The sequence below is a fragment of the Melanotaenia boesemani genome, chromosome 21 (genome assembly GCF_017639745.1).
Source record: "Melanotaenia boesemani isolate fMelBoe1 chromosome 21, fMelBoe1.pri, whole genome shotgun sequence".
NCBI lineage: Eukaryota > Metazoa > Chordata > Actinopteri > Atheriniformes > Melanotaeniidae > Melanotaenia > Melanotaenia boesemani.
This window is the reverse complement of record NC_055702.1, coordinates 11,380,941-11,508,221: the sequence shown is the minus strand read 5'-3', so window position 1 is coordinate 11,508,221 and position 127,281 is coordinate 11,380,941. Positions and strand designations below refer to the sequence as shown.

General features: G+C 37.6%; 1 protein-coding gene across 1 annotated transcript; it reads right to left on the bottom strand.

The window, feature by feature from the left end:
* Window positions 1-30,472: 30,472 nt before the first annotated feature.
* Window positions 30,473-101,209, bottom strand: LOC121632993 (paired box protein Pax-2a-like). Its single transcript, XM_041974838.1, has 10 exons — window positions 101,134-101,209; window positions 56,271-56,436; window positions 55,658-55,855; window positions 52,846-52,925; window positions 52,648-52,767; window positions 44,742-44,917; window positions 41,960-42,074; window positions 34,162-34,263; window positions 32,165-32,251; window positions 30,473-30,773 (listed from the first exon to the last, which is right to left on the bottom strand). Exons 1-10 carry the CDS (start codon window positions 101,207-101,209, stop codon window positions 30,652-30,654), a joined length of 1,242 nt encoding a protein of 413 aa, XP_041830772.1. The 3' UTR covers window positions 30,473-30,651.
* Between the last annotated feature and the right edge of the window lie 26,072 nt (window positions 101,210-127,281).

Here is a 127,281-nt window from a genome sequence, read left to right as displayed (position 1 = left end):
GGTTGTCTATGCCTCCCTTGTTACAGTTGTAGTATAGAATGATTTCCGGCTTCCAGTCCCAGCTCTCGCAAATAACCTCTGTGTGCAACACCCTAAGAAATGCTATGGTCTTTATCTTTTTTGTCATGTATGATACAAGCATGGTGGAGTGTCTGAAAGTGAATATGATTGAGAAGACCTACCTGCACTTGGACACAAGCAGCACAAGCCAGAGCTGGGGCTTGCTTTTCCTCTTTTTCTCTCCTGAAGAGCTGCTATAGGAGCTCGAAGGATGTAAAAAAGTTTGTAATGTTTGTGGCACTGTATGAAGGCTTAATCTGTACGAAGGTAAATTTAGTTCTTGTATGTTTTTGTAGTGTGACATGATTCTGTATTATTCTTATCATCACCATTATCATCATCAAAATCAACACTACCTCAGAATGGCACCAGTGTCTACGATCACCTCAGATCCTGAGTTGTAGAGGCATGGTAGTCGCAGCGCCAACAGACTGGCCTTGAAAAAAACTTCAATGTAAAGTTGCTTTGTGGTTGGTAATAGTGTTTCAGCAATGTATTTAGAACTTTGTAAAAGTATTTTGCAGTTGCACATGTGTGTTTGCATCTAGGATTGTAAAAGTGTTTCCTGTTTTGTGCAGATTTTTCAGAAATGTAAAGTTGTTTCAGCATTGTACTTTTGTAAATATAAACATGGTTTCTATGATGTAAATATGCATCCCGAAAATGTAAAAGTGTTTCTCTAGATGCAATATTGTTTTGCACTTCCCAGCCACCACAGGAAAGGAATCAGTGATGTCATCACAATTTGTAAAGGGATAATAAAAAATCTGTAAGACAGCCAAATTTCCCCTTTGGGGATTAATAAAGTATTTCTTATTCTATTCTATATTTTAAATGCATTTCCTGACCAACCTGGAAACTGTTAGCTGTGCTGCAACAGAATCCACATATATGTGAGGTAACAAACATTTTTTACTGTAAATGGCAATGGCAAGTTTTTAAAATATATGCATAAAAATGTTTAAAGATTTTTGTCATAAGGTTAGCTATATTGCTAGGCATAACACATACTATAATTTGTGTTTGATTATTTGTTTTTGTAATCCTGCATTTCTACAAATACCTTCACATCACTGCACTTAAGGGAGTTCAAAGGCCTGCCCTAACACAGGCGTACCACAACAACATTTACATGGTGCCTCTGAAATCAGATTATGTATGGGTTCAGCTGATTTAATGGATTTGAAGAGACTAGATCCTATTAATGAAAAGGCTGCCCTACGGCACTGGCCCAGCCAATAGCAAGCTAATCTGGCATGCAAATTAAATCCTGCCTCAATATGCCTGCCTGTTTAATGCGATCCATTACACAGTTTCACTTATTTATATATACTATTATAAAGAATAGGCTTATAAACAAAGTGAGGGAGGGGGTTGCTCTATAAATGGTGCTATGCTGTTTCCCTGCACAGAGCCCCTGGAGCTGGTGAAAGGAGCAATGGTGGTCTCTGACACTGTGGCTATCACTGTTGTAGAAAGTATGGAATTTAACTCACAGCTTCTGTGAATAATCAGTACACCTTTAACCATCATTTTATTTACAGGAAATACTTTTCCAACCAAAGTAATCTTTACACTTTGAATTAGATGTGATTTACAATGCAGAATGCAGGACGGGTGGTGGGGCTGTATAAGGCATTATGAGAATATGTTCAAGGAGATTTGATGGGCTTCAGATTGGATTATATTTGATACGCTTAACCTCCTGTGTCTCTTTCTTACTTTAAATTCCCTCTTTCAACCCACCAAATTGTCGGGATATAAATTATTTTTAGGCTGTGATGTGGATTTAAAATCATGATCTGGCACATGATCACATTGAGGGCCGTCTGCTGAGGAACTCCAGTGCTTTCAGTCACATTGGTTCAGCTAGGCTCTTCATGCCTGGTTACCTTAGAGCTTGCTTTGTTAGTGTCAGAGGGAATGGGGGTCAGGGAGAGGCCAGATTTCACCTGACCCTTACTGAAATATTTCAACCAGGTCTCCAGTCAGGAAAAAAAAATCTCCAGAGCTAGGAGGCCCTAAGAAAAAAGAGAAGGGGGTTGTGAAAATATTGTCAGATTCTAATTAGTTTTTTTCCACTGATGAAGTTAAATCATTGCCCTGCTAGTATGTTTTCAGTCAGTCTTCTGAAATGTATTCTCGGCATGTTCCCCTGCAGTCTCTACTTTAATGTAGCGCTGGCCTTATTGTGGATCAAAGTCTGATTCAATCTGGTTCAGCCACTTTCAAAGCATACTTCAGCACAACTGGCTTTTTGAGCAAAATTGAAAAAGACGTGAATTGAATATTTGCTGTTTATTTGACACATGTTCCCTCACAAATATAAATAAATAAAGGTTTCCCAATGCAGGTATGCTTGAGTGTGTGCACCTCATTTCAAGCACAATTAACTTGAAATGGAGTGCTGCAGGATCAATAGTCCCCATTTGATCCAAGGGGGTCTGTCACTCCATGGAAATGGCACACATATGGTAATACAGCCAGCTTAACAACAACTTGGAGGATTTACTGTTGCCGTTTTCAGGCCAACATGAATAACAAACAGTAGGTCACTCTTGGGACCCATTTTCTTTTTCCCAGCTTCAATTAATCTTAAAGAGCGATACAATTTTAAGCTAATGAACAGGGGTTATACTAATGCATATTGATACCAAAAGGTGAAAGTATCAGATTGTCTGTAATATTCAGAGCCATAGGAGGAGACTCATGCCACAGCTTCACTGCTATAGACAGTCTGGCTCTTGAAGCTTGCCTCACAATGCAACATAAAAAGATAAATGAACACTGAATGACCCTGATGTAACCCTGTTCCCTCATAATATAAATAACCAAAAGGAGAACGAATCAAGCAGACTGTGCTAGGGCCAATTCCCCATTGGGTGCTTATATGAAATGCAACTTTCTGGCGTTCTCTCTGCTCAGAATGTGGCATTTATTTGCAGGACTCTGTTTCAATTTAAAGAGAATGGCAGCTGAAGGAGGCACAGGGGACAGTGTCTCATCACAGCCACTTACCACTCTTATAGGCCTGCTGCCAGGGAGGAAAACCTCAGCAGGCTGCTCCACTTAAACTGTGAAGACCTCCACTAGTCAATGTAATGTGCAAAGCTTTGATGGTGTCATATTCTCAATCCTGCTCAAGTCAGTGGGTGAATGTTCATGTGGTCACATATGTTTGTTGCTAACTGCTCAGTGAAAGGTTTACAGTGTTTCTGAGGATGTTTAGCCATCTTGATAAAGTACACTAAAACTTTTAAAACTGGTATATGAATAAATATGTATCTGCTCAGGTTACAGTCTCCAGAAGCTTAGTGTAGTTGAACCCAAAAATTGTTTAAAAGAAAAAGACCCCCTTGCTCAATCTGGGTATTAACACATGTCAAAGCTCATTGATCTACATTTTTATGTCCAGACTTAGTGAGTTAGCTGACTCAGTAATGTTGATTTGTATATTTAGAGTACAGAAATGACACTAGTATCAATCTACCAATCAAAACTCAAGGCAAAATATAAATAGGTGCTTTTCCAAAGGTGTCATGCCTCAAGAAAATGGTCAATTTGTTTGGTTTCTGATAACACAAATGCAAGAAGTGAAAGAAACACAAGACAAACTTCAAGGGCTATGATTGTTTGTTAACCTGTGATGTTGTTAATCAGTACATGTACCAGTGCAAACATTCATTCATTCATTCATTAATTAATTAATTAATTAATTAATTAATTAATTAATTCATTCATTCATTCATTATCTGTACCGCTTAGTCCATTACGGGTCACAGGTAAGCTGGAGCCTATTCCAACATTTTAACAGGTTTATACTGGTGCAAATGTAATGAACCACAAAGATGCATGTCAAAGCATATGATGAGTAGCATCAGTGCAACCCCAGGGAACTGTGCTGTCCCTGTTCCCCTTCACCACTGACATGGCCAACTTAAAGTGTAGCATGAAGTCCTATCATCTGTAGAAGTTCTCGGATTACACGGCCATAGTCTAGAGAGCTGATAAAGGACTGGATGATGAATACAGAGAATGCTTCATGAAGTGGTGTAAGGAGAACCACTTGCTACTGAATATGTACAAAACAAAGGAGATGTTGGTGGACGTTGGCAGGACTAGACCATTATCCTCCCCTGTCTGCATTCAGGGTACAGCAATGAAAATATTTACATCTCTCAAATATCTGGAAGTTCAACTGGATCACAGGCTGGAGTGGTACACTAACACAGATGCTGTGTACAAAAACGGTCTGAGCCGGATGTACTTGCTGTGGATACTCATGTCCTTTAATGTTTGCAGCACAATGCTCTACACTTATTATCAGTGTGTTGTTACAAGTACCATTTTCTTTGCTGTAATGTGCTGCAGCGCCGGCATCAAAGCAATGGGCACTAACAGACTGAACAAACTCATCAAAAAGGCAAAGTCTGTCATTGGGATGAAGCTCCCCACTTTGGAGGAGGTGGTTAGTGACAGAATGCTGGCAAAACTACTGGCAATCATGGACAATATGTTTCACCCCGTCCATGACACACTGGACAGTTTGAAGAGCAGCTTTAGCAGCAGACTCCTAGCATAAACGTCTTCACAGTTGTCGCTCAGGTGGCAGAATGGCTCTAACCCCATTACAGGGTTAGATCTTTAAATGTTGAGCCTAACACCGTGGCCACCTTTGATTGGCTCATTGTTCTGAGTGAATAATGTTATCTAACATTTACTGTGCATCTTTTCTATTTGAGTCAGTAGAGTTAATAAAACAGTAGTAGAATTTTACAAACATGGTATATTTAGAAATTTCTTGCTTTACTGTTACTGTTTCACTACTTCAGCACTAGGATGAACATATGAAATGATACTCAGGCCATTTGAAAACAGTAAATATCCTTAAAGAAAATCCAAAACTTCTGACTTTTCAGATTATTGCTTCCATCAAGGTAATCTTTCAACACATTGCAGACATGATCTCATTAATTTACACCTGTGAGGGTAAGACAGGATGACCTCCACGGTCATTTATAGGAAGGAAATTTTTGCACAAAAATGTAAGAAAAGTGTCATCTTAAAGGTCACATGTTCTGATAGTGAAAACAAAATTAATTATCTTGTATTTTCACCCCAGGAGTCACTGAGAAACCAGACTAACTAAAACAGCATGGCTTCCTGCCCAAGGACGTTCCTGAGAGTGCTCTTGAAAAGACGGCATACGGACGTTACTCGCCCAAAGGGTTAATGTTGATGAAAAACAAACAAACATGTCCATAAATAGGTGCTTTCCCTGCAAGAAAGACTTTATATGGTGCAAGCTCATTTGAAATTCAGCTGAATGTCTCACACAATGGTCGAACATACAGGGCTGACGATGGGGGGTAAATTAGAGCTTGGAGATGAATTATCAAACAATTAAAAAAAAAAGTGAAGCTGAGCCAAGGGGAAACAGAGCACAGATGATACTGGCAGTAGTTTTGGAGAAGCTCTTGTCTTTCTGGGTTAAGTTACTTTATCTTTTATACTTTTTTTGTGTGAGTTTTGCTGCTGTTAAGCAGAATATCGCAGAATGGAAAAATAAAATGGTTCATTTAAAAGTCTGATTCTAAAAAATCAACCAGTCATAAATCACATGATCTGACTGCAAAACCAGTGAAATGGCAAAGGATGTGTCCGTTCCCCACTTTCACTCCATCCTGCTCTCTGTGTTCCAACGATATTCATTTTGATTTCAATTAAAGATCCTGAGTGTGACTCTCAGAGAGAAATTGCCTGCCTTTAATTAGGTAGTCTAAGTTCATGGAAGCAATTGTTGTTTCCCCAGCACTTTCAATTTCATTAGCTAAGGACTCCCATTTTATTACTATGAATGAATATAGTTTCATACCCCTCAGGTTCCTTGTCCTGCAAACTGTTTTGCAACCAAACGGATAATATTGTGTGTATCATTAGCTGCTGGAGATATGTTGTTGTTATGGGAGTGTTTACGTGCATCCTCTCGACTTGCTTTGGACTGTAGGTGGGCTGCTCCATCTGTGATGAAGAGGTCAGAAGCTGGGGCCACATGGTGCGGTGCAAGCCGCTACCCGTTGGTCAATAATCTATTACAGGACATCCCTCCTCCTCTATGTGACTAATGCATTTCACAGAGATGGCCATCCAGAGGTTAATGCTGCTCAGCTGACCTCGGTCCCCTCTGACAAACACTATCAATGGCTGATTCAGAAAAGCTCTTCCTCAGCTGAACATAGTGTCATTCTGATCTGAAGGGATTTTAAAGGATATTTAAGGATTCATTCTTGGTGTTAATAATATTTGAGCTTATTTTTTAATGTTTGGATCAGTTTTTTTAGTCACTCAGAGGTGACTCAGTAATTTCGTTTACATAAACACACATCCAAATTTGAGCTGTTACTGTTTCTACTTCAGCTGGTGTTCATGAGCATGAAAACGGTGGAGAGACAAAGATTAAGAGAAATCACAGAGCTCTAATATCGAGGAAATTCTCTAAATGTTGTAACGCTTGACTCTAAATGACACAATGACAATGAATTGCGAGGAACAGTAAATTGAGAGGATGGTACAAATTGGAAAAAAGAAACAAATGAAACATGTACAAAAAGCTGAAAGGTGCATTTCAATGATTATCAGTGGCAATGACTATGTTGCCATTTTGATATTTCCACTCATATACTGTACCACCTGACATAATATTAAGCTTCTTCTTCTTGAGGATCCCCCTCTGGTTTCTATATTTGCCTGAATAACCTGTTATTAGAGGAGCTAAACAAGGCACAGAGTAAACAGAGTTAGTAAGCAGGACAGACACTGTCATCTGCTTGCAGGAGAAGAGGGTGGTGGGGTCATATTAACATATTCATAGATCCCCATTCACAGAATTAGCATAAAAGTTATTAAGTCACACAAGAAATTGTTTTAAAGCTTTTGATATGGACAAATAAATGTAAAATTTTCAATATTGAGGAATTCAGATGAGTTTTTAGGTGATTAACAACTGCTGGAGTGGAACCTTAACCTTTAGGGTGCTGACATACAAGTGGAAGTATTTGCTCAATTTTAGAAAACGATGAGAAATGTTCCGGTGAATTTGAAAAAAAATATATTAATTTATAGCTCACTAGATGTCAAATTATTTTTCTTTCATATTTTTCCAAATCTACAGACATCACAAGAGATTTCCCCTCAAACACATCAAATACATGTCAGTTAAGGCTGGTTTGTTCTACTTCTCTGTTTGACAGCACAAGCTTATTGGATATGATTTCACCTCCTGCACCTCATATACATAAAGCAGAACGCTAACCTTCGTCAGCATGTCATTTCAATTCCAGCATGATCGGGTTCTGAGGCAACACAAGGAGAAAACACATCATCATCCTAACTTCACTGTGACTGTCACATATTACGTACCAGCACTCGCCTGTGACTGTGTTTGGTGCTGCAAGGTTGAAAGTGCCTCACTAGGAGTTGTGATAAACTGATTTCTTTATAACAACCTGATTGGTAGAACATGATGTTATTCTTACAACCTGCAGCTCCGATCAATTTATGCCACAAATTCTAACTCGCATTCACTCAAGCATCGCCTGTGGCCTTGTTCCTACATTTCCCTTTTCACTTGTCAGCTGATATCTGAGGCAATTCAATAAAAAGCAGTGAACAAGATCATATGGTTATCACTGTGGCTGCATCATGATGAAATATTCCACCCAAACCCTTCCTTAAAATAAATAAATAAAAAAAAGTGTAAAACTTTGTTTTTCCATCTTGCTTGCATAAAATTGTGACCACAAGTTGAATGAATTTAATCATTGTTGAGTGAACACTGCATGGTCACATTGCATTTATTGGGATATAATCCACAACATTAAGCCGATGCCTGTTTGTTTCACTGTTCTGTTTTAATAAATCACCTGCTGCCTCTGCAAGAAGCCATCATTTAAAATTCTAGCAGCAGGTCTTGTCTGAATGAAGCGAAGACCGTGGGCAGACGTCATGTCTATGTATGGAGCAGAAGGAAATTAGCCGCACCTGAATGACAAGGCAAAGGCTCCTACCCCCAGAGGGACTGTGATCTACACACAAACTCCCTTTTAATAGACTTACACCTCATTTGGCCTCTAAAGCTTGTTGAAGGGTCCCAGAGGACAGGGAGGGAGAGGCGGCCCCTCAGAGGTCAGCTCGCTGCTCGCTGTAAACCAGCTGCAGTGAAAGGGAGAGCTTGATTAGATAGCCATTCACACCCAGAAGGGGACTGCCATAGAGGAACAATGCCACATTTTCCCTTGCAAAACAACAGGGACATTTTGTCTGATCTGTCGCAAACAATATCTGTTATGCTGTGGAAAGCTGTTTGAAAGCAGAGGAGCCAAAGTGATACTGCTTTAAAGTACACGCTTTTGAAACTGCAGTCACTTCTGTTTAAGCAACACTCAGTTTTTCTTGTGAGTCTGACTCTATGGCTACAAATATACTTGAGCATGGGACAATAAAGGGGCTCAATATTTTGTTGTGTTAGGATGCGAGCAGAAAAAAAAACGACCACTATCACATTGTAAATGGTAATTAAAGCCAATGAATTAAGTATGTTTCATGTCCAGTCACATTTGGCCAAACAGTGCTCACTGTAAACACTTATAAAATATCATGTACTCTGTATGAGCTGGGTCTTGTAGCTTTGTGTGTAAATAACATTTCATTTTCAGCTTATTTTATCATATAAGGTTCCCAGCTGCTTGTAACTGGAGAAATAAATCTTGTGACATAGACAATAGCAGAGGAAAAAAAGCAAAGAGAATATCAGGATCAGATGCTGCTTAATGTACCATGATGATGTCTCACAACTGTAGAATATTTTCCTAAGGTTGTTACTTTCTATAGAATATAAACTTGTGGTAATTGGCATACTGGACAATAGACCCCAGTCCCTTTTGTTATTGACCAGTAAATACTTTTTATACATAACAATTCTTTACAAATTCATTGTTTTTGTGTGACTGGGTGGATACTGTCTGCTCTTTTTATTCATTCTTTCGTCATATAGTGACATCCAAAACATTGATGGTTAATTATTTCTGAGGAGGCTTTCTGCATAGCTCCTGTATCCCTGGGTTAATTCAGAAACATTCCCTTATCTTCCCAGGGGTATAGAGTTTGCATTTTAAGTGAGGCACAGCACAGACACTCAGCAGCATTTTAACTTCCTAAGTTGAAGTGTGGCTGGGGTTAAGTGGTCCCTGTGCTCACAGCACCTATCTCAGCCCAAACATGACAGCTGGGGACTTGACTGTTGCTATGGAAATCACTCCCCTCCTACTGCCCGCCCGTACACCCCTCAGCATGCATGAAAATGCCCCAGACTGCTCATTTGAGACCATACAAGTCCCCTTTCTTCCTTTTGTGTTAACAAGTCAACTTTTCTGTTGTTCTGTGCTGCTTCAAACAGGCTTTGTTGCAAATGGTGCACTCAGGTGCTTGATAGTACTAAGCTCTGAAGCTGGAAATATTTCCTAGAAGATGCTCCTGCAGACAGCTTGCTTTACAGCCCGTCTTGTCTTTAAACAACTGGAAAAAAAAAGAACGACACTAGCACAAGCTGTTTATGAACTGCATATCAGCTTCTGCTTCTAATTTGAGAAAGATTAAATTTTGTTTTATATATTTTTAAAAACAACTTACTTGCAGGGATTCAAAGCTTTACATACAAGTAATATAAAAGAAGACACTTTAACTTTGTGCTTCTGTGGCTGACATTGTTGATTATTGATCACAGAAAATAGTTGAGTTTTATAGTGATAGTTTTAAAGCTTTTCAGAATTTTGCCTTAAATGTTAACTGTTTACCGTACTGTAATTTTTACTGTTATACCAGCAATCCTTATTTAAATATTTTGCTTTCAATGATTTTACATGTTATATCCTTTATACTGAATTTACTTCAGTTTTTGTGAAAGGTAAGTTTGGACTAAGTGAAACATCCATGGGTATTTTTCTACAACACAGCTTTTTCTGTTTGTTTGGAATCTTAACCAAACACACAGAGACTGTTATGGACACCCCTCCTCTAGAAATGTGGAATAGTTATGTCACTAAAACCTTTGCATTTGTGTAGAGTCAATCATTAAAAGTAATGCATTTCACTAGGATACTGTCATGTTCTGCATGTTTAGCTGAGGGGCAAGACTCATCTCCCAGCAATAGAAGATGATATTTTGATGCAATGCAAGTTATTACAGGATCAGTTTTAGCCAGTACATTTTCCTAACCTTAACCTTCTTTTTGTAAAAAAAACCAAACCTTAACTGAATAGTTTATAAAACAGTGACAAACAGAATGAAAGAGCAAAGAAAAACCAGCTGAACACAAAAATAACATTTATAAGTAAATTTACTTCAAGACTGGTCAGCATGGGATCTGATCTTGTCTCTCTCACATGGCATTCAGGTGTGCAGCACCATCGTTCAACCTCTTCAACATCCAAAAGAGGACTTTTTCACCTTTTAGATACAAAGGAGAGGTCATTACTGCAGTATTTCTTGAAATACACTGTGACACCCTGTTACAGGATCAAGTCATATTTGTGCTCTAGCAGGAAGAAGAACAAAAACTGTGTCTGTAGACATGAATCAGTAGATAAAAACTGATTTATCTATTTCACATTTTAAGACTACTAAAAAATTTCTCAGGAAATTTGTACGTGTTTGCATAATTCATTAAAAAATTTGCCGTCATCACAATCATATCTGAACATGCCATAGTATTTATTACTTTACTGGTTGTTTGCTCATTAAGGGTCAAATTGTGCTTTACATTGCTGCTTTACTTGTTCTTAACATGCTGCTTAATTTTTAATTCTGCATTGTAGGTTTTACTGTTATTTATTACTGTTATTATTCTCATGCAGGACTAAATTATTTATTTGGATGTTGTACACTGCTGGTCCTGAGTATAAATTTAGTTTCATGTATACATGCAAAAGACAAGAAACTGGTCCTTGAATTACAAATATATTTGCACAAATCAACTTCACCCCTCCAGTATAAAAGAAAATAGATCCCAAGTTGAACACTCATTGAATTTACTGAAATATTCTACCTTTATTCTGTGATGCATTCTTATGATAGCTATGTAAAACTAGTAAGGACTAAAAAAACCAAGCTTTACCTTTTCTGCAATAATTAGAGACATTTTATTTGAACAGATTTAAGTTCTTTGAGACCTTCACACATTTTTTTGGTAAACATCAGCTGGTGACTGGGATAAAACATTCAACCTATGTTGGTAATTGTATGAAATATGTGTATAATTTTGATATCTAACAGCAGTCAAGAGCTTTTCCCTCCAAAAGTTATAAATATGCTGTTTAAAAAAAAGGGTTCAACAGGGCATTCTGAAAAATTTCTTAATTTTTTTTTATTTATATAAATGTTTCTCTTTCTCTTTAAGTTCTTCCACTTAAAGTTTTCCCTTAGAGGTTTGAATTTTGTAAATATTATGATGTAACAGGTTAATATTTCTCCTCTAAGAGGATGGAGTAAACCCCTGAACGACAATTTACAAAGAACTGTTTGGAAGTTGTCATTTTAAAGTTGTAAAACTTAAACTCACTTTATAAACAATGTTTTCTTCTAAAAAAAAAAAAAAAAAAAAAAAAAAAAAAGCCAAGAGGAGCTTTGTAGCACTGGTGCAATAAATAATTATCTGCTATACATTTCATCACTCCCACTCTTTCCTGTCTCGATCAATCCTGAGCCGAGGAGCCTTGCGTGCTGCTGTAAAATGACTGGAAGCTGATGGATACAGTCCCTAGCAGAGCACGTGACCTGTCTCCATCAGCGCCTATGGCACCACATTTAATCTAAATGTAGTCCTTGACAACAGGGAGATCTCACGGCTGTTTGGAGTCTTTGAAGCTGGAAATGTGTTATAAATGTTATAAATCTGAAAATAGACACTTTACATTTATATACATCTGCTCCATCTATTTATATAAATTTGCTTTTATGATCTCGGTATAATTTAAATATTTTAAAAGAAAAACACTAAAAAAGAAGGTTAATACAGTAGACTTTTAAATAGCAACAATAAGGGTTTTCAGAATAATGGTGATAGTAAAAGTTATGATCAAGTTGTACTAGTGTTGGCTGTGGATAATCTTGTGCCAGTCCTTCTCCACTTTCCTTTCCCCAGGGCAAAGTGCCGGCCTGCTGAGCGCACACATGAGCAGCCTACGCGAGGGCCGAGGCCGAGATCCTGACAGCTCCAACCCCCTGCTGACATCTCATCCATCTTGCAGTGTGTTGGCACTGTGAAGGGTAAACTGGGCTGATCTGTGGGACAGGCGGGGAGGGCACAGGAGAGCAGCCTTCCCACCGGAGACCAAGACCAGCACGTTCAGATTAGAGGAAATTTGTTCCACAATATTGTGGCCTCCTGCTTTCCCAGGCTGGGCCCGCACAGAAGGCAGAAGCAGAGATTTGGGCGGTGGCCAAGCCTTTTCAACGGGCTCCTCGTTTGCGCCACATGTGCCGAGCTCGACTCCCTGCTGATCCTTCTAGCTTTATAGCCTCCCTGCCTGATGGAACAAATGCTACATCGCAGAAAATAAACTTATCTCATTTGGATGACAACACATTCCCCCAGGTTATAATGTTGCACCATTTTGAAGAGGCAGACAGGGTCAATTGTACATTTCCAGCTCAACCAGGGAGTCTTTTGCTGTGAAAATGCCTGTCTCACCACATGCCTGACAGTGAATTTGGAACAATTTGCCTTATTGACTCCCTTGGTGTTTAGAGTAGTGTTTTTCCTCAGTACTGTGAAACATACATACTTATATTTATGTATATTTTAGTTTGTGCAGATATTTCCAAGTGACCCACACTTTCTTTTTCTGAAAAAGACTAAAGAACCTGTCTTATTTCAATATTTTACATCAGCTTGTGTGTGTGTGTGTGTGTGAGGATGCATGGCATGATTGATGACCTTTGTAGATTATCCCCAGTACAAAAGCCATCATTGAACAGCAGGGCTGCCACTGTGTGTGGGATGTCTCCCATTGATTTAAGTAGTATATTTTCATGATCTATAAAGAAGCCAGCTGGAGAGAAAATTGTTTGCTTTCAAACATTTTGTGTCTATAAACCAACACACTTGTGATTAGAAAATAATTATCACTTTTCAGACTCCTCTCAACAAAACTCCAGTTAAAACCTTGTGTATGTTAAATGTGTTCTAATAACATAGTGAGTTAAATTAAAAGGTCAGTTAATCCAAAATGTAACAAGTAAACATTTTCTTGTTTACCTCTGTGATAAGCATCCATGCAGATATGTTACTGCTTTTAAAGGCAACTCTTTAACAGTCATCAATACGATGAAAAAAAAAAATGGATTTGATAAATGACACTTTGACCATTTGATCAGGTTTGTTCACTTTGCATGTAAGATTTGAGAAAATTTAATTACTGCTTGATTAATGTTCTCTTTAGCATATTTGACTGTCCAGGCCTTCTGACATCCTAAAGGAGAATATTGATATGAGTAATTGGTAGAGAAGAGGATAGAGATTAGGATAGAGAAACAGTTATTAAAGATGAAAATAAGTAGGTTGAAGGTGAAAATTTTAAACTAAAAATCTTATTTTACTACCTGCTACCAACTACATACTGGTCACTAACATTAAGCTGGTTTTTGCCATGTGGGTGCTTTGTCACAGCTGTTAAAATAATTCACCAAAAACCACTTAATCCTCCTTATTTATGAAGATTCTTAAAGGTTTTGAGTCTTACATTTAGAGGGTGACTGCAGGATTACTTGTTAATACATTGCACACAATTAACCACTCATTCGTCGCGGGGGTCATGAACTCCTCTTGGGGTTGCAGTTCAAAAAGTTTGGGAACCATTGTTCTGAAGTAATATGACACTAATTAAAACTATTTGAGTGAATTAATCCTTTAAAATGTATTGTTTTCTATTGCACACCTTTACAAATTATCCTGTAGCTTTCCAGAGTAAATTATAGAACAATAATTTTATTTGAAATAAAAGTGAAGAAGTGTCCACTCCATTTTCGGAGTCTAAATCTTTTCTTCTGGTCTCCTCAGGCAGTCCTCTCATTCCTTCTCCTAATAGACCTTAGCTGTTCACAGTGGACCTATTAACCACAGATTTGTTTTCATCTCCCTGACATGTTAAGAGAGGAGGGTACTCTTCATACAAAAGAGCCCAGAGGAGCCATGAAGCAAAATGTGAATAAAAAGACTAAAGATTTCATTATATACAAATTAATTCTCTCCTGAGCCATTGCTGCTCCATCTTTTGGCTAAGAACTGGAGTGTCTTAATTGCTTTCACTTAGCCTCGTGCTTCCCAGCTATCAAGTTGCTTCCATTTAATTCAAGTGCCACAAGATGAAGAGAAAGTGGCCTGGCCCTGGAGCATAATAGACAGTGGAGAGGAGACCCTCCAAATTGGAAAACACTGGCCTATAGATTAACAGAAATGAACACCATTAGCCTGGCAATGAGGAAGCCGTTTTTGCCCTCAGGTGTTTTGAAAAGCAGAATCAGTTTCTGACTGGGTGGCAACTCTAGCTGATCAAGCTGTTTTTTAGCTGACCCTTGTGAATATTCAGGAACTGAGAGATCTGAGGCAATACCTAGTATCAATTTACAATTTTAATAAATGTCAGATAAGCTGATTTGTGAAGTCACCACTGAATAGAAATAGTAATTACATGATGCACTGATGTCTGTGTATTTGCCAGCCTTGTAGGAAATGCATGGACTGACAACCTATAACCTTACTTTTCAATTATCACCTACACTCAGATGATGTAAAACTTTATACAATTTTATAGAGTAAAAGTGAATTTTTAAAAAATAAAATCTGACAATTGGCATTTGCTTAAGAAGCAGAATTTTTGCACTTAATATTACATATTTTTTTCTTCTTTTTCAGTTGAAAACAATGTTGTTAAATGTGGATGAACTGATACGGGTGTGTCTTACTCTCAGGAACAAATGGAAAAACAAATTGCAGTTTGTGGGAGCTGAGAGCAAACAAGAAACAGCTAAATTGACAATTTGTTGATTTCTTGATACACAAATGGAACAAAAGGGACAAAAGGCTTATAAGAGGAAATTTAAAATTTTTTAAAAATATAACATTACTGCTTGCCCTGTGTTGAATTAGAGAAGTTATTTAGTTACCAAAAATAGCCCTGAAGTTTCAAGTAAAGTATTATATTAGTGAAAGCAACTTTTAAAACCAGAGTTGGACTGTGTGAAATAGACGTAGTTATTAGACTGTTGTTGAGTGTATGAGAGTTGTCCTTTTACAAGACTGATTGATACATTAGTTTGGAACAAATAAATAAAAAGTAGGTGAAATAAAAAAATAAATACAATAGAAAACACTTAAGTTTCTTTCAGACATACACATGATTTGAGTAGACTTTTAATGTCTGAAGAAGCTTGTTACTTGTCATGATCTAGCCCTTTATACGTTATTAGAAGGCAGAAAAAGTAAAGCAGAAACAAACATACTCATATACACGTGGCTTTATGCAGTAAAAATAACAGTAATAACAACATCAAAGTTACCAAAACATGCATTTAGTAGGACCCATCAGACTCGTTTTTGTTATTGGGATCATTCTTCTCATAATTTTCTACTTTTAAACATTTGTATGCACGCATGCTTTGTTGAACATTTTTTCAGTTAATCTGTGCAACAGTTCCACAAACTCTGTTTACTGTAATGCTGTGGTGTTTTGTAACGGTTCAAGCAGCCAGTCTGACAGCCAGCAGCCAAGTTAAGGCCGACTGTTATTCATCCCACAGGAAATTTCCTACTATATTCCAAATAAAACGTCACATTGAAGGTAAAAAAAAATAGAACTTTTTTAAAGTTTCACCAATACGCTGGCCTCCTCATAAAAAAGACTAAGAGGAATCACACTGGTAAAACCAAAAATGGAATATTAAATCACATCATATTAAAATGAGTGTTTATTAATTAACAGCAATAAAGGCAACTAATGTCTTATTATTACAATTCTACACTACAGAAATCAGTTCTAACTTTTTTGCAGGCTAGTTTGGCTCCTCATTTGGGATCAGAAGCATAGCTAGCTGGTATCCAGTTTTATACAACAAATCAGAACGCCATAAATACAAATTACTTTATTAAAAGTTGTGTCAGGAGGCTAAGTTCTGTATAAATGCTCAATCTCTGGCAGTGTGCCGCTTACAATTGACAGCAATCACACTTCAGTTTCAATCCAAAAAGCAGACTTTGGAAAAAAAAAATATGGTCTTTGTTTAATAGCAGCAATATCATTACAGTCATTGTTTGTTTCAAATTTTAATTTCTCTAAAGTAAACCTCTGTCTGATGCATGTCTCAAGGCAGCGGTCTGACATTTTCCATAAGAGACACAACAGACATCTGCAGACATGAGACTGTTCACTGGTCTTGATCAGCAAAGGCTGTTCTTACAGTCCTGCAGCTCATAAAGTGGAAGTGAATGACAGGTGCATGAAATAAAATCCATTATCAGTAAGAGCTTGTGTTTTATTTTGTGATTTGACAACTGATGTGTTAAACAGATTATACTTTCTTTCTTTCTTTCTTTCTTTCTTTCTTTCTTTCTTTCTTTCTTTCTTTCTTTCTTTCTTTCTTTCTTTCTTTCTTTCTTTCTTTCTTTCTTAAAAATCTTCTCTATGAACTGGAAAAACTGACAATATTTGTATCTGCCTGCCCAAGTCTACCAAACTCTTCTTTCTCCTCACTTCAGGTTAATCAGGTGTAATTTAAAATCCAAAATTCCTGACAGTACATTTTCTGATGCTATTGCCTGTATGTTCTGCATGGCTGTTTGGATCAAAGACTGGTTATCTCTTCTATTGAGCTGTTCTAACCTCTGTCCACTTCCATTACAGGAAGGCAGTGGCGAAATTCCTAAGCAATCAGGACTAACGTTGCCTGGCAGGTATAGACTACCATGCTTTAACGAGTAAAAATGCAAGGCCAAGTAGAATATTAAATCAGACTGAATAAGGCAACCAATACTCAGAGTCATCATTAACATTCCTTAACAGAGGAATGACACACAGTGAGCACATAAATGTGACAGGGAAGCAGACTTTACAAGAACATCTTTACACCAAACATTTTACAGTGCAAACTCTGTAGACTATGTACAGACACCAGGTTTAAAATTAGTGCACTGTTAAGTACAATTTAACACATGTTAAGAACGATATCTTATCTGAAATGTGCACACAAAATGTAAAGAACACTAATACCCAAACATACTGTATCTCTGAATATCCACATTGCTGTTTTGTCTGCCCATCCCATCACTACTTGCTCAGTTGGTTTCAAATCCTTGCATTAGGCATGTTGGCCTTCACTGTCATAGTTTATATTTGGATGAGATTTTGGGGCTACAGAGGAGTGAGGTATGGATTTGACCAAGAACCTAAAAACAATCCACTATGACAAGTCAATCCTGTTTTAATAACACCATAAAACTTAATCTGTTCTGTTGCACATTTTACTCTAAACTGGCACATAATTAATAAGTAAACAAGCAACAGAGAACTTAGACCTAATATTTTAATGAGATAATACAACAAATGAAAGGCTGGGCCATTTTCCAACTTTGTTTTAGAGCCAAATTCCTTTTCCCACTGCTTCTTAATGCTATCAGAGCCTATTTACATGACCATAAAAATCTGATAATTGTGAGTAATCAGACCATTTTAATAAGCAGATGCAGAAATGCAATAATTGAAAAACCATGATTTACATTTTTCAGTCTGTTATCAGACATCCTTCAGCATATGTTCATACTTAAAGACTGAAACTTGGTATTTTTTACAACATCCGGTCTTGTTTTGTTCCAAACGCAAGGCCAAGTAAAATATAAAATCAGAGCAGATATAGTCTTAGTATTAGCTGTCCTTATGTAGGAGCTAATAGGCCTGTGAAGGCTACACCCTGCAGCTGTCCTTCATTTATACTCTATGAGGAGAAAACAACAGTTATCTTTCACAACAAGAATTCGCTGTCTGTTTGCTTTGTGACTATGTCACTTCTGATTTTTATGCTTTTTCTTTTCTTTTCTTTTGTTTATCTTCAACAAAAATTTTTAGAATTAAAATCTCCAAAATCCAATCTCCAAAAAAAGAAATGTCTTTTCTTACTGGGCTGAGCAAGTTTCTAAAACTCCCTAACAGAAAAACTGGGAACTTTTAGTTAGTTTATAACCACCCTCATTCTGTCTGCAGCCTTGATAAAAGAATCAGCTAAATCTGGGTTATGCATGGTATTCTGGGGAAACTTTTTTTTTTTTTTTTTTTTTTTTTTTGGTGGGGTGAGGCGCGAGGTGAGGGTACATCTGAGGGTTTCAGCACTGAGACACACCAGCTGTGTTTATGGATTCCTGCTGCACCTGCTGGGGCTTCAGAGCAAGTGCACTGAGGGATTAAGCGCTGGGGCACTGGGAGAGCTAGAACAAGGAACAACAGATTCATGTTAAGGAAGCATGTCAACACTTCCCCACTGGGTGTCTGTGCTTAAGCTATTCACTGTTGCTGGTTGCTACGTAGGCTTCAAATGAATCTGGGCTTCTTTTTACTTGGGTTGTTAATCAAATATGCACAGCTGAAGAAAAAATGTGCCACTCTGATAGCAAAACAACCTGTGCAGAAACAAAGTAGCGAATAATAAGAAGGATATAATAAGAAGAAGGCTATTACACATTAAGATTTAGCATTTGTAGACATTTACTTTTTGCTGGAGTGTGCTACTTCTTGATTACAATGTTGACATTTTACTTGGAATTAACCTGATTAATGTCATTGAGCATAAAAGTCCGTAGCTAAGCAGTTCTCATGATCACAGGAGATGGATTAAGAAAGAAAGCTTTCAAATTGAATATACCTCTCCCTGCTCAACCTGCTAATTGTGCCATTTACCACTACTTGAGTCACTGACCGATGCTATTTAGTCAAAGTAATGATGATGCACAGTCCAAGCCATTCCTTGATAATTAAACAAAAGCTGCATGTCTTTTTCTGTACTAGCCTTTATTGTGTGTTTGAATTAAGAAGCCTGCAAAAAACTAAACAAAACATAAAGAAAACAAAAAAACAAAAATAACATAGAAAGAAACATATTGAGCTGCTCTTTTAAATCACTTGCGGTGTGCTGTGAAAGACAGTTTCTTTATCCATTCTTTGTCACTTATTGGCTTCTTTGAAAATGTTCACATTCTTAGATTCTTCATTACATCATAGTTTCACACATGTAATTTTGCACAACTATCAAGTACAATAAAATGCCTAAAAGGAGAAAGCATGGATGGGATGGTGTGAAATAAGAACACAAATTGACTGTAAGACTCTTTACTTTTTGGATTTTGAAGGTTAGATTGGGTACATTTGGTTTAGAAATTAATAAAAATATAGTTAGGGCTAAATATATAAACACATGGTTGGGCCTACAAAGTGAATAAATACATAGTTACAGGCTTAAATCAAGTAACATAAAAGTTGCTCTATAGAAAACAAGGGGCAGTGATAAGCTCACAACCTCAATTTCTTTGCCCCTTAATTGATACAGCTACATTTTGGACATGTGGGAAAACACACCTATTTTAGGTCTTCTTGAATGGATTGTTGTTAAAAACTTTTTCACAACCACCAACAATTTGTTGACATATTTAAGATATATTCCTACCTAAGGTTTTGCTTAAAATAACTTTTAAAACCTGGTGGTTTCCTGAAAAACCATTAAACATTTTATTTCTCTCTAAAGAATCTAGACATATGAAATAAAAGGCAGTCGACAGTGTAAAACTTTTTTTGTATTTGCCTCAACTTACCATGTTAAAAGTAAACAAATCTTAAGATCATGAAAAATCTAGATGATTTGCGTACTCCATTCATGCTCCATGTTGTCTGCAACATTTCTGCTGAGCAGTAGCTGCTGAGATGATTACACTTGTGTACAGTTTTCAGACTTAATGAATGTTTGGAAATGCAGGCCTTATCCATGTTGGACATACTGCTGTATAGTAATCCTTTCCCTTCTCTGGTCTGATTGACACTAACATCACCAATGCTTCTAAAACGATATGCTCATGTGTCCCAGTAAACACACAGCATTTGTTCTGAGGCAAAGTGGCACCACAGAGCTCCTCTCCAGCACCACTGAGCCTAACCGAGCCAGGGAATAAGTAAATGAATAAATAGACTGATGTTGAATTTTCCCCTCACTTTCCCCCACTGACACAAATAGGATCTACAGTAATTTATAATGCTGTTAGAGAGGCCGCTCTCTCTCTAACCAAGGTGTCTGTCACCTCTTGTGCAAAAGGTTTCTCAGTACCAGAGTGGAGGACCTGCAGCACCCTGACATCCTGCTTTGCTATTCCACACACACACACAGCCCAAAGGCTAAGTGACATCAAGCCTCATTATTGTCATCAAATGCCACATTTGTAACTGGTTAGCGAGCAAATTGTGATAAAATAGGCCGATGCCCCTTCTGAGCTTCTGTGGCTGAACAAGCTGGACTTTCCATAATGTTGGTGGAACAGAAAAAGAGGATAAAAAATGCTTTTTTTGTTGTAAAACATCATATTTTCTGTATTTCCTCCTTTATAACAAAAAGTTTCATATCATAAACTTTTATACATGTCCTGACATCACTCTGGAAGAGGATCTAGTGAGCTGGAATACTTTTATCATCTAGAAATTGCCCAAAATAACATTATGTTCTAGGTTCTGTGTTCCCGAAAACTTCATGATGTGAAGATGTGCAAATCATGAATTATCATTTTTATTCAGTGCTGCATCCAGTCCCTTTACTGGTATCTTAGTTGTACTTATCCTTCTCTCTTCTTTTAATCAACCTGCAGGAATAATGAGGAGGAAAATCTCTTGCTTGCATCAACCTTAAATTGGTGAAATGAAAATCTGTCTTAAACAAAGGAGGAGACCCCCATGGTGTCTGGGTCTACAATTTCTGTCACGTATATTCCTTGGAGGTTTCATGTGACAAAACAGAAAGTTGCTTTGTCCCTCCTCTTGTCACGTTACACCCCTTACCCATAGTTTTTTTTTTTTTTTTCCTCTTTCTGTTGTCTGGCTGTCTATGCTGTCAGCCCATAGCCTGGCACCTGCTCTCATGTTCCTAATTAGTCTCATTTAATTAATTATATTCTGCTGCACATCTCCTTAGTTCTGGCTTCCTCTGGATTTCATTGCCTTTGTTTCAAACTTGAGGGAACATCAATTCTCTGTTGGGTGCTGCTGTTCAGTGTTGGGACTTTCATGTCAGTGAGGAGAGTACAGATTAAAACGTGTCTCTAGGTTTGTGACTCCCACATTGTTTTCCTTCGTGAAGTTTCCATGCTTTTCGTCCTTAATTAAGGTGTTTCATAATACTGTTGATGTTATTTTGCTTTCAATTGTTGGATCTTGGTAAGGAATACCCCATAGTGTAAGCAGCTTCCCAGCTGCTCCTTGTTCCTCCTGTTACACTGGGATGCACGATGTGCTAAAGAAAAGGTTGCATCAAATATTTACCACCTGATCAACACCACACAATAGGGAAAGATCAAACCTTTGACTGAACAGGTCAACCACAGACTTATTGAGTTTCCAAAGGAGAAAACTGTATCACATGAGAACACATTTGAAATGCCTGTTTCTCAGTTGTAATGTATGACAAAGCTGCAGAGTCTTATATGCACTGAAACCAACTTAAATGGATGTCCAGCAGTAAATGTCAAGTCACCTTATCAATGTGTTAAAAATATCTCCAGCTTCAGGTTGTCAAAGGACCTAATAGTGAATCTGACCAACAATAATGCACTGACATATAATAAGCTGGTTCAAAGCATAGAAACCTTTTTTCCGTCAAGTCGGTAAATAATTTACATACAGATCTGAAAACTGTTAAATTGATTTCTTTTTCTTAATAAGTGGCTTTTAACACATGGATCCTGTGTCCCAGATCTGTAAAAAGTAAAAACAAATACAAACAAACAGAACAACTCAGTCTTAAAGTACTGACAACAAGCAGGTATTCCATTACAAATATGCAACATAAAGAAGTGTAAATATTTTTGTTGTTTGTGTGTTTTGAGAGTAAAATGATGAGGCCATAGCTCATTTCCTCGATGGTATCACACTTGTGAACAACTCTGAGCGTGACAATTGAATGTTTATTTTAATGTAACAGCTGTTGCAATAAAAATATATTAATCTGCTCTGTATATAATTACATTTTCTTCTTCTTTGATTGTTTCTAAAGGAACTGTTTATGGAAAGGAAATGACAAGAAGTCGAGTTGACAGGCCTAGAGTGAGACAGTTAAATGCCCCTTGCTGCTCTGGATAATTAATAAATAAAGTACCAGGGGAGTCCTGTCATGGCTTCCTCTATGACAGGGGCTGTCTCCAGTGCGCTAAAGCATTAAATGACCAATTCCTGTCAGGCTAACTTCCACTGCACTCCCCTGGCACCCTCTCCCTCATTCTCCCTTTCTTTCTCCTCCTCACGCACACACTGTCTCCTTTTCTTCCGAGGAGAGCTACTTTGCTCTCTTTGCGCTGAGTTTTTCAGCGACTGATGGCTCTAGTTCATTTCTGCTGAATTAATTGGTCCCTGAATGAATTCTGTTGACAGGGCAATTCATCATGTGTTTGGCCTGACAGTGACTGGGGTGTTGGGAGAGTGTGTGGTGGTGGTGGTAGTGAAAGGGGGGGAGGAGGAGAGGTGAGGATGAGGGGAGCTGCAGGAGAAGCTGGGGTTACAGGAGGAAAAGAATGGGGGTTGATGATTCTGCCCTCTCCTCTACCCACTTCCATTATCCCCTCTTCTTCTGCTATAGCAGGAATAGCCTGCATCAAATTCTGCCTTGCCCTCCTCACTTTTCTCTGAATATTTCCCAGCTGTCCCCCTGGCTGCAAACAAACACGCCTGCCTGACAGATCCAGCTGATTAGGGAGCTCTTCTGTCTGCTTTGGAGGATATCCCCATTACTGGCCAGTCAGGTACCGAAAACCGTTAGCCCAGGACCACCAGCGCCTGTTACAGTATGTGGAACCTGTCAGCAATGCTAAGTGAGGTGCATTGTATTAGACTTTAATTGCATCATGTATCACACAATAGCCATTAGGGTAATTATTTACCAGTGAAGGGTAAATGAGGTTTGGCGCTTGGTTGAGCCAACCCAGTTTTGGCAGGGGTGTGGTGCTCACCTATACAGCTCTAATAGCTGGTCATTTGCTTCGTTTGGAAATATGCTGTCATCCAAACCCCACTGGTCCCCCTCCACCACCCATTTTTTCCCCCCTCACACTCACTTTTAGTCAAGCAGGGCACTTATTATGTCCAATCAATCAATGCTCACTCATTAGGAACCTCCCCTCAAGTATCCTCTGGATGGCCTCACACAGCAAGAATCAAAAATTACCTCATAATTGCTGCTCAGGCATCATAACAAGCTAGGCTGCCCCTCTGACACGGCCATACAAACAGGTCTAACACAGGAATTGATGGATACTGGAGAATCATATTATATATTGCCATATCCAATTAGATACAGCACATAAAGCAGCAGATCCATTCCCTCTTTTTACAACGTCCAAACCACTACTCAGATATGAAGATGTGAAATGCATTTTCATATTTTCTCCACAGCCCTCCCCTCTTCTCTTCCCTCCCGTCTTCTTCGGGTGTCACCGCAAATGATAACATCCTGAGGATTTATTGTACATTTGACACACCAGTAACCAAATTATAATTCAGTTGCTGCAGCATATTCATAGAACCACTGTACAAATCACACAGAAAGAGTGTTCAGTCAGCATGTATTAGTGTGGAGCGGCTTACAAAGGTCAACAGTCAAATCTGACACTGGTTTGAAGTTATGCACAGAGAGCGTCAGTGTTAGGATACCTGAAGGGTTTCTAATTATTTCAGTCTGCTTCTCTGTTTCTTTTCAAACTCTTATTAATAACTACATTTTAAGTTGAGACACCTAGAATTAAAGATGGTACTTTTATTTTTACCTAATCTGTGACACCATAAAGAATTTCTATTTAATTACTAACTTTGTGATGCAAATATTCTCCAGTTTAATAGTTAAATATGCAAACAGATGGGCCAATTTACAGCTATATTCCAACAATAAAAAGTCATGCTATTTTTTTGTCTTTTGTTTTATTCGACATGTTGAAGTCAAAGGGTTTTACTGATTTACTTTGACTTCATTTGAAAATTTTACCTACCATTACTACAGAAAAAGATATTTTATCAATCCGATCATGGATAACAAACCCTGAGAGTTTGAAAAAACTGGAAAGATTTCTTTTTCTACGTGTACCTTTAATTTATGGGTTTTGACTGTACAAGAGAGAAATATTTCTAAGGTATGAATTATTAAATGCTAAACATTATTTACATATATCACTTTACAACTTTCCTTGCTGATTAATTAGGTTGTGTGATTATTTTCAGCTAAGATTTCTCAAATGTATTACATTTAGTTATGCAAACAAGAGATTATCTAACTGAAAATGTGCTACTTCGGTTAACTGTCCATTACCCAAACTGTTGTAAAATTATTATAAATTTACTTTTTGTACATTTTCTATCTACCATCTGAAAGAAAACATGCAAAAGTGCATTTAAAAACCCAGTTTTTGACTATTGTGTCTTTCCTTTTAACATGTTTAAAATAATTTTGAATGTACAGGCTTTGATCTTGTGCAACTTTTAGACAAAACAATTAAATTACCTCAGTAGCGAGCTGCAGAATGAGGCCAACACATTAAGGTAATTACTGCTTATCAGAGAAAAAAAATATTAATGTAGAAGGTAGAAAGAGAGCCAAATATAGCATTAAAAAGTTTAATAAAAATAAAATGAAATTCATGTCTAAAATGTACAATAAATCAAGATGTCAGGACATGTGCATTATAGTGATTGCTGACCTAGTTTAAATCTTAGTAAAAGTCTCACTACATCTTCTGCTGTGCAGAACTTAAACATTTTTTATTATTATTTTAAGATTATGCTGCCTTCAACATAGATTTGTTAAGAAACAGCAACAACCAGCCTTTCTTTTTCTTTCACAGACTAGATGCTTGATGTGTAAAAACTGTGACAGGTGCCGATTACAGCCAATCAGATCACCCCACCATTTTTTATATATACAGTAAGATATATATTTATATATTTATATTCTAGAGGATGCTGTTGTCATCTGGCATGCTGCAGTCTACTTGAGCTTGATTGGCAGATACATCCAGGTTCACAGTTTATTGGTTTCAGAAGAGAGAGCCAGATATGCCAATTTAGACAGGAAAGTGACAAAAAAGTTTCCATCTAAATAGAATAATTTTGCTTCTGGGAATTCTCAGCTGCAAAGAGGAGAGAGTCAAGCTCTCCTTTTCTTCCCCTCCTCCCCCCTTTAACAAGGGCTGTGAATGACAAACATATACGACAGTTAGGGGCTGACAGAACATCAGCTTTTGATGCTTCATGGGGGAGCTATGAAATAAACAACAGGGAGAGAAATTGAATTACAAAGCAAAAGAAAAAGAAAATCAAGTTGATGACCCAGAGGTATAAGGGCATATCATCAAACAGCTCAGCCCAGTTTCTTTAGGAGCTTATTTTACCATTTTAAAATGTTACAATTTGAAGGCAATGCTGTGATATTTAGACAGAAAAGGGTCCTTAATGATAATATTTCCTTTTGACCACAGAAACCCAGAGAGTTAAACTCACTTTGTGCCATTTAAACAAGTTTGAAAATATGTGAACCAAGAAATGGTTTAAATGACTTTATTATACAGTCCTGTTAGCTGACATCACTTTAAATGTATATGCTGTCTTATCGTACACTTACGCAGCCCAAATCCTTTGCAAATCACACAGCTCTAATCAGGACGGTGTCCACTTGTTGTAAATCAATAATGATATAACGAAGTAATACAAGGAGGCAGTGGTGGAGGGATTATGGAGTGAAGAAAGAGCGAAAAGAAGCTCTAAGAGGGATTTTATGCATAAATCTCTCGCTGCAACTTAGCACAAATTGAATTCAGGCGCACTGCTAGAAAAATTAATTCAGCTTTACAAAGCGAGGAGAGGTTAAACACTTTATGTGCTGCTCAGTGATCCAAATCATGGAGAAAACATTCAGAGGCATTCTCACTGTTGTCTCTCTTCACTGTGTGATCTTTGCGCCTCAAACTAAAGAAATTCAACTCAGAACATTTCTTGTGTTTTCATTACAACACATTTATTTATTTTTTTAATTTTATGGTATTTTTAACCCTTTGATTTTTGAAAGGTCTAGACCCTTTGTGGTTAATTGTGGTTAATAGCAATAAAATGACTATGAATCTTGAACTTTTCAATAATCCAACTATTACTTCTGAAAAACAAACGTGATTTTTTCATGGTGTATGGTTAAGTCATTCTGGGATAGCGTTTAATTCTGGGTCAGGTGGTTTAGCAATCCCTCCTCCATTTCTGTTGTTTAAATAGGAATGAATGATTAACGATATATATTGAACAAGGAAAAGGTACTTTTTGGGATGTTACTGGTTGAGTTTTTGACCTGCATATTGATGAAGTGCCTTTTTAATAACAACAGATTGTATTATTTTAGTTGAAGCTGGCACTTCTTATATTTATCTAAATTAATTTAAAACACCTTTTTTTTTAACCAATCAATAACTGTTTCACACAGCTTAAGGTTAACCCTTGAAACTGATCTTTCCTGGACTTCTACACCCTAAATGTCTCACAGTGTTGATGTGTTTGGCAGGTCTAGAGAACTGGCTCCATACCGCCACTACTTTGATTACCCTTTTTTATGCCTATGTATGTGGCACAAAGAACAACAGACTAAACTGATTTCTATCACTGAATCATCTGAGTTTTGGCCATTAGATGTTATGATAAGCTTTGGCACCAGTGAGTTGTATATGAACACCAGGTACATAATTTTATAGATTGGATGTATTTTTGTGCATTGTATATATTTTCCCATGTCTGTGCAGCAACATACAAAACTGTTTACAATTTGTTTACATTTAACTTTTTTTTTAGGTATCTTTATTGACTTGTATTGTGAGCATGTTGATCTTGTTGAAGATTATTGGTTTTATGGTATTCAGGCAATTACAGTACAAAACTCTATAAGTAAACTAGTCATTTCTTAAAAATGAGCAGCTGTTTAGTAAGTCACAGTCTCTAAGCAAAAAGTATCTTCACATATAAATTATCTGTTTAAAAGGTGGTTATAATCCATTGTGATGTGTGCTAATTAGAAAATGTGTGTTAGAAAAGTTGCCTGTTTTAGTCTGTCTTAATGCATGTCTTTATATTCATGCTTTATATTTATGTTTTTGTTAAGGATCTAAAATGTAACTAAAAATTTTACAATAATGCAAATTTACCTCTGGCTTCCATATCTGTAAATTTACATGTTTTAAGTTACAACATAAAAACACTTTTTTTCACAGATCTTTGTGTCAAAACAACACATTTTTGTGTTGCACCAGTTGACACAATACATGTGCTGAAAGATCAGACGCATTAGTTGTGTCACATTAAACATAATATGTATTGTTCCTAATCTGATGCAACACAGGTGTTGAAATTGAACACATTTTATTTTTAACATATCTGTTCTAAAAGAGTGGTCACAGGTTCTTGGAGTACATTTATTAATACAATAGAGACACTCAGGATACCCATATATGTTCACCCACTGAGATGCAGTTTTTGAAGAAGTATTCATACATTTTAGTTGCACTTAAATGCCAAATATTTAATCACAAATTAAATTGATCAGTCACTGCAGCCCTGCCAGTAAGACTCAGCCTGCAGGCATTTTTTTTTTTTTTTGCATAAAGCATCTCAGACTGTGATTTTTATATTTATATTTAATAACATGAAGGGAATCCAGCAAAAACTCAAATCAATCATTTTTTTTCTTTTTGTTGTAAATATTTTGCTTAAAATGTTTATCACTTGACAGACATATTGTTCATTTGTTCATTAGGGGAATGGTTTCAGCTCAGAGAGTTACCATTTTTCTAAGAGATTTTAGATACTGTAAGCAGCAAAATTTACACACACACACACACACACACGCACACACACATAAAACATAAACATGCAAAAGACTCGTATTCAGCAGACTCCTTTTGAACCTATATTTCAATGTATTTCAGCAGTATATGAGAAAGCAAACTGGGTTTGATGAACTGCAACAAAGTTGTGTCTTATTTGAACTATTTTGATGTAGAATCTATTATTGTATAACAATTACTACTGCATATTTAGAAAAGCAGCATTTTAGTTCTATAGTTCTTCAGTGTTAATTTGACACAGCTAAATGTGGGATGGCTGAATCTTATGCAAATGAAAAGCTTTTTAATCCACATTTTATTGTCTGAGCACAACTGATGGGTTAGCCCGTAAAACACCGCTAGATTAAAGCATGATCCTAACTTAATATTTCTGTATCATCAAATTAAAAGTTTTTCTCGTTTCATTTCCTATCAGGGATTAAACATCAAATATTGACAAGAAAGGGCTGAAACAGACAACGTCTAAGGTCCTACTTAAATAAGTTCAAATGATAAAATTGGTCTGGCACACTAATAATGCAAAATTTTATGTTTTCAAGTTGACTTTAAAAAAGAAACTTAAGTCATTAAGTTATAGTAATATATTAAACAGAAAAGCTAATTTACACACAATGCAAGTATTTTTGCATAAAAGATTTCAGACACTTTTATTATTGTACAAGTGATACCAGGATAATGTAAGTGATAATACCCATGAACATGAAAGACATTTTTTCCTTACTGTATTTACAGAGAAGTGTCTTCACATCACACACAAAAAATGCTTCTACGAAATGAACAATTTGTAAATAACATAACATTAAATAAACTCCACCTACATTTAGGCTTACAGCTGAATATGCATATGATGACCATCTTTGCACTGCATAGAATTTATACATATACTTTTCCTCATGAACATTGTGGGCTTTTCCAAATAATAATAATAATACTGCTCTCATGATGCATATCGGCGGCCTGTAAATAAACATTAACAAGGACTAAGTCTTTGGCAAATGCAAATACATTCACTTGACAGATGAATAAACCATTGTTTCAGCTTGATTCAAATGATGAACTGGCCTGAAACATGTGAGGAAGCTAAAGTTAGGAGGAAACATGTTTAAGGCATTCAGCTGAAAGTTGTCGCCCTGCTTTTTTATGCAATTGGAGTTGTTGGAAACCCCATATTAGAATGAATCTGGACGCTTATAAAAAAAAAAAAAAAAAAAAAAAAAAAAATGGTGGTGATTTGACTTGAGATGGCTGTAAGATTGTTTCTGTGGTTGAGTGCCAAAGACTTAATCAACTTAAATAGGAATGTAAGCTGTGAGAACATACAGTAGTATAGTGCACGTCAAGTCAGTGACATGATGGGACATGGGTTACAAGATTAGCTGTAAAACTGCAAGTGCCTTTTCAGACTGAGACTTATTAGACTTACAGTCAGTTCAGTGAAATAAAGCAAACATCATTTATCTGCATAATAATGCTCCAGTGTTGCAAACCTCCAAAATAGTGCAAAATTAACAAAAAGAAAAACACACAAAGGTTTTGCCTGATGAACTCTGTAATCCTGACAAATAAGAAATAGTAAAACACTAGCCAAGCAGTCTGCAGTTTAGTCATTACGAATTATAAAAATGAAATAAAAAAATCATTTTAAGAATATATTTACTAGTTCATTGAAACCTTGCAAATAGTGGGCCATGGTGCTATACTATCATGGCACCCTCTATTTTCAGACTGATGTCTCTTTATTTATTTCATTTTAATTTTTACATCTTGATTGTGTATCACAGAGAACATGTCCTAATCTTCTCATGGCATCAAAAGCAATTGATTTACTCATGCTGGATGTTTGGTCGGTGAGTGTTGAGATGGATAAAAACAACTGCCACAGCCTGCGTGTGTTGCTGCTAATCTCCCCTTGATCTCTCTGCGTTGCCATTTGAATCAAGTGGGAGAAAAATGGAAAAAGGAAAAAGGCTGCTGCTACATTTCAAGCTCTGGACAGTGTCCCTTCTGAGAGCCATCAAGAAAAGGAATGTACAGTATTGATCCACAATGGGATAAAAGTGTGACACTGCAGGAGGGGAAAATAAATTCTGGATATTTCTGTCTTGAGTCTTTTTCTTTTTTCTTTCTTTTTAAAACCATTGCCATTAGCCACAAGTTTCATCATGAACACGAAGAATCTTTCAGTGTCCGTTATGCTGTCTTGGAGATTCCTTATTCCTTTTTTTTTAATTGAATTTTTTTTTCTTTTTTGGCTTTAAATGTCCGAAAATAGCTGCAATGGACGAGGACAGCAGTCGTCTTGAATCCCAAAAACCATGAAGTTTGTTTTTGTGTGAGCCAGGAACATTTTATGCGCAGTTGTTCATTGTCCAGTGAACCGTGCTGTTCACACTGGGGCAATATGGAGGCTGAGGCCATGGTCCTGCAGGTTGATTTGGTTTCCATGGTAACTAGTGACGGTCATAGGCAGTGGCAGCAGTGGGAGGGGCGGAGCCTCTCGATGCGGCACTATAATAATAAGGGGAACCTGAAAGTTAACAGAAGAACGAACCATTTGAAACAACAAATACAGCTTTTACTGCCATTTACTAATTAATTATGATCATTATGAGATGAAGTTTTGAATTCTATGTGTATCATTTGACCATTTGCTAAACCCATTATTGTTGCCTCCCTATAAAAGTATGATAGTTTACAATCAAAATGATGAAGCATTAACTAATCAGCTTTTACTAAACAAGCCAAAAAAAGAGATCACTTAACTGATTTGAACTCGAGTTTAAGTCAAGTGCATTTTATATCTATATTGCCAATCCTGATGCAATATCAGTTGAAAACAAATGTTGAATTAATGTCATTGAATAATAGTTTATGTCAGCAAAAAGGTTATTTTTTAGAGGGAAGGTGTTAATGTGCAGGATACGATCTACATCAAAAACTGGGTGGTTAAGTCCACATGAAGTAAATTAAATTCTGTGTGATGCTGGTGCTTTGTGACACAATACTACTTGGTTAGGTTTAGACAACAGCACTACTTGGTTTGAATGAGTTTATGCAACAAAACAACTTTGTAATGTTAAAGGAACAAAACTGCTTTGTCAGGTTTAGAATATAAACAATGTAACATATAAAAAATACACCCACAGACAATATTAACCACATTTGACAATGTGACAATTACTTCACAGTCAATAACATTTATTGTGTATTTCAGACACTGACTGACTTCCAGTAAAATCAAGTAACTTCTTCCATATTGAAAAATGACAGTCATGATGGACCCCATGTGTTAGACCAAGTGGTCCTGTCCAAGGATCCACATGTGATAAGCTGTATGGGTAGATTATACCAGCCTTGCTAGCTTATTGATTCACTTATTTATCATGGGTTCAAGTCCTGATTGACTTCTATGATTTACAGATGACTCAATGAATTCTCTAGTCAATTTTGACTAAAAGGTGAATTTGGTGACAGCAAATCATGTCATGATAAATCATGATAAAAGACTCTAACTTAAGCTATGTGTCACAACTTGTATCCCAAATCGTGTAGAAGACATGAATGAAGAAAAAGAAATACATAAGCAGACTTTAGGATTATGGTAGCAAGTTAAGACAAGAGAATAAATTTTCACTTAAGATTACCAGAAACAAAGTTTAAAGGATGAGCATTAGCAAATTTGTCATGTCAGTCGTGAAAAGAGCAAATTCCGTTAACCTGATTGCATCCAGGATCAGGCAGTGTCAGGGACATTGTCATAGTTATATTTGGTTGGGGGATAGGATTGTTGGATGAACAAATAGTAAGCCCTTTGTGTCTGGTGCAAGCTACTGATTCCTAGAGGGATTTAGTTAATGGTCAGTTAGTTGCACTCATCAAGTTTCTAGCTCTCTACTCACTTAGTAATGCTGGGTTGCTGAATCGCCAGGCTTCATTGTAGGTTGTGTACTGTGGATGACTGTAGGGGTTCCCCGAAAACTCACTCCCTGCAAAACAATACAGCAAATCAATTAGCATTTCAATGCATCAAACCATTACCTCTTCACATGCAGTCATCTCTCGTCATTCAAAACAGGATGCAATTTGAGGCTGGAAATGATAGTCATCGATGTGCGACCAGTCAAGCAAGTAATTTATTTCTTTTTCATTTCACTTAAGTTATGCAACACTGAACAATACAGGATGTGACACTGAAGGCGGCTTTCCCTGTCCCATTTATGGATATCTACCCATTCTTCTTCCTCTAGCATATTCCAAACCAGGCTAATAAATACAGAGAGGTAATAAACTGTTTCATGCATACATTTTTGATTTGCTGCTATAAATCCTGCAGCCTTTTCTTGGGGGGAATTTTACCGTCTCCAGTCCAAAAGCACCTTGCTCTGAGCTCTGGTGTTTTTTGCAACAGAATTTCATTGCAGGGGAAGTAACTTGGAACATGTCAGTGAACACTCCTGTTGGTTCAACACGTTTCTTTCTTTTACGAGACAATAAAGGCTAGATCTTAAATGTGGCTGGTGAGAAATGGCTTTGCTATAACAGAGTTTTGCTCCTGTCACTAAATCTTAGTGGTTGTGTATACGATGAATTGGCTGTAATACAAGACCACAAGCCATGGGATTAAGGTGCTCATCTTTTGCTTTGTGCCACATAAGAACAAATGGAAAGTAAAAGTATGTTTGACTTGACTCTTTTCCACCCACATGATTTAATAGTTTTATTAGCCAAAAACCAAACGTAAATGCAGACTGCACTGCCATCAAGTGCTCCCATATCTCCCCCTTTTTTGTAGTGGTAGCTGTTAAATTGACTCAGTTCTTTTCTGAAATATGCTGGAAATGTAAAACATCAAGCATTTCTCTATTTTCAAACTAGTAACACTTATCTTAAACACAAAACCCTATACTAAATTTGACACCCCCTCCCATCTTGGTTCACTTCAACTGTACTGAAGCAGAGGCAAATAAAGAAATGGATGTCTTAAAAACTGGACAGATATCACATGAGATAAAAGTAAACGTGTTTAAAGTATTTATAATTTGGGTTAACTAATAATATATAAATTCCCTTGACTTATTTAATGCCAAGTTTTAATTATTATTTTTTTAATTACCTGCTAATCAACAGGCAAAACAAATGGAAAGTAAACACAACCTTTGTGACTGAGATAATGATAACACATGTTATGGCAGCCATTTCTAATGGAGAAGAAAACAAATCAGACTCCGTTATGGGCTGCATGACTTGTAAATTATATGCTAACACAGCCCACACTCGACTGGTTTCCTCGTCCATATGGTTTAATCACATCAAAGCTAAATGTCGGCTGTGGTTTACTGAAAATGCGATGCTGGACCTAAAGCGGTGCATTAACCAAAACTGCGTCTTTGCACCATTCCTGGCAAAGAAACACAAGCTTGTCCTCCTCAGAGAGACATCAATTTGAATATTTACCAGTCTCCCATGCCTCTGCCTTTTGACCCTTAACTGTTTGCTGTGAACCTGAACTGCAGGTTAAGTAGAGGTGGGGGTGGGATATGCTCTGGAGCACATAGACAAGGAAGAGCTAAAGCTGAGGTTTCGCAACACCGGTGAGAACATCCATGTGAAGACAGAGTAAGCCAGAGAGGAAAACAGGAAGGAAGAGGGAGCGACTGCCCTCTCCCTTGTCTCTGATCACTTATTCAGCTTGTCTAATCCAATCATACACACACAGTTAATACAAGGATGTGTGCACCTCTTAATTTCCAAGTCAATATTCATTGCCTCGCTGCATAATTTGCCACTAAAGTCCCCTCACTCTGCTTCTCAGCTTCTACACATAATTTTGAGGGCAACACCAAACGTTTGAACAGATTAATGACAGTATGAAGCAGTGAAACCGTCTGAGACTCACCAGGAACCATTCCAGCGAGCGTGGAAGTTGGGTAGCTGCCCTGACCTGTGGGTGGGACGTGAGGGGGATAGCCAGGTAAGGTTGTGTTGGCCATATCCCGACCTGCAGAGACAAAAGAAAGCACAAAAAAGATGATTCTATGGTTTATGGTATGGCATTTGAAGTAGAATTTGCAACTTTTCCCTCTATTTTTAAGTGTTCTATTCTCAAAATACAAATCAGCTCCTGCAATTATACAATACAGTTATTGAAGCATTTTTTTAAACTAATTCACCATGACTCATCACAACCACCACAAGTCAGTCAGCAGAAAATCTCAGATTTTTCTACGTAGACTCAAGTGCTTCAAGGAACGTGGTGTTTTGTAAACTTGTTAAACACTTAAAATCTTCAGAATTCCTCTATAACAAATGGACTTAACGAACTCACAGCTGATGGTCTCCAGCAACTGAATTCTAGCTGCCTGAATGTGTCCCCTCATTAACCAGTTCAAACTTGTCTACATATGGCAGCCTTTACTGCACCCCATATGGCTCCTCTCTTCTCTGTGGTGGCTGTAAAGGCAGAGCACACAGGCCCCTCTGCAGAGCGTCACTAGTCTGGCTGCAGATATTCAGCTCTGTAATTGAGAGTGACGGTTGGGCTGGCCACAGAGACATTTGGACCACAGCACGTAACCCCAATCTACACAGTGGCTGGGGTAAGAGAGGCCCCTGCTATATTGTCAGCTGTGAGGGCCACTTGGACTCAAAGGGAAGCTCATCTCCTGATGGAGCTTTAATGAGGAACTAGTGGATGAAATGCACCATAACGCTACAAGACAACAGTTGTTGTCCATGTTGTTGCTGTTGAAGAAAAATAAAAGAAAAATGAAGAAAGCAACTTAATATTTTTAAATTAACTTTTGGTTTATTTTAGTTTTTTTTATGTGAAATTGTACCTTTTTTAATAGCCAACATAATTGGTTGATTAAACATCACTCAAGACAAGTGCAAATATCCATTTATTTATTCAACTGATTTTTTTTAAATAAATCGTTTTACACTAGTATAGAAAAACTATATTTTTTTAATCCATTAAGATTACAATGTTGCTTCCGAGTGTCATAAGTCTGCGTAGCAGAGACACCAGAGATGTCTCTTTGCTACACAAACTCATAGCAGATCATGAAACTTTAATATAACATAATCTACATTTTTTCTAAGTTATGACTTTCCCCTCTTTCATGTACATGGACACAAAAAGAACTTAAAGAATTATCTAAAACTGTGACAAAAGTAGTGTTTGCGAGTTTTAAAGCAATGCTACATAACTTTCTGAGCTTAAAACTCTGCTTCTGACTCGTTTTGATGGTACACTGACATTCATTATGAACATTCCTGGAGCCTTCATGGCCCTGCAGTGTCTTGGGGCACTTCATCACTGTGTTCCAGCTTGGAGCATTGTGTTACAGCTGCATTTTACTTTACAGCACCATGTCACATGCCAGCAATTGGATATCAACACATTGGATGCCGTTTTGGATGCACACCATGGCTAATTCAGCAAAGGAACCCAAAAGGATGTTATGAGAGGAAGCGAGGAAAACAATGAGAGACAGTGACAGAGCATGACATAAAACAAGAGCCAACGTTTGCTAACTTTTACTCATTGAAAAGAGTTCAGAGAAGAGACAGGATGCAAGATGAATACTGAATTAGCCTTTGTTAGGGGCACCAAAGTCAGAAAATCTGCTAAAGTTAAATAGTGCTGCTTTAACATGTGAAAGAAGTCTATACAGAGACTGTAGGCTGTGGCAGAAAATGATATTCATAAGATCCCACCCAGTATTTTTAATGTTATCTATATTTGGTTAATTTTAGGCTCCTAAACAGCCTGGTTAAGGAAAACTTCAGAACTTGGAAGAAAATGTTATTTTTTGTGTCCACATACATTGATATAATTATTTTCTATTCATGTCTATTTAATGATTTTCCAAAAGAACTAAGTTCTTGCTAAAAATTCCCCTTAGGTGAAATCCTCAAAGCAAAACAAATGCTGTTTTTAAATAGAAATATGATCAAATATATTTATTCATTGAATTCACTCAGTCATTCTTCATTCAAAACCAAGCAAAATCCATCAAATGCAGCTTAAATGATACTGGAAAAAACAAAACAATAAAAAAACAAACAAAAACCAACTGCTGTTTTGTAGTAAACATCACTGATGAATGCATTAAAAGATTAAAACAGTCAAGTCTCTACATGTACAACTGTTAGGAGCAACCTATTTGTTTTACTGGGGATGCTACAACAAGTTGGCATGTATGCTGGTAATCATGTGACACACAGCAGCCTGCCAGTGTGAAGTGAATCAGTTAAAGAGGCATGTTGGCCAACCTGGGTGTCCACACAGTCGATATCTGCCAGGGAAGAAGAGGAGGATGTTGAGGTGAGGGGTGCCATGGAAGTTTTGCATGGCTGTTTAATATTCTAAATGGAGAAAGCATGGCTTAAGGCTGTTTTTATAAATAATAAGAAAGACAGAGGTGCATCTGCATCAATTCACATGTGTAAAATTTGGAGCTGATTTCGTGGGATTAATGTGTTTGGAAATTCCAACTGGCAGGAAGCAACTGAGGCAGTTAAAATGTTTTTAACAAGATTCTGAAGTATTTAACTATCCCCATTCAAATTTTCCAGCTGCACTTATGGTGCAATTTAAGCCTTTACATGCAAAATATGCTGTATAATGCCAATAAAATATGCAATGCCACTGAAGCACCAAACAGAGTTTAAAACATTTTTAAGAAGAACTATCCTGACCTGCTGGTCTACTGCACCATGAAAAGTGTATGAAATTCCTATGTCATTAAGATAAAAAAAAAAAAAAAAAAATCCCATATAAGCAAAGTGATGTTTTGATATTTAAGCACATTTTTCAAGACAAGTCCGATCTGCTTGCACATAATCATTACCGCATAATTGTTGAATTTATTTAATGTTTTCATCTGAAAATGTTCTTGTATCTATTAAATACCTTATTGTTGTAATAGTAGTCTAAAAGTTAAAAGTTTGTGAGTTGTCTGTTGAAATAAAGAAAGATTTATTCAAAGTTACAAAATCCTGTGTGAAAGTGTTAAATATTCCTGAAAACACAAAATATAAAGAGAGTGAAGACGCTGCCTAAATACAAACCAGAGAAATGGTACATTCTGCTTGTGATCGTGAATTGTCTGATGAAGAAATGATCTTGAACAACTGTTCTCTATTGTCAGCACTGATCACAACATTATATGAGCGCCTGCAGAAATGTGTCTTTTAGTTAAAGAGCTGAAACTTGAGGGCTGCGAGATAAAGAGCTTTACAGAGAAGAGTGAGGTCATGCTGGACCTTTCATTTATAATAAGAATTAGTTAGCCACAAGCCAGTGCACATAAGTCAAAGGGAGCTGTGGGAGTACTGTAGTGGGGGGTCCTGTAGGGGTGAGACCATTGTGCATGAGTGTGTATGTGCATCTGTGTGTAGACACTAGTCACTATTGTCTAACTGTCTCTACAAACACCGGCCCTATCTTTTCTTCATTATTATTGCAGCAGCCACTACTGTCTCACATGTTTAATAAAAGTAAATACTCTTATCTCTTCATTAACTTCTGAGGCACATGAAGACCACAGGATTTCTCTCTTAACCACAGTCTCAAGGCTCTAATTTAATTTCCTCGAAACAAAAGAAGACAGCTAGAAATGCACTTTCAGAAAGTTTACACCGGTGCCATATTTCACTTAGTTTTAGGTTCTTTTAACATTCAGGACTCTTGAACTCTCATTTCAAATTTCAATGCTTCTAAACTATATAAAAAGTTTATAAAATTACTTTTTTTAAAAATTGCATGGCATCACTAGACGACTAAGAAACTGTAGTTAATTTGGGTCAGTCACTTTATCAATACTTACCCTGACATCGATCTTGTGAATCAGATGAGGGGATCAATACTTTCAACTTAACCCTCATCCTTCATTCTGACCTTAAATAGCATCAATAAGACACAAAGTTTAGTATGTTTTTTGCTCAATATTCAGCACTGACAGTAAAAGCAGAAGTTACTGAGAACTGCTGATGCTGAGAATAAAGAACACAATTCATAAATGCAAATATAAATATTTTGTGCAGCGTGTTTGCCATCATAACGGCCTGTGATGAATCCTGTTTTTGTATATTCAGTTGGCTGTGACTGCCAGCAACTCTGTGACTATTGCTTTATGTCCCCTTTAAAGCCCTCTTTCAGAGAGGCGCAGATTCGGAGAACTCTCTGTACAGCAATGATAGCCTCATTAGCTGCTTCCTAGCCTTTGTTGTTTTTACAACAGAGATGTGTGTCCAGATTCTCATTAAAAGATGGCCTTCTTTATATTGTCTGCTCTCTCTGACAGTCCCCTTAGATTCAACGCCAGCAAATCAAGCTATTTATTTTTTCTTTGCCCTCTTTTTCTCTCCCCTGTGAAAGTCAATTCAAAGATTTTTTTCCTTTGGTTTGCTGTTACAAAAGCCTGTTGATTTTTGTCTTAATTTGAGAAGTGGATCGTGGCAGTAACTGCCAAGCTGGGAATACAGTTTCCTTGCAGCGTGTGTGCCTTCAAATATCTGACTATAGAAAGGGCAGTTTGAGATTTGAGTGGGACAGAATTATTTGAACAATGAAATGTGAAGAAAAACACCCTACATTTAAACCCGCCAAAAAGAAAGAAGCAGACAAAAGTACTCAATTCATAGGTTTTATCACAACCCATAACAATGCAGCAAGAAGCTCCGTTTCTTAACACACAAATCAGGGTGACCTTCTCTTTATTTGGCACACGAACAAAGTCATTTGTGAATGACTCCTTTGCTTGCAAGAGTATTAAATTTAGCATGACAGGGACACCTTCATGTTTGCTACAACAACAACCAAAAAATCTTTGACCTCCATTTTCTGGGCTATATGCACAATAGGGCAATTTATCACCAGCCAAAAAATCTCAACACCCTAATTAATTACAACTAAGTAAAGAATGTTTGGAGAGCCAAATTGCTTTAATTCCCCAAACACCGGCTGAAAGTCATTCATTATCAAATGTGTGCTCAAAGGTTAGTTTGCTTTTGTGAAGACGAAATGAGCATTAATTTCGAAGCCTGCGTTTCCCCCTGTGGGGAGACATGCCAGCGGTTTGTCATGAGGCCACACATCATGGGTGGCGGGTTCACTGTCTGATCGTTGCTCGCTGCTCACTGGACAACAGCAGGTCTTGATACTTTCTGTGTAGTTCACCCTGAGAGCACTCACCGTTACCTTAACTGAATGTTTTCAACCTCATTTGCAGGATGAGGTTTTATTCTTAAGAATAACAAGAAGGGGGGTGTGCAAAAAGCAGCTGCTTGAAGAGGTGAGATGTCACTGACACGGGGCTTTAAGCCTTTGGAAGCCTCGATTAACAGGCCCAGCAGGGAACATGTTTAAAGAGTGTTGAGTATACAGTCACTGAGCGAGGATGTGTAAAACTCCCACTGAAAGCTCAAGGGAATGTCTTCACCTCTTTAAGATGGCCCTTGAGCCTAAAGCACCATCAAGAAAAACAGGTGGGCTCTGACTACCTTCAGGAAATACTGAAAGTCTATTGAAATAGTGGACAATTGGCCGTATCAAGGCCATCGCTCCATTTATTTCTCAAAGTACACAAAAAGTTCAGAGCTCCTCCTTCTGCCATTCACATTTTCACCCACAACCCACACTATTTGAATTTTAAGCAGTTTGAATGAACAAGAATAAGAAGCACTTGAGATGAAATCCATCTCTCGGAGGGAATTCATCAAAGAAATTACTTCCCATATCAACAATAGAAATTACTTCACAATATGCAATTGTCCTTTCCACATATTCATGGAACCCTTTGGTGTTTTTATGGGGTAAGAGGGACTATTTAGCAGGTAATACAGCATTAATGTGGAGGAGAGGGAGAGAAAAAAAAAACACTTTTAATGGAAGTGGCTTCTTGCCTCTGAATTTCGATGATGTGCACAATGCCCTTAAATCCCTTTCTTATTTGAGCCCTGCTCTGCGGGTACTTTTGAGCCTTAATAGGATAAGCAGAGGACACAAAAGATTTCTATCTTTCAACTCTTTCAGTTCACTGAGAATCCCGATCTTTGGCAATGAGCACTTCATGAATCATTCATTTTTAATAGATTATGCAAATTCCAGGGCATAAAATCAACAAGATCAATAAGTGCAAGCATTTTAATTGGTGTTTGAAAAACATTTTAAGGATGAACATAATCTCCAGTTCTTTACCCCGTAAAGACACAATTAATTTGAAATTGGATCTCGGCCTAAATACTGCTGATAATTTACTACTTTTTGCATGGCTTAAAATTCCTGTGGTAAGCTTATCGCCGGCAAGTAAACTGTAATACTCAGCCATTAGAGAGACCACACACCTGAATATCACCTATTTTCCACACAGGCAACCACTGGGAGAAAAAGCAGAAGAGCCACTAACCAAATAGTAATTACCAAGTGGAAGTCAGAGTGATGTTTGTTTCATTAGTTTGACCTCTGTACACTTTATTTCTCTGCCTCTTGTGAGATCTACCAGCGAAAAAGGGGATGAAATAAACCCATTTACTAATACAAAAGCCAGTGCATTTCATATGCAAACACACACACACATATTATATCACAATGATTTGCACACAAGTCCATCGTTCTTCCTCTACATGTCTCTTTGCACCTGTGAAGGAGTAAGGAGAGCCTTTCTGCAAAGACCATCTAAAATATCCCAGGTGCAAACAAAGCTACCTGCAGAACCAGGCCCCACTTTCTACAGGGCCATCAGTGCACAAAGGACAAACACACACCTTTCTTCTCAGGAGGCCTCCCTTACACAGGGAAATCTACCTCCCACATATTAATGAGAAAAGAGCTCTTTCTTTTCTCATAAGGCTGCTTGGCTATCATTTTAGGAGGGCTGCTGCAATTTTCAATCACTCTGTCCTCCCCCCACGCAGAACTCGTTGCCTTTGATGGCTGCTGCATAATTATATGAATTTTAATAAAAGCTCTGTATATTAATCTCAGCAAGCCGACAGTCATCGTAAACTTTCAGTAAACTTAACCTTCTTCTTGGTAATAACACTGCAACAACGGAACAATATTTCAATTAGCCAGGCAGTCATTAACTGTGACAAGGAGAGGAGACAAGTAGGGGGGAGAAGCGGGAGAGGGAGCGATAGGAGGGTGAAATAAATGATCATGGTGTTAGAGTTAGGCGGCAGAAATGCCAGAGCGTATTTACCGAGGCACATTACTCGTGCTTTGAGACACACAGACTGTCTCCTGGCGGACAAATCGCAGGAGCAACACAGCAGCAGCCAACAAGCACTCAGTCCACTCAGCCCCCACCCCCCTGCTGAGACCCCGCTCTGATACACAGTCATAGTTCTGATGTGCTGACACCCAAAGGTCCTTGTCCAGCAGTGACAGAACAGCTCCCAATCTCTCTTAACGCCCTGCTTGTTCAGCAAAAAACCAGACGGAGGACAGCTGCTATAAGCTTTTATCGCATCGTTGTACCACCTTGGCAGCTCAGAGTGAAATGGTATTAAAGAAAGTCTTCACACTTAACTTTTTCTTTTGCCTTTATTGTCACATGTTTATTTTGTTTTTAGCATGTTAAGCATGGACTTTCTTGTTCATTTACATTGTTCAAACACGCCCTGCCCCCTCAGTTGAAGCTGTGTCTTGGCAGCATAAAGGCGTACTGTATGGCAGTTGATCTTACCTACAGGGTAGCTTTGCGACACGCTGGGGCCCAGGTCTGGGTTGGCGCTGGAGGATAAACTGGGCTTGACTTCGTCCAGGCTGGAATTCAGGGCAGGGAGCGAGTACTCATTAGCCTGGGAAAAGGACAGTTGAATCATTACACAACCAAACAATACCTAGATGGAAATCCTCCTTTCTCCTCCTCCATTAAGCTCTCCACACAGGCCTGTGTGAGAATAAATTTGTATGAGAGTATTGTTGTGTGTGTTCATGCTGCAGGGTGGCAGTTCAAGCATATCATGAATGTATTTTGGTATTGTCTGAGAGGAAGTGGGATTTTGTGATGAGTGAAAAGCCAAGGCGTCAGCTGGCCTTTTGTGCTTGACTGCAGTCCTACCCCTGATCAGCCAAGGGAGAAAGCAGTTCTGCTTTGTTACAGACGCACCATGTGGTCCTGTTTAAGAAACACCATTCACTTTTTTTCTTAGCTTTTTGCTATTAATTTGAAGTGTAACTCAACTTTAAATTTCATAACCTCTTATCTTTGAATGAAATCACTTGTACAACTTGCACATTTTGCTACTTTAAATCTGTTTAAGGGTTTTTCTCTTGTTTCCTTTCAGATTCTGGCTTAAAAGACTAGTTCAGCCAAATCCCAGTAAAAGAACATAGAAGTCTTTTTTTGTTTGTTTTGTTTCTCTTACAAGATCAACTAGTTTGTTATGTATTCATTTATTTTTTAAAGGCTTAAATATTCTATTATTGTTTAAGAGTTTTTATAGTTTTCTGAGTATTTAGGTGAAGATGAAGCCGTTAAATATGATCCTCTTTAGGATTTTCTTCAGCAAAGGTTAAAAGCAAATAAATTAAATCCAAAACTAAGGACAAATTGTGCATGTGTGTGACAGTAAATTCACAAAATAAAATTGGCTGACTACATGTTATTTTGAGGTTTTTCTGTTTCACGTTGGTAAAAAAAAAAAAGGAAAAAAAAAGTATTGCTTTGTTTTGGTATCACTGTTCTTGCTCTGTAACATGGGCAGTAAAAGCAATTTTTAGGACTAGCTCTTAGTGCAACTCTCATCTCCAAGACTATATTAGTTTCTGGAAAGATACCGAGCTCCACAAACACAAACAATGCACCCGAGGTGGAAGCAAAAATCTTACATGTATAGATGAAATCTACATCTGCTTCTCTTAATTTCAGTGACCTGGGCCTTAATTGTGTAGAATTGAGTGTAGAAACTATTTTTTCCTCTTTCATTGTTATGTTTATGTATTTTTTCTTTTTTTGTAAATTTGCCCAAAGACACTGATGGCAGATGTTAGCAGGTTTTTTTTTAATGAGTTGTGACTTCCGGAGTCTGAGTGTTGACAATGTTTGTCCAAAGCCCAGTGTGATGGGCTCAGTGGGCTGCGCTCCCACAGGGGGATGCCTGTGACCCTGCTCTTGTCTGCCACTATCACAGATAAACTCTAATTGTCTGCTACAACTGTTCACTGGCACAATGTCGGATGTTTTCCTCTATTCTCGCAGGCTTCAGACGCCAAACAGACGTTTTATCATGCAGATAAAGGGCAGGAGGGGGAAAACTGAAAAGATAGGTCTGAAAAGGATGACCAAATGGCTAGCAGAAGTGTGGGAGGGGTGAATCCATTGAGTTTTGCATCTCCAGAATGGATTTTTAATGCCTCGCTACAGAACCCAGACACTGGCTAATAAGGCCACATTTTGCAGAAAAAAAACAAAAACATGAGGGACCCATGAAAGGAAAAGTGCTCTGATTAATATTGCAGTAAATTAAAGCTGATTTTTCTAGACTGTTTTTGGCCTCCTTTTTTTTTCTCACTTACTCACCCCCTTTTCCAGTCTAACCCTTTATCCCTGCCTTTTAATACTCTCCCTGACGCTCTTTGTGATTGCAAGTCATTTCCAATTCGTTTTGGTATTGATCTTCCAGTAGAAATCAGTTTTGTAATTAGCTGCAAATTAGGCCCTCTTCTGGAGGTGAGGCCTGTCCCACTGATTTATCACCTGCGTAATTCGCCCCGATTGGAGAGAAATTAAAATGAACTCAATTAGGTGACTGCTTTTGCTTTATGGGTCTTACTTGTAGTTTGGTGGGAGAAATTAATAGTCTCTTGTTGTTTAATAGTATAATGAAAGTAAATAAAGGTTATCCATTGTAATAAACCCAGAGGTTTTAATAAGCAGTGGTTTCTGGCTGTCGTTTTTGGTGGGGGTAGCTGTTTTCAAATGCCTCTTAATTTTTTAAATGAGGATGGATGGCAAAGTGTGGGTTTAATATCAAGACTTGGAATAGATGGAGGCTGTTTGCAATGTTTCATACATCTATGTCATGAATACAAGTTAGAATCAAGGCAGCTTTAAAGACTGGGCCAGTCTTTGCAAGCCAAGATATGTAGTGTAAGTAAAAAATAAACAACAAAGATAAAAATAGCTGAATAACACAGAAAAAAAAGAGGAAAATCTAGATATTGATTAATTTCATGTTAGTTTACTGTGATTCTCAATTACAGTGGGTGCAAGGAATGTGTTTTTCATCACAAAATCAATAATGTGTGGGAGTTTTCTCTGTGATCCCTCCAGCATTATACATGCTTGGGCTGTAATCCAGTATTCAGCCATCTCAGTTGTTTGTTTAATTAGCTTTTGTTTCTGGGTAAGGTTTGGGAATATTTGTGACAGAACTGTTTTAGTGTGTGTGAATGTTTGAATTAGCACTGCATGCTCAATTTGGATAGAAAAAGCAGAGGTGGACAGTTATGGTACTACTGACCTGTTCCGGTTTGATATGCTCCGATGTAGGGAAGACGTCAGGGTACGAGGGGCGTTCAAAGACCCGGTCCAGTGCTTCCAGCTGCTGCTGGGTGAAGGCATCTGCCCTCAGGTGTTTCCGTAAACTCTCCACACTACCCTGAGAATCACTGTTTGGGCCAGAACCATCTGAACCATCTACAAGAAGAAAGAGCAACATTCGAGACACTGACCCTGGGAAGCTGGGCTTCACTTCAAGCTGTGCACTTAATATTCTCCTCATGTGTTTTCTGTAGCACCTCTGTAGGAGCTCTCAGGGCAAAAAAAGGATAGAGTGCAGGTTTTTCTTCACCTTAATGGCTGTGGCGAGCCATTGGCTGCATCACAGCTTTTCCCCACATAGAATTAACACCATCATGATCTGAAAACCTTTTGGTAATTGCTGGATTACAGTCACCTGCAAAGATATACATGTTGTAGCAAGCAAGTGTACTAATGAAAGCAGCAGATTTTCTATTATTGTGGTTTTTCATTTCAGCCGGAGGATTTTTTCTTTCTCTTCTGCCCTCCAAAACAGCTTGATGTTCACTGAAATCAAGTGTTGCCTGTTTTTTAAAAAGCACAATTTCCCTTTCACAATTCAATACTGCTTTTATTCTCTTCGAGTGTGTGGTTCCATTTGGAAACAGCGATGGAGGACAAGAGGCTGAATAAAATTGTATAGTCTAGTTCAATCATCCCGCTCTCCAAACACAGGAATTTTCTCCCGACTCCTGACCTGATTACTCGACTGTTGAGAGGAGGATGCCTCAGCTTTTCCTGTTGTGTGCAAAGCTTTAAAACCTTTACAGACCGTCCTTCCACAGCCCCCTCCCTCCTTCCCTCTCCAGCCCTTCTGAACCCCCCCACCCCTCAGCCTGTAGTTGCAGTAGCTGTGTCTGTAGGTCTCCTCCCCGGATCCCAGAAAGCTTCAGCTCCCTTACAAATCTGTCATTCTAAATTTGCGGCAGATTATGTTCTCCCCTCAGTGGGAGAGTGGTGATATATGATATGCAAGGCCCGCTATTGATTGCCTGATCTGGTGGCAAGAGGGAGCTGAAATGAACTTGAAATGAACATCATGCCTCAACTCATTGTGCGTATAATACTCTACTTAATCCCACATTTTTCTCTGCCATGGAATTCAATTGATCAATCATGTCTGTGTGATAGTACCATTTGGGAGGGTTATTGCCATTCTATTCTGCTGCTTGACCTTTTTTCACAGGATGAGACCAGAGGATGAACCCGACTCCAAAGAGGAGCTGAAGGAGCTATAAAAGAGAATGTAAGTAGGTGTGTGTGTGTCTGAGCATTTGCAAGTGCATATAACCTGAAATGGTACTGATAGCTAAAGAATAAGGAAGTTATGAGTTTGCCAAGAACACAAATTTTACGTTTTCTTGTTTTCACTGCGCAAATAAAAATGCCAGGACGTGTGTCCAGTTTGTTTCACCGATTTAATACTGAGCTTTTCAAAAGTTTCCAAAATGCTCCCCACAGTGATGGAACATACATGTGGGATGTTGAGTTGGCTCATTCTTAGGTCCAAAAGGTTGCTTTCCCGCATCTTTTAGCCATCAGAATAATTTAAAATGTCAAGACTGTCCACACAACAAGAACCAACTCATTTGTCATCTTAGCAAGTTTATTTAATGATAAAAATGTCTCGCAGTCACTATCATTGCAGTAAAGTAAGAAATCTGGTTTTGTATTGGGGTGTGTCAACTTAACAGAAAAAACAATAATATTCAGGAGATTTTACTTGTTTTATTTTACACAATCTGAAAGCCATGGATACGTGCTTCCCACCTTCCCATTTTACATTCCCTTAGATAGGGTATAGGTACATTTTTTATGCTTCTCATATTGCAGTTTCATGTTTTTTTAAACAGTGGATACATAAACTGTAAACTCAACGCTTCTTTAGTTGATATTCTACATTTGTTGAAAATGTGCATATGTTTATTCAACATTACTCATGTTGTCTTCTCTGTTTCAACTACTAATTCATATATAATATCAGAGTTTGTGAGTTTAATTTGTTATATATGTAAAATCAAAGCAATCTGAATAATGCCAACATTGCTATAATTTTGTTATCATAAACATTTACAATAATAAATGTAATAATATATATATATATATATATATATATATATATATATATATATATATATATGTATGTATGTATAATGTTGGGAATTGGACAAAGACTGAGGTTTGAATGAAAGATGGAGTAAATTCAGTTCCTGTTTAAAATAGTCAATGCTGGTACATATGGGAGTTGGATGAGAAAATCCATACCACTGCTATGTCTCTTCACTCAATATAAACACACAGTGAGGAGATAGTTAGCTGTGGCTTAGGAGAATGAAGAGGAAGCAAAAAGTCACAAAGCTGATGCTATTTATTGTTGCTTTAACCTTTAAAATTTGAATGCAAAAACATGAATATTGCAGCTGTTTACTGCAAAAACGTGTTGAATTTTGTCTAAAATATTTATTTGCATCTTTAAGAACATAACACAGCTGCTACGTGATAAACAAACAACAGTTTAGACTTTTCCTGGGGTGACAGTTTGGCAAAATCAGATGACTGTTCAGCAAGTTTTCTGCACAGCCACAGTGAAGGCCCCTCACCTACTGCTGCTGCTGTGTGTCACTTTATCAAACGCAATTGTTCCCTTTGCTACCAAGGCAAATAGAGTCATTAATTACTTTCCATCAGCTATCCTGAGCCACAACACCTGATCAATACCCCTCTCTACCACCACCACCGCCAACACCATATTTGTCATTCACCACTGTGGAATACACTTCCCACACACAAGAAAAACCATCCTGGGTCAACCTACATGCTCTTCCTCCTACTCAAACAGAAGACAGTCCCATGTGCCCGCCTCACTACTGACAAATCTGCACCCATTTAACAACTCTGGAGGTTAGATAGATATGAAGCCATGCTATTACAGTTCTGTTTATGCATCCTTACATAGTTTAAAACCTCACAAGAAAGATTTAAGCAATAACCCCTTAAAAAATAATAAAAATCCTAAAAGTCTTCAACAAATATGCATCAAAAGGAAATGTTTGTATCCTGTTTCATTTGAAAATCAAAGTTGTCATATTTTAATAACATGTTTTTTTGTGAATAAAGTTTGAGCTTTGTTTGGGATCACGTTTGTGTTTAGAGTCAATTTAGTGTCTGTGTGCCTATCTGTGCTCAAGACTGCAAGACAAATCCTGATGTTGGGTATTTATTGAATTGTTTATTATTTTATTTATTAACAAAAGTATCTGCCTCAGACTAATTGTTGCATTAACTAGTTTGTTAGGAAGGAGATGCCATGACAGGCAAGTTGGGGCAAATTTTATCCACACTATTCTGGACAAAAAGATCAATGTTTTTGAGTATTAACTTTTGCAACTTTCTGCTAATGTAATAAAAAATATTTGATGTTTTGAAGAAACTTTTAAACTGAAGACATTTGAGGGGGTATTCATTATAGGTGTCTATAAGCGTTTTTCCATCTCTACAGGAAGTCAAACCCATTATTTGGACATTTCCTGATCAGTCCATTATGCAGCAGTGATAACCATCTTTGACCACAGTGGCTTTGTTGGTGTGTTACATGCCTGTCTCGCTTTGCGGTCATTTATTGATCATCTCTGACGCTGAGTGTATTCATCTTGACATCGGTCTGTATTAACACTCTGGTAACGAGGGAGCCACCTCCATCAGATCAGATAACCAGCTCTATAAAGTGGACTCCTCTCTGCGGGCTTGGCACCCACAGGTCACGACCCCCGGCAGGAACCTTCAGCCAACACAACTCCAAGGACTGCACTGAGTCTGAGTGACTGCCCTCCAAACAAAAACAGAACAATTATCACAAATGAGGTGTAGACTAAGCAGCACTTTTCTTTCGAAACCCCGCCATGCAACAGAAATCATTGTCCTATGTGTGTTCATCTTTGTGGAGTGATGAGTTGAACTGGCAGCTTGAGGTCATGAAAGCTCCCCTCAGAAGAATAAACTTTCTCTCACTGCCCACCCTTCACTCCCACCCAGTCTGCTCTTTGTTTAAATAACATGTCAACATGCATTCAGTTTCATTCCTTTACCAAATTGTTATGTATTTAACTGTAACACACCTCTATAATTTCCCGCCTGATTCAATTCTGAGCTAAATGGAATCAAATTAAAACTCATTTGCATCAATTTGGATGAACTCAGCTGCATTTTGGTTTTCTAATTGAATGTTTTGATCATGTAAACATGAATGAAATACTGTCTGAGAAATATAAAATGTTTACTCTGCATTAAAGATCTGTGATTAGTGTTTAGAGGGACTGGGCTAGAAATTGCTCAGTTGATTGATGGAAAATCAATGAGTCAAATAAAACTCAAATTTGTAAAGCTTTTCTTCAATTTTTGCAGTTTTTTTTTGGCTTTTTTAAGACCAAAGATAATCGAATACCTGCAAACACTTTGATTACAGCTACAATTCAGGGAGTTGGAGAAGCGTAACCTTTGGCCATTCATTTGCTGTGATGCTGCCAAGTTTTTAAAGACTTTATTAATCTCATTTGAATTGTTGCATTTAGGTGCTGACATTTTGCTGCACTCTGAGTTCCTCTGTTGTTTCTTCCTCTACCCCAAAACAGATGCTGATACACAGAGCAGGGGTGTGATGGTGGCCCGCTCCATCACTCATCTCCATCCACACGCATCGCTTCAGTCCTCATGACGCTCACAGATGAGAAATAATTAATTCAACAGCTACTGAAGCACAGAATCACATCCATTCTGGCTGCCACTGGCTATTGTTGTAGGCTTTTGAAATATATGATGATCATCTTATCACAAAATTTCTCTCTTGTTGTCTCTCTCATAAATCAAAAAGAAAGCCCTATAAAAAAGAAAGAAATTGTTCAGAATGGCTGAAATTAAGAGCCATCTACTTGTCTGATTGTGCAATTTGCAAGTAGCTCTGAAAGGACGTGTGATTTGACTTTCAAAGAACGGACACACTTCATGGACACGGGGTCTTATCAACAGACCTGCTAGCAGTGTGCTCAGGTCCAGTCAGCGCTCCCACATGTTCACTAATAAAAAATGTGGAGAAATGTGTGCAAAAAAAGCAAGTTCATATTTAAATCTTGTTTTTATTTCTCACGGCGAAAAGGAGCTGTAGCTTCTTTGTCTTTCCTGAAGCCCATGGTGTGAGGAGCAGTGGGGGTGGAGGGATGCAGCAGAGGTGAAGCGGGTGGAGGGCTACTTGGATGTTAATCTGTGAGGTAATAGCTTTTCTCTGCAGAATTGCAAATTCTAATATATGTCAATTTGTAAAACGTGCGGACAGCCGTGGTCACCAAAGACACCATTTCCAGGGGTCTCGCTCACGCTCTTACACTCTGTCCGTCTGCAACAATGGCTGCCAAGTGTAACATGCTACTTTTAATTTGCAATAACACGTGACAATAGTAGATTAATGGCTCTTATGACACCTGTGTCCCTGAAGCTCCTCTTGCCGAGACCCAGTGTACATAACGTGTGTCACACTACATTATCTCTACATCCCTCCTGTAATGGGGGGGACCCTTTTTTAAGGGCACTGCTGACTTGGAAACTTAGGAGCTGTCTGCCTGCTTGGCAGAGAGCCACAGTTGCTGCCTAAAACAAATACTCTGCACTGCACAACCAATCCATTTTACCGTGTTGCACTCAGCCTCCTCTCCCTAACCCTTCCCCTCCTTCCCTCATTTTTGTTCATGTTTCAAAACCTTGATAATGACTGCTTGTGCCATAATAATCATGAGGCTTACCAACTTAAATAGGGCTCAGGCAAGCTACTGTGCTGTGAGGAAATTTAATCCAAGCATTAACTGAATGTAGACTACTGAGTGAAGCAAAATATGTCTGAATAGCAAACAAGGCAGACAAAAATACAAAGCACTGGAATAGCAGCAAATTTCTGGATTCCCCAGTACTGAGGTCATGTTTTTTCCTTAATTGGTTCAACAAACACTCACTAATTGCTGCAGTAAATAATTTCCATAAACATGTCGTTAAGTTATTAGAAGCCGTGATTTTGTTGTGTAAAACTGTTTGAGTGGATGCAAAGAAATAAAAAAAGATCTGCATGCTGTGATAAAAGTTATAGCTACATATAGCTGCATAAACCCAGATTATAATAAGTAATAATCATTTATGCAATGACATTCAACAAAAATCATGTCTCAAATGACACCTAAACCCACAGTTTCACTGGACTGTTTAACTCACCTATAGCAAAATCTTTCAATTCTGCTGTTTAGTTTGAAAAAAGTGCACTTTAATAGAAGACAGCAACAGGAGAATTGTGTCTACAGGGTAACATCCTATGTAATATACTATTCTTACAAACTGTGGCTCCAGGCAAGACATTGCTTTTTCAGCCATGTGTGTGCATGTGTGTGTGCGTGTGTGTGTGTGTGTGTGTGTGTGTGTGTGTGGTCAAGACCTGAGGTTTATGTTTGGGAAAGATAAAGTATCCATGGCCCTGTGGTTCCAGGTAGGCACCAGCTGGCTGCTGAGAGAGTATATAAGAACCAAAGCTCCACCGTCTCTCTCAGTACAAGTCCTACATTGATGCAAACACACACCAGTGCACACATCCACACACACACACGCTTTCACACAGCTTTCTTCTCTTTCATCGTAATGCTGGCCGAGCACCTAAATCACAAAGATGGCAGCACATCAGGGGAATCATTTGAGACTGAATAGCCGTAGAAACATGGGGCTGTCACCTGGAAGACCTCCACAAAACAGGCCAGCTCTCCTTCTCACACACACATACCTTATTCCTCCCCATGCCCTTTAATACCTCTTTGCCCTTCAGTAGCAATCTGCATAGAAATGTGTGCATTTTATCATTCAGTGACTAGACATTACACCCTGGCTAATATGAGAGGTCCTCGAACGACTGAAAATGAACCCTTGAAAATACCAGACGTTTGCATTATGCCCCTGCGATTGCATCTCTTACAGGGAAAGACTTGATTATGTCATTTGCCATGTCCACGTCATGCTGGTTTTTATATCTTTGCCAGGAAATCTACCTCTGACAGGTCATTAGTCATCCCTCCCTCCCCGCACGCACATAAAACATCAATTCCACTCAATATCCCACAAACCCCTGTGCTTTCCCAACAAACGGCAGAACAAAGAAGTGGCTATGTAAACTGCTGCCGTGCTCTGATTAGCTCTCATTCTGGAGAACTGCTGAAATAAGGCACTCATTCCCCACCCTGTTTGAGATAACTGCCCCTTTTCAGCAGCCACATCATCCCTCCATACCCATGCACGCCTTGGAACATGAGTGCATCTGTTTAGCTATTCTCATCAGCTTCTTATGTAGCGACATTAGGGAAGCCTATTGCTTACAGAACCAATAATCTATATCGCCTCAGGCCTCCTTATATCCACTAACAGCAGCAGAAGTGGAGCCACTTTTGTTCGAAGGGTGTGTGGGGGGGTGGCTCCACAGAGCTATAGCAGTTTCTTGACTGACCTGGGTGGTTGGCTACATCATCTTGACATGTAATTATCTAAAGCCCTTTAATCACTTCCATAAAGATTAATTGCAGGAGACAACAGCGGAGGTCGTGTCTTCAAATCAAAAGAGTCTTTGGCAGGTTGACACAGCAGTGTAACCGAGTTCAGACTTAGGTGTTTTATAAGGGTCATCTGCTGGAACTGCAGCAGGTTTTAATGCTGCAATTGCAAGTTCAGCAGACAAGGTTTACAGTATAAAAACTGCATGAAACTCTGCTTTTGTTAAGATTTTTAAATGTTTTTTTGTGATTTTTTTCTCCCCCAAAAAAGAAAAACTCCCTTACCGTCATCTCTTTTCCTCTTTTCCCCGTTGGATCGTGGAATACCCAGAATCCCATTGATGGAGTAGGATCCTGCAGGGTCATTGGAAGCGCTGGTTACAGGTGGAGAAGCTGTGCTTGGTACTGAGAAGAAAAAATCAGCAGTCAGCTTGTATTTCAGAATGAATGCACACATATTTTCTATGTGGTAAGCTGTTTTACCAATTGTATGGCCCGGTGTTGACAATGATGTGCCATCAGGCGATGGATGAAAAGGCTGCTGAACTTTTGTTCTGATGATCCTGCAGAACAAAGGAAATACAGATGCCAATGGTGCTTCTTTTTCTCCTGGAAGATCTCCACGCTGCCCCTAATTCTAGCATCACATTAGCCTCTGCAGAGATATTGTGTGATTAAGATATGGCTCCACCTTAGAGAGGAGGTCTGGTAAAAAGTCTTCATTGCACTTTTGGTCTGAGTGATCTTGCAAACAAAGCATGAAATCACATCAATTCACCTCAATGATCAGCTTCACTGCTCTACCTGGCCCACACTAATCAGCTCACTCTCCTTCCCCCCCTCACTGTAGAGTGGGCTTCACAAGGGCCGATCGCAGACCTATAGTAGCCCTTTGCTTCCCAGATCAAACAGAACCAGTGGCCCCATGTGCCAGTGCGGATGAGGTTGTATTGATTGGGGCTTGGGGAGAAAAAGTTGGGGATTAGTCAGACGGGCAAACAGATGCAAATAGAAAGCTATAAATTATATGTGACAGGAAAGCAATAGTTCCTTATTGCCTTGCACAAGCTTACGCCAGCATTAGATTCCTTTAATCTGAATGGCACTTGGGGAGAAAGGGAGCTGTCACAATAATTTGTAAACTTTAAAACTATTCATCATGTATGCCACGGGAGCTGCTTAGGAGAAATCTGCTGAGGATCATGCATCCTTTTCACTTCAGATTTTGCTCCTTTGTCCTTCATATTTCAGAAGAAGATGAAGATTATATTATCCAGAAAGACATTGGGATTTTTAGATATTGATGTTACTTTAAGAGCCAGAAGGCTTCAGAGAAATGAATCTGACAATGTCACAAATAAAAAAAACAAACAAAAAAAAACTCCCCTTGCAGGCAAAGCCACCCAACAACACGGTTTCCCAGAGAGCGCATATTGATGTTTTAATTTTTTTCACTTTCCCCCATAACAGTTATTCGACCTCCTGACTTGTGTGTGCAACATAAATTCAAAGACTTTATTTGGTATCCATGTTCTTCGTATTGAATAAGCAATTTAGGAGAATGAATTAATGACCCGGCTGTTGCTGAAAATCCCCTGAAGAGATATTAAAATTGCTTTACTTCTGAATCAATAATATTGAGCACCATTGAAGACTTTTTTTTTCATTCCTAGCAGCAAGTGTTCCTTGTGGCTCTGAAGTGCAGTACAACACTATCTCTGTAGTATTTAATAATACATGCAGGAGAAAAGTGTTTAAATCCAGCACCCTCTTTTGTCAACAGTCCTGGGGTCAGACTGTCTGTCACAGATACCCACAACTGGCCCCAGTCAGAACCATCCAAGTGGAAATGACTTTGGCTCCAGTGTTTTTGTTTTGCTTCTCCTGCTAAAGCTCTTCAGCACCTGGAGAAAACTTCTTTTGTCATTCGGCTGTTTTTGGCGATTATTAACAAACTTGAGTTACAATATGTGGCCAAAATAGTGATTGTTTCTTTTATTGTCATTATTATTATAATTATTTTTCAAATGGCTCCTTTATTTTAGCTGGACCAGAATCAAAACAAATGCTTACGCTTCACTGAGTACTGTATATGTGGGTGGCAATATGGAGCAAGACAGTTAAATCTAACATTTCTTTCTACTAAAGAAAAGGGGGGAAATATTCAGCATGAAAACATAAGAAAAATTAAAAGAGGCTCTCATATTTGACTGGCTGAATTACACCTCTTTGTGTCCACAATTTAATTTCCCACATAAACAAAGACACACAAGCACCCACCCATCCCCATCTTCCTTCCAAAATAGCAAGCTTTAATTGGAATTGAAAAACTTTATAGGGCTCTTTTAATGATATTAATGTACATTTTGAATTTATCACATACATGTGTCTGAGCCTCCTTAAATGGGGCTTTTTAGGCAGCCACGAAGCATGAAATGAATTTTCTTCAGCCTTTTCTCTATTTAAAAGATGTCTTGTGTGGAGCTGTCCACGCTCTCCCATCAGCTCATTAAAATGTAATGCTGATGCTGGCTGTATGGAACAGTGCCTCTTAACCAAAGTTCATCACCAGGGATCTCTGGTGGTAGTGGGGGGATGTCCTGAGTCCTCCTGCAGTAGATCTTAAACTGTTAACGATTTTTTTTAAAAAAAAAAAAGAAAACTAAAGGTTTGGGCATGAAAAGGTTGGTTTGACGAATAATAATTCTCAGAAAACACACAACAATCAAAGCGAAATTCATTCTGTGCTTTAATTTTATATCCATATTAATTACAGGTATCATCTAAGTTTAGATGTAAATAATAATGTAATTTATTTACTTTTTTCCTCCATTGTCATGCTAAACAAAATCTTGCAGGGACTACAAAAGTCAGCGTTGCTCTCTCTGTGCAGCAGCACCAGCACATTAGATGTGCTAAAGAAAATTGGCCTGCTTTATAGCGCCACGGGAACTGGTCACCGAATATTGATCGGTTTTCATCTCGACAGATTCACTCAGTCCTGGATGTACTGCTGATTGTTGAGGGAGTTCGGTCTAAAAGATTGAATTGCACCTCAGAGACTGCAGGCAGCCTCGGCATGCCGCGCAGCACAAAGTTGCTCAAACAAATTTCTTCTGTGGGTGGCGGCGGCGCGCCTACATGGCTGCTGTGATGCATGATTTTCAATTTACTCCCATGTTGGCCCCTCTTCATTAACGCGTTAACATTTGGATGTCTTGTCGTTTTAACCAAACTCCGTTTAAAATGTGCGAAAAAAAGAAAAACAGCATTTTGTTTGTGATGTTTCCCCTACCTATTAATGGATGATACGCTGGGGACAGTGTCGTTGTCACAGATGCCCTCTGCCAGCAGTCTGTCTCTGATCTCCCAGGCAAACATGGTTGGGTTTTGTCTCTTGTAATCTGCAATTTTTTCCACCACTTTTGGCGTGGCCACTTTGGGTTTAGACCCACCTATCACCCCAGGTTTGATGCTGCCAGTCTCATAGTATCTGAAAAAAAGAGAATATTCTCAAATATCAAATTAATCGTTTATGCACATGTAAGTAGCAGAATCACTTTTTAAAAAAGAAACAAAAGAAAAATGTGAAACTTATTTCAAAATAAATATTAAAAATGTGCTTTTAGCAGTTTAATTAGTGTTTTCTAACAAAAATGAACAAAACATCCAACAAGCTTCTAAGCTCCTTATATTCCATTAAATTACTGCACGCTTGCTGTAAATCTCGACTTCTCAAGTATTTCTCATAAACAATTTAGAATGACTAAAGTATAATTAGCCCTACTTAAAATTTAAAAACTAACCGAGTAAAAAAAATCCACTCTTTTTTTTTTTTTTTTTTTTTTTGAAATGCACATCCCCTCCACCCAGCGGATTTTTACCTCGGCCGGACAGTCTTCACCCACCTGCCCAGGATCTTGCTGACGCAGCCGTGACTGACCCGCAACTGTCTGGAGATGTCGCAGGGCCGGACGCCCTGGTGCGCCAACTCCACTATCCGCTGCCTTACGACGTCCGGGAGGGGTCTGCCGTTCACAAACACCCCGCCGAGCTGGTTCACACCTCCGTGCCCTACATGGGATACAACAGCAACAAACAGACACGGCGTAACATTACATAAAGTCGTTTTAGAGGGAAGGTGCACATGACTGTTTTATAATTATTAAACGAAGGGAAGGATAAGGATAAACGGGGATCAATTTCTTTCTTTTCTATTAGTGTATTTTTTATCATAACTATGGAATACTGCACTTAATATGACTTTTTTTTACACGTTTTCAATTAATGTAACTTATAGAAGGCTCATCATGGTGTCCCCCATTTCATTAAAAATATTACAACGATTAGATAGCAATGTATTGTAAAAAAAAAAAAAAAAAAAGGCCAGTTAATCTAAATAATAATTAAATCAAACTGCACAAGAGCTGTAAATGATTCAAGAAAAATCAAAGAAGAAAAATGATCAAAAAGCTACAAAGATTAACTTTTATGTTTAATATATATATATATATATATATATATATATATATATATATATATATATATTTGTTATTTATTTTAGTTTAGTGATTTAAAAAGTATATTAAAATTTGCCTTTGTTATATTTTTGTGCATGATGCTGTTTTTTCTTGCTCTGATTGAAAACAAAGCAGTTAATTCTCGTCATTAACTTTTTATTGAGAGTATTAGCTGAAACGTCTTTACAATGATAAATCAAACTAAAGTAAAATGTTTCATTTAATTGCTCAACACAGAAAATTTTAACATTTGCGTGCACATTTAACGTTTTATGTGCCACACTCCAGTTTTCTCATTGAATTCCTGACCAATAAGTACGAAAGATTATTTTTCTTGAAATCTATTTAAAATATTCCCTTCTCAGATTCTCCAGCGCCTGTAAGTTTCTCGCTACCAAAACATAGTTGTGATGTTTTTTTCAAGGCACCTCCACGGCTCATGTTGGCTATTAAGTTACGAGCTTGTTCATGTCCCCCTGCATGGTAATTTTAAATAATTTAACGAGTTTGATTACTCATATTACATATTATTTAGTAAGCCAAGAGGATATCAATTATTTACGCACATTCGCCAAATTACAAGTAAACCACACGGGATGTGGATTTAACTTGGATACTGTTGGATGGATATTTTGAATAATAGATGTGTAACTAATGTGTCTTCAGTTATTAAGCCCGCACACACACACACACACACACACACACACACACACACACACATATATATATATATATATATATATTACACACGGTGCGCGGGAAGCTTCAGGGTGATGCACGTGTAAATTAGAGAGCACCTGCTTAGGCTTGTTCTTTGTTTACTGTGACAAGTTGAATTTCTGCACATCTCTGCGGTGTGTAGAGAAAGATGATATTTGAGAGCATTTTACACACAAGATCAGGCGTTAAATATGAGTCTTTAATATATTATCATTATTATTGCTATTATTATTATTATTATTATTATTATTATTATTATTATTATAAGTATTCTGTTTCCCTGTTTCTTTTTATTTTTTGCATGCGCAAGGGTGCTGGTTGCACGGACAAAACTGCTGCGTTGTGCTGCGAGTTGTTGCAGCGTACAGAAATAAAGCATTACCTCTTTATTTTATTTTTTATACGCATGTAAGTAAAAGCTGCAGTGGCAAAGAAACTCGGGTTGTGCTACTTACGGTGCATCGCTGTAAAGGGGTCTGCTTTGCAGTGAATATCCATTGGATAGCAAAGGAAAGACAGATAATCAACTGAAGTCGCCGTTTCGCCTTCCTATCAAGGGTTGAAAATCTGAAGAAAAAAATGTGATTCTACTCGATGGAGGGACTAAGTTTGCCCCTCCACCACCGTTTTAAAACAAACGATCCGATGGCAACTTCTCGCCCCCAAAGTTGCCCCTCTTTTTTCTTCAGCAGTCCTGTCCGGCAGCGGAGGTCTGGCAGGTGCACAGCATGACCGAAGGACTCTTTCAGGGACGCGACCTGTTCTCAGTTTATCGGTATGCTTTCACAGCCGGGCTGGTGACCAGAGGTAATTCTCACAGCATGCCAGCAAAAGCGACTCTCTTTTCTTACAGATATGAAGCGTCCAGCGTGTATAAGGCCCGGTATTTCCTCAGTCCTGGTGGCCTTGATTCACGAGTCAACACGGCGCACGAATGTGAACACACACACACACATACACACACTCACGCCGGGTATCTCAGTGGCGCGCTGGATGCGTCAGGCTGGATCTTTGGAGCTGGGAATGAAGCCTCTTTCTGTGTCTGTGGTTCTAAAAGCTGCAACCCACCCCTCCTCCCCTCCCTTCTGCAGACCCCCCTTTTGCTTATATGGATGACTTGTCAGACAAAGGCAATAGATGCCAACACTTTGTGATTCGCCAACGTACGGAGGTAAAAAAAAAAAAAAAAAAAAAAAAAGGTCCAAATGAGGAGGTCTCTGGGTCTGACACACCGGCAAGAAGGGGAGGGAGATGAATAAGGGACGGAGTCCGGGTTGTAGATATGTGTTTATTAGACATTATAACAGCTCTGAATAACACTTACAGGAAGTTTTAAATAAGTGAAATGTAGAATAGTTTTTAAATTTGACTTTTATAATTGTCTTCCCCACATTATTTACACAATCAGCATGTCTCTGGAAGAAATCTGCGTCCATCTCTCAATCCAGTTTTAGTTAATTCTTCATTAAATTTTATCTTCATTTTTTTTCATAACTCAATTTCTTTTCTTCATTTGTCTTTATGTAGGTTCTGGAACACGAAAGGCCCAAATAATTTGGTCTTGATCTTATTTTCTGCTTTAATTTGATACAGAAAATGTTCCGGCTGGTTATGTAGGTTAAATGCAGATGTATTGACCTTTCTAACATGCAGCTGATGGTGTGATGATTGCACTGGTCCAAACTGGAAGCGTAGAGTGGTGGATGTTCCGAGGTGAAAGACCTGCACACAGCAGTGCAACTCAGCTTCTGTAGATGGCGCTGTATAGTTTCACAAACGTGAAGGAGGATGCAAAAGTGTACCAGAAAAGTCAAAGTTTAGGTGCTTTTAACTAGCCTGAAGACTCATGAGTAAAAGAATATTCTTCAGGCCAAGTTATAGACAGGAGGCTAGTTTTATGTGAGGTGGTGTCTGCAGCTGTAAGATTAAATCAGATATTTAGAGGAAGATAAAAACGCTTTGTATAAAGTCTGTCTTGTTTGGAGACATTTTACATTTACAGATATTTTTTTAAAATATAAAATTAAAGTTGCTTGCATTTATGTGTTTTTCAATAATAATAATAATAATAATAATAATAATAATAATAATAATAATAATAATAATAATAATATCAGTAGATCTAGGTAATTCACTACATTTGAGGGTCGGGGTACGGGTATTGTGGGGTTATGAGGGGGGCATCTCTTTGGGGCAGGCGGTCACATCTCGCGCGTTGCCTCCTGGTCAGGTTAGAGGATGATTTCTCTTTTTGTTACTGTTTTTGGAGAGAGCTTCTGGTACAATATGTAGCACTATAGGCTGTAATTTCACACCCGGCTGCACATTTCCCTTAAAGCTACATTCTCCCCCCCCTCCTATAAGACCCCCGCCACCATCATCATCGTCAACCCCTCTCTCAGTTTTCCTCTCCCCCCTTTCTTCTGTGTCTCATGTCCTCCTGTTCCATGCAGTTTAAATTTATCCTTACTGCAAAAATTAAGCCAAAAGAGGAAAATGGAAGTAAAATGTTGATTTTAATTTTTTTTTTAAATACAAATGAACAATGAAAAGTTCTTGTGTGTTTACTTTGTTTGGCCAGTGTTTGAACAGCACGTGTGGTGCCTCTTTTTCGGAGGGGGGCCTCCCCGCTCTATTCAACAGCTCCTACATGGGGTCAGCGGGCCACTAAAAGGCCATTAAAGATCAAATTAAACAAAAAGGACAAGTTAACGAAATCACCCTTTAATTTTTATCAGTAATAACTGGGTACTTCCGGTTGTTTGACTATCAAAACCAGTAGAGTTAAAAAGAAAAGAAAGACAGAAAATAAACTAAAAGTTGGCAGAAATAAAGTCCAAATCACCGTCTCTGAATCACAGCTGCAGCGTTTAAGACGTTGCCACTGCATGTCAAGAGTTTGCAAAAATGTTTTTGGAGCCTGCGTGCACCCATTAGGAGAGGTGTAATGTATTGACAGAGAGTAATTTATCTTTTACCCCGCTTCCTAATGGCCTGTGCAGAGGAGAGAGGAGAGGTGGCATGAGGAGGAGGAGGAGGAGAGGGAAAAGGAGCAGCAGCTCCACCCGCTGAACGTCAGCTTTTGCAAGCAGAAGCGGACAAGGTGAGAGGAGGATCGAGGGTTCTGGGTGTTGGTAAAGAAGTTTGGTTTCTTTTTAGATATATCACATAGTGTCTTTTCTTTTCTTCTTCTCCTGCGCAGGCTGTTAGCTGCTTGTCTCGCGTTAGTCCAACGTCACCTGTCGATGTGAGTTTCCCTGCAGAGGGGATGTGACACCACTAGTTGTAAGTTTAATATCCATCTTTTGGACTTAAAGAGTTTTGTCGGAGGATTTAAGATGCATTTTGGTCCTGTTTCACATCCTGTAAAGTTTTGATTTATTTTAAAAATGCAGAGATTTTTTATTTTGTATGTTGGAATAAATAAATAAATATTATTGTCTGACTTTTTATTATCAATAAAACCGTCACAAACATGCACCAAACGTTGGGCATTGGCTCTTGAAGTGTACACAAATCAACGATGCTAAAATTAGTTTTATGATTTTATAAACAGGAGAATATTTCACAAGTTTACCACATTTCACCACAACCATATAGTTACAGAATCAGCCTTCCACACAGTTTTATGTTGGATCTCCCCACCATGTCCTGCACACACTCCGGGCTACATATCTTGCTGGCGTGAACAGATGGAGCATCAATTTGATTCCATCCTCGACACCGTAAAAGATTGATTTTTGCACTTGCTTTTAATTCTGTCTATAATTAATTGGCTCATTACAACTGAGTCCCCAGTTTAAACGTAAAATTAGAATCTGATGTCTGTGTGATTTTATTCGTAACTGTATTTTTTTTATTTATTTGACTGTTCTGTTGAAAAAGACACCAAAGCAACAATATTTCTTTCTTTTTTTTTTAATAATTATCTGAAACGTAGCTCTTTATGTAACTTTTATTGAGCGATTGTTATTATTATTTATATCCTGATACAGTGTTTTACGCACACTGGGAAACATCTGCAACTCAACTAAAAGTCACATTTCTAAGATTTTATTTTATTTAATTTTACAACATTAACCTCAATACACATCTGATAAAACAGTGTATTTTAGATTTCATACTGTGATTCATGCAACTGCCATTCAATAAAATATTATTTAATAATGAAGTTAAAAACGACAACTGCGTCGATTTAACCTCTCAAAAACAAACTGCTGCACTTTCAGTTTCAACTGAATATAAATCTATAGAAACTATTAAATAAACTGCGTCTTTGACTTCAGTGGGGTGTAAACTCACACTTAACTGAGTTTGCTGTTTATTTATTTGCTGTGTGACAGGTAAAAACAGTTTCTACACCTGAGATTAAAGCTAAATTGAAACTGAATGTATTAAAAGACGGAGCAGAAAATTAATTTTAAAAATATTTTAAGATATATTCTTGCATCTGGAGGCTGTAAACCCACAGTTTAATGCCTTAGTGTAAGTTTTTGAAAGCATATTTCGCCTTGTATAAATGAGCCGGCACATTTTAATGCTTTTAATGGCAAATCATCAAAAATTAAGAAGAAACGTAAAAGTCAATGCGAGCGTTTACAGCTGTCAGGGTCGTATTTCAGATGATAAAACGCAGGAAGGACTTGCTGCTGCTCGCTGTACGTACTGTTAAAAAAAAAAAAAAAAAAAAAAAAAAAAAAACGCCTCACGGCCACTTTAAACCCGCACCTGCGCTCGTGTCGGTGTGACAATTAAACTCCTCTGGAATCTGCAGTTTTCAGGTTGGCTGTTCAACTGATGATCTGTTCCATCATTACACCACTTCTCTCTCTCTCTCTCTCTCTCTCTCTCTCTCTCTCTCTCTCTCTCTCTCTCTCTCACACACACACACACACACACACACACGTTGAGTGGTTCCGGTGATTTTGTGTTGTATTAAAGATCCAAATGCAAGTGAGATCAGGTCACATTACTTTGATTGGAAAACACTTTGCTAAATTGCTTTTCATACCCTGAGCACAAAAGAAGGCAGGCACGTGAGTTCGTGAGCTTTTCCATGCCTCAGGTACAAAAAAAAAAAAAATCATCAAGAAAAATTAACATCTGATTTGCATTTATTCATAAAAGAAAGACATAAACAGTACTGCTATTTGATAATTGTTATTATCGTTATTCTCTGAGTCAAAATCTAATACGGGAATAACTCTGATTTCTCCACTGGTTCACTTTGCCTTCATATCTCCCAGCATGCATTGAGACACTAAATTGGGGAATAAAGAACCAGCTCTTCATTCATTATGCAGATTTGCAAGTAACTGTTAAATGTGCCCTGCAGTGCCGGATTAAAAATAGGACTGTATCTTGTCATTTCCAAAAGTATTCTGTTGCATTTATTGTACTGGGAACAAAGGCTAAATCCCTCCTCTTCCCCCATCAAACTTTCCACTTGAATAGTTAAATGTGTGCCCCTCTGGTTGTAACTTAACAAAGTGTGGATAGCAAGGGCGTCAGGAGTTGAAATCAGGAGAACTGTAGGTAATTGAAAAAGACCATCTTTATGTTTTCAAGACAAGTTAATCTGTTTTAGCACTTATACCCAATTTTGGCCATTCTTAAAGATTTTTATTTAAAGAATATTTTACAAAAAAACATCATCTTCATCTGTAGTAGAGGTGCAGAGATACCCTTCTTTCAGTGGATGAAGGCAGTACACATGAGCCAGCCCTCCCATAAGGCCCTGGGTTCCTCACTATGGGAGAAGCAGGGATCCTTCGGTGCAGTGTGAGTGTGTGTGAGCGTGCTGGAGAGATCAGCCTGAGGCGGCTCGGAGGTGTCCCGCCAGCTGCCTCTGTCCCAACCAGACAGCCAACAGCTTCCAATCACATGTCAGCAATATGGGAAACAGAGCTTCTGTCCAGTGGGCTAACACTGACATGTGTTAGCCTATGGCATGTGCATGCATAATGTAGCAGTCACCTCCTGGTGGCAGGCTTTGAACTCAAAAAAAAAAAATTTTCTTTCTTTTTTCTGTCTTTTCTTTCTTATGCTGTCTAATATCTCATTTTGTCTTGTTGTTTTTGTTCTTCCTCTTGTGTCTTTGTCCTTTCCAGTTATCATTGTAATGATCTTATGGTAATATGAGGAATGATGGCTGCACAGTGTGATTTGCTGATTAGTTTGTGTGTCTGTGGGTGTGTGTGGGGCTGTGTATACACATATATTCCTCTCCCCAGAAATCTACGGATGAGCAACTCCCACATAAGCTCCTGATCACTTCTGTAAATGCTTCCTGTCACCTTCAGTGGTGTAATGATCATGAAAATTGTGACCTTGATCTATGGAAAGCCATAATGTGACTGAATGGCCTCCTCCCACGCACTTTCTCACCAGCTCCGAGCTTGAAGGTGCGCTAAAGGACGGCTCAAAGGAAGATTGTTAGGCGGTAATAAAAAGCCAGTAGTTTGGCTTGTAATGGTTCGGGCATTCCTCCTCTTCACAGCAATTTGGCTAAATCTTCAACAATGGAGAGTTCTGTGAATGTAGATGAGAGTCTGGGAAATGCTTGGCCTCAGACACACAAGATTTTATTATCTGGTGGTCCAACATGATCAAGCATATAACTGTTTATAGGCTAGAAGAGTGCAACCCTGATGTTATGTCCTATACTTATCGTTTGAGTGTAGAATTTAAAAATCCCTCTCCCATCCTGGTGTCATTGCTCACATTATCATTGTTTACTTCTGAAAGAAGAGAGCTGTGACTGTGAACATAAACGTTTGTTTTCTTTCTGCTTTAAATAAAGTATCTGTTTGTATAAATCCTAATGTGTCACAGTGTAACGTTTGGCAGAAGAGCAACTTTCCCCACATTTGTTTTTCAGTTTTGCTCCAAGTGATGACAGAAAAAAAAAACAAAAAACAAAAAGAAAAACCTCTCTGGCATGATGCTGCTTGAATTCTCATTTAGTTTGGAAAATCTGGTTTGTGCAACATTGTTTATGATCACACCCTTGCCAGCTTTTCATATTTAAACGAGCAAAGGTTTAATTACCAAATGATGACAGTGTCATATGGTGCCACGATGGCACAGGGTGTCTAATGAATGCAGAAGAGCGAGGGATGCGTATGCAACACTGAGTGACAGTGGGATGCACAGATCAAAACAGGAAAAAAAAGAGGGGAGAGACAGTAAAACATCTGTAATTTGCACTTCACTAATGTTCAATGGTTGCTCATGGATTAAGAATTTTAAACTATTGTTTGCCAGATGGAAGAGAAGAAGGAGGGAGGGTTGAAGGAGTAGGGTGCTTCTAAGCAGCATATTTAAATCTGTATATCAACCCTGGATTTAGCAATCAGACGCAGGAAAAATCAACTGCCTCTGAAAATACTCTCGGGGCATTGCATCCATTACCTATTTTCTAACAGTGCAAACATTAGAAAATGATTCTGCCATTTTTTTTTTTTTCTTTCTCAGAGGTGTATGTAAATTTGCCAGGACAGCTTGTAGACTGTGGGGAGTTTTCCTGCACAACTTGCTCTATCTATCTCGATATAATCACAAGACAGCTTAGAGCGCTGGACCCGTGTCTGCTCACATATCAGAGTTAATTTCACAGAGATGTTGATGTGCTCTGAAATATTGCACTGAAGTAGTATCAGTTAGTGGTCCGCCAAAAGATGTACATGCTTAACCAGGCATGAAACCTTGCTGAATTGCACTGTATTTATACTTATCTCAGATCAGTGCCTTTGTCATTAAAATTAGGTCTGGTAGCATGTCTGTTTTATGGATCTGTTTAATAGTGTTTGAATGTATGGTTGAGGTATTGGCACATTTTAGTCAATAAGTATCTATAGCATTCAACTTTCAACTCAGAGGTCTCCTTGTGTCTTCACAATCTTTTCATTTGAGTTTTAAAATTATTTGCTGGCAAATCAAATAACACGACTTATGTGCTATTTAGTTCCATTTAATTTAAAATGAGCTAAAATAGTCAATGTTAAAAAGACTTATGTAGATAAATTTGTACTGTTACATATATATTTTATATTTGTTTATATGGTTACTGATTTTAAAACATGGAGGCAAAATTTGCACATCACTGGTTAAAAAATATTTTATCACATTTTTATTTGTTGTGAGCTTTTATATAACATCTGCACATGTTAATAGCAATTAATAATATATTTTAATGAGTAAAACATGAAGTATTTACCTCTTAAATGTAAAACTCTTAAGTATCATCGTCCAAACAATAGCTAAAGACATCATGATTTCTGATGTACTAATGTTGTTTTCCAGTGGTATCCAAATAAGCAATTATTCAATCATTTTAAAAAACTTCTTTATTTCTACCAAATTTTTAATTAAATTGTTTGAGTGTAGGTATTTTATGCTGTTTTCCTGATGGCTATGTTTAATGCTTTTTTTAATGTCTATGTAAGACTGTATGAACTGTGTTAAGTTTATTTTTCTCAGTTTGTTATTTTTCTTTATTTTGCATTATAACATTTATGAGTGGAACATGTGACACCAAGACAAATTTTCACAGGGCACAATAATGTATTTATTGTATTAATTGCATCATACTGTTTTCTGACTGCATTATATTATATTGTACCAGTGGAGTGTAATTGTAGATCTATTTTATGTTGTGCAATAACTGTGTTCCTCTCTGCAGTTACAGGCTTTCTCATTTGTACAAAAAACAGTAACAATCATGCTTCTGAACTCAAATAATGTGTCTGATTTTACAGTTTTGCAGTGAAGACTAGGTTGCATAAACAGACCTTTGTGACAAATCAAAAATTTAATTTTCTTTAAAACTCTGTGTTAGCATTGAAGTAAAACCTTGAGGGTATTATCACCTTTTAACTGAATTGACCACAAGACACAAAAGCTGTGGAAAGCTATAGGAAAGAACTCTGTACCATTCTCTAATTTAAGTTATCACAATTGTGAATACTTGCACAAAATCTCAATCTCTTGACTGTCTCCTATGCTACTGACCAAAGTTACATGACCATATAGTTTAATAAGTTAGTTGTGTGCTCACAAACATTCAGCATTGTATGCAGTAACTGTGAGTGAACTTTGTATAGTTCTTCCTTTCATTAGTAATTAAGTGTTGTTGTCATGCTGCTACGTAATGAGTTTACCCTCACCATCAATCCTGTGACACTGGTGCTCCTCCCTCTGAATCAGACACCAGGACACACTGCTTTCAATGTTTTAACTAAAACATTCTCTATGTATAATCGAACATCTTTGCCAGCTTTACATGTGTTGTCATTCAAGACACATTTTAAGTCGGTTTCTGTCATGTCTTATGTTTTAAAAAAGAAAAAAGAAAAAAGAGCTGACTCCTTGTTTCCACTACAACCTGGATGTACACTGAGGCAGACACATGTTGTAGCAGTTGTTGCCAGCAATACATCCAAGCCCTCTGACTGTACAGGACTCCCATGGCTCTCTCCCCAGGACTGTGAGAACATCTGTTATGGCGGCTGCCATTTTCCTCTGTGGTCAGAGCGTCAGGTGAAGGTGCTGCCTGCTAGCCTCATGACATGGTACACATGGGTACCTCCAACAACAGTGCTCATTAACAGGCAAATGGAGCAGGAGCCCCGGCAAATTGAGCAGCATTTCGCCAGCATTGGCCCTGCCAGATTCTTCAAATAGCCAAAGTGACATCATCAAGTGCCAGCCCCTTTTGTCCCCCTTTCCCTCCAACCCCCCTTTACAAAAAAAAAAAAAAAAAAAAAAAAATTAACATCCCTAATCATGTGCCAGGCTAAACATTATTCTTCATGATTCAGATCAGCCATGCTTGCCCTCCATTCGCAGAGCATCTCTCCTCTCTCTGGGCCAAAAGCAGCCAGCCTTGGACTGATTGCTCAGCCTTTTGTGCCCTTCGTTTGTGAGAATGGCAAATCGATTCAAAAATCATCACCCATGAGCAGCTATCACGCATAGCTGGATGTGTGAGGGGTGCAGATATGAAATGGAAAACAGGAAAATAAAAAGTTGCACCCTGTATTTGAAAAAAGAAATGACTGAAGTCATTTCTTATTTCTTACTCACAAATAAGTTTTATGCTTAAAAATGAAATGCTGCTTCCACTTAAAAACACATTTAAATAATTTACTGCGGCAGGTGTAATAAGTTTTCATGGCTTATAATTACAAAACAAAAAATCCAAATGGCCACACATTGTGCATTTTAAATAAAACCATCATAACTTTTTGCTTTGTTGGTTTGTTGCTGGTGGGGTTGGATTTCCCCCCTATTAACCTAATAAGTAAGTATGTCAATATTTTTTTTCATGTGTCATTAGAGGGTCTTTTTGAGCCAAAATATTTCCTGGTTACAGTTTGGAAATGATAATGGTTAGAGATAAAATACATTCTTTTTTTTAATAACCCCCACAGTTATGCTAATCCATACTATGGATGCTTTACAGACAAGAAAACCCATAACAGCAACACATTTGTCACTTTATAGTAAAAACTTAAATCAAAACCCAGTTGTATATGATGTGGGTCTTGTTTCCTGCCTCCTATATGTCCTTAGACATATCACACAATAATAAACCATACAGAAATACAAATTATCATTTTTTTGTACACATTGTTAAAGAGCCAAATAAAAAATTCAGATTAAAAGGATGTGGAATCATTTGACCATTATTTCTTGGATCAGGCTTCAAAGGGTTAAACTAGTTGGTTAAGGTTAGGAAACGAGTTGCAAAACATTGAATTTTGGATGCTGATGCTTTTAAAGTTTTTTTTTTACATATCAGAAATGTATATAAATCATTACATTTCTTTTACATAAAAAAAGATGAGCTTTTCAGAAAGTAATAATATACAATAGTAAGAGATTATTTGCATTTTGCACAAATATGAACATTTTACTTTATTTATTAAAATGCCATAAACAAACCAAAATATGGACGATTCTGAACAGCACCATTGCGTTGAACACTAATCCATTAGTTAAACTTACAAACGAAAAGACCCAGCACAAATTTCTCTTAAAGGCATCTCCACAAGCTTCCTATCCCAACCAGTGATACTTCTTAATAATAATAATAATAAAAAAACAAACATAAATCCCAGAAACTAAAGATCAACATGAACTGGGAGCAAGTTTGGCATATCTAATTAATTACCACATATTAGAACATTTGTTTACAGAAATGAAGTGCTACAAGAGGTCTGATGTTAATTAATGTAAAGTGTACTCCCCCCCCTTCCCTCCCTATGTTGTGCTGATGACTGCTGCTAAGGTACTTTCATGGCAGGTAAACCTATGTCTCATTGGATTTCCATCAATGGCTCTGAGGTGTGTATGGAACAAAAGCTTGCCACACTGATTAGGGAGAATGTTAACACGATTGCTGATTAATAACGCCAATTAGAATTCGCAGCAAGGCAACAAAGAAGAGCAGATCACTGCGATAACAAGAGAAGGAAAACTGCGACTCGCCACGTATAAACTGACTAATCTCTGACACTTTCTATCATATTTTTTTTTACGTCCAGTTGAAAGTAGACAAATGTAAAGGAAAGGAATGTCAGCCTCCACACAGTTATCTGTCCTTCAGCCATATTTTTAGATTTTGCCAAGCACTGAAAAGAAGTAAGAAGTGCATATCCATGTGTCCTGTTGACTTTTTTGTGTGTGTTGCCACTTCATCAGTGTGTCTGGGAGTGAGGTTCAGGGCTGCACACACAGTATAACTAGAGTCTCGGGAGGCCCTGCTCTGGACAATGATGTATTTAAGCCCCTACAGAGGTCAGATGGACTCTGTCCAGAACATCACCTGCAATCAATAGTGTTGGTAAACCAGGCACAACTGAGCAGACATGTAGGGTCCTCTTCTTAACACACTGTGAGGAAAGCGCATGGACCATTGCACCGTTAAAACTGGGAGAAGAATGGCTCAGCGCGCTGCTACTTAAGCAGAGGCAACTCAGGGACTTCTTATTTCTGTTGGTATCCCACTAGTCACATGGTTCAACCGCCTCACCCAAAATAAACTGCAGAAACCTTACTTTTCCTAAAATAAATATCATTATGAACAAATGGAAAACATGCATTAAGACTTTTACCCAGTTTATTTCTTTTTTTAAAATGGTGTTTCTTTTTAATAGAGACAAGTGTCCAAACTTGAACACAGAATTATTTATATATTTCAAGAGAAGCAGCACATGCAGTGCCTCACTTATTTTACTTTACATTACAAACCAAAAATAACTTGTATTTTACTAGAATTTAACCCAATTATTTTACATGAACTCACATTTCTTAAACATTTCAAAATTCATGAAGGGCCAAGATGTGATCCATGATTAAGTGGATTAAAAGGTTTTGAGGTGTTAAAATTCTAAAAGATATATCTTTCTTCTAAACCTCTGACATTACCAACCTTCCAACAATTTGCCAGCTGCTCCACCAGAGACAATAAGATGTTGATCTTTTTTATGCAAATATATATATATATATATATATATATATATATATATATATATATATATATTTCCTACAACATTAAATTTCCCTGATATTTCATTTAATTTCATTTTAACAAAAATACTCCTGTTTCCCATAAATTGGTAAACTAAACTTAATTAACTTAAGTTAATATACTAAACTTACCGTGTGTTCTAATGTTTTGTTAAAGCTCAAACTTACCTTGAAATATTTCATTCAATGTGAGCTTCAGTATTTAATTTAATCTACCCTTTTTATTTATTATTTATTTACATTTTTATTTATTTTTCTTTTTACATCTTGTTTTAATTTTCTAGAATTCTGGCTTGTATGACTGTTGTTAATATATGTATTTTCTTAATTTTTGCTTTTTGCCTCATTTATTAGATATTTTTACACTTGTATTTGAAAAGTGTTATTTAATAAAGTTGAGCTGAGTGAGTACTGCCATCTAAATATTAATGTTGCATGTGTTTATTGCTCTTAGCTTATTTTTACACTTCACCAAATTTCTTTTAACCTCCTGTTTAGCGTATTTTTTATAGTTCCCATTTCTGATCTCTCTTGTGTTGGGGTTCAGTTGAAAAGCAAATGTGTCTTCCGACTGTCTAAACCTTTTATTATGAGAAAGCCTTTCCAGAGTGGGTTGGATTCAGTAGGGATTCAATTGTGTCTGTGAACTTGAGCCCCCCAAAACAACAATGAATTCAGAGCCACCGAGTGTCAACTGCAAGAGGGTTTTGAAGAATTGGCATAGTCATTTAGGCAGCACCTCACATCCTTCACAAACAAATGAAGCCCCCAGTGCTTCAAAGTGAGATTGATCTCCTTTTTGAGAGACGGCACAGAACACTAGGATTCTGAATATTGAGAAAGGTGCCTTTCTCCATGGAAACCCAGAACTCCCCCCCTATCCCATCCTCTACTGGAGTGATGTAGAAACAGGGACCCAGTGGAGTTTTTCAATTTCATCAATATTCACTCATTCATCGTGAATCCTGGCAGCAAATTCTCAACTGTATTAGTGGATGGATGTTCTCCTTTGTCACTGTGAGGAGTGTCTGAAATGGAATTTTAAATTAGAATAGAACAATTCCCAATTTTTATGGACTTCAGTCACAGTCATATATATCACTTAATGATGGAAAAGTTTTCAATTTCCTTGTGTAGGTCTTTGGCACTATCCAGCCATTAAATAGGTCAGGGATGAATGTGCATAGTTTACTTTCAGTCCTATAAAAGAGATGAGACATCCTGTGTTATGTTGATAAAACTGCTTATTTGGAAAAAAAAAAAAAAAAAAAAAAACATTTGCAAAAGGACAAAAGGATTGAATTTACCCTGTCATCCTGCTTTGCTCCCCTTTTACTTAAAATAGTTACATTGAATAAAAATGTTGTTCTTAACATGAGGAAATATAAATCAGCTATTAATAAAGAGGTTTAAAAGTCAGTGAACTGAGTAAGTGACCGGATCATGGCTGGTCATCCGTGCTCTCACTGACCCGTGCTCACATGGGTCACAACATCTGCAAAAGCTTGTAACAGAAAAGCAGAGAAACTTTTTTCATGGGTTGCTGTCGACACATCCAAAAATTAGGTTATTGCTCGATTAGCATGACAAATGTCCTGGAGTGGAATGAGATTAGTGAGGCATCTTTGTATCTCTATCTAAAACATACAACCCAGTGAGATTTTTACATTTTATCATGTTATTTTGCACTGATAAAAACACATTGCTAAAATATTGCTCTTCCACCACAAGGTCAGCATTGAGTTTTTAGTGATTATTCCTTGGTGTAATCCAGATCTTTTAAAGCAGATTAAATGTTCTTTTAATCAGCTTTAAACCTGAATCAATTACAAATCTGCAACAAAGAGGGTCTTTTGCCATAAAAATGTTAATTACCAGAAGGTTCTGACCTCTCTTTTGGCGTTGTGTATCCCCCAGCTGAGGACAGGGCGTTTGTCCACTGTCACCACTTAATGATGGTATTATTAAACACTCGCAGAATGTTGTTGCGCTTTTGTCTTCATTCATATCAAAATGAAGTTCTTGGAGGCCCACATTTATCAATCACGGCAGGGCTCCAGCTGTTCGCAAGTCTTTGGCCTGGCTTCAACAGCCGGGCTTACAAATTGTTTCTGAATAGCGTCGAGCAAGGCCCCTTCAACCCCCCTTTGTCACTGCCTCCTGACAAATGCTCCTCGGCTGCCTCTCCCAGACACATGCCTCCTTCCTACCTTCTGCTCGCTGCTATCAGATGGCCTGCTTTGCATTCTCGCATGGTTTCGTATGAGCTGTTTTATCTTCAGGGCTGCTGGAGGCCCGGCATCCAAAAAGGTTGTATCGAACTCACAGTTATGGTCTGTTTCCAAGCTGCTCTCTTTTTTGCATTATCATGCAAAGTCTTCTATTGTGTTATCATTGAAGATAATATTATAAACAGTATCATATAACTAAAAGATGCATGTGTGTCTTAACTGTCAAAATCTTTTTAAGTTTGAGCAAATACACTGTCTTCTTTAAACTAATCAAGAAATCTAGAAGTCTACTCAATTAGAAACCAACTTTTTTGGTGCTACCATTGATTTTGTTTTTGGTTTCTGGGCTCTTTGTTAAAATGATTTTAATAAAATAAAGAAAAATCAGGGTAAAAAAATAGCAAAAGAACAAACAAATAGATAAAAATAAAAAAAACAAAAAACAAAATGTCAACCTATCCATCCACTAACAGTCACCCATGTCAGGTAGGCTGAAAAAGATAAGGGGGTTGTAAAAACTCTTGTCGTCAGCTGACCAACAGCCAGGGCTCCACATACATGTTGAATCATCTGTCAAACTCAAAAACACCCGCTGATGGAGTCCAACTGAGACTGACAAGCCACAATTCCCCTCATCTGCTGCTCACCAGCACCTTGTAGCTGACAGCAGACAGCTTCAGCCTTGACTGATTCAATGCTGAGAAAAAGACAGAGCCACAGATGTTGTTGTCTTAATAAAGTTTAAAGCAGATCACCTCCATCATATCCACTGTAGGACTCGTCAGTTTCAAATAAAGGGATCAGATTTGTCAAAAATAATGGTGGAAACAGACTAGTAAATATATATATATATATATATATATATATATATATATATATTATTTCCAAGAATCTCTTGGATCACTGTTTCTGTGTACACCAGCTTAGTCTCTGTGATGGTCCCAGTATGTATAATATTCGCTGACATATCCACTCAGGGGCTCAGTGTTCATTTTCAGATGGTGGGGTTATGCTTCCTCCCACTAGCCTGCTGGCTCCCCCTTGCCCTAGCATCTATGTTGTACTTTGCCAGTCTCTAGTTGTGATGGAAGAGGCTTCTGATTATTAGATTAATGGGTCAGAAGTTGTTTTTTTGTTAGCCTTTCTGCATAGGTCCTCCCAGACTGGTAATGGTGATAGCATTCCAGTAATGCTATATTCTTTGGCCTTATCCATGAATGTCTCATTCCAGTAGTTCACTTTTCATCAACATGTGACAAGTGTACCGACTTCCACAACATCTAACAAGGGCCTTGTATATTTGGGCAATGTTTGAGCTGGTAAAACTTTATTTCAATGTCTCATATTGATTCCTTTGATGTTTGGTGTTGGGTTGAAAAGCTTGAATTCAGGTAAGTTGCGTGACTTTGTCCATTGCAGAGCGGGGTTGTGCACGTAGTGTCCATGTCTTTAAATGCCACGTGTTGTATACTTTCTCAAAACCTAGATCAGCTGTTCATTAAAACTATCTACTCAACCTCGAATCAGCAGAATAAGTGAAGTAACAATTTTCGCTCCATACTTTTCTGCATTAACCATGCCCACCTCATATGTCCGACCCACAATACTTCTTGGAGCCTCTCGAGATGAAAGTTCTGCTCGGCACATAAACCTAATGACACACTTTACTCCAGATTCCCAGATCCACAGCACCAAGTGTGCAAAGTCTCATAAAAAAATGCATATTTAGTTAGAATGTAACCTTCTGTGATTTTTACCCTCTTAATTTGAGTTGAGTGTTAAAGTTGGCACCATTAGTACAGTGGACAGTAAAAAGTCACACACACCGCCAACACCACAACTTTTTAACCATATGATTCATCTTTGCTTGGTATATGGAAATAGTATGCCTTTATAGTACTTGGACTGCTAACTCTGAAGAAGAAAAATCTGTGTATGACACAGTGAGTTGAAATTATACTACAGCTTGACAATTAATCTTGGAAAAAAACAATTCAATAACATGTTACCAGTTTAAGTAAACATTTTAATTTGGTTCAAATATTCTTTCTTTTTTGTTGTGGTATCATTTCATCAAGGCTGCAAAAGTTGTCCATTTTTAGAAAATCCATTTTCCAACATGTCCATGAATGCAACTATAGGAATGCAGAATTTTCTGTTTTTGAATAAACAGAAGTGTCCACACAATCAACGATAAAACGACAATGGCAGTTTTCTGCCAGGATATTCTCGAATCTTTTTTAAAGAGATTTTTCTTAGAGTGTAGTATTCATGACCGAAAATGCTGCATCACGTCAAAAAAATGACATCACTTTCAGATAACAAATAGAAAGCCATTTGAGAACAAATGAAATGTTCAGGTTGTCTTCTGTATCCATTTCAGAGGAAATAATTAAGACAGATGGGCAGATGAATTAGCTGTCCTCCAAGGTCAAACGCTGATTGCCTTATTACTCTATTATTTCACTGTGCTGGAACTACCATTGATACTATTTCATGATATTTTGTACATTCACTATAGAAAAGACAGTAAGAGAGGTACAAATTGATTGTTTGGCAGCCAGATCAGTCATAGTCATGTTCTGTGGATGGATTAATGGGTTTGATGGCAGCTGCACGTTGAAGCAGAGACTGGCGACATGAAGACAAGAGAGATTGGTTTGAACCCCAGGGAGCTGAAAAGATGTGTGACTTGCATGTAGGGTTGCTTCTATTTGTTTTAGCCATAGAGAGATATGCTTAAAAGTAGTTGAAGAGCAAAAGTGCTTCTTTGTTACAACAAAGTGCTGATTTTGCATTAAAAAAGCAGGTAGATTGTAACATAAATATAATAAATAAATAATCTTAAAAATTCTATGTAGAATGTTTCTCTGACATCTTGCAGAGCTTGCAGTCTGCTTTACTGTTCGCTAGACTGTGACAGATCAAGGATCAGATCAAGGGTCCATATATGGGCCACATTTAAAACAGAAGGGACCAAGTATAATTCGAACATCTATTCACAACAAAATTGTCAATGATTTCAGTCATTTCACCAGCCATTAATTGCACAAAACATGAACAAAGATCACAATCTGAATATAATTTTAAAACTGCTGAAACAGAAACACCAAATAAATTCTTCCAACCATGTTGCTTTTATATCTCATTGGAAACATTTGCAAATGCATTTATGACAACACATACATTTCTTATCATTTTCTTGTTTTCTAGAAAAATTCTACCTACTGAGTTAGTCACATCACAAGCAACTGTGTCATAACCACTCAACCAAATATAAATGATTAAAACGATCAACAAGTACACAAAGTTAGGTCTTAAAATTGCATAAAAATGAGTTGTGTTCACTGCTCTGACATGCCCATACAAAACCATGACTGACAGATCGCAGGTCAGCTTAAATGAAACACAGGTCAAACAGAGAAAACTTTAATTTAACCTAGGCAAACTGTTCAGGTGCAGATGAAATAAAATTACTGATACTGACATACATTACCATAGTGTGAGAATGCCAGCAGACGAGCGAGAGGCAGCTGCACCACTGTATCAATGTTCCTGTTAATCCCAGTTGTCACTAAAGGACTGCATGAGCACCAGGTGAATAATGAAGCAGGTACAGAATAAGCAGTGATTCTGACATTTCTGTCACTGCAGCTCTGAACAAAATTAATCCACAGAGAATCCACTGACTGTAGTTACTCCTGAAACTTCAGTTCACTGGGCCGGTGTGGTGCCCTCAGACCTGTGCCATGCACTGCTGGGTCTGCTGGGGAGTTACCAGGTTTGCAGTGGTGCTGAATGTCAGCTTCACTTCTCTCAAAATGAATCCAGTATTTACACATATTTTTTCTTTCGTCCCAACCTTTTAAAATTGGACTATGAACAACAGCTTCTTTTCTTCCTTTTTTCTGTTTTTTTTTTTTTTTTTATTAGTGCATGTTAGTTATTGCAAAACATCACAATTAGGTTTCAAATGCAGTTTTTCAAAACCTTGCACATTCTTCACAAAGTGTTACTTTGTGAGGAGATCAGAGTACTTAATCATTTAGGCCGAGATAGCTGAGATTAGACAAATTCATGGTTTTAAAAAGTAAGACAATAGCATTTTACTCTGGTGACTGGTCTGAGAAAAATTACACCTTTGCAAAGATTTTTAAGAATGAAGCAGTATTCATATTAAATGTCCATGTTTTTTTAAACATAAATTTTAAGTAATCTTATAAATTTAGACACCTAGTGTTTCATACATAAATTTTACAAAAGAAATTACTACATTAAAGAGAAAGTCAGAAACATATATAAACTTAGGCATAAAATTTAGTCCATTCATTTAGATAAGGCTTGAACTGAACTGTTATTATTTGTTCAGTATTTTAATGAATGTACTGCAAGGTGAACTCTCAAATATACACTGCCTGGCCAAAAAAAAAAAAAAAAAAAAAAAAAAGTTCCACCTGAATTTCCGCATGAACAATGTAAAAGGAACTCAAGGGACAGGGACTGAACAGCTGTGTAGCCATAAAAAAAAACCTCTGATCAGTCAGGATAACTGGAAAATAGGCTTCAGTTTGCTAGGGAGTATAAAGATTGGACTCTGGAGCAATAGGAGAAGGTCAAGTGATCTGATAAGTCCAGATGTACCCTTGTCCAAAGTGATGGGAGCATCAGGGTAAAAAGAGAGGCAGATGAAGTGATGGGAGCATCATGCGTAGTGTCTACTATACAAGCCTTTGGGGGCAGTCTATGATCTGGTGTTGCTGCAATTGCTCAGGTCAACGCGGTGGGGAGAAGAGGAGGGGGGGGGGGGGGGGGGATTGACAACTTTGTTTTTGGCCATGCAGTTTATTATTACTGTGCCTCAGAAAATCATATTAACAACAAATCAAATGAGAAAACATACAATTTGCCTCCACCGGTATGATAAAGAATGGATTTCAAGTGTCTCAGTATTGTTCAAGGTTGTCTTTTGTCGTCTTCAAAAGATGTCTAAGAGACAGCTATGGTTTACGTCCGAAATCTGTAATCAACTCCAGCCGGTGACTAGAAATATTTCTTGCAAACACTTGATTGAGGTCAATGCCTTGATATTGTATCAAGGGAACAAGAAGTCCCATTATGATTTATCATGAGCCCAGCTGCACACATTATTTTGAAATTAGTTTATCAGTTTTAAAACTAGCAGTAATGTGCTTTTGCTTCAGGGGAGCAGGCATGAGTGACACAAGCCTCCATTAACCACTTGACATCAAGGCTCCCATGGACTCTATCCTTAATTTGGTTTATTATTATGACTTCATGCACAGTACAAAGCCTTTGATGAGAGATGGTGTAAGATGGAATGGAGGAAAATAAGTTCCACATTTATTCCTGTCAAGATTTCAGATTTTTTGTTGTTCTTCTTTTGTTATACACATGTTTTGGAAAAATTCCTCAGTGTTTCTGTTTATTGGCAGCTGAAGGCTTACAAATTTTCCCAAGTCTATTATCAGAAGTCAAAGTTTTTCAATACAAAAGTGCAGCATGTGGCCCTTCACTTCTTGTTTTCATAGTCACAGGAGAATAATAACTAAACAAGAATGTTGTTACTCTGTAATGGGAGTGAGACAAAATGGTTTCTCTCACCATTATAAACTCCATTTCTTCCTTCCATTCCTTCTGATGATCAATTAGATCTTAATGGATAGCCTGCTGTGCTGTGAGATGATGACCAACGTGTTTTTGTCTTGAACTAAGTAAATGACAGAACCACACACAGTGGCAGCAGAGAACTGAGCCTTCTACTCAGATCTATGTTTGTGTGTTTCAGTCATTGATTACATTATTTAAAATGTTCATCATTGGATTTGCACTGATTTTTTCCAAATCATTTATTACTACTACTGGTGTTTAAAATGAACATTAACTTCTAAAGTCTAAATGAATGTTTCTTTATTCCAGTGTAACCCTCGTGGCTTCAGGGTTTTTGTTTGCAGAAAGCATTTTTCTTTTATCATTAATGACTTTTAACCTACAGTGTTTTATTTTCCAGTTGAATAGTCAAAAAAAGAAAGAAAGAAAGTGCTTTGTTTCCTTCTTCTTCCTTTTTTAACCTCAGTGTGATGCTTTTTGATGGTTGTTTGACTGCTCAGAGCCACCGTACATACACGAGGGATGACTGATTCACTTAGTTTCTCTTCTCTCTCATTTTTACACCTGATCTTTTTTGACTAACTTAATACACAGCTACTAGTCAAAAGACATTAACTGTTCAGTGAGCATAGGCAAAAAAAAATAAAGTTTGGTAACATATCAGAATAATTTCCATTTAAGAGAGTTTTATTTTTTTGTATTTTTTCTGGATCTGCTGAAATAAAGATAGTTATGGAGCCCACAGTTCTGATAACGCTGGTGTTCTAGTGAATGACTGAACCAGCAGTAAATTACACTGGGCATTTCGCACATTCTTCTCTGAAATAAATGATATAAACAAATCTTAAGTCACTGTATACTTTCTCTACTGCTATTAAACCAGGTCCTAAATTTTCTCAGACCTTTACCAACAGCTGCGAGAAAACGATGAAACTGCTTCTGTCAGGAATGTTTTAGAAAAGTACAATACCAGTGTGGGATATTTATTAATATATGTATAATTTTTGCCTGACTGTTAACACTCTTTTTTTTTCATTGTGTCTCTTTTAAATCCTATTGTCTGTTAAAGCACTAATTATATATTATAATTATATATAATTGTGTTTTTGAGGTTGAAGGTTGCACAAACAAGCTCTTGCTATGTGAAGAGAAATTTGCTCTGCATTTTGCCACCATGGTTCTGGTGCTGTAACTGGTTTTAGCCCTAAAGACTGTGTTTTTACTCAGTGTTGGGGAAAAGATAAAACAATGGTGCTAAATGTTGCTTAAACTGTCCCTGTCTAATGTTGAACCAATAAAATTACAGCAGAGATGAAGATAACAACCAAATATTAACTGACAAAGATGAACTAAAAAATATGAACTTTGTTCAATTGCTGATATGTTTGTTTTTGTTACAGTTTTGATGTAATTTTTAGCAGTTTTTGATTTGTGGATCCCCTCTAAATCTTTGGTTTATTTTGCATAACTGTACCTCATTACACTAAGTTTGATATTTTCAACAAGTCTGTCATGAAAGGTAAATGCACAGCTTGCCTTTACAGACCAAAGTGGACCTATAACTAGATGTTAACATCTGTCTTCATAATATAATGCAGCAATACAACATGGTGTTTCAGTGCCATTCTCATTTTAGCACACATGGCAGCTCCCTATTTCAAATGACAGTACCATTAGTAGGATAAATATTCCAAGTGAAAGCTGCTAAAAAATCCCCAGTATTCAGCTGGTAATCCAGTGCACATTAACAGTCCTGCTCCCCTCAAAATGCTAAATCCTGCAACACAAAAGCCTGATCAACATCCAAGGCTGGCGCTTGTCAGCAGAGGAATATATAAAGATAAATGATATTATGTTAAATTCCACTTAATGACAAATTTTTAATTTTCTGAACATGGTCATTTTCTGGCTAGTGAATCAAGTGTAAGAAGCTAATTACGTGAGGATCTGAGCAAAAATAACTCCTCATTTTCAGGGATAATGGAAGAGAAATGTTGTAGATTAATGGCACTATTTATCTTTTTTAAATTTCGATCTTTCTCTGGTGATGGCAGTGCTCCCCAAGGAAAATATTCATAAAATGAAATTGAAGTCGTAACTTAATAGGTTATTAAAAATTTTGAGTGCATATCACTTCTCTTTGTGTAGTGCTGTAAATTTAAATTGAAGTTGTGTGGCATTCAGAGTCACTACTAAAGGTTTTTTTCCTTCTTTTTTATGATGACACAATGGAGGAGGAACATGCATCTTTGTCAGGAGGTATTTGCTATTCTAATTTTATGGCAGACCAGATTATCAAAAAGGAGTGTCACAGTGTTGGCTGCTGACAACACCTCAGCCTTCAGCCATGTGTTTCCATTAGGAGCTGTGGTCTATCTAGGGATTTGTTCCTCCTATTATTTTCCATTTCAGTCTTTTATCTTGATTTAAAGTGAGGCTTGCTGAATATTCTCCCCCTGCCATTCTATTCCCCTTTTAGGAAGTGGGAAATGCTATACTGTATGAGGTTTCACAAGAGGGACTTGTGTTCTCAGGGGAGGTGATGTAGATCGGTTCAAGGTGGAATAACTATCTTTAGCCATGCAGTGTGTTTGGAAATGCAGAGAGGATGGACAGAGCACCTGGAAGAAACAGAGAGGAAAAGCAACCTGCAGCAGAGTGCTTCTTTCAAGGTCATAGGGCAGACCCTCGCCTCGCAGCCATGTTTACGATACAGTTTTTACTGACTGCGTTGGGTTTATTATAAGGCTGACCACACTCTCATAAATTTACCTCAGATATTGGTCAACACTGATAAAGCTGTTTTGTTTCCTTCTCAGAGGCAAATTTGTATGTAGTGTTTTTTTTTTCCTTTCATTTTATTTCAGGCTTTTTTATTTGAAAAAACAAACAAACAAAACAAAACATGAGAGCAATCTCTGGATTTTCACATGGATTTGATTTCTGATTTGCACATTTTAGAAAAAAAAAGAATATATATATATATATATATATATATATATATATATATATATATATGAGCAATTTCAAAGAAATAAAAAAGAAAATGTTTTATGTATTATACGAGTCATGCATGACTATAGAAAATCCCCCTTTTATACATGTTGTATGTTAGTTTAAATATGGGTGCTACATATAAAGCAACCATTAGAAAACTCAGATAGATATTGATTTGATTTGTAATAATGGAAGAAGAAATTAAATATGATGAAGTCCATTTTGTAAGCCAGTTTTGAAGTAGGATTAAATAAAATGTATTTATATGATATTAAATCACAGCACAAGCCACCTTCATCTATGTGCAGTTCATGCATGGAGATAATCAACCTTCTCCTTGGAGCAATAATTGACAATAACAACCTCAAACAGCAGCATGCTGCCACTTTAAAGTTGTTTTGACAATCTATTTTACTTTCAAGATATACATTTAAGAGATATGAAAAGTGAAAAAAAAAATTAAATACATATTTTAACTGCAAAAATCAGATTTGTAATCTTACAAAAACAACATTTGGGTTGATTGACATCAATGTCTCACACAGTCTGCAGAAATGGATACAAACAGTATGATCATGCCCTTAGAAAAATAAGTCAAATTTTTGTGTATTATATCCGTAAATACCACTTTTTATTTTCGTAATTGCTGGTTTGTTCTGTTCTCCTGTTTGAAAATGTTCAATTTCTAAAATCTGGATGCAGGATTTTAATTTTGTGTGGTCATCCATGAAACACTATGTGTGCAATCAAAGGCACAGTAGAGAACAAATAAAGCTTAACATGCCGTCTGACTGCTTCAAGACAAACTGGAGCACATGGATGCTCCAAAACACTCATTTTGCACAAAAAAACCAAAGTGGAAGAACTGTCAGTCAATCCAGCCTTTCCAGGAGAGCCAAATTACTTACAGTCTGAGAAATAGTGATATGAAGGTCTCTGCTTGGTTGGAAATTAATAACGTTTTGTTCCCCCGTTTCAGAAATGGACACAGTGCAAATTTATCATTTTCTGAGGGAAGGGGGGCTCTGTAGTCTCCCCTTAAGGATTCTCTCTTTTTTGCCCCTTTTTTCAGTTTCTATTTAGAAATTCTGCAAGCTCAAAACCTCACACATAGGAATGCTCATACAATCCTGACCTGTTTATGCGATATAAAGTTGATAGGTTGTCAGGCCCCCAGCGAAAAGGCCCAGAATGAAGCGAGCTATCCTTTAAATTGCCGGGGTGATATTTGCAGATAATAAAAGAGATAAATCAGACAATGTGGCTGAATATTTCATTTGTTATCCATATTCCTTATGGGCAAAAATGATACAGAAATGTAAAAACAGCAATTCCACTTTACCCCCTCTGGAATTGTAACACTTGAGATGCTGTTTTCATGTCTGAAGACAAAGTGCATGCTTTCCCTCAGCCTGCAACAGATAAATCTAATAGGCAGCCAGAATTACTGGTTGTAATGTTGTGTAGTCTTAACCCAGTCTGCTCTCTCACTATTCTTATTTCTGTCAATCTCTCAAACTAATGGATACCCTGCAAAAAATGGCTTGGCTTGCAATCTATTTTTAGGTTTACAGAATATAGTACAAGGCCAAAAAGAGGTTATCGGAATAAAACTGATAATATGGCTGCTTTTTTTCTGTTTGAACGGTATAACATCTAGATGACTGTTTGAGTTTTTTTTTTTAACTTTATCTTATATTTTCCTTCTATGAAAGGGAAATCTTTACTTTAAGGCTGTTAGTATTCACTTTTAAAATGTATTGCACTGACATGTTTATATTTAAGCTTAAACAAATCAAGATACACAAAAACAATTTATTGAGTTTCGGGACACATTACTGAATCAATCTAATTTAAAATCATTATTACATTAACATGATATTTTTCACCTACAGAACCCCACTCTGTGAGATATGATGTCCTGCTGCTGCCATATGATGGGTCTTTGGCATCACAGGGCCCAGAGCAGATCGCTCATCACCAAAGCTGCTGTACATTATGTTTCTGTGATGACACCAAAGACCTCCCACAACCCGTGGGTGAGATTTCCTCCCCTCTGCAGTAGGGGCTTTAATCTTTATTTCTTCACGTCCATCCTCCCTGGGCCTATAATATACTGTCTCATTCCTTTTTTGCCCATTTTCTGCTAATTCACGACCATCTGCCTCAGCATCTGTTTGAGAGGAGAAGCAGGGGAAAAAATCTGAAAGTCTGTTCTTTCTTCTTCCTCCTCTTTTTCTCCTTCTTCCAACTTTCTTTCTTGCTCATTGTGTCTTCTGCCATCTTTGTCAGAGCCAAAGCCTCCGCCCCTCTCTGTCTTCCTTTTTCGCATAAGCCTTCACAAACCCTTTTTAAGGCTAATGCTACATGTAAACGTCAAAACTGCTTCCTCTCTTGTTCATGGAGCCCCCCCCAAAGACGAAAAAAAAAAAAAAAAAGGGAGGAGGGAGGGTAAAGGTGGGGGTCATATCCTTTCCATGTCCAACCGCTTAGTCAATAACCACTGTCAACAGGACTGGACAAAAGATCAGAAAAGTGCAATTGTAATTTTTGGACAATGGCAGGGAGCTCTCATAAGGCCCGGCTGAGAAAGGACACCACCTCCCTGGTGCCTCGCCACATCCCCCTCCTCCCTCTGGCCTTCTCCCTCCCTTCTTTGAGCGTTGGTGACAATAGAGAAGCCTGCTGCATTGCCGGGGAGAGCAACGAGATCACCTCAGTCAGTCTGCGGATTACAGACATTCTTTGGCAGGGCCAGTGTTGCTGCGGAGAGCCTGGGTCCTCATGGGCCCTCAGAGGCTGCAGCACTGCCTCGGGCCCCCACCGTCTCCACCTCCCTTTCCTTTTTTGTATTGTGTTCGATGTTTGACAGACACAGAGCCTATAATAATCTCTTTCCCGCAGGGACCTGCACCATTTGTTTGGCAGACCCTACAAACAGTTTCAATCCCTTTTCTCCCTGCCTTGTCTTTGCTGCTGTAGCCCATCGCCGTCATCTAATTAATGCAGCCTCTCTTTTCATCTCCACTTCCTGTTCATTGTTTGATCCTTCCCCCTCCTCTCTTAAGACCCAGATTTAAAAGTCACTGCCTCCACTGGATATCATACCATATTTGAGTGGGTGGGGATTAAAAAGGTGTCTTTTCTGCGGATTATGGCTTTCTTACATATTCATTGTTTTACCATTACTTGTGTTAATATCCTCAGAACTGCAGTTAACATTTTTACAGTGTAAAAGGATTAACTTGTTCATGCTAGCCTGTTTTCAATGCTGCTTCATGTGATTTAATTTGCAGCTAATTGTGTACTTTCACATCATTCATAAAATTGGCATATTAATTGGGATTTCCCAAGAGATTTAGCTATCTCTGAGGCTATGTGTATGAAATAAAGAACATAGCTGTTACATTATTGAATATTCAGTGATTACTGAGACAAGCTACTACATCTGCCCTTTTTCTTTATTTGTTTATTTACCAGAAAACTGATAGTTGGAGGCTCAAATCTTAAAGTTCAAGTTTTTGCCCTCAAATAAGTTTCTAAGAAGTGTTCAGCCTCTCTCATAGCCCAGCATCCTCCTAAGGTATCATGTACAGCAATCTTTAGTGTCAAGTTTCAGTGCACCATGTATGAAAATTTCACACATGGCACACTGTATGTTGATATAAATATCCCAAATGCTGGATTAAACATAATTAAGTCCCATTTTTCAACTCAGAAAATGGATTTTCTATTCTTCTAACCCAATATTTTCAGTGATATTTTATCAGTAAATTGTTTTGCTGTGCTTAACTAAGTAGTTTTGATGCTTTGTGAAGTAGTTGTGGAGCTTTGACAAAGCAGCAGTACCTAATAACCTTAGAACAAGATGTAATTTCAAATTTAAAGCAAGACTTATAACAAAAAATCAACATGTTACACATGATCAGACATAAATTCCTTACATTTTCAGGGCTCTGACAATATAACATGGCCACTTTTTCCTAAGTAAATTTTTATATGACCACGTTTTATGTTGCATGAAATCACACAACTAATATTACAAAAATGTCAGAACCTCAACAGCTCAAATTTATAGTACAACTCTAGCAGGTTCTCTAAAATGTCAAAATTTCCTGATCATTTTTAGTGTTTTTACTCTAATGACATTTGTTTTAACCTTTACTATCAAATGATTTTACACTGAGATCAAAACTGAGCTGTGCAGAACTACATAGTGATTTCTTTTGCAAATACACCACAGAACTTACATAACTTCGCTTAAAACTTTTTAAAAGGATAGATTCATGCTGTTAGCTTTTTACTGTACTCATGTATGGCATGTGCACTCAGTTAAAGGATGGTAGTACCTTTAATGATACACACAGAGAAGAGCCTCCATATGGAGAGATATACTGCAAGTGTACACAACTATAGCAATCTATTTATGACCTCTCCCTCAGAGAAAGAGAGATTTGAGAAGCTATAATTGGTTCTCCTCACATGTATTCTCCCCAGTGTGCGCCCTGCTTTCTCCACAGGGAGCACTTTGATGATAACTTGCTGCATTACACGCTAACTTTTCGACAATGGCTACATGCTCTGTCTTTATTGCCCTGACTCCTAATGGCTATCTTGAAGTGCTGCCTCTGGCAATCTAGTTGCAAATAAATAGAAGCTGACACAGTAATTTACTCAAATCTTCTCTACAGTTTTGCCCCATTGTCCCTCCAGAGATTACCCCTGTAACAACAATTATTTCAAATGTCATTGATTCCTGCCTGCTGGGCACAGACAAAAGGAAGAAAACATCTTTTCACTTGGTCAAAATTAAAATATTTTGAGGTTCCAAGAACATGAAAGGCTCTGGTGAAGTGCACAACAAATACAAGTCTTGCTTGGTTGTGTTTGCATTCTGGACCAGATATAAAATCAGCTGTTTTCTTCACCAAATGACTATTAACCTTCATCTAATAGGGGCAATGGCTCTCATTTAGAGAGAAGACCCAGCGGAGGACATATAATTCCCTTTCAGTGGAGTCTTGTCAGCTTAGTACACTAAACAAGATGAACACAGTCAGCCCACTGCTGTCTACAGAACAACACTAACCCTCTATCACACTGTAAATCATATTTCCACCAATCTTGTCAAAGTATTTCATTTATCACTTAAGCTAAATCCTGCTAATAACATCATCTTTACAGTAGTTTTATTGTTACCATCCCTGCCTACAGATCTGTGTGCTGTTTGTCTGTGTGTGTAAACATTTGAGTGGCTGGGTGGGTTGGGGGGGGGGGGGGGGGGGGGTCAGAAAAGCATTTGTGGCTCATTTCCTTGTTTCATGTTGTTGTGCAAGGCACAGCTCAGTGGAGGGGATCTTAACATGTCACAGTGTCATGCCAGTGTCTCCGTCTGGTTCTACATGACCTCTTTCACCCACTGCTCTCCTCTCTGAGGGCTCTGCTTGGAAGACACACCAGATAATGTAATAAAGATATTTCTGCACCAATTGGAAATAAAAAGGGTGTTGTTGTGTGACCAACTGGTATTGAACTGTGTTCTTCTTAAGGCCTGAGCTGACCTGTTGAGCATGACTGTGAGGTTGTGTTTCAAGCAAAGCACAAGATAGTAGGTTAGGAACAGTATGATGTGTTCACAGCAAAGAAAAAGTTCTAGAAACACTCATATGTCGGTGAAGACTACACGATTTGTAATGAATATAGACTGCTATTTATGGCTTTCATGTCTTCTGTATTCACTTTCATGGAAAAAGAAAAATAATACAAGAATATCTGGTAACAGCAATGAAAAAACACCATAGAAACATAGAAAACCACATATTTAGATTAACACAATAAACTCAATAAAGCAGATGTTTAACAACACTTTCAGTAATCAAAGCACAACTTTTAGAAAACATAACAACCAAATACAACCTTAACTAAAAACAGCAACATCTTTCTGAATAATCGTGTGAAATGTGATGCTTACTTACCCGTCCCCTCATACACTTACAGTGTCTGTGATGTTTATTCATTATGTTTTGAAATGCTGAGCTTTTCTAAATGTCTGTGCTTTAAAAAATTATATTCCCCAAAATATTCCAGAACTTTCTGAAGTGCTGTTCTTTTTAAATAAAATTGCATTTTGTGAAATACGTCTCTTCTATTTTCCTGTTTCTTGTTTATGTATATATATATATATATATATATATATATATTGATATTTAATTTTACTTAATTCAGTTTGGAAATATACACGACTAAAATGCTTTTTTAGGATACATGGATGCTTTAAATTTTGTGAAGATTCACATGATATGTCAAGGAATAAAAATGTGCACATAAAATATTTTACCCATCATCAACATTGAGATGAACCTCCCTGGACAGTTTTTATTTAGCTGTGCTTGTGCAGGGAAACGTTCCAGTTTATAGGATGATCAGCTGTAGATGAAGCTCTGTAACAACCGTTCTATGATCATTCTGCTTTATAGCTGTTGTCTATCAAATACTACATTCCTAGATTTGGCTGTGATGAGCCCTAGAGCACATTCACAACTGTCCCAGATTGCTCAATATTCAGCTTCTGGCCCAGTTTGTTGATTAGTTAGCCTTTTTCACATAAATACTCACTCACACAGGCAGACACACAAATGAGAATTGCACCCACGGGACACAATGAGTCTATCATACTTTAGCTAAACATAGACTGGGAATTAGTTGACTGAATAATCAATTTGACAGAGTGCCTCAGCAATAAGTAAGTGACTTACACAGACACTGCATGTTGGATAAGCCAGAGTAAGTCTAACATTTGTCACACAGATCACACATGTAATCTGCATGGAAGAAGAGCCAGGAAAGTTCCCCCCATCCAACCCCCAACCCCATTTTAAAAAAAGAGAAAAACCTAACCATAATCATACAGGAAAATAAATCATGTCACTTCCCAAAAACCCAGCATGATTGTATTTACTACTTTACTAGAAGATCATCAATGCATTCAAATTTGATGCGTACCAAAAAGTTACTGTTTACAGCAGTGAATGTCTTGTAGTAAAGCTCCAATTTTGGGTGAGAAAAATGTGTGAGCATCAAGTCAGCATTTTTAAGAGCAAAGCAGATAAGCACTAAACACCTCTAAAACTAAATGACTTCTGAATAATTACTATCTATAACCTCTGCTCTCAAGGGGGTAATTTAGTGAGCCCAGATGGCCGCCAAAATAGGATCTAGGTGCCAAATTGACACATTACTCACATAGGGATTATCAATTACCTAAATACCAATTGCAGTGCAATTTTCCTGAATAGAAAGAAAGTGTCTTGGAGGAGGTGTCACAGAGAAGTACGAAGCCTGCAAGACCCGAGTCTGACATTGGAGTGATCATTATCCTTCTAAAGATCCCAGATATTTGTCTTTCACCTTCTCAGTAATACAACTGTTAGTGCAATAGTTCTACAGAAATGGATTATTAATCAGGTGGATTATTATTCACATACAGTGCCACAGCTGTTTATGAAATCACATGTTATAAAATTCAGTGATCTGGTAGATTCAAAATATTGCAAATAATGTATAAAGCTAAATCAAAGTTTCTTCCAGACAGTATACAAATGTATTTTTCATCTTATGAGCCTATTAGTATGATTCCTGAGTTGTCTGCAAATTTACTGTACCAAAGGCAAAAAACTAAATGAAAAGGAGATGTATATTGTTGGGGTTTTATTATGAAATGATTACTCTTATTATTATTATTACTATTATTATTATTATTATTATTATTATTATTATTATTATTATTATTGTTATTATTATTGTTATTATTATTATTATTGTGATTATTATTATTGTTACTATTATCAACTAGTTCTGTAATGACCTACTGGCTAGGATGATCGTAGCTATATATGTTGTAAGTAGTATGGATTACATGGTCTTTTGTATGATGTCTGAAGTCCCCACCTGCACTCCCCACACCCTTTCTGTCCCTCTCCCTCCCCTCCCTCTTCTCTCTCCTTTCTTTTCTCTCTCTCTCTCTCTGTCCCCTCCGGTCGAGTCCAGCATTAAGAGTTTGATTTAATAAAGTTTTTCATATCATCAAGAGGGACTTTATACATGTAGTATAAATCCCTGCTTGATAGAGTAAAATTGCCCGGCATCAGACGGCAGCCAGACATTCATTCTGTTTGCAACGATGCTGGACAAGACAGGTGGAAAAAAAAAAAAAAAAAAAATGAAATGATGCTTTATATAAATTTAAGAACCTGTGGTTCATTTTTGGTTTTCAAAAGGATGGTTTCTAAGGTGATTTTTGAAGGCTATAAGAGTCATAATTTGTGAAGGCTATTGTGTTATCTTATTATTTTGCTTCATTATTCTTCCACTTCATGTCATTAGCTTATTAGATTTTTTACTGTTTTGTTCTTTTTTTTTCTTCTTTATTTGAAAAATATATACGTGTTGATGGGTAGCTGAATTTGTTAAATAGAACAGGCTTACATATGAGCATTATGCTTCAGCCTGTGTCTTTTCAGTCACTTTTATAATGTTGTGTTTGTACTGAACACATTTGTTGTTTATTACGTGATTAAATAAAACTTGAATTGAAAATTGAACTGAAGTTCTGATGGTCGCAGGACAATCTTGTATTAGAGATGCCACATTTAGGAAATGTAACTGTAAAATTGATACACTTGTTTAGGTTTTGAAAGACAATCCGATCCTCACTGGAATTATGAATAAAAGATGTTCTAATCACCAAGGCAATCCGATAGAAGTAATACAAGACACAAAAGGACTAACCCTGACTGACCCCTCTGGAGATGGCACATGGGAGGATTCACAAACATTAGATGTGATGATGATGGTGTGCACTGATACAGTAGACTGTATATAAGTGGTGGACATAGCCTCCTTCCAACTTGTTTTTTAAATTCCAATTTGTCTTATTTTGGTGCTTGGTCAAGAATTAGTTGTCAACACATGGGATACACTCACAGCGTCCCTTTTCGATGCACAAGGAACTGCTTCACGGCAAATGGTAAACATCATTCTCTGTCTCTACCTTATAAACAAGTAACACAGAACTTTTAAGGAGGTTGGAGAGGAGGGGGTAGACACACTGTTCTTTTGGTGTTTATTTAAACATTTTGTTTTAATTTAGACTTTCTCAGCTCTACTGCTGTACTGCTTTGTTGCACTTTGAAAGTCACTGGTTGAGGTTAAGCATTAAACAAACTCCACTTATGTGTAAAAAGACACAATAAAATACATTTTATTGCAGAAAGCTTTGTCGACATTTCCTGTATTGCTGTGGTGACATGTTCTGACTTTGTAACAAAACCAAACTGAGAGACCCTGTAAGTCCACAAGTGACATGGGTGTACCCGTGCATATAAAAAACCAACACAGTGGGCTCCTGATCAAGTGTCAGTAGAAGTGAGAACAAACTTGTGGGTCAAAACAAGTGAAACATATGCTCCTTAAACCAGAATTCTTTCTGACAGCTGGCAGAAGACAACCCCATAAGATTCACATGAATACCTTTCAGGTGTTTCTATCTTGCATTAAATTTACTTTGAATGAAATGATGCCTAGCTTTGCAGGATTGAATTCTGGATCCATTTATTTGCTTTGCCAGTGGTAGACAGTTGAGAACAGTTCAAGCCACAGAAGAGGTGCCAACCAATCAAATCACCAAACTGATCATGTGCCTAATTTCATGCAACAAATCCCAGTATGATGCCTTCCCACCATCAAGCATTTAGCCACTGCTTCTGTGTGAATGAAGCTCAAGTATGACAGTATGAAAGTTAAAGAGAAAATACCAATACTTCCCAAGGTCTCCTTTTTAAAGTTATAGTACAAAAAAGCTAAAACAATCTGTTTTTGATTTTTTTTTATTACACGGCTCAATTAATATACTGTATCCCTGCCAGGGATGGACTGGCCATCAGGCATACATCAGGTTCAACCAATCACACACACCTTAAACCCATTTTGGCTCTGTGCCAGTGGATGCAGCTACCTGTCAGAACTGAGGAGTGGAAATGGAGAGGAGGCGCAGAGAAACACCACGTTTTAAAAACAAAAGACAAAGAAAAACGGGTAAAAAAAGAAGATGTTGTCAAAGTTTAAAAGAGGATTGACAGTTTGACTGCAGCAGGATTTTCATCAGCTGCCTTGGAGGATGATGATGATGTTAGAAGCTGTGATAAACAGCACTGCTTTCATATCTCTGAGGTTCTGTTCTTTAGAAAGAGACACATTAAACCCAGTAAGTCTGATAGTTAGCGGTGAACACGCTAGCTCCTTACAAAGTGTGGTGAAGGGATAACTAGTCAGTTAAACATTTGTTTTATTGCTGCAGTAGTTTGTCTCCTTACATTTATGTAATTACTTGATGACATGAGTGTTTTCAACAGAACAACTGGTTAACTGGTTGGGTTCACTGGTTAAACAGCATCCCTTAAATCTGGTTCTTTTATGTCTTCCTGAACCAAATCCTCTTACTAAAAGTGAGAACCTGATTTTTTTAAAACTATTTAATGATTTTTAATCATTCATCAACAGTAAATCAGTAGCTTTCTTACTTTATTTAGTATTATTTATTTTGATTATTATTTCTCATCTGTTCTTTTGTTTGTTTGTTTTTTATTCCTCCAACTCAAAGTAGAATAAATGCTGCTCTAATAGCCACCACTATGCTGGAGAATAGGTTTTTGTCTTATTAAAATATAACTGTTTGAAAACATTTAATGTGTCTCCTCCCACTGTATGGTTTTAGTGGTTTTAATAAGTTGCACGGTTGATATTGACATTTAAGGGAGCACAAAGTTTTGTGGTATGCATGATCGTGCATGGACAGGTTTAAGCCAAAATGCCAGGGCAGATATGTTTGTCCCAGTCCCCTCCAAATGCCTATCAATTCTGCCTCTGTGGTGCCTAAAACATGAATAATTTGTGGATGCATTTGAAGAGGTGCCTATTCAAGTTTGTGCTGATTTTGATGGCCATCAGATCTATATCTTTTTAACCTAATGTAATGTCATTTTTATAACATACAGTAAAGGAATTTCAGACACTAATATCAACATTGATATTCATGTCTCAGCATCGACCAAGTACAGAGTGGAAACTGTACATGCATTCCAGCAATTAACTAAACATTTCCTATAAATCATGTCTTAAATAGATAACAAATAATGGGTACATTGTTCAAACCCACTTATCACTCCAACATCTTGACTTATTTTACTTAGCAGATTTTCTTTCAAACCTTTCACCCTGTGTGTTATTCATTTTCCATCAAATCTGTAAAGTTTAGGCACATGTAATTAAGAAGTCAGGCAATGCAAATGAAACGTTTCAGTAAGTTTTTATGACAGTGATTTATACTGCATACATCATCTTGACTTGCTAATTAATCAACTTTATTTATTCTAGAAAAAAAGATAACTTTGCAATTAGTAATGTGCTTGATGTGGTGGAGAAAACTCAGCAAGAATAAGAAACTTTGAATTTGATCTGGAAGTCTAAATAAGCCATTAGCATTATGATTTAGTAAATGTTACATGAAGTCAGTATCGCTAATGCTTGACATCTGCATGATTAGTTTAGTCAGTAAATTGACGCAAATAAATTCCTGGGATGTGTAATTTGGTGTATACAAACCTGGTCTGTGTTTTAGTATTTTCAGCTTGAATTGATGGTCACTCATTGTTTATTAGAGTGAACAAAAAGAACAGTAAAATATACTAATGCAAAGGACTATTTTAAGGGAAAAACATATTCTGGTGATGCTAGAAACAAAGTGAGATTTGGTCTAGTTTTTAAACTGGAGTAGAGCTTTGCAGCAGGCAGTGAGTGAGCACATTAATCTAATGCATCAGCAGGTCCACATTTGTTTTAATGCAAACCGAAGAAAAGAAACGCACTGCATCTCAAGGGAGAAGAAGCTTAAAATTTCAGTCTAATGATAATAGATGATAATTCTAATGAGTTGTCCAAACATAACAAATGGAATGAATTACTGCCTTAGAACGAAGTCTGTTTCATTAAAATACAATAAAAGGGAAAGATTAGTTTTATATGGGAAATAACTTGCCCCTTATACGTTATTGATGAGAGTAAGGGGAACATATGAAGGCTGGCTTGAGCCTCTGGTCAGTATTGATAAAATATTGCTACTGTATAGTGTAGCCATTTTTCTTGGATGCTTATTTGACACTAAGCTAAATGAAATTATGACCACTGACCCCTCAATAGGCAATATATCATATTGCTTTTTGAAGGGAATATTAACACCAAAGTATTATGTAGACTTTCAGTGCCTATGCTCCATGTAGGAGGCAAGATTACCAAAAGTGAGAACTGAAGACTGAAATCTTGTTGAGCCGTTCTTCATTGAAACTAAACTTTTTCATTTGTCTTCATGATCTTATTCTTCAAAGATTGTTCCTTCACCTTAATCAATTTTGTGACCAGCCTCTGTTCGTAGTTGTCAGGAACCCTGGGATTATGTGCTGAGGCTACTCTCTCTCTGAGACGACCTTGTCTGTGTAACAGTACTGTTAGCCCTCGGCCTCGGGCAGTCAAACACATACTCAATCACCCCTGTAACCCTTGCAGTCTACAGCAAACTGTCGCAGCCAGTTGCTACAATCTCAATTTGTATTTTGTCTCAGACTGTGATGACTTGACAGAGAAAAATAAGAGAATTTGTCTTGATCCTCAACTCTCCCTTGAGGACATAAGTCTTCACCTTGAAGTTTAGAAAGTGCATGGTCACATACTTTCAATCAAACATGTCCCTTCATCCGTTACAATTTGTGTTATTTTACAAATGGAAAGCAATTAGCTTAAACTGGTTGATTTATACATTGCGTTTGTAAAATGTCGGAAGCTTGTTGTGCCCAGCTGCATTGTGTTTATTGCAAACTTAGTATAATTTTAGGCATTAAACTTTGAGTTTAATGCCTAAGATTTTAGTATCATCCTTCCTTACAGAGTAGCTTGCTGTATTGATATATATGTGTTGATATATATCTTTTCTTTTACATTACAAGGCAGTAAAAAAGAACACACAATTAGAGATTTTCTGGGACTGAAGGAAAGTAAAAATATATATTATTCAAATTAAATAAGTACTTCTAAGTTAACTAATCCCTAGTTTATCTGTTAATTCATTTTTCAAGGTCACAAAATATTAGAAGACACATTACCATTTGGAAAGAGTACAAAACAATTATAATAAACTAAAATAAACAAAAGAAGAAGCAGCAACCCTGTTTTCATTTAATGCCTAATCAGTTATTTTCAGCTTTTAATATATTTAAATAATCTTCTATGTTTTCTTTTTTAGCTTAGCTCAATTTGTGCTAAATACATGAAATGTCTGTATTTAGATTTACCAAAATTGCAGCTGCCCTAAATGTTGAAGCAAACCTGTGCCAGCCTGCATCAGTAAACACTGCAAGCCTCTAACAGTGATACACAGTAATGGCTTGCAGTTGAGCCTGGCCAGAACGTTGCACGAGGTGCTAAACAGAGAATGGCTATAAAAATAAGTGGTGAACACTGCCAGTTTTGCTCTTGCGGCTGAAATGAGCTCAGTGATGGGAGCTTGAGAAAGAAAGGGGATATCAGTGGTCACTAAATCATTCTGTAATCAGCTCTCTGTGGAGGATCATCCATGCATGTTCAGCGCTCCATTCTGGAAGGCTTCTGCAGCAGAACACTCCAGCTGACCCCATCTGTACTCCATCTCGTTTTGCATTATCCCTAACCCATAAAAGTTCCACACGGCACAAAAGAGTTAATGATTCTCTTTGTTTTGTTGCAGGGAACAGAACCAAAGCAAATGACAACAACAAATCCATCAAACTTAGCAGCTTTGAGCACATCAGCAGTTTTTGCCAGCCCACCCGAGGCCTAAAATGCACATATTGCACGCTGGCCCCCCAAGCAGCAGGCGGCCCTGGGAGTCGCCAGCCCCTCGGTGGCCAGAGAGGACTTGATAAATGACTGGAGCAAACTTCTCTGTCACCAGTGAGGGAGGAGTCCCCCCACAGTAAGCTACATCATCCTAACAGCATTATTCTTTTCATGCTCGTTGTCGATACAGCGTCCTGTGATTGGTGTCACGCTTTGCACAGGTTAATTGGAAGTCTGAACTGGAAAACAGCAGGGGAAAAGTGCAAATACTGTCACCCAGAGATTCACCATACAAAGAGGATGGATATGTGTGTCAATTTAAATCTATGTTGAAGGCATACAATGTTAACAGTGCTGAAGAACAATTTTTACAAGTACTGTTAATTATCAGATCAGGAGCAAGTTGTCTTATCTAATATTTTACAAACCATTTTCTAAAGGCCAAATGATCACAAATATTTCAGCACCTTTTTTGAAACCACTCCCAGGGAGCATGGATGCTCTGTATGTTCAGTGATCTATGGCGTAAACGTGACCAAAGCCACACCTTTATTAAGTCGCTTAATGGTGATGGAAACCTAACATGAGATTTGCGTTTGGCAGCTTAAACCTGATTTATAACTTTTATTAAGATGGGCAACACGCGTGTACTTAGCAATTGTGAATAAAGTGTGAACCATGTTATCAAAGTTTTAGGAGCGGATTTTTTTGCTGCATGTTAAGATAGGGACTAATGTGGAGCTATTACACAGGAATGGACAGCCTTCCTCATCAGGCCAAATAGAAGACAATGTCAGATGGTCTTATTGATAAGTTAATGAGGCACAAAACACTTCCTAGAAAACAAATCCACCCCACACCCCACAACCATCTCCTCAAATCATTGATTTACACATTATTCACATTGCAGTGTTTACATTGCAGAAGTAGTCTGGGTAATTAAATGCTGCATCTGTCTGAACTAAATGTAAACTAACCATTTGTTTTACCCATGATTCATAGTTATCCAACAAGCTTTTGCTGATATATTTTTGTATTTTACCAGTGGATTCTGTCAGTGAATGGATGGCAAAAAAATCACTAATGAGACCCAAAACACTTGTTTCATGTCTGAGCAGTAATGAAAATTACTTTTCCTTTTGGAGCAGGCGCACAAAAATCACAAGAATCACCAAGACAGCAGATCAAGAGTAAAATGAAGTATGCAAATGTAATCATATTTATCAGAGAATGCTTATGGCAGAAAGCTATTAATTTCTCCGCTGCTTCTTGACACTTTAACATATGCATCACCTGCTTCTTGCAAATGATTATTTTTGTGTTCTCCATCTCCGTTGACAGAGCATTATTTTCTTTTCCATTGCGTCTTGTTATTTTTCTAAACTTTCTCTGTCTGAAGAGTGTAATGGCCTTTGATTGAAATTTCATTCAGAAAAACTAAGTGAAATACATGTTGTGTATTTAATGGAAAAAATAATTGCACGTCAGGTGAAACAAAGCATGTCGCATAGTAACCAGAAAGACTGACTGAAAACACAAGTCAGCAAAGAGGTCAAGGCTGTTCACTCTCTCATGTTGCAAATATCTGCTGTACTCATTGGTTTACTCATTCCATCACTCTCACTTGACTCATGCCTTGCTCACGCACTGATTTAGCTTTTTATCGACATGTTCTAAAAGCTCTGTATAATGCATTGTACAGTTCAAGTCAGTAGAAGATATTTAAGCTATTGCAATTTGACTTTTCATTCATAAATATACTGTAAATGTATACATGTAAGATGTTATTGTTACATTTTTTAGTAGATAACAGTATGCATCACGATTAAAATTATCTTATGACCTGGCCGTGTATGAACTTGCCCCCTTTCAACCTCCGCCAAGCATAATTATCCTAAAGGCTATCTGCTCAATAGCAACAGTGTTACCAAATGATGTTTGTTGTTTTTCATTGTGTGCAATTGTTTTAATTATTGTAAGAGCAACAAGTGCACAGATAAATCAGCTGATGACTGAGTTTGGACATATTTTAAATTTGATTGGTCAAACAAGGTCAGATGATTTTGTACAAATCAGATTTAAGGTGTGTGAGCTCCACCAAGCTTAAAAAAAATAGTGTCACAAGCACGCACACACACACACACACACACTCAGTCACAATAAAACAACAGCACAGCTATCTGTCTATTTTTTGTTGCCATTTGTTTTAACATGACAAACATAAAGTTGAACTTTCCATTTCTAAATTCTCCATTTCCATAAAAGAAACTCAAAAATGTTTTATGCCATGAGTTGTTTCATATAATTCACTCACTTCTGGAAAGTTGCTCTAGTAGAGATTTTTCCCGTTATTTAAAAAATCTTAGTGATGAGCAGGGCTGTTCCCCCAGTCATGAGTTTGACCCCTGTTTAAGCTGTTCAACCCACTGACTTATTTTCTGACTGGAAGCACAGTTACTGGATTTGGGTGAGTAAGCAGCAACATTGCCTGTAAAGAGTGAGATACTGGAGTACTGTTTTAGTTCATGCCCGAAGCAACTAGCATAAGTTAGTGTCCATACAGAGCTCACCACTGACCTGTACAAGGGATCAGGAGGATTGATTCCATAGCACTGCAGACTGAAGTACGTTTTGGATTGAGCTCATGCACAGATTTAAAAGCTTCAAAATTAAACTAGAGTTGTTATATGAAAAAAATAAATACTAATAACAGGATGAGCAAAATAAAAACAGTGACCAGAGCATTCAAAGTTTTCATTTATATTTATTGTGTGTCATTATGAAACAGCCGGTCATGATACAGTATCTTCACTATGTATAATGTAATGACCTGTGGTTATTGCAGTGACAGTATGGTGGTGATCACTGCATCTGCCAAAGTACCTCTAACCTTTTGAGTATCACTTATAATTAGTGGGGAGAAGACATGCAAAAAATACCAGATGGTAACATTATTTGATAGTCTCCCAAAATTACTACCACGGTCTTTTTAATTCTGGTGTGATAGCTTTAATTAAAGTGCCTTGTCAAAACGACAATTTATACTAAATTGATGCTATGCAAGATGCTATTAATACAGTGTCACTGACATTCCTATTAATTACCTTGACTAGTTGATACCACACACATCTTCATTATCGACATAAAGATTAAAATTGCCTTAACTGTTAGATGAATGGGGAACTCTAAATGATGCATTCATCTTGTACCCATTCAGCATGAATATTGGCTCATTTTTAGGCTACTTAAAGTCATAAATGATGTACCCCACCTGTCGTTATTTGACATTATCTTGTTATTTGTAGCCCTTGATGCTCTGAGACTTGAAGAGTGACACTTGAAATGACAAGCTTAACAACAAATTGAGTAAATTATTTTGATATCTTTAAAAGTGTACACATTTCTTTGATATTACGGTCGTATTGCATTCAGATAGCAATTCAGTACCATATGAACTATGTTAAGAATACATTGTGAATATTTACATCTTTGTGGTGTTTGAATGGATTGCTTTAGTTGGTAGCCAGCAAATGAATTAAGTTTATCCAAAATTACAAAATACAATTTTTGTAAATGTTTCTGAAAGATCATTGCAGGTCTCTCTTACAAAGATAAGTATTTCCAATTGATGTAGGAAATCCTTTAAAATGTTATTTTTTCTTTTAGTTCTATTTTTATTTTAATTACATGTTGTCAAAGACTGACAAGATATGATTTGAATTAATTAATTGGGAGTTCTTCAAACTGTGTATTAGTTTCTAAGTAAATTGCTTTAGTTCATAAGTAGATATTTGTATGCATGTGCATTTATTTATAAATATTTGATTTATCCCTTTAAAAAATGAAGTTAGTGGCACTTTAGAAATGCATGTTGAAAATTCAAAAAGTGGTTGAACTGAACTTTAAAAAGCCTAAATGGCCCATGTGGTGGCTGAACAATATCAGTTATGGAATATACTGTTGTATAATTTATAATTATATAATATAGATTGAAATGATATAATAACCTACTATTTACTTTCAACTATTGGTCAGAATTTATAACCTAATGCTCACAAAACAAGACCAAAAGTGTAATTTAGTAATTATTTTTAATAACTATTTTTATATAATTATTTAGAGGATCAGTAGCATCTTGGTGCATGGAACATAGTAAACATGGTATTATCTGCTGTCAAATACAGTAACATAAATTAATAAATGAATAAATAAATCAAATTGTGCGAAGAAATTTTACATTTTTCCTCAGTTTCATTGCAATTTACTCATGCACAGTAAAAGACACCAGTTTTCTGATTCTGAAAATACATTCGCTGAGGTCCGTAGCTGCCCCAGACACCAACAATAGGCCTGTGAACATTATGATTGTGGAGTGATTATTCATATACTATTCATAGTATGTCTCTTTTGTTTTTTTTTGGTTATTTTCTATAAATAAATAAATATTGTTAAGGCTTAAAAATGTTAATTAATCCTAACTGAAAACCTTTTATCATCATACAGAATATTAAAGAAAAGAGTTTATTATAGGTTATTACGAACATTGTGTTAGGATTGTGGTACACTTAAATTTCCACATCAGTAATGTACAAAACATATTAATTATACACACACACACACACACACACACATATACACACACACACACTCACACACACATATATATATATGTATATATATATATATATAATGTTAGTCTGGGGTGAGGTGTTTAAGACCCAGGTTGCAGTAAGTGAACAGTTCAGTCAGGTTTGGCTGGTTCATCTGTTTTTTTCTGTGACAGGGTAGTCATCTTCATTCCCTTTGTCCTTACTTTGGAGCAGGAGGTAATATATAAAAGGTCTGCGAGGTGTCTCCATCACCTCTCTCTACTTGTCCTCCTAGACTGAATAATGTCTGGAGTTTCTCTCTTGCCTTGATATGATGAGTTATATCCCGATTTCAGAGTACTGGACATTTCATTTTTTTACTGTAGACATTCTGTGAAGTGGTCAAATATGATTTCATTCCATTGGAATGATGGTTTAACCATGTTTATTTGATAGAAAGTTTAAAAAGTATGTATTATTTAAACTAAAATGTGACAGAAATGGATCCTGCCCAAAATAAAACAAAATGAACAAAAGCTATTTTATGTGGCTTAATACTTTTAGGAATTATGAAACAGCTGTATAATAATTATAATGCTAGGAAAATACTCAAATATCTGCTAGCAGGATTTTCTGTATGTACTATGGTACGGTCCATTTCTTTTTTTTTTCTGCTTGGGTTCTATTCAACATTTTAATCAAGATGCTATGCTAATTGTTCATATTTTATGACTGTTTGTCCACAGTGTTATCCTTTGTTTTATGGTGCCCACTACAGTGAGCCCAAAGTCAAACTCAATATGATGAGGTATTAGCCTCCACCACCATTTCACTCAGACATGTCAAGGTCAGGTCACTGTGGGATTGTCTCCAACCCCCAGCGGCCGTAGCCACACATCTTCCCTCTGTAAGGGACGCACATTATTTGTGTTCACCCCATCACTGCTCAGATGGGTTGTTCAGAGATAATAACAACCCCCTTTAACCTTCTAAATGATTACAATAGTAAGTAAACAACTGTCGTTGCTACTACTGTCACTTGGTAGGAATTGATTTCAGGTTTGAGTTTCATTTTAAGTCACAAGTGAAGTGGTAGCTGATCCCACATCAGTGGGAATTTATAGAGACATAGTCCATGTTTTACAGGGGCTGCTCCCTGCTGTAAGACTGCAGTGATGAACCTACCCACCTGCTTGATGAACTTGTAAAACGGAGCAATGACACCTCCAGTTTTCTGCCACTGTGTTTACTCTTGGGCTGCCAGAAGAGAAGGGAGAGGGGAACCATTTGTCCCAAGGTGAGCCACATTCTCCAATCCCCGATGTTAAATAAACACACCCAGACCTCTGGCCACCTCACCTCAGCTACTGAGATACCATTGGTGTGTCTAGATGATGGAGGGCTATTGTTATCTATCGCCTCTGCATTCTGCTGAGAGGCCAGGGAGAAGGCTGGTCACAGCGGTGCGTTCCATATAGAATCTCCCACTCACATTAAGTCATATTTGTTGCCCCTAAATAAAAATAGAAGGGACATTTGCAGACACTTTCTTAGAATAACATCTGATTGAAGAGGGAAAGAAGGACAGAGAGAAAAAAAAATTAGAGAGCGGCTCAGCGTGTGTTTCATCACCTGCAAAGCCAATGAGGGAGAGCGTCTCCACGTCAACAACTGTAAAGCGTATCCCAGCTTCTGCTGCTCCTGCCATCTCCGTTGCACGCTACACTAACCAAGAATGTGTATTTCTGCAGATGATTAAATCAATACCATTTTGACAAGACTTGTTGGAACATGCCTCTTTATTTTACGCAATTCCTTCCCTTTCGTCAGGGAGCATTTATCAACCTGCCGGGGTGCTGTCACCTAATGGAGATTGTTCTTTAGTCTGCACTTGATAGAAGGGAGCGATTATGATGCATGTCGATAGTTTACAGAGATATTGACGCTGGAACAAAGAGCAGACCCTTGCGGCTGATAGCATTTTCTTTCACACTCTAGTAAAGCACTTCGGTTTCAAATGTGTCTTTCTCCCTTGCTATTCTTATCCCCTGATAATTTCCTTTGTTGTAGTGATCAATTAAGGTCTGGAGGCTCCATATTCCTCAAGTTGGTGAAGGAAGTCCCGTGTGCCCTTGCATTTACTTTGCAACACAAGCCAGGTGGTCCGTTCTGGGGATCATTTAGAGATAGACCACCCTGTAATAAAACACTTAAGTAGTCTTTGGTTTGGCACACAAGGAGTTAATGATAAAACTCAGCCCAGGGTGGGACAACAGGCCCTGAATATAATAAGCTTGAAGGAGACAGGAATGAGAAAAGGTGGCTTGCATATAAAAAAGAGGGAGGAGAGCAGGAAAACAAATGATGAGCTCTACCTATAAATTCTTCATCTGCATTGGGTGATCGGAATAGCTTGACTATGCACTCAGCTGTGACTTAACAACTAATCCTGTTTGTAAGTTATTATGTCTTCTCAGTAAAGTTTGTCAAACTCAGATTTTTAAGAGTGACTTCAAGCTCAGATTTTCTACTCTGATTTCCCTCTTGTGGCTCGCTCTCACACATGCTCCCCACATAATTTATGACTGCCTCTGGTCCTGATGACAGATTATTAAAAGTAGAATTAGTTTTTTGCACGGGATTTCTCCACTGGGAATTGGGAAGGCAGTGCTCTCTGCGGAAGGTCTCTTACGAGGTCTCCATTACTAATAGAAGTTTTTCTCTGTGATGGGGCGCAAGGAGACTAATGATTTGAATTTACTGTGGCAGCCGTCACGTGATCTTCAAGGCATCAGTCGAACAGACAAGAGGTTAACTTCCTCCCTGTGGAGAGGTTTATTGGATTGTTTAGCAGCAGAAGGATAATGTTTTTGTCATAGACTGCTGCGGCAAAACAACAGCATGCCTGAGAGAATGGGTGAAGAGAAATAAAGGAAGGAAGGACGTAGAAAGAAGGGCCCAGGGATGGATAGAGGAGCAGGGAAAAGAAGAATTTGAAAGAGGAAAAACATACTATGAACAGGGAGGAAGCAAGTTATTTCTGATATAGGTAGACTGGTGCTATTGTATGCATGGTAACAGTGCAGTGTTCTTTTTCAGCTCGAGCATGTGCATGGAGGAAACACTCCTGTTTACCGGTGTGCACAATACGTAAGCACACACATATCTATTGTCACTTGCACAGACAAAAAGAGAGATGTTAGTTCCTTTCACCTGATGGCCGTTTGGAGCTTGTACTCCCAGCATGCCTCGGCAGTATGGGTACCAGAGGGGAGTCACAGCGCAGCTGAGAGCCTCGGCTTAATCTTATGCATCATTAAGCACTCAGCGGCAAGCCAGCGCTGTTCATATACATCATCCACGCTTAATAAACATAATGATGACATAAGATGTAATTCTAGATGAATTTTCATTTTATAGGGAAATGGAGAATTCCTGTAGAAAGAAAAGAAAAAAAAGTAAATTATCTGGGAAGTACAAAATAAATTATGTTTTTTTTTTCCCCCCACTTAGATGAATGTAGGTGTTTGGTGTTTCTGAACTGGGGATACTCTGTTAGGCTGCATGAGTACAGTATGAGGTATAGATGGCAGTGATAGGGCTTTTTGTTATAGTGGTGGTGATGATATGGCAGGTGTGGTTGAATACAAGTAGATTTTGGGGAGGGATGGAGAAAAATGGGGGTGGCCACTGTGAAACGTTTGCAAATTTTAATTCCTAATCGTGGGGCATGATGGACAGGCTGAGACACCCCAGAGTGGAACTCATCCATCATAAGAAGAGAAATCCAGCACTAGCACTAGAGAGAGAGAGAGAGAGAGAGAGAGAGAGAGAGAGAGAGGGGAAATGTAAAATATCAGATGGAGTTACCTTATAGAGTGGGGGAGGGAGGCAGGAAAATAGATTCCAGATAAAAGAGAAGGATGTGGGAGTAAGAGGGCAGCGGGTACTGTGGCAGGGCATCACAGGCCTGAGATTGCTTCATGTCTCCCTGCTGGGACTTGAAGGTAGCTTGGCCTGGAAATGAGTTCCGCTTTCAGGGACTGTACCAGACGTTGAATCATCCTGAGAGGTACACTCGCTGCACTTGTCTTCAGCAGATAGCAGATGTAAAGTGGTGGTGACCTGGCAATGGTGAAGTGAATACAAGTGGGATATAATCAACCGAAAAAAATAAGAACTACTCAAACACATGGAATATAAAGGAAACCTCTCCAGGATTCTGTACTTTACATTACTTTGTTGCTTCTTCACTTAAGTGCATTATGTTAAAACAGCAACAAAATTTATATTCATGTGTTTAAACTTGACGGCTTTATCAACTAAATAACTTGCCATCTTAGACTTTTTGTTTCCTCTTTGTCAGGGCAAATGTGTATATTGTTTTGTCATGATACAGTTATAGAGAGCACCCCACAGTGTGTGGACTAGACATCAAACATTACAATGTCTAATCATGTCTAAGAATTAATTAGCCTCATGTGTGTAAGTCCTAGGTGCCTGCCTTTTTTGAGACACAATATGAGTTTTAGAACTCAGCAAGTTTGGAGTCAGTGGACCATATGAGCCAGTATGACAGTGGGTGAGCCAAGTCTCTCAATGCAGGGATCATTACCGTCCCTCTCTGTCCTTTATATTATCCCTTTGCTTTCTAGTCTGCTCCTTATTTCTTTTCTCTTTCTTAAATATACATTAATCAAGACTGTTTTATATGTATTACTTGTGTAAAACGAATACATTACATTTTACAAGACTTAGAATTTAATATCTACAAAGTTGGGCCTGCTGCGTTGTCACTCTGTTGTTAACCATTTACCCATGATCTTTCTCATTCTCCTTTGTGAAAGAAAAAACAGTAATAGGCAAAGAACAGTGACAGGATCAGAGAAATGGGCTTTTAACTAACATGCAAAGTGATGAATGGATTGACCACAATGTAGACTAATGGAGCCATGGAACTAATTAGGCCGAGCAGAGCTGTGCTTAAATGTAAATGGATTGAGCTGCAAGAAACCTAAGAACAGCTGAGAGAATGATGAGGTCCTTCTCTTGGGTGGGTGTGTGGGGGGGTCAATCAATGGCTAGGCAAGTACAATCTATGGACCTCTGTGAGGTCAGAGCCAAGGAGCGCTTTATCTGTGAGCATTCAGGATGTGTAAGATGCATGCAGCATAACTGTGTATGGCACTTACAAAGGTATGTCTTGCTGATGTATATGGCTGACTGTATGACATTGCAGAAACACTGTAAGAATTCTCTAATCATTCTAATCCCTAGTGTCCCACTTTCAAACCCTGCAGCTTGGCACATACCACATGTTTGCTGCCGTGCCCTCTGGCTTTGTGGTCCATGTAGACCGCTTTTGTTGGCCGCACCTCAGATCTGCTGCTTTCACCTCAAGAAGGGCTGCAAAGATAATTAATGTGTTCAGCTGCAACACCTGACCTGGGGTTCTGCTCCTCACATTGAGCTGTGTTTCGAGCATTCATTCCATCATTATGGCCATGCTGTGACCTTGTAAACATCTGTGGAATGAAGTAAACGACAGCAATATGCAGACATAGCACATGTTTGCTTTGCCTGCTGTGCTTCCTAGTGTGTCTTGTACAGCATTTATTTTGTTAAGTGCTAGCTGTTAGAAAACGGGGTGAAAAGAGCTGTGACGCCTACAGATTCCCGCAAAGCATTTTATTTCCTGACTCTGTAGGCGCTGCACATCCTGGAATTAATGCATGCAAAAATGCAAATAACCCACCCCAGTAAAAGTTGACATTGACTCCTATGATAAATTTTTCTGCTGAGGTAAGAGACAATTTAATGCAAAATTAGAAGTCACTCTCTGCCACCATTTACATCTTTAATTAGCTGTAATTTCGCTGCATCCATTAGAGAGACAGAGAGGGGGAGAGAAGATGAGAGGACATAAGAGAGATGAAGAATTTAAGAAGAAGCTAGCACCAGGTTGGTGTGTTTCGGTTTGTTTCAGAGAATGCATTTGTGTGTCAGTGTGTCCTCCTCAGCTAGGTTACCTTTGCTGATTGATAAGCGTCTTTCTCAGTCACTAGCCATTGGCACTGGGGTGGATGTAAACACTGATTAGAGGGAGGAAATGAGGCCCTTACTTTGTCCTCTGTGTCATGGAGCTCTGCAGTGGCTGTCTCTGTTTGTCTAGTTCTTTCCACCTGAGCACATTTCAGAGGACACCGTTAGCTACGCTTTATAGCCATTATTTAGATAGCAACACAACGGGATGCTCCTTTTGCTCTTTGACTGACATGCCCAGCCATGTGCTCAGCAACTCAGCTCCCTGCATCGGACAAAGTGCAGGGAAATGATGATGTGTGAGTTCGCATGAAGGAGAGTTTAGACAGAGTTACCATGAATTAGATGGTAACACACAAGTGGCAAACAGTAATTGTATTTCCTGTTTTTGTATACAAAGAAAAGTTTTTTTCTGCTGTTACACCAGTCAGATTGTTGGTTCTTATTGTTTTTTCAATAACACAGAAGCAGTATATTGTCCTATATGTTTACATTTCTGGTAATATACGGGACATTTATCATTCTGTTTACCTGTAATATTACAATACATGCAAATCATGAATTCGGATACTTCCCTCCCTATGAAATTATGACAAGCCATTCAATTTAGACAAAAAACCAGCTTCAACTACTCGGAGGGTGCTTTATCAGAAAAGGACCAGCACAGAAAAAGTGCTGCGCTAAAAAACATTTTTCTTTCTTTGCCAGGAAAAATGAACTGTCAACATTTAATGATAGATATTTGCATTGTGATACAAATCGTGTCCTTGGCCCTAAACATAAGATATAGATCCATTTATAATGAATTCAGATAAAGTGTCCTTTTTGCATTCTCGCTCTAATGGGTTTGCAGAGCCAGCCAGTGACCCTGGTGCAATCGACAAAAACCTGTGCCTGTAGATGATCAAGACAGACATCTATCATTCCTCTCATACCTCCTTAGACGCTGCTGACACTTAGGTGTAGATGTTTTTATTTTATTTTTTTTTTTATATCTGTAGCTAAGTGTATGTGTAACTTCTGCAAGCTGGCTGACTTTTTTTCATGGTGTTGTGGGAATGTGAAGAAGAAAGGGAGCAAAAAGACATTAGATTTTTTTTTCCATCATTAAGCTGTGTCTGGGAGATGATGTGCTAGCCGTATGTGGTCCAGGGGAAGTATTTATAGCCCTGCTGGAATCTTGCTGTGCCGCGTTGATAGCAGAGATAATGGGAGAGAATGGGACGCAGCGAACTGTTCTAATGACACCAACAAGACAAGAGAACAGCGAGGATAAATAAATGTTAGCCATTTTCTCCAGCACATCATTTGCATTTTTTCTTGTTAAGGTCACTTATAGACTCAGACAATAACAACAAGGGGTGGGGGGGACTCTTGCAGAATATAAAATCAGAAATAACAAAAAGCACAACTACTTAGCATGCAAGTAATTGATTTTATTTCCTAATAGTGTGACATTCAGTTAAAGATAGTGGCGGTTTCTAATTTTTAGCTGCTTTAATTCCCCAGTAGCTGCTTCAGTGGGTTTCCTTGTGAAATAGGGGGAATACAAACAAGATTTCACTTCATTACACAGGAACAAACTGTACAGAAATTGCACTTACTTATGGAAATGACTGTTAAACATGCACAGCATTATGTGCTCTGCCTGTGCTGAAAATGTTGGGAACATTAAACGATGAGCATATGAGTACAGACAGTGAGCCAGTAAAAAGGACCAATTACCAAGGACAGAGTTTGAGGAGCACTCTTCCCAGGGATGATCAAAACGGACAACTGATTAAAGAAATATATTAACCTTAAAATAGGCCTAATTTAATCAGCCACTGTTTCTCTATGCAGAAACACACTTTTAATGATAAACTGACTTTCTGTCTTTTCATTTCACCAGACCACCCAACTCAAGTGGCAGATCTACCCGAGTAGCCAGGCTGGTGTGTGAGAAAAAAACAAAAGAAAAAAACAAAAAAAACTGTAAATGTTTAATTTCATACGTCCATCTGACAACAGCTGAAGACTCGCGGTACTTTTGTGAAACAGTGAGTCATTAGCGTAACCTCTGGGCCCCGTTTTGCTGCCTGAAGGTAATGAGAGACAAACAGTGTAGTCAGCAGTAGGCATAAGTGCTGATGTTTATAGGCAGTGTGTTGTGTCCCAGGCTAACACTGATGCATTTAGTGCTTTATGTTTTAGCACCAGCCTGCTACTTTAGATGACAAAGGCCATAACAATGACATTGTTGGCCAAACAACCCTCTCTAGACCTGCGTCTGGCTCCAGTCAAGGACGCCCACTGGGCTCTAAGTGCAGCCTTGGAATTTAAGATGGTGCCTGAGACCTTTTGGGTACGTCAGAATCAATTAGCACGGCTCAGGTAGGCCAACGCACATTCTGGGACCCTTTCAAGTGCCAGAACTGTGGCACTTGTTTTGTTTGCTTTACGTAAAGTAATGTAAATGACATCCTCCACTCACAACAGCAGCACATAAATAGCTGTGGAAAAGCAGCTGGGATGGATTGCGCGATGGTATTGCCAAAATTCCCATTGTATCACCTTACTTGACAATTATGCTTTTCATTACACATTGTAACATCCTTGTAAATAAGCTGCTGCTGTAATATGAAACAACTGCAAATGACACCCCATAAAACATATATAACGTGTTAACAAGAGATATAAACAAAGCCAGCTGTTGAATTATCTTTGACTATCCTAAAACTGTGTTTGTTATCAATTAAGACTCAGTCTCACTGTCTCATATTGAAAACAGGATGTCTTCTGCTACCAATCTAATAATAGTAATGCATATGGCACGTGTTTTGATTAACATAATGGAAAAATAGCCCACATAATTTATCTTCTAAGTCCGAGACAGAGAGAGCCAGATTGGAGCCTGAGGACTCAATCCACCTCAACATATGCTGCCATTGTAAGTCTCTGAATGTGGAGTATCTCAAGCCTTGTTCCCATGATATTTATTGAAAAACATTTGACTTTATGAGCTGCATGCGTAATGAATGCGTATCGATGCTGCATCTCAGCAGATGAGGCTATAATTCTATGTATAAGTATCACAGCCACATGTGGGCCTGTAATGTTGTTTCTAATTGTGATCTATTTTCATTTCTGTTAGGCCTCGATCGAGGCTGGGCAAAAAACTTGTCTGCATCAGTATGTCCACTCATCTTTTTCTTTCCTTTTCTTCTTTTTTTTCTTTTTGCTCTTTGTTCATGTTACCATAGTTTGTCATACACAATTAAAGAAACTGAAATCGTTAAGACTCCTGCTTGTTATCTTAAAAAAGCAGCTTTTTCTCCTCTGATTAGGCCTTTGAATCAAACAACTGTTATGCTAGCTTCTTAATATCAGTCAGCTGTGTAATCTGCCTACATAAGGCTTGTATATACAGATTTTTATTTTATCAACCTCTGACAGCTCTAGTCTCATGAGTGTTATAAGAGTTCAAGAATGCATGTTAAGTCTTTTATTGCTAGCCCTAGCTGTTTTGGATATGTTAATGTCTTTATCCTCTCTCAGTAAGACAAACCTGTATTGTTTGCGTTATCCTGCAGATTTCAAGAAATGTATTTTTCTGATACCAGATCCGCAGTTGCTATTTAGTCCATTGGTTTTGTCTGAGTGAGTCACCTATCAGAAAAAGTTAGATGTATTCCACTGATTGTCTAGCTGCAAGGAAAAATCTATCTCAAAGCATCCTGCGGCTGCTGGGCCTTTATTGACATATCAGATGGGACATTGGAGGAGAAATTGGCCTCATTTGTTTCTCATGTCACCTTAATGGCAGATCTCTTTCAAGGGGCAAAGAATTGACAGGCCCCTTGTCTCGGTGAGCAAACAGCTAAACCTAGTTTATTGGTTTCCTCTTGCAAACTGTCTGCTTAATGTGGCTGGCTAGATCAGCCTCCAAAGTTTAAAAGATCCCACAGAAATATTAATCAAGTCCTCTGACTGATTGTCTTTCCATGATAAATTATCTGGAAAGGGACAGTGTTACATTAGCTGAGGGACATTTATCACATATGTACTGTAGGCTGAGCTGAAATTCCAGGAAAGAAATGACTCTTGCCGGAGTGTAAGGGTCAGTTAGGCATTTTAAGGGATCTTGTAGTATTTGAAACCCTTTGAGAAGATTAGATAATGCTCTATTCCAGGTAGCAGTGAAGAATTTGACTTTGACACTAAGGTTTTACATGTCGTCTACTTAGATTTAGGTATGACAGGTATCCTTTGTACAGATGGTTATCCACTAACAATCATCGCTGTCAATACTTTTACCAATCATTTCCCCTTTCAGCAGTGCTAGTGTCTTGTTTCCTGGCTTGATTGAAGTTTCTGTTTGTCACTTGGAAGTGAACAGGTGTCAAGCTAGCACAGGCACCTCACAGATGGCAGCATAATTAGCATTGATTCTGGCAGGCTTTCACAGGCCAGGGTCTAGATGGCCGTGACGACCAACTAACCTCCCCACCTCTTGATGGGCTACCTCTGTGACAGATCGAAGCTCATTTTACTCCTAGAATGGTGCTCACTAAAGGACTCTTTAGTACCACACTTCATTTGATTCACACAAATCCTGCTGTACAGCATCTAAGAGAAACACCTGACACAGTCCAAACATGCTTTTTAGGTCAGAAATATAAAAAAAAAAATCCCCGTAATTTATGTTGGTAAGTAAAAGCGAAACCACTTGCAATTATTCTTTAAAACCACTGCTGATGATCTTTTTTGTTATAAGAAAATCAGTAGATGTAATCATGTAGCATTTAGTGTTTTTCCAGAAAGATAAACTGAAGGATTGTTTGACTTGTTTTCCATGATTTTTTTTTTTTTTTTTTCTGGTTGAAATGGACTAATCAGATAAATTTCCAAGTTCTATTGATTTTTTTTGTCAAGGTCAACTTATTGACATATAAAGTATAGGCTGATCTTACTTTAGCGCTTGATATCCTGCCTTTTTATCAGATCAGCACTCAGAAACAGCAGACTTATTTTGGACTTATTTTTCCACTATTTTGTCAAGTATCAGAGATCGAGAATGAATATCAGTGAACCATAGTCAATGCAAAGCACTACAGTAACTGGCTGTTGTTGTTATTGGATGTTGATTTCCTTTTCATAAGAGGATAAATATTAAGTATGTGGCAGCATCCCTCAAAAGCAGCCAGCAGGGTTATTCTGTAAGTCTGTCACTTTTTATGCCTCACTGTACTTCTTCTTGTTTGGTATTTGTGTACTGCAGATTGTATACTAGAGCAGGCCAGCCACTGCACTTCTTGCACTTTGAAATGGATCTCATCTAATCTTATTTCACCGTGTCAAATGGCAGCATGACATGCTGTTTTACTCCGTAACATTTGGTTGTAGTGCACCAGCTGACTGCGTCTGATGTGAGGAGTCCCCTTGTTATTATGAACCACTTGTAACGGTGTGTCTGTGGGGTTGTTGTCAGAGTCGGTGGGTCATGCAGACATGTTGGTCACTAATACAGCAAAAAGAAAATTGCTTTTGTGGCAGACATTTGTTGTTTGTTTCCATTTGTGTATTTCAGAGTGCTTAGTCTATTACAGAAACATTGTTTGAATGGCTACACAAATTTACACAAAGACCTTTTAATAACATCCAGTGTAGCTTGGATAGGGAATCATAGCTATCTAAATGTCTTTATTAAAGCAACCAAATGCAGAACTCAAAACAAGAGCACAGATCACTGATTCTTTATAGTTTGTGGCAATAATTTAATTGACGTTCCAAAGTGCATGTATTCCCCTTTACTTTGCTTTTTTCCCTAGATTCTTACAATAAAAAAAGAAAAAAGAGACCCGTGCTGTATACTGCACTGGTCAGGTGTCAGGATTCATTATATTTGGCTGGGATTTGCATAATGCAAGAGGCATCAAATTAAATTAGCATAATTCCTTTGATTACGCTTGTTATTAAATGTGAGTGACATTGATTTACAAAATGGTCTTATATAAGGTTAATGGCTGATGTCACCTTTTGCGCCTCTGTCTTTTCTCAATTATCATGAAGCTTTGCTCATTGTGTCATTTTTGCCTTTATATCCTTAAATAACTTGGTCTGATATTGTATGCATATCTGCTTTTACCTCTACACACACATTACACAGACTGTGTTTGAACTACCCTCTTATACCTTATTTCTTTAATTATGGAAGGTAGAGAGCCATTTAAATAGGAAGAACATGCAGAACATTGGTGTTCCCTGGATCATTTAAGCACATTTAGGTAGCCATTACTGACAGAGGGCTAAGTGTCATTTGTCAAAGAAGGGAGAATTGACAGGGATAAGAAACAGAGAGAAATAACGGTCAATCAAACCTACTTTACTGTTATAGAGGAAAAAAGCAACCATCTCAAATGTCTCATTTCCTTCCACGAGAAAGTATAAGATCATAACACCTATTTTCATAATAATACAAACAGCCTGCAGGCTACAGAATAGGAAAAAGGGCATACTATGAGTATCTGTGCGTTTCGTGACAGAGACAGAAGGGTTTCAATCTCTTTTTCATTTCATCCTGATAGCTCTGCCTTTTATTACCGAGGGACAGGAACGTTTCCTGAGGTAAAAAGGAGTGCACATTCCCAAGATAAAGTTGGAGGTTTACAGCTATTTCCAGCTGTAATGTATTATTCTGTTAAAGCAATGATCAGGTAGTGTTGGATGAATGGGAGATGTTCAGCACCATTACTGCCTGGCACATCAGTGAGGCATTATTACATTATCGCTGCTCTTTAGTAGGAGATTGGGTGTGTGACCGGGTTCTGAATACACTCATCCCGCTCTCCATGGCGTAAATTGCAGATTGGCTCATTGACTTCAATGATAAAATGTAAAAATTGCCAGTAAAGAGAACATAGACTCAGGTTACTCCTTAGCTGTTTGTCAACGGCAGATGTGACTCAGTTGGTGCAGAGCATGTTAAAGAGTTCCATCTCCCAGAAGTCAATGTCATTTATGCCTGAAACTCCTAAAGCAATAGTTCATCTTGTCTCTGGTGTGTCATACTACACTGCTTTTGTCTGAGATTAAAATTTGCCCTGGTGGTCGGCTAAAATCCTAAAAAGTAGAGCAGAAATTGACTACAGATTTTACTGAATTAAGGAAAAAGATATTTATTAAGTCTTAAATACACATCCTTTTTAGATTAAGATAAGCTTCATAAATAATTTAGAATTAAAGAGCAAGCTACTAACATCTTTAGGATGAGAAGTGTTTGATCATTGACAGCTAATTATTTAATTAAAGCATCAACCATCCATCCAACAGACCATGTGTTCATTGTGGACTTTAGTGCTGCAACAAAGAAAACCTAGAAGCTTTATTATTCTGCTTATTAGGCCTGGGCAGGTTATTCTAGAAATGGATACTGCTAATGTTATTTCGCACGACACTTCAGAACAGCATTTATCCACGATAATTACCTTGGAAGGAAGCAAATAAAGACAAACTAATGGTGGGGTTGATCATCAATTTCAAACATTCGACTCCAATGCCCTACATTTTTATGCAGGAAGCGTCCAGTTGCTGTGCTTCTGCTTGGAATGCCTTTTTAAGTGTATATTATCCTGTCCTTGACTGGAAAGAGCTAGGAGAAATCATTAAAGCAAATTAGACTATTAACATCCTAAAGAGCATTTATCTTGTGGATCAATAGGCTCTCATCTTCTTTAGAGGACCCTTTGGTGTCCTAAAGTCATTATGAGCCAGATCATGAGGATAGTCAATTCATTACATGCAGATAGGCCAATAATTATTGACACCATACTGTAGGTACCAATAATAATTTTAACTGCATACCTTTTGCAGCATGTAAATTATAAAAAAAAAAAAAACAGTTTTGATTAAATGAAAATGACTAAATATTTTAATCTAAATCCATTTAAGTAAAGGAGAAGCCAACCGTTTACTGAAAAGGATATTTAAAGCATCCTCTCTCTCTCAAAAAAAAAAAAAAAAAGTCTCTTGGCATTGATGTACTTGTCGTAGATCAAGCAACACTTCACCATATGATTTTCCCTGCTTTGCTGACTGTGTGTGAAGATGCCATACACCAGGAATGGATTGGATCTGCAGTCTACCATCACAAGATCTGCGATGCTCCAATCAACACACAAGATGTTCAGACATTTATAACTGCATCATTTTGCAGCATGCTGCATGTGACGTCACAGCCACTTCATTTATGACTCGTGCACACTTACATTTGCGACTCCTGGATTTGTCAACAAGATAAATCTTCAGCTATGTGTGTTTTGTTTCTTTGATTAACTCAAATTTCTCTTTTAAAGAAGGAAAAAAAAAACATAATCAAAAATTATTTGACATGATGTTAATTTAATGGACATGATGTGATACCATTATCTCTCCCCAAGCTTTTGTGAGTACATCGGCAAAGAGAGGTATTGTGTAAAACTCATAAATCTCACCCCTTTATGTTGCACTGATTATAGTCCTAAATTGGAATAAAATTACTTTCCCTTTCTCATCAGTTGTTATGCTAAAAACTATAACCTTTCAAGTGACCGCTGCAGCATTCGTTGTGAGCTGAAAAGGCAAACGGGAGATCCTTCTGTTCCCCATATGGCCCTATTGTCTTGGTAAAGCTGCAGAATGCGCCCCCCTTCAGAGCATGCTCCTGGCCCTGCTGGTAGAGGATAAACTGTTGGTTTCACAGAGACAGGCAGGAGGCCTGTGGACACAGCAGTGTGAAAGATGTGAGGCTCCCACGCGTGTGGCCGGTCGATATCCCCCTCACCCAACAACAAGCCATCTGAAGAAATGAAAAGTGTTCCCTGAATAGTGGCGGATTAATTCTGCACAACATTATGATGTATTCTAAAAAGGTATTTTCTCAGCTTGTAATTAGAAAAAGAGAAATTATTTTGAGGCTTTTTGTTGCTATTTTAGATGGATTATATTAGTCATTTGCTGCATTTTACCCTAATTTTTAAGCATGATTTGATTACGCACTCCTTGTTATACAAATATCAGATCTAATTTAACAATCCAGTTTGTCAATCAATTAAAGCAGTGATTTTTTTTTCCTTTTTACATTGACAACTATTTAGAAATAAAAGGGAGCAAAACATGTCAACACTGCATCTATTTAGATTAATTTAAAAACATCATTTTTGATTTGTGTGTTCAGACACAGTCCATCAACAAATAATTACAGCAACCTCCATCAACAAATAATTGTAAATATTTTAATTTATTGATTCATTAGTTATTGGCATAGCAGTACCGCTCTACTCAGGCTGCATCTCGTGTGTGGGCTGGGTGAATATTTCCTTCATAGTTTCTATTGTTTGGCCTCTGGTAGCGCTGACGCTAAACTAATCAGTCAAATAGTTGCTGAGTTGACAAAAACCGCACACGTGCTAATACAAAAAAGAAAAAGAACAAAAAGAAAAAGAAGAGCATCAAAACGCTGACACATTTCAGCTGTTTTTTTTGTTTGTTTTTAGCACATATTTCAATTAATTTAGTTGCATCTTTAAGTCAGTTTATTTAGTTTATCAATAAATAAATAAGTAAATAAAAGTATAATGAAGAAAAAATGTTCATTAGTTTCTAATGTCCTAGGGGGATGTCTTCAAATGTTCATGATCTATTTTTTTTCCTGATTTAATCAATGACTCATTTATTTTTTATACTGCTGCTATTACTTGTTTAAAAATAAACATTTCTGCTTTGTTAAAACGGTCCTCATCATTCATGAATTACTAAATGTAAACTTAGAAGTTTGTGTGTTTATTTTTCTTTAAGTTGATTTTTTTCTTTTTTCCCCCACACTTTTCCTCCTTTGTGTCTTAATAGAGTTGGCTGAGACATTAATGAGAGCAGCGGGTAGACATGGATGAGAAAGTCTCCATGGATGAAGCTTCAGCCTTTGGGAATGTAAGGGTCACCTGGTCAATGAATATGAAGGCCCCTCTTATTATAACTTTGTCAATGACAAATAACAAACTGTTGGTATATAAAATGCTCCGTTGTATCATTTTCTGGAGGACAAGGGACATTTTCAGCTTGGCTGCCTGTACACTAGCCTTTGAGCTGGCCCTGGAAAAGCTGTTTGTTTGACCCTAAGGAGTGAGAATTGACAAAGCAAGCCAGGAGCATTTGTTTCATCTGCTAAGCCATAGATTGAAAATGATTTCCCAATGCCCCGTTTGAGATCCCTGTGAAGGGGGTCATCAATTATTTCCTGATACGTGACACAATATTGTACCTATTTTACTGACCACTGCTTTCTGGTTGGTCAGATAGCATCTCTTTTATCAGCCCATTATTGATGGTGAATGGAAGCAGAGTAAACAGACCTGTAGGTTTATTTCCACTTTCTCTCTGCCAGTGTGCTGCAGATATACTGGGTGAGGAGGGAGGTCAGTATCACAGACAATAACCAAGATACACAAAAACTAATAGTAACACAAAATGGCACAAATATGTTTTTCTTGGAATATCTTTTTTTTTATTTTATTTTATTTTATTTATTTATTTTTTTTGTGGTAAAAAATGTCATTGCAAGTTTATTCAACCCTATTATACACTATGTATCAAAGAAAAGCAGAAAAAAGACATAGACAACAATTGCAGATATTCATACACTATAAAACTCTTTTAGGCATTGCTGTTTAATCTTCATTTTGCTGGGAGAAGTGTGAGTCTGCTGAAAGCACAGTGTTTTTTGAGCAAATGGAGTTCTAAATTGCTTTTTTTAAGTACCATGCGCCAGGGTAATGTCTAGAGGTACAGACACAGCATTCCGGTGGCAATGATTTATGGTGTGGGGCAGCCACAAATTGACTTGTATGCAAGAAATGTAAATGGAAGTGGGACATTTGATGGAGAAGCTCATTTCCAGCCTTAAATGTTTTAAATTAACCACACAAACTCACAAGGCAAAATGTTAATGGGCAACCCCCCCCCCCCCACACACACACACTTTTTTTTTCTTCATTCTTTCCCCCCCTTTAACTTAATCTACATTACAGGTCAATTTATTAAACAAACAGCAATATTGCACTAGATTTGCAAGGATCAATGGATTTGACAAAGGGGATTCATTTTCGGGAATAAACCTTTTAAATTAACCAGGGAATGAGGTAACTATTTGAAATGATGTATGCTTCTGAATGACGTAAAATAAATAAAAGTACTACTAAGAACAAAGGAAGCTGGAAACTAACCAACAAAAGCAGCAGTGCAAATCCATTCATATGGTATCCTCAACTAGACAGACATTATTCAATATTCCTATTACAAATCACACTCTGACACAAGTTTATTATGCTGTAGGGTTCGTATGTGGTACAAAGGAACCATTTTTCAGATTCTAACCTACTGATTACTGCTGTGGAAACTAATAAATTATTATTTATTTAATTTTATTACTTCAGAGAAACACAAGTTTCCAACTTTCCACCATCATTTATTCACTGTGCATGAGATTGTTGCTGAATAACAGAAAAGAGGAGAGAAATGGGGAATCAGTACCCTCAGGCTGAAGAAGAAGTGGCCTAGAGGGAGAAATTGTTTTCTAATAACAAGAACTCCTGGTCCCCCAAGGGACAATTACAACGTTAGCTGCCTTGTCAGGGTAAAAGCCGCTTTCAAGCTGCTCCTTTCATAATAGTATCATGTTTGCCCCTGAGATATGCCCGTGGTCTTCATGTCTCTGTCTCTTATTTCTCTCTATCACTATTGATTGAGGGGCCATTTATATTCACAGTAGGGGGTCTTAATTATGAGTGTGAGTGAGGCCAGCCAAATAGGACTAAGTGGTAACAGGGGGCCACTGCTACTGCCATGGGGCTCTTTACCTATTTAACATTCAGTGGCTCACTCCATGATCATTGGCAGTACACTTTTAAAATCAGTTTTGCTCATTGCAATAATATTTTGATTTAAATGTGACATATAAGCAAGCGCTGCTAGAATTAGGATTTTGTATGTAAAACTTGCCAGTCTGTGTTTTATAATCAACAGTGATATTTTACTCAAGTTGGCAAACTGTGGCTTGCATATTCTAGTGTGAGGTGAAGAAAATACTACACAATTCTTATCCATAAGCTTGTTTTTGTGATGTAGCTGTTCAGTCACAGAGCTGAGACTTTGCCTCCTCTTTAATTTAAGTTCTCTTTTGTCATTTGGCAAACTGAGACCATCTAGCCAGTAAATGTTCTGGGTGAGTGTTAAGTCTCTAAGTTTCAGTCAGTCGTGGAAATGAGTGTTAGGCTCCAGTGTTATGGTAGCTTCAGTTTGCTGACTACACTACAAAATAAACCCTTTATTTTACCTTTTCGAAGTTGCAAATACTTCCCTAAATGACAACTGGCAGGCAGAACGAGTGAAAACGTATTACTCGGTGCATGGATGACATTAGCTTTGCTAAGTTCATTTGCTGGAACCTTAAATATGTGGTAATGGCTTTGATTAAGAAATGTCCCAAGTTGAAATAACAAGACTGTTTCTGTTTGACACTTAACCTTATAGTAGACTCTACGTATTTAGGTTCAAGGCCTCTCTCTGTGTGGCAGTGCTCAGTGGCGTGGCCACCATGGTTGAGGTGGTGGTCGAGGGGTCACGTGGTGCCTGGCTCATAGGCCACTGTGTCTGCAGTTGCTGACAGGAGGACATTGTGTTCCTCTTTCTTCTTTTTTTTTTTTTCCTTTAACCAGTCAGCCATGGCTTACATGGTTTGTTGTGGCCCCAAGATCAGAAGGAGGAAGCTGAATAATGTCTTCCTATTCTTTAAAGGGAGGGCCACGGTTGGTTGATTATAGAATAGCTTTGACAGACCAGAGGGAACTATGGCTTTTGTCCAATTCCCCACACAAAGAAAGGTAAGTTCAGAAAGAGCTTGGGCTGGCTTTTTTAAGTGCATTCTGGCTGACCTACTCCTCATCATCCCATCATAAACTTATAATACCTTCAGGGACTCCCACCTATGCAGCTTGTCAAAGGATAGGCTCTAAAAACATGAGGCATCATTATAAGTCCAACATGAAGTGAAAAAATTAATTTAAATAAATTAATTTAATGAAAAGAAAAACAAGTCAATTTATTATTTTATTACATGTCACTGAATTTTATCATTCAAAACATTTAAATAATGTTTCTTTTTTGTGATTGATTGCAATTGCCCTGCATAAATTCTATCAAAATTTTTACTCTACCCTCTGCCCATGTGCAATGTGTGTGAGCTCATGCATGCACACAAAGACCCACAATCCAGACAGTCTGTGAGAATTAGCATTTCATTCAATGTAACAAGGCCAATATGTTTCCAGAAGTGCTGCCATACTGAAACAAGTCCTTAACAAAACAGAGCCTGAGGGCTTGAGGCTGACTCCAGGGACCCCAGCAGCCTCCACGGCCTATTTGTTCAGCAGAATCTGTTATTCTGTCACAGCAGGCCTGTCACTAGTGAAATCATTTAAATGTCCAATCCTGTATTTAAGCAGACTGTCTCAGCGCGAACAGATGAGCGACACTCAGAATTTATAGCCAGACGCATCAAAGGATAAGCAGAGCAGTGTGCGACCTGGTGGAGCAGTTGTCCTGTGGGAGCCGATTTAGTGACTCTTTTTCTTATGCAACAGCAACAGTCTCTCATAATGAACGTCGTGGGTATTCCTCATTGTAAATTTAAATTCAGCACTTAGATTTTACAGTATGTGTGATGAAGTGTTCCTAATATCATTCATAATTACCAAATGAATTTTCTTGAAATTTACTTCGACTTGAGATTCATTGTAGTTATTATTTCTTTTCACCAAAAATAACTGAATGACTAAAACAAGCAGAATCAGAAAATCAAACTGCTTTGTTGCTACAGAAATGAAAGCTTCCTGTAATATTTCAAGTTGCTTGTAATACTTCAAGTGGGACAGAGTGGACAAAAAGGTTCAGACAACCAAAAGCAGTTTGATGTTGGTGTGTAATGGACCTGTCAGTTCTGATGGATTTTCAACTCTGCCATATTGTTTGTCCCTCTACAGACAACAGAAAGCTAAGAAGATATACAGGTTGGTGTATGTCTGCCTTGATCAATAGTGAATTTTTATCTGCAGTCAGGCTGGAATATATAATTGCATGAAGCAGATTGGGAAAATACGATGCAGGCTGCTCTTAGGGTGATTTCTCATAAACATAAAAGCTATTTGGGAAATTCTAATCAATGGTGCAACACAGCCCACCTTGCTGATGATAGACTATCATTACAGATTGTTCTCCATGAGTAATGGGACCAAAGAAAAAAACAGATAATGTGATTCAATTTAAATTTGAGGTGAAAAAATAAATGGAAAATTTTGAGTAACCTAGAGGCTTAGACCTTGATTAGAGGTTGGCAGAACAGATTTAAAAGTGAGCATCTACTGTATGTGCACTCGTGTCAAATGTGTAAGTGAAGTGACTCTCAGCCCTCCTGATGTTTGGAGCTGTTTCACATCAAGATAGATTATTTGTATAGCAGATTTCCAATCAAAATATAATGACACTGAAATATTAACTGCTGTTGGGGAGATGTGGCTGAGTGTGTCTGCTAAAGAGCCCCCCGCCTTCTTGATTTCTTAGCTCTTCCTTTGAGTGTAAACAGACCAGAAAGAGAATTAAAAGAGATTTTATCATTGTGTTCCATGCCACTGTGCAATTCCCAAGAGATAAACATTAAGCAAAAGGCAGAATAGCTGCCCCCTTATTTTTTTCTTTTTCTTACTGTCATAAAAAACCCACCCTCTGAGACTGTTATTAGCCGGTATCACAGGGAATGTCATTTTAACAATGAATGTCTGGTGGGGAGGGATATTGTCCTGAGTATAAGCCCAGCAGGAAACTCTCTTTAACTCTAATTCACACTTAAATCAGATCACCCTGCTAAGATCTCATCAGCATTATGACTCCTCTGTTCAGCTACCTCCTTCAGCAGTGTCCATGTAAGTTATCCCTGTTCTGTCATTACATCCTTGTTTATTTTGACTATGGTCTGAACTAATATTAATGAGTTTGAAGGTGGGGTAGGAGGTGACTTTGTTTTCTCTGAAATGAAATGAATAAAATTAATGGAAAAATATTTCATTAAAACCAAAGGGAAATTATAATGTTGCTGTTCTCTTTTTCTTTTTTTATTTTTTTAAATGAAGTAATTTTGCATTAACTGTTATTTTCCATTTTCAGATGTTGATGTGTATGGTTACTGCTGGCAGAATTGACCTGTTGTATCGTTCTGCCTTGCAGCAGAGCTGAAGAAGTCTCTGTTTGAACACACTTTGTTGTATCATCACTATCATCTATGGAATGTGTGTAACATTGTCCAACATTTCTCCTAAAAAACACTTAATGATTTTCATTTTTGTTACTCTTTTGCCCCAAATAGGGATTTGTTACATGTTCCTGGGAGCATTGCTTGGAATAAATGTAATGGCTGGCAAAAGAAAAGGATTGCACTTAAAGAAACCCAACAAAAGATATCATGCAGCTAGACCTCTTTTACCAAATTGACATGAAGCGAGTGACTACTAAAAACTTTATTGTACATCAACCAGGGTTTAAGCGTTTTCTTAGTTAAAATTAGAGAAATGATAATGTTGCAGATTTGTTTCTGGTATCCAGCTGGATTTACACAAATGACAAAAAATGACAAGTAATCAAACTGAGAGCCATGTCTGGAAATTTATTTTGTTCATTAAGGATTAAAGGAGGTGTAAGTTGCTTTTAAGCAAGTATGAGAAAGTTAATATGAATGCACATTTTTAAACAATATCCCCAACAGATGGTTGCAGGCATTAAATTAATAATGCACTGTGATTTTCCAGTACAATTCTTAGACACTTAAAGTTCATGTAAAAATATCTCTTTTACAGCACAATTTAATATTAAGTAAATAACAAAATAATATTTACTTCATTTTATGTCAAAAAAAGAAAGTGAAAACTTTAAACTAACTCAGTAAACAACTTGCAAGATTGTTAAATAAAGAAATGAGTTCATCCAAGTTAACTTAAGAGCAAAATGGAGCTATTGTGTATTTTTGTAAAATGGTAAGAAAAAAAAATTGTTGTGCATGATCACACTGATATTTATATTGTTGCTGTAGTTACCCTAGGTCTAGCTGCTGTTAAATATTGTTCAGACATCTACGAAAGCTATCACACTAACGCTACCAGTGCTAATAAATCTGTCAGTATTTTCTGCCACAACAAAATGTAGAAATGCAACTTATAACTTTTAATATTTTAATGTTATTGGTGGCATGTAATCAGAATCCTGCTGTCAACATTAGAACATCAGCTGTGTTAGCAGGATAGTAAGTTAATAAACACTCAACCTTGTTTCACAAGGGTAAGTAGCACATGAGTTAAGTAGTGCACACAAGTAATTGTTTCTGTTGCAGAATGCAGAGTGAATAATTTATGTCTTCAAATGATATGACTCCTCTTTCAAGTCTCCACTCTGCTCTATGGTTCTATAGTAGCCCCACATAGACTGTTCCAATGCAGACTATAAAAGTAGTCTCACATTTTTAACCTTTTATTGAGTTATATTTATGCACTTCATTGGACATACAAAATGTCTCTGCATGCTAGACCATGAAATCATAGAACCGTGCTGAGTTCTCTGTAACCAATCGTCAAAGATCAGGCTACATCCCAGCTCCTTCACTGAGATCAGTCTTCAGAATAAAATGAGAAAAAACTGTTAGTGCTGACCACTTACTATTGTATAACTTTAGTTATTTTAGAAAAAACTATACAAGTTGTAAAGTCTTGTAATATCCTCCAATATTATAACCCACATTTTAATGGTTGAAAATTTACATTTACAAATAGTTCAATGAGCGCCAGATAAAGGGTTAATAGATATTTTTGTTTCATTTATTATTGGATTTTGTTGTTGTGGTATCCCATCATTCACCAAATACTCTGAAACTGCTGCTATGATAAGGGTGCAAGGCATTCAGTTATTTTACAGACTGCATTTGCTTATATGTTACAAAATTCTACACCTTTAGTTCACCCAAAATATGAGATAAAAGATCTTTAGATCTTAAAATCTTAAAATATCATTGGATGTAAGGGAATTATTTAACTACAAAGTGAGATTTCCACATAATGATTTATGTGAGCGTTGTATAGCATGACTACTGTTTTGTAAGGAATTAGTTATACTCTGTGTGTGCACTTTCTAAGTTGTTTATGGTGTAATGTTGTGTGACATCTAATCTTTTTCTGTATATTGTCATAGTCTGAAGCTTTTTATTGGATTATAAGCTTCTTTGTGGTTTACATGATGAAACATCAGATATTGTTTGTTTTTCAGACTATAGGTCAGGCAAAGAAAAAGACTGAGTGTATCATCTTGGACACCAAAGAAGTTATCTGGATATTTTTCACTTTTTTTAAAATCTTACAGACTAAAAATATCAATCTACAATAATTACACTTAGATATACTTATCTATAATGGTTCACTTTAAAAAAAAAACTGTGATTACTAGATAAAAGGAGCAGCTCATGAAGCCAACAACATAATTTTATTATTTGGATTTGCAGCCATGTTTTAAACCAGAGGCTTTAGAAACTTCAAAGTAGAAACCACGAGCACTTTAGTTGGATGTAATGTCTGTGAGACTCTGAAGGGGGTCGAAGACTTCACTTGTTTTACGCAGATGAACTGGGTAGGCTACTAGCAGTACAAAGGCTCCAGCATCTTGATAGAAAACCTGATAGAGCAATGGGCCGTGTTGCCACAGAACATAGGCTTACATCGATAAAATGCAGTGTACTGTTTATACAGTATATATTCAACAAGATGTGTATTCAGTTGAAACCATTAAAATGCTGAGAGAACCCTATAGCATAAATGAAATTGTTGTACATACTCACTGGGCCCTGACCGACAAAATGGAGTGCAAATGTTAAGTACTGCAATATGTAAAGTACAAACACATCATGGGCAGGTATTAGCTTATAAAACACTGCAAAACAGAGAATGTGAGAAATCCAAATACTGCTGTAGCTCTTTTTTATTGTTTTATAGCCAAGTGTTTATTGTTTTTTGAAAAAGTAGAAATTAATGGATTTCATATCATGACATTTAAGAGTAAGCGAAGGATTGTGTTTTATGTGTTATAAAGTAGCCATGTAAGATTGTTATTGTCTTTTGTTGGTATTTAATTGAATATTTTGAACCCATAAAAACCCAAATGTTCAGCATTCATGATTAAAAGTACATGGGAGCATAATGTGCATAGTTAGTAAGAGGGCAGTAGTAGTTAATGTTTAAATGAATTTAGAAAAATAATGTTATTGCCATTTTAAAATTCACCTCACTGTTGTGAGCGTCATGTCTGGTAAAAATGTAATGTCCTATGTTTTCCACATTATTTTTAAAGGCATACTGCAATTGAAAAATTCATGTTTGTGTTTTAAGTGTGTTTCAAGGGTGGTCCATTTGAGAGACATTTTTTAGAACTACAGTGGCATTAAAATTTAGCCACATGCTGTCACTTAAAAATATACCTCAAACTTCTCCATGTTCTTTACTCTTTAGTCTTGAAGGGGAAATGCTCACTGATTTGTTACCACTCAGCAGTACTTTTCTTCTTAATGAATTTTTAATATCCTTAATGACAGTAGAAGAATGATGTCATTAGGAGTGGATGTTTGGAAAATGCTGACTTGAACTCTTTTGGACGGCCATTTTTATAATAATTTAATATAGATTAAAGCTTCTCAGTAATGAGCACTTTGACTGTGAGGGGGGCTGCCATTTAAAGTAAGACCCCAACATTCATTTAGCTGTACAATAGGAAAACTTAATATTTTTTATGGTTCTGTCCCTTATTCAGTGAAGGTTAAACGATTTGTTGATTACACATAAATCTTGTCCAAGAGCACAAAAAAATTAAATATAATAAATTATGATGTAACATTGATTTTACCTTGTGCTTCAAAAATTGAAAAACACCTATTCAGCTCCTATCTAGAGTTGTAGTCACACATTTTCAGAATATCTATGGTAAGTATCTACTTCCACTAATGCTGTGATCATCTCCGGACACAGCCGTAATGCCATGAAGGCAGAGAATTAAGATTGTGTCCTCCTGGTAATTTACCTACTGGACCTTGTGCGCTGGTGAAGTGTGAATCAATTTGTAAAGGATAGTTAAATTTCTATAACAACCTCCCCCTTCTTCACACTTGACTATCTCACATCAGCTATTAAAAATGAAAAGAAAAAAGGCATGTGGTGTCTTATGAAGACGATCAAGGGGAAGGCCACTCGCCGGGATTGATAAAACGACTAGCTGCACTTTCACCCCCCCCCACCCCACCCCCCTTTCATTTTTTTTAAAATGAACTGACCTCTCCCTCTGTGTGTATATATGACATGACAGATAAATAAACTAACCTGGATATCCAAAAATGAATAAAACAAGAAGGAGGAAGCCAGCTGGCTAGGATACTGATATCCCTTGGCAAAATGTTTTATCATATTCAGCAAAGGAAGAGTCTTTATTTTATTGATTTAAAAGGAAAAAAAATCCCAGAGGCACTAAAAGGAACAGGCAATGATTAATGTCCCCCTCAGAAAAAGAAATTATATGGAATAAATTAAACTACTGCGGCAGCAAATTGAAAAATAAGGATGTAAATGAGGTTTGAATACTTAATATCTTATAAAGAAAAATAGTCAATGAGCCCCAAAAATGATGAGGGATTGCCAAAGAAACATAATATTAACTCTAATGGCTGAGGCTAGATTTTCTGTACTGTCAGAATTTACCTGTCACAACTGATTTTCTTGCACACAAATGAAAAATGAGGCACACTGTTTGAAGCAGTTAAAGAAGCTTATTCTCTATGTGAGAGATAAGAGCAGAATAAGAGGAAAGTGGACTACATTAAGACGCCTTTTACACTTTTAGGTAAAAGTCCCAAATCTTTTAAACAAAGCCAGGATGCTTCATTTGTTGTAATGTCTTAAAAAGCCTTATTATAGCATGCAGGTTAGTATGTGCATCATTGGAGAGCATTATGTTCCTATAAGAAGCTCATGTTTATCACAGATTTCATCTCCAGGCTTCATCTAACATAAGAGCCTGTCTTTATGTTAATGAAGTGATCTGCGCTTGATTTATCCTGTAGTTTAGAGCTTATTTTTCTTTCACTATATCACTGGAAAAGGTCAATCTGCTGAAAGTCAGCTCTTACAATATTTGTCATTTGGACTCTTTTAGATCATCCTCATCGCACTTTCTCAATTAAGTTGCAGCACAATCTGGAATCAGTCATTCTTCCAGCTATCGTTCACACTGTAATACATGCTGAACAATGCCAGCTAAATGAAGGGAGAGCCAAAAGCAAGGGAGAAATTTGTGGAACACTATCAGTCGAAGTCGCTGTAGAGTTGGCCCCCAGTCCTCCCCATCCATCAGAGGTGGGGTAAAGATGAAAGAGTGAGACGGGGCCTGGGGAGTGGCAGTCGGGTGCTTGCACTGCACCCCATTACTTCAGATGGATAGCAGAGGGGTGCTCCACATTAAACACTGTTCCCTCAGTCGGAACCTTTAATTATAACTCCTCAGTATCACTTACAGCAGCCCAGCGCAGATGTTAAAAACCTTTAGCGGCTTGGTTACCCCACCTTACTTAATCTCAAGGAGGGGTGAAGATACAGATGGCATATCAAGAGTCTGAGGATATGCTTGATCTCTGTCAACAGAAGCAGTTTCCTGTTAGGGAGGGGGAAGATGTGTGTGGTAAAAATTTTGGCATACTTTTCAGTGAAATTGCAATGAGTCTGAAGTTGCAAACTTCCCATAAAACTGCCGAGGGGTAAAATGCATCACAACCCATACCGTCACTAAGGCAGTGCAACCAATTCAGCAGGGAGCAAGACTTGTGCTCTTTGGTAGGAAGGGAGGATTGTAAATCAGTGCACCTATGAGCAGCTTTGTTTACATATTACAGTCTTTACTCTAGTCTGAAGGGTTCAGCAGTCCTTACATCACACCCTGCCTCTGTGAATGGCTCATAAAACTAAAGAAGGGATATAACGCTGCTGCGGTTTGCTGCTTCAACACGTTGTTGTGGCATCACTGTTGTGACATGGAATCATTATAGAATGGGCTGAATTATACACGAGTACACCATCTGAAGCTGATCTGTGCACATGCATTCAAGAGTGTAATTATGTATTTTTTTTTTAAATAACTGACATTTTACTCCAAATTATTCAAATAAAAAAACTAACGGTTTGGGAATAGATAAAACTGAGTATTTGTTTATCCAGGCAATGATAAAGGAGCATTTTTACAACATGAAGGCTTGATATATATACTATTACATTATGGTGAACATGGTTTCAAACAGCGGAGCCCTGAGACCAGTTAGGACCAGGATGCTCTCCATAATGGGATAAATGCTAATCCAAACAATGAACTATTAAAAATAGTTTACTTTCCAACATACTTAGCATTTAATATTAGAATGCAGTTTTTATAACATCCTTTTAAACTCAACCTGCTTTGTCTCTTCTGTTACGATGCACCAGCATATCTGTTATTTCCCTTCTCAACCCCTTGCTTTATCGTACAGGAAGATTCTGGTAAATCAATTAGCCAAAGAGGAACAAATTGCTCCCTTTTTACTACGTGTTTATGTTTCTGTTCCTGCAACCATTT

Excerpts from the sequence above, each read along its gene's own strand:
- LOC121632993 (XM_041974838.1), bottom strand. The coding sequence starts at position 101,209 with ATGGCAGGAGCAGCAGAAGCTGGGATACGCTTTACAGTTGTTGACGTG. Across the intron at positions 56,437-101,133 it reads CTCCCTCATTGGCTTTGCAG|GGCACGGAGGTGTGAACCAG; the intron begins GTGATGAAACAC and ends TATCCCATGTAG. Across the intron at positions 30,774-32,164 it reads CAGCAACCCAGCATTACTAA|TGCCGCATCGAGAGGCTCCG; the intron begins GTGAGTAGAGAG and ends TTATTATTATAG.